Source organism: Pseudorca crassidens, chromosome 12, assembly GCF_039906515.1.
Source record: "Pseudorca crassidens isolate mPseCra1 chromosome 12, mPseCra1.hap1, whole genome shotgun sequence".
NCBI lineage: Eukaryota > Metazoa > Chordata > Mammalia > Artiodactyla > Delphinidae > Pseudorca > Pseudorca crassidens.
This window is the reverse complement of record NC_090307.1, coordinates 17,371,863-17,486,062: the sequence shown is the minus strand read 5'-3', so window position 1 is coordinate 17,486,062 and position 114,200 is coordinate 17,371,863. Positions and strand designations below refer to the sequence as shown.

Genomic DNA, 114,200 nt, shown 5'->3' with positions numbered 1-114,200 from the left:
TATATTATTGGTCCTTGAGGCTAAGGACCCTAAGGTGTTCAAAATATTCCCTAGCCATATGACTCTTAGGAAGCACTCAACAAACCCCTCAGAACCTTAGGAAATTACTAGCCATGGCTTGTCTGATTTCTAAAGTTGACCTTCCAGGTAAACATTCTTTAACTGCCAGTTGAAACCACGTTTGGCTGATCTTTTCTTACATCCTGTAGTCCATCGCCTGTTTCCCCAGTTCTCTAATTTTCTCTGTCCTCTCCTCAACCTTCTGGCACAAGATTGACAGGCATCCAGAAATTAGTGCCTGCAAAGGAGCAGGGGAAAAAACACATCCAATATGCTTACCTGGACCCATTACACCTGGAGAGGCTTCGTAGTTCAAATGTCTCTGCCTTACCAGGGGGACACTCAGCTAAGCATCATGCCCACATCTGGAGCTTGAGTATGCACTCGGCTGGGCTTTATTTGCACTCAGAAAATTCCTAGTGGGCTAAAAACACCACTAAATAAGAATGCTACTGGGAAAACTGTAAAGGAAGGCACCGTATGATGCCTCGCCCTTAGCTAAGCTAGTGTAAGGCTGGACCCTGAAAAAACTCTACCAGAAAACATTTGGCCACTGCAGTCCCTGGGTATTGAGCATGACTTTCCTTCTTCCTCACCACTAGTTATAAGTGAAAGCCCTATTTCCTGAGTATCTAGAAATCAGATACCCTAGTGAGCCACAGAACAACCTTTGTTTGCAAATTAAAGGTTTTCTGATGTAAGTCATTCTTAGGTGGGTTTAATTAAGTCCTTTGGAAGGTAATGCTGGAAAAAAAATGTACTTAATTCCTTACATACAATAAGTGGCCATAGGTTTTTATTCTGCATGTAGTAAATCAAAAACAGATCATAAAGGACCAAATCCGCTTTCCTTGCCGTAGTAAAATATCCTATAGGTTCTGTAAAACCTTTCTAGACTGTGAATGTTTGAAGCTCAACTTGGACATCTTCTATATTATGTTCCAAAGGCCAGGGTATGCCTCTGTTTTCTGTTCTTCTTAACAGTTACCAAAATGAGCTTGTTTCTCTATACTTAACACACTACATTTTATTTTAAATGAGTCAGGTACATGTTAAAATGTTTTCTTCTGTATTCAGAACAATTTGCATGGAGCCTGGGCACAAAGAAGGGCTTCATCCTCTGGCTCTTTTCTGGACACCAAAGAGGTTAAGTCCATAGTTACAAACAGAAGGGATTTGACAGTAGCCCCCATTTTATTATGAATAAATCGACAGAAAAACCAGCATTGAGTAACCAGCCACCTCCATAACATCTTTAGCTAGGGAGGGTAGGGAGAAAATCTGGTAGATAATGGAACAGAGGTTTGGTCAATGTACGTAGGTGAAATAAAGTCATTTAATTATTTTCAAAAAGGAAGGGGAGACTTCCCTCTGAAATCTAGAATCCAGACCATTTTGCAAGACTTAGTATAACTGGTATCCGTGAGAGAAATACTCTTTAACCTCGTTTCAAGATCCAGATCTAAGCTCTTGCTAGGCAGAAAGCAGCCTCACAGCCAAGAGCCCTGGCAGGGGTTTATTGACGGGTTGAGATCCAAACGCGGGAACATCAGCAATTAGCACTGAAATTCACCCAGGACACAGAACAAAAATACCATGGTTTACCAGATGCTGCTTCATTTACTCACATAGGACAGGCACCTAAGTCCATAGCAGAACTTCACAGATCTAGACATTCACTCAGGTCTAGATTCTAGGTGAACATGGACGTGAGATGACTGAGGTTCACAGTAGGAAGCTTATCTGCCCAGCTAGTTAACTGGAATTAGAGTCTGGGTCTCCCCACCACTGATTCTACTACAGCACACCATACTGCCTCCGTTCTTTAGAAGGAAAGTTGACAATCCATCGTGAAAGCATAAATCAGAAAACAAGGCAAAAGAATGTCTACGGTATCTTCTCTCATTTAACCACTTGGTTCCACCATTTCATTTTAGCATCATTTTAAGGAATGTTATATCAGTGTAGGATGAGTTACAAAGTTCTTTATAGTGTAATGATGGAACCAAAAGGTAGGAGGACAGTGCATGTAAGTTATTAAAGAAATGGGGAGGCAGCATGTGTCAGGGAAAATAAGTGCTTCTTGTGCTGTCATAACCATGGAGCCCTCCCCCCACGCACCTAGCGCATTTGTTCTGGAAATGCTATTTTATGCTGAGAGACTGGCATTGAAGACTTCACTCCTTCCCAGCTAAATCAGAAGACCTCTTGCTCTTTGGAAGAAGCTTCAACCCTTAGGACCCAGGCTGACATCTCTTGTGAGAGGCAGCCTCAGCTGCTCTTAGAAACAAGCTGCCAGACTGACAGGGCCATGGAGACCTAAAGGAAGCCAGCATGCTGGACTGAGGAACATGTAAATAACCTCCTGCCTTCCTGGTGAACAAGGACAATCATCTTTTTCTTTTGTAAAGGTAATCGCGTGTATATTGTGACTGTAGTTTATGGAGAAAATGCAATGATTTGCTTCAACAGCTCCCCAAATGTACCTGTTAAGTGTGAATGTGCCTGCCTCATTGCCTCGTGTGCCAAACACAGTACTGAATGCGTTGTTTTTAAATAAACTGTTTTATTGTGCACTGGAAAACAATGCTCGTTGTCTCTGTCCCATTCGGAAGACCCCACCACAGCCACACACACACACACACACACACACACACACACACACACACACACACACACACACTGCATCCAACAAAGACACTGAATGCATCCTCCTTTCTTCATTCCCTGTGTTTTGAGGATTTCTCCTCGGAGATTTGTAGAACTCCAGAAAGGTTGAACTTGGCTGTCTACGGCCATGAACTAGCCACAAATACTAATACCTCCCCCATGCCCAATTTTTCCGTAGGTCCTTTAAATGCAAATCATGCAACAGGCCTTAATGTTGTTAATAATAATACATTACTCTTGAATATTACAGTCAAATACATCATTTTATTTCATCACTAATCAGGTGAGAGAGGGATGCTTAAGGACTTGGTTCATGCTGCACTGTTAGTGGCAGAGTTAAAATGAGAAACTGATTCTCAGTCCAGGGCTCTTTTCTTTGCATCTTCACACTATTCCAGTCACTCTTTAGACCATCTGCCCTGAATGACCCCATCAGCCTCCATCCCCTTACCCTGTGTTATTTTTCTCAAAGTATTTTCTTTCCTCACTTGAAATGATAGCATTTATTTATTTATTCATAGATTTTCTGTGTCTCCCACTATATTATAAACTCTACCTACTCCAAAACAGATAAATTTGCCTGCTTTAATCAGCCTGTGCCCCCAGCGCCCATAACAGTGCTAGGAACTTAGTAGGCTATCAATTTATATTTGTTGGCTGGCAGGATGGATGGATGGATACACCATAGAGTCTGAATATCACTTCTACTTATTTTTATCTCCCTTCCCATCTTTGTGCCTACACCACAGACACCAAAAGTCCTCACTCTGCTCTGACTCTGCTGCCTCAGATAGCACCATGAATAAGTATTTGTTGACTGAATGAATGAACAGTCCCAGAATTGTTTTTCTCAATATCTATGCTCCAACATTAAGAATGTCCCAGAATATTAATGCACCAAAGTGCACCCTGATTGTAATGTTAAGCAAAAGGAGAACTTATGTAGGGTAAAAAAAATACAGTATGGTTGGAAAGACCCCACCTTCGCTAAACAGGGTTACATCAGAGAGGGTTTGTTGCAGTACTCTCTGATTCAAATCAAAAGTCCTTAATGGTCACTTATGTATAACACCAGGCAGGATAGGAACAGGATACGAAATGAGCAAAATCACAATGCCCCTCCTGAAGGAACTTAAAAGTCTTACTGGGGAAATTGTTCAACACATTACAGGGGAATATCATTTACCCTATGCAGCTCCAGGGAATGTTGGGATGCAGGTGACAGAGAGAAAGGGAGAGGCAAACAGAGTAAAGGATGCCCCATTAAATTCGAGTGAAGGCAATAAAAACTTTAGACACCAGCTGTAATACTCAGGGCTTATATTTTCTGAAAACTACTTGACAAGCTGATGATTCCCCCCACCACCTCTCACAGAGAAGGGGTTAAGTTATTCTAAAACAAAACAAAACACTTCACAAACTTCAGCAAAACGTGAAATTGACACCAAGCTTATTGCAGGCTCTCTTTGCCTGGGGCCAATTGGTACAAATTAAATTTTAAAAGTATAATTTTTTTTTCCCTAAGAAAATGCACTGCCACAGCTTGACCAAGACAGAAAATTAAAGAAATCCCACCTATAAAAGGGCCAACTTGGGCTTCCCTGGTGGCGCAGTGGTTGAGAGTCCGCCTGCCGAAGCAGGGGACACGGGTTCGTGCCCCAGTCCGGGAAGATCCCACATGCTGCGGAGCAACTAAGCCCGTGAGCCATGGCTGCTGAGCCTGCGCATCCGGAGCCTGTGCTCTGCAATGGGAGAGGCCACAACAGGGAGAGGCCCGCGTACCGCAAAAAAAAAAAAAGAAAGGGGCCAACTTGACCCAAGGCTCCCAGGTCAGTAAGGCAATCAGCTTTCTGCGTTAGTCTAAGCAAGAGTGTGGGCTCCTTCTCCAGCGGGCCTTCTACAGGGTCCAAAGGCCCGGGGTGGCCCATACCAGCCTCAATAGCTGAGGTATCCCCCATTTTGAGCACGCTATTCTCAGTGAGTAAGTTAGCTTGGTGAACAGGCTGCTCTGAACACTATCTCATACCACTCAGAATATCATAGGTGACCAGGAACTTAGAGATTCAATGAATTCAATGCTCTGGTTTCCAAATGAAGAAACCAAGGCTTAGGAGTTAAAGTGACTTATCTAAATGTATTGTCCTAGCGAGCCACATTTTAAGTACTTTATCAATTTTCTGGGACGCAAACAACAGTTATTTTTATATCAACTAACAATTCTCAATTCTAAATGAAAATATTTGAAAGGAAAATCTGCTCATTTTAACTCTTTTTTCTTATTATTATAAAAATATTCTTTGAAAAAATATTAGAAAATAGAGATAAGCAAAAGACTATAAAAAAATACCTAAAACTTTCACCTGTTTTTGAGTGTGTGTTTGTTCTAAACCATGCATACTGTTGCGTGCTTTTGATTTTTCTCCACTTAAAAATATATCAAGAACAGCTTTCCATGTTATTAAATATTCTTTGATAGGCTCACAGAATGGAAGCTGTATCTTATTTAACCAATTCTCCATTGTTGTTTCAAATTTAAGTTTGCGTTCTTTGCCATTTTTCTTTGCTGTAAACAGTGCTTTGATGAACGTCTTTGTAACTGAATGTTTGAACATCAATGACTGTTTCCCTCTATAAATCCCTTTAAGTGGATTTTCAAGAGGTATGACAAATTTTTGTAAGAGAAGTCTTTTTCAAAGCCAGTCAGAATGTTCAAGTAGAAGTTCAATGATCAAATTTTTAAATCTTTGTTTCACAAGAAAAGTTTAAAAGGCTTTAGAAAAGCAAAAAGGTTAGGAGGAAAGCATGCTTCGTCAATGAGGATGACTCCCCAACAGAGAAGTAATGCCTATTTTTATACGATGCTAAGGTAAGTAAATAAGCTATTGTTGTGTGCTACTTAATTCAGTTACTTTTTCTCTTGTTTGGGAGCTGGGAGAAACTTCACTCATCAAAGGAGAAAGCCCATCCAATCACATCCTCATTGCTAATCAAATAAGAAGCACCCAGGACCACATGGGAGAGATGGACCTTCAATACAATGATAGATAGCTCTTTTCATTATTCTGAGAGTATGTTTATTGCTTACTCAATCCTACCAACCTAACAGTGTTTCCAGTTCACAATAAGTCCAAGAAGTCAGAATGAGTAGGATGAGGTAAATAATCTACCTTGAGGCTACACAAATCCCATAGACCAGTTATTTTGTTGAACTTTTTAAAATCAATATCTTTACTTCTACAGGAGAGATGTGACTGTAAAAGCAAATTCAGAATTAGAACATACAGATTTTCAAAGCAGATTTATTAAGGGTGGCCAATGAAATAACTACAGAACTCCCTATTCCCTATTATTGTCCCTCTCTTAAGTAAATCTGTATCTGCACCCAAAATAAATGAGTAAGTATATTCATCACTGTGGGTCTCACAGTCTCTGTCACAACTACTCAACTCTGCTATTGTAGCACAAAAGCAGCTAGAGATGATACATGAATGAGTACAGCTGTGTTCCAACAAATTTTATTTACAAAAACAGGCAGCAGCCAGATTTGGCCTGTGGGGCTATGGTTTGCCAAACCTTTCTTTAAGTAACATGCTCCTTCCTGTATGCAAAATATATCATTTGACAACCTTCATTGTATTAGTTTTCGAGGGCTGTCATAATAAATCACCACAAACTTGGTGGCTTAAAGCAACAGAAATTTATTCTGCCAGAAGTCTGAATTCAAGGCATCAGCAAGGTTGATTCCTTCTGGGAGTTCTGATGAAGAACTGTTTGATGTCTCTGTCCTTGCTTCTGGGGCTGTCAGCAGCCCTTGGCATTCCTTAGCTTTTAGATACATAACTCCAGTCTGGCTCCATCTTCACACGGCCTTCTCTGTGTGTCTATATGTTTCCCATTCTCTTGTCTTATAAGGATTTGCCTTATAAGAAATTTGGAGCTCACTCTAATCCAGGATGATCTCATCTCAAGATCCTTACCTTATTACATCTGCAAAGATCCTTACTACAAATAAGGTCACATTCCAGGTGGACATATTTTTTAGGGGCCACAATTCAACCCACTACATCCATTTACAATATTACCCCATCCACCAAGTAATTCAAGGACCCACATTCAAGGACCCACATTCAAGGACCCATGGAACACAATTCAGTGATCACAGACTCACATGTGCTCCTGGTGACATTATTCCCCTTCAAAATTAACAAACCCATACCGTAAGAGCCCAACAGCATTACTGGGTGGTGGAAATTATGTTCTTAAATTATATTTTATACAGCTTTCTGAAATCTATAGACAATAAATGGATGTGTTTCCAACAGTGGATTCAGAAACAAATCAAACATCACCACCAAAATCAACAAATTCTAAAAAAGCTCCTAGTATACAAAGAGCTCATTTCCCACACCAAGGAGATGCTCAGTGCCAGGGATACTGGTCTTGTATAAGTGAGTTTTCTGGCTGGGGTACACGCACCACATTGAAAGAAAAAAACATGTAGGAGAAAACATGAAAGTTGACCAACCCATGACATGAAGTATAAGTTCAGAAGAGATGTCTAAAATGTTCCAGTGGACATAGTTGTTCGACACTTAAAGATCAATTTAAAACTCATTCTCATCTTGCAGCAGACATCACAGATATATAGATATAGATCTCAACAACTTTAGCCACAAACACGAATACTTCTGATTTAGCTTCCAGAAACCTTTGTGACCTAATCAGTAAACAAAGCCTATTAGGAAGTAAGGTGGAAATTTAGTTGGAGATATTTTTCTCAGAAATGGAACACACTGAAACTATCTTTAATGAAGTGTAGATATAGTAAAGGAGGGTGCTTGAGTGACTTAAAGAAGAGAGAGGTCAGAGTTAAATAGAAAACCAGAAAATGAAATGGCTACATAGATTTGTTTTGTCCAGTTTGGAAGCATTACATCCTTCAAAATGGAACATGTACAAGAAAGTTTTCTGCATTAAATTATGTCAAGACCAGAAAGGCTACTTGGAGCCTTCATTCTTAGGAGATAAGATTATTTACATGAAATGTGGAGGCTTAAATGGCCTAAATGGTCTTTCCTGTTGGTAGCTGAGGGTTCCCAGATGGAAGACATCCCCGCACCCTCACCTAGATGTTCTAGACCAGGAAACAATCCACTGGTGCCAGGGAACCTACATGATCTGTCCATTCTCACTCTTTGGATCCAGCCCTGACTAAGAGAGGGAATTTTCCAGGTGATGAATACAGCGAACACTAGAGCAGAAAGAAGGAACCATGGAAGAGGTAAGTTCAGTGGGTCTTTGGTATAAAAGGAGGAAGGCTGGGCTGATCTGGATACTATCTAAAGAAGAGAATCCTGAGCTACCAACCAGGGACAAGGGACCAAAGAACTTTGTCATCCTCTTTAATCTTTGTAATTCCCTGTGTTTCTTTTGCTGAATACCTAGACTGTTCCCCTGTTGTGTGTTGTGAACTGTCTGGCAGCTCCTTTAAATGGTCCCAGCATTCTGCTTCAGGGAAGTTGCTCGTTTCCCTTCCGTCTAACTGCACTGACTTTCCTCACATATTATCTCCCCAGAGTGCCCCTCCCACTCAGCTCCCAGCTTGGTGTCCTCATCTGCCCCTGGCTGGATACAGTAATGCCAACTCCAGATTTCACCTTGTTCTGTAACCAGGGATTGCCCTTGAGATACACACACCACAATAATCTCCGGCTTGTGATGGTGTCCCCCGAGCCAGGCCCTTGGAACATGACTCGGCAAGCCCACAGCACCCAAAACCCAGCCCACGTAAGTACAGAGTTATCAGGATAACCCCGGGAGCTGGAACTAGGAGTCTGGCCTCCTCTGCTGCCAGTTTGGGGATACACGGAAGAAGCTCAAGGGTTAAAATAGGCGGCAGCACTGTGATGAAAAAAGACAAACAGTCCCTCTAGGGAGGGAGAAAGTGGCTATGGGAAGAGGGGCAGGAAGCTGGAGTGGGCAGATTCCCAACAGCCTCATAGAAAACTGGCATCTTCAGAAGCCTATTCATGATTTTTGCATTTCCAGAGGTGTCCAAGTGAGCCAAGCCAAGCTGTTAAACCACTGAGATTTGGGGGTTAATGTATTACCAACATATAACCTAGATTAATACAATTCCTTAGACTTTAAGCTTTCAAAAATGGGTATCACCAAAAGATGGTTTGCATATAGAAATTGTTCTAGTTTAAGCTCTTGGTATCCAGGTACAGGTCCCACCCCCCACAGGTAGGAGTGCATCCCCCACTCCCATTCCCCACTCCCATTTCCGCATCTTGAATGAGATCGCTCTCCCTCCTACTCGGCCCTCAAATCCCCACCATTGATGGCATTCCTTGTATTTGCTACTTCTTTGACCTTTAGCTCATCTTGCTTTGTATTTTATGCTTTGCACCTTGTAACCCAACTAATGTAAGCTACTTGAGGGCAAGGACCACGTCCCATACTTCTTTGTGTCCTTTACTCTGACTCTTACAAGAGATACTCGGTGTTTGTTAACTGCACAATTGCTCAGACTTGCCTGTGGCTCTCCTTAGAGTTGTATCTGTAAAGTTCCTGCAGCAGCTAGTCCTGTCTCCTTGGTAGTATCATTTCTATCAACAGAAAATGCTTCATTCAGCTTCAGAGACAGAAGACAGTGCGGCTCCGTGTATGGTCTTAGCACTGAACAGCCTCACGTAGGAGAGTTTACTCCTCTGTGGTCGGCCTGTCCCACCCAGCCAGAATATTCTACTGTGGTTGTCAATGCTTTTCTTCTAAAGTATATAGCTCTGAGTCGTCAGCACACACTACTTAATTTCAGCATGAAGCTCTCAGAATAATAGAGACAGTTGTCATGAGTAGATATATTCAGAAATCCCTTCAGATATTTGATTATGGCATTTCCCTCATATCCCTACCTGAAGGAGAGACACCGGCATATTAATTAACAATGGCTCTCCCCACATGGTGAAATTTTGGTGCCTTTCTGTAATTTTCTAAACTTTCTCCAATGAACATTTATTTTTATAATCAGGGAAAAAAATGTTTGATTATTTTGTTCCTTTCCTCTCCCACCCAGAAAATCCAATGATTCCATTCTGAACACAATTTAAAAATCTAAGATTTCCTCAGGGGATGTGGAGACCTGGCCTATGGCTCAGCCCTTTCCATAAGCAAACACCCTGACAGGATGAAGCACTGGGACCGCAGAGGGAGGCATCCTTATCCATCAGCTAATGTTCAACCAAACAATGGAAGCTAAACAGGAAAAACCAATAGGCCTGCACACTTTTATAACCACACACAGGAATATCAATCTCCACAGAGAATTGTCCCAAATAACTCACTTCGGCTAGATGCCAGTGGGGTCCCATTCATCCTCCACAGCGTTCCCTGTGGGGAGCCTGCAGAACAGGAGTCAGCACCTCCATGAGCCATGACTAATGGCTCTCTGGACCTGGCTCAAAGTGCGGAGTGAGGAGGAAAATGTCTTGGTCAAAGCAACCCCAGCATACTTCCTGTCCTCCATCTAGAAACAGGACACCAAGGGATGATATGCTCCAGGTGAATGGCTTCTCAGATTGACAAGCAGAGGATATTAACATTGGAAGGAACTTCAGAGGCTCAGAGGAGTGGCTGACTTCTCCTAAGTCACACAGCTTGTAAATGCAGATGCAAGACCGGAACCTAAGTCCCTTGACCCTTACTCTCAGCCCCTTTGCACGATCGTGCTGAGAAAAGCACAAGGACATCAGAAACAAAGTGCATCTTCAGCTTCCTGCACCCCTGTCGGCACCCACCTCCTCCGCCCCGTGCCATAGTGGGCTGCGTGGCTTCTCTGTACACCCCTAAGCTGTACTTGGCTTTCAGACTCCTCTAACCAAAAGGCAACTGCTTAGATTTGAAACGACCATTGTTATCTGTAATCAGTGATGCACGTGTCAGCATTCCAACAGCAACAATGAAAACACAATAGGATCTACTGAAAATTTAAAACAAAAAAGTTTTTTTTTTAATTAAAGCAAAATAGATTTAGAGGAAATATATCATCGGATAAGTCTGGTCATTGAAGCTAATTCGAATTCCTCCTGATAGATGAAAAGGTAATAGTAGGGTAATATCTTGCCTTTAAGAAAGAAATTTACATCTTACTATGAAGCTCCCAGAGCTTAACCTGGGGTCCAAGTGACCAACTGTCCCAGTTTGCATAGGACTATCCCCAAGAGTCCTGGGAAACAGTTGTTCTCCCTAAACAGAATTCAAGAGGTCCCTGAATCTAGATGCAAAACAAATTACATCTTTATTTTGACTAATCTCTAATTGAAATTTACAAATTGCTTTCAATTATGAAAATAGGCAACAAATCACAGTGATATTAGCAATATCTGTGACTCTGCTACCAATAGAAATCCCAGATATTTTAATACATTAAATTGCAGCAGATATTTTAAAATATGTTCATCACTACTTCGAAATAAATGGGTATTAAAGCCACCACTAGATCTCATTTAATGCATTAATTTAAGAAAATATATTACTATATCAAAATTTTTGTTTTCACTATTTTGATAGTTATATGCAATATAACTATTGCATTTTTTAAATTATGAGACATGGTCTACAGACTTCACCAGACTGTCAAAGAGATCCAACAGCACGAAAAAGGTTAAGGACTGAGGAGGCGCCATGCAGAACCTGAGAATCTAACTTTCTAGTATTGGAATTTACAGAACGATGTACCAGGGAGTACGCCAAAGGATTTTGAAACATCTCATTTTATCTCCTCTACCATCCTCTCAGGTGGTTACCAACCTCCAAAGGTCATGCTAATGAAGCCCATGCACTTACCACCAGGCAATCTGACCTTCCCAGGGCAAACCCAGAATTAGAATCTCCCCTCCTGATTCTCAAAACAGGATCCACCGACTGGGGCATGTGTGGAGACAAAGAGGTCCTATTTAGCATACAAATGAGACGGCTGCCTCCTGCGCTGACCATCTGAGAGACTAGATTTATTTACAAATACAGTTGTTTATTTATCTAAGCCCCACTCCCTTCCTAGGACCTGAGGGACACTCACTGACTTTGGGAGCCTTTCCCAGTCACCTCCGAGATGTCTTCTAGTCCCTCTCACTTCTATATACAAATGTAGAGTACCCACTGGATTCTTCCTAGGAATGGATTCTAGCGAGATGTCTCTTTTAGAGAACTGAAGTCCATCAAACTGACATTATTATTTTTCAGAGTGGCCAGAACCCTAGTCACTTAGAACCTTCTTCTCAGTCCCTTCAAAGCTTTGGCAGCACAGAGGTGACCCTAATAGCTTATAATCTCTATGAGTTTTATAAATACAGGTTAATCGGTTGCCTCCAAAGAGTGAAAAAAATAAGGTGATGGTTGTAAAGGAGGCCCACTATTTTCACGTTATCAGAACAGGTGAAAGCAGGATCCATTTTTCATCCTACTGAGAATTAGCTTCATTTCAAAAACAGTTTTTAACCTAGAAATGTCAATGTCTTACTACTAGAAAGTCTTTATTATTCCATAGAAGTGGAAGGCAGCAGCCCATTGACTGGAAGAACTAGAGGCTTTTCTAAATAAAAACCTCTCTCACTGACCTGCAAGCAGCTATGCTGACAAATCCTGACACATCAAGAGATCAAACAGAAGCCATGAGATCACACATAAGATACAACTCCTAGATCTAGACTGCTGCTGACACCGAGGCTGTCACCTCACAAAATGTCACTTTGCCATTTAAGAGACCCTATCTGATAGGATAATAACTCCTCCCCATCTGCCCAGGAGAGGAGCAGTTTACCACTCTTCTCCTGGCTTCACGAGTATGAGAGCTTCACCTCCCTCTCAAGAATGCCATGATGTGGACAATATATAAGATCATGCTACTTACTGATCACCTGTTCTAGCCACTTCTTTCCATAGAGGAGGAAACTAAGACCCAGGGAAGTGAAGTGACTGATGCAAGCTCACGAAGTGAGTGGTGGGCACCAACTTCCCTCTCCCGAGCTATTCATCTAGGCTTGTGCTGGTATCTCCGTTCATCAGGATCTCCATGACTACAGACACTTGGCTAACATTACTGTGTTTTTCCATATCTATAGGCAGGATTTTTCTTTTGAAGTATAATTTACATATAATAAAGTACACAAATATTAGGTGTTTAGTTCAATGACTTTTTTTTTCTTTTTTTGTGGTACGCGGGCCTCTCACTGCTGTGGCCTCTCCCGTTGCGGAGCACAGGCTCCGGACATGCAGGCTCAGCGGCCATGGCTCACAGGCCCAGCCGCTCCGCGGCATGTGGAATCCTCCCGGACCGGGGCACGAACCCATGTCCCCTGCATCAGCAGGCGGACTCTCAACCACTGCGCCACCAGGGAAGCCCTAGTTCAATGACTTTTGACACCTAAAACAACATATAAAATCTTTCAGTCAATCTTGAAATTTCCATTTATCACCTTTCAGTCAATTATCCTGCCCCAGAGACAAACACAATCTGGTTTCTATCCCCATGGATTACTTTCCCTGTTCTTAGACTTCATACAAAAGGAATCATACAGTTTATAGCTCTAGAAGGGGGAGAGGAAGAGTGATCATTTTGAATATACCCAACCAGAGCCTTATCCATAACAAAGGTCCACTCTCAGGATAAAGATTTTGCCAGAGACTTACACAAGCTGAAAAAAACTGTGGTATAGCCATACAAGGTAATACTACCCCATAATACAGAGGAATGAACTATTGACACAGTCAACAATATAGGTAAACCTCTAAATAATTATAATTAAACCTAAAAGAGTTCATACTGCTTAATTCCATTTACATAAAATTCTTGAAAATACAAGCTAATCTCATACTGACAAAAAGCAGATCATTGATTGCCTGGGGATGCAGGCAGGGTGAGGAGGGTGGGTTGAGAAGGAAGGATTACAAAGGAGACACAAAGAAACTTCATTATTTTGATTGTGGTGATAGTTTCATAGGTATATAATAATGGCAAAACATATCAAATTTTATACTTCAAATATTTGAAATGTATGTTAATTATAGATCAATAAAACACTTAATTTTTTTAGGTTATCTGAAGCTAAGCTGGCTTCTTATCCCTGCCTCTAGCATGTTTCTCTCCCTCCCACTGCCCTGCTCTTCCCTCCTAGAAACAGGTTATTACTTCTGAATTGTATTTCCCTTAAGTTTCTGTCTGTCCTGAGCTCTCTGAGGTTTTTTTGTGCTGTTTATGTATTTTGGATATTAACCCCTTATCCGTCATAACATTTGCAAATATTTTCTCCCATTCAGTAGGTTGTCTTTTCATTTTGTTTATGGTTTCTTTTGCTGTGAAAAAGTTTTTGATGACTGTAGCTTTGTAGCATAGTCTGAAGTCAGGGAGTATGTTACCTCCAAGCTTTGTTCTTTTTTCTCAAGATTGCTTTGGCTATTCGAGACCTTTAGTGGTTCCATATAAATTTTAGGATTATTTGTTCTAGTTCTGTGAAAAATGTCATGGATATTTTGATAGGGATTGCATTAAATCTGCAGACTGCTTTGGGTGGTATGGCCATGTTAACAATACTTAACAATTCCTCCCATCCACGAACATGGGATAGCTTTCCATTTCTTTGTATCATTTTCAGTTTCCTTCATCAGTGTTTTGCAGTTTTCAGAGTACAGGTCTTTCACTTCCTTGGTTAAGTTTATTCTTAGGTATTTTTATTCTTTTTGATACGATTTTAAATAGGATTATTTTCTTCCTTCCTCTTTCATTATTAGTGTATAGAAAAGCAACAGATTTCTGTATATTAATCTTGTATCCTACAACTTTACTGAATTCATTTATTACTTCTCATAGTTTTTCGTGGAGCCTTGTGTCTGATGAGTTGTTAAAGTTATGATACTATAGCTTACCTAACTTATTCACCTTTTGGGGTGGAGGCAGTGGTCTCTTGGAACTTCCTGCTCCCTAACAAGAATTAGAAGTCCTCTATGTATTGAGCTATAATCTCATTTTTTATCAACACAAAATCCTAGAATTGAGAGGAGGGTACCTATATTCTGTCAAACAATGGACAGTACATCATTAAAAGCCCCAGAAGTATTAAAACCTCAGATATGTAAAGGTATTTATGTTTTTCCATGTCTGAGATGAGAAAACTGCAGCATAAGTAGGCACATAGTTATAACTTGGCAGATACCAGAATTCACACACCTTGATTCTTAGTTTGGTTGTTTCCACGCTATACTCTGTATTGTTGCCTCCGTAGTGGGAGATATACAAATTGAGAGATGTAACGTCATAAATTAGTCAATTTTCTCACAAATTAATAAATAAATTTAACACAGTTCCCATAAGAGTTCCAACCAGATTTTGGGAATAGAAGGCAGAGAGCAAGCAAAAAACAACTTAACTTGACAAAGTGACTATTAAATTCAGCCTAAAGACTATCTATGCAAAAAGCAACCAAAAAAATTATTGGAAAACAATTAGTAATGAATGACTAGCTTTGGCAGATATTAAAACATATAGAAAGTTACCATAATTAAAAGTGTATTATTAGTGAATGAGTAGACAGAAAAAAATCAGTATATTCTGTTCTAGAACAGAAATTCTGAGAGCAGATCCAAGAATTCAGTATGTGATTATAACGACATTTTAAATCAGTGATCAAATAAATGGTATTGAAAAAAAGGCCCAATGTCTGGGAGTGAATAGTTAAGAAAGTTAAAGTCACAGTCATTCATGTTCCCAGATATGAAGAGGTATGGTGGTAGTGGTTTTTAACTAAATCGCTCATATTCTCATCCCACGATATTTATCTTTTGTTTCATTTACTAGGTCATTCAAATTAACCCATCACCTTGCACATAGTCACCTACCCAAAGCAAGCAACATTTTTTACTGGTAAATTTTTAAGAATTGGGATCTCTTTCATGTTTCTGCAGTGGAGAAGCCTGGGAACTAGTCTTCAGATAGTTCCAAGCTAGACTATTATTTTCAAATATTCAATGAACAGTAATTAAGCCCCTTCTATGGGCCAAGCATTGTGCTAGGTGCTGAGCTAAAGTGAGTAAAGCTTAGCCCTACCTTCAAAATGCTGTTAACCTATCAGTAAGTCGATAGGCTGTCTGCAGTACATGTCATCTCTTCGCTTATTGTTTGGTTATGATTTGGGCACAGTAATAGAAGCATATTGTGTAAAAATAAGAAATATCCAGTAAAACGTGAAACACCAGAAAAATCATTCAGTATAGTTTCTGCTTATTAGATCTCTGCAGAGAGATTAGGCAGGACGGTCAGATTCTGATGCTTAGGTCTGACGATGCTCTCACTCCAGCAGACTTGCTGAACAAGATAGGTCCTCCGGGTTCTCCCCTTCACACCACAGAGCAGTCGCAGCTGGATGCTTTATCATGGCTCTACCCTCTCCCCGAACAAATCTGACAAGCTGGTCGCACTAGGCCATGACATACAAAATATGGCATAATTGTAGACTGTAATCATCATGATGATAGCTGACTTGATAAGAGAGGTCAAATCCCATTTTTATATCCGGAATTTCTAAAATATTGTTTCATCAAAAAAATCAATTTCTCATTTTTCTAGCGTTAACTTGAAAAGGGTATAATTGATCAAGCCTAAATCCCTTACATCACCCAGGACTGTGTGAAAGGCTCATACCCAACAAGCCACTTGAGTTAAGGCCAGGCAAACAGCAGTTGTCCTCAGCATCTAACACCCATGGGCCTGAACAGCTTCAAAACAAGAACATGTTTTACATCCTTTGGTTAAGACTGTGGGGAAAACACAGGCTCACAGAATACAGATGCTCAGCTGGCTCATTTGGGTTTTGTGGTCCAATTTGTGGATGAGATATTTATAAAATCCGGTGATTACAATCCCATCTCATTAACATTCGTTAAGTGAAAACCACAAAGTGCAGTATGGGAACTCCAGTCTGAGGGGAGAAGCAGGAAGAAGATGAAAGGGAGATGCGTTTACCTACCTCAGCACAGGCAAAAAGAGAGACCCAGGAAGAGGGGACCCCTCGCCACTTCCTTTAAGTTAGACTTCTCCTGACTGAAGGAAAAAGGGAGGGGAGAGGAAATGGGGTAGCTTTTCCATTCATCAGGTGCATTTGGTCCCTAAGCAAACCAAATCCAAGACAAGCCCAAGTTGATTTCCCCGTGAATTCGAGCTCTCTATTTCTTGTACGATTTAGCTGAGGAGACACCTCTTCCAGGATGTCTGCCTAGACTAAACCTACTCCACGAAATGTTTGCATGCTCAGTGAGGCTGAACTCAGTGTTTTCAGCACAAAATTGCTGTTTCCGCCTTGTGACTGGTTTCTGCTCCTGTCCCTGTGGTAAGGTGGTGTGGCTTCACGGAGAGAACCAAGGCTATGTGTCAGAAAAGCCTGGACTCCAGTCCCAGCTCTGGCATGGACTGCTCTTAGAACCTCTGATAATATCCACTTTGCAATGATGTTACAGGGAGGGGTGCTGGAGTGGGGGTTACGTGAATTACACAATATCTGTCTAATGAGTCGGCACTCACTAAACGAGCTAATATTATTATGATTTTACTAGTATCACTGACTTTTCTCTCAATCTCAAACTCACAGGTGCCTTAGATAACGCATTCCATGTAGAATCAGTGAAAGGATTATCCATTCAGTGGACATGCAGTAAATACCAACTGAAAATACAAATGATGCTGTGTCCAGAGAGAGAGCATTTGAAAGCTGGACCCTCCCCTCCCCTCGATGATTAATCAAGTTTAGTGACTATGGCCATGTTATGTGCAATGACTTTACTTGAGGACTTTGCAACAACTTCAGAAGGGTCTTCCTTCTTTGTCAATTATAGAATAATCTAGATCTCTGGCGTTCTTCCTTCCTTGCTTACTTACCCCCACCCTACCACTCAACACACACACACACACACACACACACACACACACACAGAGCAGGGATTATTTCCATGGTGCTTAGAGTCATTGAACATAGAGCCAGAAACTCCAAATGAAGCTGCAGAGGCTCAGAGGCAGAGACTCGGCCACACAGTCCACAGAAAAACTGTGATCCACATTTGAATACTTTACCCACATTTATGTGTTTGGGGACGAGGGTCAGAGGACATGAGCTAGAAAGCACTGCTTCTGTGAGTTTAATTCAACACTGCCTTGTGCTTCTGAAGAGCTGCATGCATAACGAACTCTCTTGCAGGCTGAGCAAGGAAGTGAGACTGGGGAGCTGTGCCTGGCAGAGGCAGAGGACTGAATCTGTTCTCCTCCGCAGGGCCAAACACAGACTAAGGGGTGGCAGTCACAAGTAGGAAGAGGATTTACTAACCATTGGCTTGGGAGATTTTCAAGATGACATCAAAAACTATTGGAGAGATTCTTGCATTGGGAGGAGACAGGAGGGGCCACACAGCTTCTACACTTTTCTGATCCTGGGGCTGGTCTTCAGTAAGCAGACACCCCCGCAAGGCTGGGAGGTGGAGTGAAGTGGGCACCACTGGTGCGTGGTTTTGGAGCCTTTAAGTTGGGCATCAAAACTGCCCCTAAACCTCCCTGTTAATGATGGATAGGTTCTTCTGATGGGGTAGATTGATATCTACAGAGCCACATTTTCTTAAAGGGCTAGGATAACAAAATTCCCGTTCTATTCATTAAATTCTTTAAGGAAAGAAGTCGGGAGAAGAGATTTTGTTTTCATTCTTCTTCATTGGAAACTTAAAAGTCCTGGTCTGCCAGCTGTTGGTTCCTTCCTCAAAGCTGGAACACCCTTAAATCCCTTGTCCCATCTCCCAAACACACACTCTCCTTGCACCTCGGTTTCCCTCTCAGTTCTACTTCATTCAGCAGAAGGAGAACAAGCAGCAGACGGTCTAGGATGATTTGAAAGACATTTGCCTTCCCTCCCACCCAAAGTCTAGCTCCTCTACCTAACTGCAACTGCCCCTGAAATGACTGCCATCAGAGAAACACCTTGGTGTGAAAGCAGTTCTTCCAGGAGGGAGGTGAAGAGTGAGCACCGTGAACGTTGAGGCACACGTTATTTTGCCAACCTCCCAGCAAAGGTCCTAAAAAGAGGAAGAACGTGACCAGAGGGTCTAGATGGGTGGGGAGCTGGGTGTGCAAGGTGAAAAATAGATCAGAGAGATAAGAGAGTGACAGACTCATGGGGAGCACCCAAGCCAGGAAGGAGAGCTAAGAAGCCCAACAGTTCTGGAGTGGAGTGGAGAAGAGGCCATCAAAGTGGAAGTCACAAAGAAACCAAACCAAGCTTGGTCGGTATTCGTGCATTCACTCAGTGAAGACTCCCCAGTGCACCAGCACTGTTCTGGGCACTGCACAGTGTAGTGCAAAAAGCCATGGCCTCTGATGTCAGCCAGGTCTGTGCTGAGTCATTAGCTCCATCTATTCACTGGCAGGTATTTAAATCAAGGAGCACTGGTTTTCTCCTTTGTTTTGCTAGGGGATTACATGATACAACTGTGCATAACTCAGTCTCTGATATGTATTCGTCATTCTCCCCACCCTCTCCTTGCCCTTGTTCTACAATTCAACTAAAATTGACATTTGTTTCCACCCTAGGTGTCCTAGCTCTTCCAGACAACCACCCTACCCAAAACACTCAATTTCAGAAACGTACTGAATTCCACCAGCCCTGGGCCTCAAGCAAGCATTTCTCTGCAGAGCTGCTTTATCTCCAGAATCTCGGCGAGCAAGATCTGCAGCCATCCTCAACGGTGAATGCTAGTTTCTTTGAAAATAATGAAGCGCTATACAAATGAGCTGACAATCTCCTGGGAGCCCATATAAACCAGACAGTGTAATGAACCAACCAGTGGCAGATGAAAAGGTATCAACAGGGTTTACTAAATTATGGTTCCAGACTTGCTGTGAAAGGGAGGGAAGACTGGTCCAAAGAACTCATAAATTGAAACAAATCCTCAAACCCTCTCCACAGAGCTAGAGCCTCCAACACATATGGTTCCCAAAGCTGGGGAAGAAGCCACTGCACAATATAAAGTCAAAAGGAACAACAAGGTGCTGCGGCAGCTCCCACCCTGGGACTTGCTGGCAATGAGGAAGTCCATTTACCCAGCCAACCTATGTGCAGTTCTGGGTGGGATCTGGGATGAACTCTTCTAGTGGTAAGAAGTCTGGCTACTAACAGTGCAAACATAATTGGATTGATCCAGTTTATGGACCTCATTCATTCACTGAACAAATATTTACAGGGCACCTACTATGCACCTGCTAGGCACTGTTATAGATGCTGGGACACAGCCGTGAACAAAACACGGGCTCTGACCTCCTGCAGCTCACACTGTAGTGAGAAGAGACAGACAATAAACAAATAAACAAAGAAGGAAAGAAAGAAAGAAGGAAGGAAGGAAGGCAGGCAAGAGGGAGGAAGGCAATTCCTTCCTTGCACTTATTACTATCTAAAATTAAGAGCTGAAGTCATATGTTAAGTGACTAGGTGACCTGAACGACAAGAAGTCAGCCATGCAAAGAACTGATATCGTATGTGTTACTGCCTCATATTTCATAGAATCATGTAATTTTCTTACTGAAAAGGACCTTAGTGATCATACCCAATGCTCTCAATTTATGAAACTGAGGCTCAGGGAAGTAACATGTGTCTCCAAAGACACTCTGAAAATGAATCAGGATTTTCTACTCAGGGACTTCCCTGTTAATTTGCTGGAAGGTAAAAATAGACAAATGATAATTATCCAACAAATATGTATTGAGCCAGTACTCTTTTTTGAGCACTGTGATGGCTACTCTCCAGAAACTCTCCACAGAGAAATGAGGAATACATAAATGAGGTAAGCAGAGATCCATCCTGTGCTAACTGGGGTGGGGGTGGGGGGCGCCTGACTATTTGGTACAAAGTAAGAAGGAGAGGGTTCACATGAGGGGGATTCACCCCAGAAGGCTGAATGGATGAAATGGAATAAGAAGGATTTTGTTGAACAAAAAAGGCATGAGGACCATCCAAATAGGAGAAACATATTGGGAAAGGTGCAGGAGAGAGGAGGAGTGAGGAGAAGAGCCTAGCAAACCAGGGAGTAGGCTGAGGAGGGGTGGGACATCATGTTGACAAAGTCTAGATGGAGGGACCTCAAACGCAAGACACATCTTGGGAAAAGAGGAGTTTCAAGGAATATAAATATGTCACAAGGATCACCCCTTAAAATGGTCTTGCCCATCATTCTCCCCCCACCTCTGCACAAGCCTCCAGGTCTCCCTGTAATTTCTCAGTGATTTTAGGGTGATGATTCTAGATGGCTCAGAGCTCCTGAACATTCTCAGTACCTGCCACCTCCCAGCTTGCAGAGACTCTGACATCTGAGCCAACTCCAGCTCATCTGGAGTTGGCTCAAATGTCCTTTTTCCTCTTCCCCTTGACCTTTCCTTCACAACAGGTACTGCACTGGGTACTCCACACACACTAGCTCAAAATAACAATCATTTCTCCAATCATTTATTCAGCATGTAAATGGTACATCCTTTATGCCAGGCATGATTTTAAAGAATATCTCATTTAATCCTCTCCCTATGAGATATGTACTACTGATTACAATATTTAGCTAGCAAATTGAGTCTCAGACAGGAAGGAAGGAATAATTTGCCTGATGTCACACAGCTGGAAGGCACTGGAGCTAGTATTTTAATCCAAGTCTTTTGAAAACAAAAACCCAAGTACTTTCCAATTTTTACCATAAAAACATTCAAGTACAAAACTGTATAAAAAGAAAAAACAAACTTTGTCTCCTTCATAATTTAGTTTTGGCCAGCCATATCTGCTTAGACACTGGAGGTATTTTGGCACTCTCTGAAATTCTCTTTCTAGTGAGTGGCCGAATTTCCTAGATGCAGCTGAACTATGGGTAACTGATACCAACATTTTTTTTCTTACAAGCTACTATTTAACCTTTAGTCCAGGAAATACAGAATATATTAGGTCTTTGAACTTTCCCAGATGTCACGGTACCATCATATCTTTTTGAGACCAAAAAAAAATTGTTAAAACATGGAAGTGATCCAACAGGGATCAGGCATGAGCAAGTTCAGAGAGTACGTGTAGGCTGTGTGAGCGAGTTGCACAGATCCACACGCCCTCCGGTACTGTGGCACCCGCACCTCTCCTATGGCTGCGCGACGGACTCTCTGGACCCAATGATGTTGCTGTACTATAGGCCACTCAGTAGGCCCAGTCTTCCCAGAGGGCAGAGCTTCAAGTGATACACCAGTCTTCCAGTTTGTGCAAAAAGACAAGCAGTCAGAGGCTAGAATTTACACTAGCTCATGGACAATGGCCTAGCTGGTTAGTCAGGGGACTGCCAGGAGATAATTTGGAAGCTTGGGGTGAAAGAGGTTTGGGAAGAGGCATTTGGATGACCTATGGGAGAAGGCATGAACGATGAAGACCTTTGAATTACATGTTAATTCTCACCAGAGACCACCTCTGGTGGCAGACATTAAACAACCAGGTGGACAGAGTGAACTGACCATCTTTGTCATCAGCCACCCCAGTGCTGGGACAATGCATGAAACACAGCAGCCATGATCACTGAAGCCTAAGCACAAAACCAACAGCACAGGCTCCCACTTACCACGTGCCCGCAGCAGATATCACCAAACCTCCAACATGTGGCACCATCCCTCAAAGCAATCAGCCAGCCATTCACGGCAAGTCAGGTACACTGGGCCTCTTCTACCCTGGGGAAGGCAGTGATTCAACTTGGATAGGACAGACACTTATTCCAGGTATGTGTTTACCTTTCCTGTCCACAGGCGTAGACAGTATCACTATCCAAAGACCTACAAGAGTATCTGACCCACCGACAAGGGATTCTGCAAAACACTACCTCAGACCAAGGGACCCACTACACAACAGAGGTGCTGTGGCAGCGGGCGTGTGACCATGGGACTTGCTGCTCCTATCACATACTGTTCCCCTGAGAAGTCTCTGGCCTGAACGAGCGGTGCAACATCTTCTTAGTGACACAGCTGAGGGGCCATCTTGGAGATGATATCCTGTGAGGATGGCACAGGATCCTCTAGGACTCAGTATATACCCTAAATGGCCAGTGCATGGTACTGTGTCCCCATCAGGTAGAGTACACGGGTCCAGGAACCAAGAGGTGGAACTATTTACCACCCCTGCCTCCATAACCCACATGCTATCCACACAAGTCTAGGCTCTGCAGAGGACGGAAGCTCCCATCTGGGGACACAGTAGGAGTCCCTTCGAACTTTAAGCTATAGCTGCCACCCGACTACTTTGGGATCCTCATGCCAAGAGACCAGCAAGCAAGCAAAGGAATCGACCACACTGGCAAGAGTAATTAACCGTGGCCCACAGGGGGAGCTTCACTTCTGCTACACAGTGGAAGTACAGAAGAATGTGTCTGGCAATCAGGTGGTCCACTGGGGAGTCTCTTGCGTGTCCCACGCTTACCATTTAATGGTAAATGGATAAGAACAGAGCCCAAGAAGGGCACAGTAACCAGGGGCTCAGGACCCTCTGGGAGGTAAGCCACCTAGCCCAGCAGAGGGGTTAGCCAGAGTTGAGAGAAATCTAGAATGAATGATAAAAAAGGATAATAACAAGCATTAGTTACAGCCTTGAGATCAACTATAGCCACAAGAGCTGTAGTATTTCTTACTAAACCTCATTTGTAGGTTCCCAGGAAGCAAGACTAATCAAAATTTGATTAAAAAAAAAAGTTTCCCAGGGTACTTCCCTGGCGATCCAGTGGTTGAGACTTTGCCTTCCAATGCAGGGGGTGCAGGTTCGATCTCTGGTTGGGGAGCTAGGATCCCACATGCCTCGCAGCCAAAAAAAACGAAACATAAAACAGAGGCAATAAGGACTTTAAAAATGGTCCACATCAAAAAAAAAATCTTTAAAAAAAAAGTTTCCCAGATAGAGTAAATTTATTATAAAAATCAAGTGGATTTGAGTAGCACAAGGGATGGACTGTAGTGCACACTAAGGCACTCCATCCACATCCCCTCTTCAGGATGAACACACTCACGCCCCAGCTGCTAAGAAGTGCTGGTGACTGACTGCTGAGTTCCTCCCTAGGAACTGCCCTCTGCTGCAGGGATCTGCCTCACCAAGGATCACAGCCCCTCCAAGGGGGTGACCTATGGTCAATGACTGGCTTATGAAGGGAAACAAAGGTCTGGTCCCCATGCCTCAATATGGGACAACGTTAAAGGGCCATCCAAGCTCCAGAGCTCCCTGTGGCATCAGCTGGGGCCCCGCTGCCACAGAAGTACAGGTCAGTTTCTTTCTTTTTTACTATTTCTAGGTTATTCCTTTATTATTGCCTTAATTGTAGGGTTTTTTTAACATCTTTATTGGAGTATAATTATTTTACAATGTTGTGTTAGTTTCTGCTGTATAACAAAGTGAATCAGCTATACGTATACATATATCCCCATGTCCCCTCCCTCTTGTGTCTCCCTCCCACCCTCCCTATCCCACCCCTCTAGGTGGACACAAAGCACCAAGCTGATCTCCCTGTGCTATGTGGCTGCTTCCCACTAGCTATCTATTTTACATTTGGTAGTGTATATATGTCAATGCTACTCTTTCACTTCGTCCCAGCTTACCCTTCCCCCTCCCCGTGTCCTCAAGTCCATTCTCTACATCTGCGTCTTTATTCCTGTCCTGCCCCTAGGTTCTTCAGAACCATTTTTGTTTTTTTAGATTCCATATATATGTGTTAGTATACGGTATTTGTTTTTCTCTTTCTGACTTACTTCACTCTGTATGACAGACTCTAGGTCCATCCACCTCAGTACAAAAAAACTCAATTTCATTTCTTTTTATGGCTGAGTAACATTCCATTCTATATATGTGCCACATCTTCTTTATCCATTCATCTGTCAATGGACACTTAGGTTGCTTCCATGTCCTGGCTATTGTAAATAGAGCTGCAGTGAACATTGTGGTACATGACTCTTTGAATTATGGTTTTCTCAGGGTATATGTGCAGTAGTGGGATTGCCGGGTCATATGGTAGTTCTATTTTTAGTTTTTTAAGGAACCTCCATACTGTTCTCCATAATGGCTGTATCAATTTTACAGGTAGGTTTCTCCCTCAGCCCAGTCCTGCCTTCCCCACTGCCTTACAAACGTCTCTCCTGAATACATTTGCAATAAACTTTCTGCATGAAACTCTGTCTCAAAGTTTATTTCCAAGTACTGAATCTAAGATAGCTATACTCACACACATCATCACATGGCCTAAACAGACTGCACTGGAACAAGACAACAGGAGAAGTTTCTTATCTTGGGTCCATCTCATTAAGAAAGTTCTCCACTTAATCAAATCTAGCTGCCCTCTTAAAGTCTGGAGGAGTAATTCTCCCTCCATGTCTCATTCTGAATCTATGAGGCTACACAGATTATTGAATAAATCCACTGCATAGTATCCGACTTCTTCTAACATAAAATGTTGGACTTAGATATAAAGATATAAACCAAGTATTGGTTTAAAAATAGTACATTAAAGACATTTAGTGTCAGAAAGTTCACATGCTGGTATCATTGTAGACTAGCCTATGAGAAAAGGTTAAGAAAGACTAGGTCACTAAGGTCAAATAACCCTAAGGAAGTCATTTAACCTCCATGAGCCTGTCTCCTAAACTATGTTAAAAGGTTGTTTGGACTACCATCAGAACTGCCATGAAGATCTTATCTGTAAAGATAACAGTACCTGCCTAATTCTTAGAATGAGGATTCTTAGAAAGATTAAATGAGATAATATTTTATGATATCTGGCACATAGTAAACACTCCATATATGGATAGTATCGAACGAAAAGAAGCTTGCAAAACTACTTTGAAACCGTGACATGGTACAAAAATGCCAGCAATTATGATTACAGCACAATATATTTAATATGTAATATTTCACATATTTTCAGAGGTTTGGCCTTGTCTCCTTAACAAGAACAGGGTCCTTCTCTTCCATTTCTTTTAACTTCAAAGCAACTAGTGCAGTGTTTGCTGCTGGGTGGATGCTTAAAATCTTTTCCCTGACTTTCAAGACAGGAATCCATAATACCAGGCCTTGGCACCCTATAAATATTGGCGAGTATAAATGCTTCTATAATACTCTGTCAAAGAGAGGTTTTTTTTGGTATCAGAGTACAGAAGGAAAGGAGAAACTACATTTCTCCAATCCACATGAAAAGTCACCCAAAGATTTCAAATGTATTTCTATTTGTCTGAAAGTATTCCAGTCAAGTTATTTCTAATCATCTGCTATCTCAGGGTTCTGGTGTGTGCACCCATTTCCCTTTATATTTTATTAAATGAGGAATCGAGGATTATGTCTAGCCTATGCTCAGAATTTTTAATGGGACCAAAACCCTTTGAGGATTATCTTAAATCTGGGTAATACTCTTAAGTGGGACCTGAATGTGGCCAAATAGCTGCAAGGCTGGAAACCCATCTATCTGTCTCCTTAAAGTGAGTCCATGAATTTGGATCCCTGAGCCACTGAACCCCTTCAGTATCGGCGTATGTATTATAAGGAAACACACAGATGAAAATTCAAGAACGCTCAAACAAATGCCAGATCAGGATGATCAGTCCGACTCCATCAATCCGATCCATTCCATTTAATCTCACCTTTAAACAGCCCTGACCTCTGTATTCCCTTCCTACGAGGAAGGCTAACTTTTGTCCTTACCCTTCTCTCCTTCTCTTTATCTTAGTGCCCGCAATCTACGAATCAGCTTTCTCTCCCAGAGCCACGTCAAACCTTACTTCCTATTTATGCCTTTGTAATACACATTAATTTCTAGCACCCCCTTTGTGAACCCCATTTGTGAAACTTGGAATTTCCACACCCCGCCCCCACGTAAATGACCACTCCAGAGGCCAGGCCAGGAACTTTGTTCGGCAACAGCCCCTCTCCACGGGACTGAGCCCATGGCATGAGCAGCCACTGGCTATCATGGAAACGACTGTTATAGTTCTCTCAGAATTCCCTAACACACCGAGTTGCATTTGGTGTCTGAGTGACAGGTCTCCATTTCACAGAGGAAATATACTGCAGAATTTAAAAACTCATTCTAATTATAAAATGTTGTTTCTTCACATTAATGATCTACATTGACAGCACACCAAAAGACTCGTAAAATTCACTCATGCTTGACCAAGCTGGGACACTGACTCCCATAAATCTCAGAAGCCACGCCTTAACTCGGCTTTTGTTCAGTACCTGAAAACAACCTTGGTGGGCTCCATTCACTCAGTTGCCGCTCCACGCCGGAACAAAACTATCGAAGCGCTAATGCTGAAGTCTCGGTGGTGGGTTGGGCACATATGTGCCTTTTCAGTGTGGCGCCGCGTTTTTCACAAGGTCGTTGGTGGCTTAACCTAAAGAAATGAGAAGAGATGGAAATTTCAGATGCCATGGCGAGCCAAGAAAAGAATAATTGTTGAGCAAAAAGTTCAGAAACTATCAGTCCTTCAGATAATACCATGTAGATGGTCACTTTTCTGTCAAGCATATTCTGCATTAATTTAAAAATGTTTAGATGTTGACTGTTCCCAGTCCTGTCCCTGACCAATGAACTGTATGCCCTTAGACAACTGAGTTAGCTTCTCTGTAACCTATACACTCATTTGTAAGATGGGGATAATTAAATTTTCCTTCTTAATTTAGAAAGCTAGGAGGGAGTGTAATCTTATTTTCTAGCTGAAAACAGACACTGAGGATAAGTGACTTAATGGCATAAAGCTGGTAAAAGGGGCAGGGCTAGAACCTATGATTCTAAGCTCAAATCTCTACCTAGTCTTCTGATTTATTCCAATACAACAAGATCTAAAATGCTACGAAATAAGTTGGGTATTATAATCCTATTTGACAAAAAGATACAAGCAAGGCATGAAGAGGTCATGTGGTTCAATGGCAGAACTTTGATTATAACCCAGGCATGCTAATGTCTAAGCCAGTCTTTCTATACCATCAAGCCAAAGTGCTATAACTTGACTTCATTTATCTGACTGAAAAAATAAATGTAAACTTGCCCCCAAATAGGTATATCTTGGTGTAGCAAATATCCTAGAAGGCCAAATCTGAAACCTATTTCAATGATTTCTTCTTGTATTGTTTTAGTCCTTCCCCTTTATTTGAGCTTAATTTCCTGTCATTTTTGTACTATCTTGAGATGGATATTTATTTTTTTAATTAAAGTATAGTTGATTTAAAATATTATATTAGTTTCAGGCATACAACATAGTATTTGATATTTTTATAGATTATACTCCATTTAAAGTTATTATCAAATATTGGCCATATTCATTATGCTGTACAATATATACTTGTAGCTTATTTATTTTATATATAATAGTTTGTACCTCTGAATCCTCTACCCCTGTCTTGCCCCTCCCTCATCCCTTTTCCCACTGGTAACCACTAGTTTGTTCTCTATATCTGTGCGTCTGTTTTTGTTTTTGCAATATTCACTGGTTTTATTTTTTAGATTCCACATATAAGTGATAACATACACTATTTGTCTTTCTCTGACTTATTTCACTAAACATAATACCCTGCAGGTCCATCCATGTTGTTGCAAATGGCAAAATGCATTCTTTTTTATAGCTGAGTAATATTTCAGTATATATATATATATATATATATATATAATTTCTTCTTTATCCATTCATTTTCTGATGGATACTTAGTTTGCTTCCATACCTTGGCTATTTTACATAATGCTGCTATGAAGGTAAGAGTGCATATATCTTTTTGAATTAGTGTTTTTCTTCATATATATATATATATATATATATAGGAGTGGAATTGCTGGATCATATGGTAGTTCTATTTTTAGTTTTTTGAGGAACCTCCATACTACTTTTCATAATGGCTGCACCAATTTACATTCCCACCAGCAGTGTACTAGGGTTCCCTTTTCTCCACATCCTCACCAACATTTGTTATTTGTAGACTATTTAATGATAGCCATTCTGACAGGTGTGAGGTGATATCTCATTGTAGTCATTGTGATTCTGATTTGTATTTCCTTGGTGATCAGCAACACTGTTGAGCATCTTTTCATGTGCTTATTGGTCATTTGTATGTCTTCTTTGGAAAAAATGTCTATTCAGGTCTTCTGTCCACTTTTTAATCAGGTTGCTTGGGGGTTTTTTTGATATTGAGTGTATGAGCTGTTTATATATTGATAGTTTGGATATTAACCCCTTATTGGTCATATCATTTGCAAATATTTCCTCCCACTCAGTAGGTTGTCTTTTTGTTTTGTCAATGGTTTCTTTGCTATGCAAAGCTTTTAAGTTTAATTAGGTCCCATTTGTTTACTTTTGCTTTTGTTTCCTTTGCCTGAGGGGACTGATCCAAAAAACTATTGCTAAACTATGTCAAAGAATGTTCTGCTTATGTTTTCTCCTAGGAGTTTTATGGTTTCTGGACTTACATTTAGGTCTTTAATCCATTTGGAGTTTATTTTTGTATGTGTTATGAGAAAATGTTCTAATTTCATTCTCTCATATCTAGCTGTCCAGTTTTCCCAGCACCACTTATTGAATAGGCTTGCCTTTTCCCCACTGTATATTTTTGCCTCTTTTGTCATATATTAATTGAACATAGGTGCCTGGGTTCATTTCTGGTCTCTCTATTCTGTTCCATTGATCTATGTGTCTGTTTTTGTACCAGTACCATACTGTTTTGATGACTATAGCTCTGTAGTATAGTCTGAAGTCGGAAAGCGTGCTACCTCCAAACTTTGTCCTTTTTCCTCAAGATTGCTTTTGCTATTCAGGGTCATTTATGGTTCCATATAAATTTTAGGATTATTTGTTCTAGTTATTTGAAAAATATCATGGGTTATTTTGATAGGATTGCATTAAATCTGTAGATTGCTTTGGGAGATAGGAATTTTTTAACAATATTAATTCTTCCAATCCATGAACACAGGATATCTTTCCATTTCTTTGTATCATCTTCAATTTCCTTCATCAGTGTTTTATAGTTTTCAGAGTACAGGTCTTTCACCTCCTTTGTTTATTCTTAGTTGTTCCATTCATTTTGATACAATTTTGAACAGGATCATTTTCTTGCTTTCTCTTTCTGATAGTTCATTATTAGTGTATAGGAAAGCAACAGATTTCTGTATATTAATCTTTTTTTTCTAAAACTTTACTGAATTCATTTATTACTTCTAATAGTTTTTTGGTGGAGACTTTAGGGTTTCCTATATATAGTATCATGTCATCTGAGAATAGTGATAGTTTTACTTCTTCCCTTCTAATCTGGATGCCTTTTATTTCTTTTTCCTGCCTGGTTGCTGTGGCTAGGACTCCCGATAACTGTGTTAAATAGAAGTGGCAAGACTGGGCATCCTTGTCTTGTTCCTGATTTTAGAGAAAAACTTTTCAGCTTCTCACCATTGAGTATGATGTTAGCTGCGGGTGTGTCATAAATGGCTTTTATTATGTTGAGCTATATTCCCTCTGTACCAACTTTGATAAGAGTTTTTATCATGAATGGATGGTGAATTTTGTCAAAAGCTTTTCCTGCATCTTTTGAGATGATCATGTGATTTTTATCCTTCATTTTGTTAATGTGGTTTTTCACATTGATTTATTTGCAGATACTGAACCATCTTTGCATTCTTAGAATAAACCCCACTTTATCATGGTGTATGATATACACCATATATGGTGTATATCATATATGGTTGAATTTCATTTGCTAGTATTTTGTTGATTATTTTTGCATCTATATTCATCAGAGATATCAGCCTGTAGTTTTGTTTTGTAGTGTCTTTGTCCAGTTTTGGCAACAGAGTAATGGTGGCCTCATAGAATGAATTTGGGAGGGCTCCCTCCTCTTCAAATTTTTGGAATAGCTTGAGAAGGACAGGTATTAGCTCTACTTTATATTTTTGGTAGAATTCCCTTGTGAAACCATCCAGTCCTGGACTAAGGTTTGCTGGGAATTTTTTGATTGCTGATTCAATTTAACTACTAGTGATCAGTCTATTCAGATTACCTATTTCTTCCTGATTCAGTCTTAGAAGATTGTATGTTTCTAGAAATTTATCCATTTCTTCTAAGTTGTCCAATTTGTTGGCATATAACTATTCACATAACTCTCTTATGATTTTTTGTATCTCTGTGATATTGGTTGTAATTTCTCCTCTTTCATTTCTTATTTTATATATTTAGGTCCTCCCTCTCTTTTTCTTAATGAACCTGGCTAAAGGCTTATCAATTTTGTTTGTCCTTTCAAAAAAACAGCTCTTCAGTTCACTGATATTTTCTTTTCTGTGTGTGGGGGGGCGATCGATTTTTTATTTCCTTTCTCTTTTTATATATATTTATTTATTTATTTTTGGCTGTGTTGGGTCTTCATTGCTGAGCGCAGGCTTTCTCAAGTTGCAGTGAGCGGGGGCTACTCTTCATTGCATTGCATGGGCTTCTCATTGCAGTGGCTTCTCTTTGTTGCAGAGCACAGGCTCTAGGTGTGTGGACTTCAGTAGTTGTGGCATGTGGGCTCTAGAGCACAGGCTCAGTAGTTGTGGTGCACAGGCTTAGTTGCTCCGTGGCATGTGGGATCTTCCAGGACCAGGGATTGAACCCGTGTCCTCTGCATTGGCAGGCAGATTCTTAACCACTGCGCCACCAAGCAAGTCCCTATTTCCCTTCTGATTTTCATTATTTTCTTCCTTCTGCTGACTTTGGGCTTTGTTGTTCTTCTTTTTCTGGTTCCTTTGGATGGTATGTTATGTTGTTTGAGATTTTTCTTGTTTCTTGAAGTAGTCCTGTATCTCTATAAACTTCCTTCTTAGAACTGCTTTTGCTGCACTTTACAGATTTTGGAAGTTGTGTTTTTATGTTTACTTGTCTAGAGGTGTTTTCTGATTTCTTCCTTGAACCACTGATTTTTTTTTTAGTAGCATATTATTTAGTCTCCATGTGTTTGGTTTTTATCCCCATTTTTCTTCCTGTAATTGATTTCTAGTTTCATACCATTGTGTTTGGAAAAAATGTTTCGTATAATTTCTATCCCCTTAAATTTGTTGAGACTTTTGTGGACTAGCATGTGACCTATCTTGGAGAATGTTCCATGTGCACTTGAAAAGAATGTGTATTCTGCTATTTGGGGATGGAATGTAGATATCTTTATTAAGTCTAACTGGTCTAATGTGTCACTTAAGGTCACTGTTTCCTTATTGATTTTCTGTCAGGATGATCTGTCCATTGACTTAAGTGGGGTATTAAAGTCCCCTACTATTACTGTATTGTTGTCAATTTCTCCCTTTATGTCTGTTAATATTTTCTTTTTTAAATTTATAAAAATGTTTTACAGTAGGTCCTTCTTAGTTATTTTATTTATTTATTTTTGGCTGCGTTGGGTCTGCATTGCTGCGCATCGGCTTTCTCTAGTTGCGGCGAGTGAGGGCTACTCTTCCTTGTGGTGTGTGGGCTTCTCATTGCATTGGTTTCTCTTGTTGTGGAGCATGGGCTTTAGGCACACGGGATTCAGTAGTTGTGGCATGCAGGCTCAGTAGTTGTGGTTCATGGGCTCTAGAGTGCAGGCTCAGTAGTTGTGGTGCACGGGCTTAGTTGCTTTGCAGCATGTGGGATCTTCCCAGACCAGAGCTCAAACCTGTGTCCCCTGCATTGGCAGGCAGATTCCCAACCACTGCGCCACCAGGGAAGTCCTGGTTACCTATTTTAAATATAGCAGTGTGTATATGTCAATCCCAAACTCCCAGTCTATTTTCTTTATATACTTAGGTTCTCCCATATTAGGTGACTATGTGTTTATGTTATATCCTCTTGTATTGATCCCTTTATCACTGTAAAATGCCCTTCTTTGTCTTTTGTCACAGACTTGTTTTAAAGTCTACTCTGTCTGATGTGTTATTGCTACCCCAGCTTTCTTTTAATTTCCATTTGCATGAAATATCTTTTTTCCATCCCCTCATTTTCAGTCTGTGTCTTTTGCTCTGAAGTGGGTCTCTTGTAGGCAGCAAATAGATGGGTCTTTTAAAAATCCAATCCCTATGTCTTTGATTTGAGCATTTAGTCCATTGACATTTAAAGTGATTATTGATAGGTATGTACTTATTCCCATTTTGTTATTTGTTTTCTGATTGCTTTTGTAGTTCTCTGTTCTTCTTCATTTAGTTTCTTCCCTTGTGGTTTGATGATTTTCTTTAGTGGTATGCTTGTGTTCTTTTCTCTATAGTTTTTGTGTATATTGTAGGGTTTTGATTTGTGGTTACCATGAAGTTCACATATGTTGATCTACAACTACTCTACTTATTTTAAACTGATAGTCATTTAACAAACACACTCTAAAAGATCTACATTTTTTGCTCCCCTCCCCCACATTTTGTGCTTTTGATGTCATATTTTATATCTTCACGTCTATCCCTTAACTATTTACTGTAATTATAGTTCATTTTACAATTTTTGTCTTTTAGTCTTTGTACTCACTTATGTAAGTGGTTGATCCACAGCTTTTATTACACATTTGCCTTTACTAGAGGAATTTTTCCTTTCCTATAGATTCTTACTTCTTATTGTTGCTTTTAATTCCACTTAGAGAAGACCCTTTAACAGTTCTTGTTGGGTCAGTTTAGTATTGATGAACTCTTAGTTTTTGTTTGTCTACGAAGTTCTTTATCTCTCCTTCAATTCTGAATGATAATGCTGCTGAGTTGAATATCCTAGGTGTAGGTTTTTCCCTTTCAGAACTTTAAATATATCATGCCACTCCCTTCTGGCCTGCAAAGTCTACTGAAAAATTAGCTGATAGCCTTATGGGGGTTCCATAATATGCAACACCTTTTTTCTTGCTGCCTTTAAAATTCTCTCTTTAAACTCTGGCCATTTTAATTATGATACGTTTTGGTGTGGACCTCTTGGGTTCATCTTGTCTGGGACTCTCTTTGATTCCTGTACCTGGAAGTCTGTTCCCTTCTTCAGCTTTGGGAAGTTTTCAGCCATAACTTCATCAAATTCATTTTCTACCCCCCTTTTCTCTCTCTCTTCTACTTCTGGGACCCCTATAAGGCAAATGTTCATATGCTTGATGTTGTCCAAGAGGTCCCTTAAACAGTCCTCATTTTTTAAAATTTGTTTTTCTTTTTTCTGTTCTGATTGGGTGATTGCCATTATTCTACCTTGCAGATTGCTTATACATTCTTCTGTATCACATAGTTCCTTCTAGTTCATTTTTCATTTCAGTTACTGTATTCTTCAGTGCTGATGGGTTCTTTTTATATTTTCTAGTTCCTTGTTAAATATATACCAACATAAACCATATCCTGAGCCATAAAGCAAACCTCAACGAATTTAGAATAATTGAAATTATAGAATGTGTTGTTTGTCCACAATGGAATCAAACTAGAAATCAATAACAGAATGATAACCAAAAATCTCAAAAATCTTGGAAACTAAACAACATACTTAAAAATACTCCATCAGAAAGTCTCATAGGAAATTTTTTAACACATAGAACTGAATGAAAATGAAAACCCAGCATATCAAAACATGTAGGATGCAGCTAAAGCAGTGTTGAAAGGGAAATTCATAGCATTAAATACATTAGAAAAGAGGAAAAGTTTCAAATCAATGATCTAAGCTCCTACCTCAAGAACCCAGAAAAAGATCAAAAATAAACTCAGAACAAGGAAAAGGAAGGAAATAAAGAGCAGAAATCAATGAAATTGAAAACAGAAATGCAACAGAGAAAATCACTGAAACAAAAGCTAGTTCTTCAACAACAGATCAATAGGGACTTCCCTGGTGGCACAGTGGTTAAGAATCTGCCTGCCAATGCAGGGGACATGAGTTCGATCCCTGGTCCGGGAAGATCCCACATGCCACAGAGCAACTAAGCCTGTGTGCCACGACTACTGAGCCTGCACTCTATAGTCCATGAGCCACAACTACTGAGCCTGTGCACCTAGAGCCCATGCTCCACAACAAGAGAAGCCACCACAATGAGAAGCCCGTGCACCACAATGAAGAGTAGCCCCTGCTTGCCGCAACTAGAGAAAGCCTGCACACAGCAACGAAGACCTGACGCAGCCAAAAATAAAATAAAATTAATTAATTTAAAAAAAAAAGATCAGCAAAATTGACAAGTGCCTAACAGACTGAAGAGAGAGGGAGAGAGAGAGAAGACACAAATTACTGATATCATGAATAAAATAAGGGACCCTGCAGATATCAAAAGGATAATAAGTGAATACTATGAAAAATTCTACATATATAAATTTGACAACCTAAATGAAATGTACCAATTCCCCAAAAAGCACAACCTAACACCCAACATGAAATAGATAGAGCAGTGTTATAACTATTAAGGAGATTGAATTTGCAATTTAAAAACTCCCAAAAGAGAACTCCCCAGGTCCAGATGGATTAACTACAGAATTCTACCACAATTAACACAAGTCTACACAATCTCTTCCAGAATGAGGGAAAGCTTCCCAATTCATTTTATGAGGCAAGTATTATCCTGATACAAAAACCAGACAAAGACAATATGAAGAAAGAACTATGAACCAATACCCCTCATGAATATAGATGCAAAATTCCCTAGCAAAATATTAGTAAATAAAATTCAACAGTCTATGCAAAGAATTATACACACGACTGTACTAGTAAGAGTTCTCCAGAGTAAAAGAACCAATAAGATATATATATGGAGATGTTTTATAGGAATTGGCTCACGTGGTTATGGTGGTTGAAATGTCCCACAATCTACTATCTGTAAGCTGGAGAAACAGGAAAGCTGTAATTCAGTCTGAATTCAAAGGCCTGAGAATTACAATGGGGAGACTGATGGTGTAAGTCCCAATATGAGCGTGAAAGCCCAAGAACCAGGAGCACCAACGTCTGAAAGCAGGAGAAGATGGATATCTCAGCTCAAACACAGAGAGACAGCACATTTGCTATTCCTCTGCTTTTTTGTTCTATATGGGCCCTCAGTGGATTGGATGATACCTACTGACATTGGGGAGAACTATCTACTTTATTCAGTTCATCAATTCAAATGCTAATATCTTCCAGAAACACTCTTACAGACACACCCAGAAATAGTGTTTTATCAGCTGTCTGGACATCCCTTAGCCCAGTCAAGTTGACACATACAACTAATCACCACAATGACTAAATGATGTTTATTCCAGGGACTCACAGTAAGTCCAGTATTAGAAAATCAATCAATATAACCCACCACATTAAAAAGAGAAGAAAAATTATATGATCATATATATCAATCAAAGCATAGAAATTATTTGACAAAATTCAATACCCATTCATGATAAAACTCATAAAATTAGGAAGATAGGAAACTTCCTCAACTTTATAAAGAGCATCTATGACTAACATTATACTAAATGGTGAAAGACTGAATGTGTCCCCCATTAAGGTCAGGAACAAGGCAAGGATATCTACTCTCACCACTCTTATTCAACACAGTACTAGAAGTTTTCTAGGCAGTGCCATAAGGCAAGAAGAGAAATAAAATTTATACAGATAATAAAGGAAGACATAAAACTGTTCCTATTTGCAGATGACAATGAATGTCTACATAGAAGAATCCCAAGAACCTCACCAAAAAAAAAAAAAAACTAATAAGTGAGTTCAGCAAGGTTGCAAGTGGCAAGATAAACATAAAAATTAACTGTATTTCTATATATAGCAATGAACACATGGATACCAATATTTTTAATAAAATATCATTTAAAGTCAAAATGAAACTCTTAGGGAAAGCATAACAAAATGTGTATAGGATTTGTATGCTGAAAACTACACATCAGGATAAAATAAATGAAAGAAGACATAAATGAATTGAGTGACATACCATGTTCATGGACTAGAAGACACAACATAGTAAAGATGTCAATTATTCCCAAATGTATATTCAAGTTTAACACAATTCTTATCAAAATCCAATCAAGATTTTTTGTAGATATAGATAAAATTATCCTAAAATGTATAAAGAACTAAAATATCTAAAATATTGTTTAAAAGAAAAACAAAGGAGAAGGAATGAGTCTGATTTCCAGACTTCTTATATAGTTACAGTAACCAAGACTATATGATATTAGTGGAAAGACAGACACACAACTCAGTGGAATAGAATAGAGAACTCAGAAGTAGACCCACATGTTTATGCCCAACTGATTTTTGACAAAAGTACAAACATAATTCAATGGAGGAAAAATAGCATTTTCAATGAATGAAGCTGAAGTGACTGGATATACACAGGCAAATAAATAAATAAATAACTTTGTTCTAAACCTCACCCTTTTACAAAAATTAACACAAAATGGATCTTGGATTTAAATGTTAAATGTAAAACTATAAAACTTTAGAAAAAATAAGTATGTGAGACAATAGATCTAGGGCTAGGCAAAGCATTCTTAGCCTTGAAATCAAAAGCATGGTCCACAAAAAGAAAAATTTACAAATTGGACTTCACCAAAATTAATATTTGCTCTGTGAAAGGTCCTACTTAAGAGAGGGAAAAGGCAAGGTCCAGACTGGGAGAAACTATCTGCAAACTACCTATCTGACAAAGGACTACTATCTAGAATATAAAAAGAACTCTCAAAACTCAACAGTAAAAGACAAACAATCCAATTTAAAAATGGGCAAAACATATGAACAGACATTTCATTGAAGTGTATATACAGATGGCAAATGAGCACATGAAAAGATCTTCTACATCACTAGCCACTAAGGAAACACAAACTAAAACTGCAATGAAACATTACTACACAAATATTGACAATACTTAACCTGGTGAAGATGTAAAGAAATTCAATCACTCACACATTGCTAGTGCAAAAGCAAAATGGTACAGACACTATGGGAAAAAGTTTGCAGTTTCTTAAAAAAAAAAAAAAAGGAAACATGCAACTACCAGACAACCCAGCAACTTCACTGTTGGACATCTATTCCAGAAAAATGAAGACATATGTTCACACAAAACCTGTGCGTTAATGTTCATGACAGTTTTATTCATAAAATAACCAAAAACTGGAAAAAAAAAATCCTTCAACAGCTGCATAGTTAAATAAACTGTTGTACAACCATACCATGGAATACTATTCAGCAATAAAAAGGAGTAAATTATTAATATACACAACAACCTAGATGGATCTCCAGAGAATTAAGCTGAGTGAACAGCCAATTCTCAAAAGGTTGCGTACCATATGATTCCACTTACATAACATTCTTGAGATGACAAAATTAGAGAAATAGAGACTAGATTAGTGGTTTCCAGGGGTTAAGAAGGTGACTAGGACTTTTTTAAAATGGAGGGCAGCAAGATGGCAGAATAGGACACCTCCAGCCCTCATTCTCCTACAGAAACACATTGTCCAGAACAGATCACATGCTAGGTCACAAAACAAACCTTAACAAATTTAAGAATACTGAGATAATTCTATGTATCTTTTCAAATCACAATGGAATGAAACTAGATATCAATAATTTAAAAATGGAAAAGTTAACAAATACATGGAAATTAAACAACACACTCTAAAAAAAACTATTGGGTCTAAGAAGAAATCAAAAGAAAATTAGAAAATATCTCAAAGCAAATGAAAATAAAAATACAACAATACAATATAACAAAATTAATAAGATGCCAAAGAAAACAGTACAGAAAGGGAATTTTATAGCAATGAATACCTACCTTGAAAAAAAAGAAAGATCTCAAATAAACCACCTAAATTTATACCCCAAGGAACTAGAAAAAGAGAAGAAACTAAGCCCAAAATTAGCAGAAAGAGGGAACTAATAAATATTAGAGCATAAATAAATGAAATGGAGAATAGAAAAACATTTTTTAAATTGATGAAACTAGAAGCTGGTTTTTGAAAAGTGAAACAAAACCAACAAACCCTTAGCTAGACAAGGGAAAAAAAGAGAGAAGACTCAATAAAAATCAGAAATGAAAGAGGAGACATTACAACTAATCTCACAGAAATAAAGAGGATCATAAGAGACTATTATAAACAAGCATATGTCAACAAATTGGACAAGGTAGAGGAATTTTTTAGACACACACAACCTACCAAGACTGAATCAAGAAGAAACAGAAACTCTGCACATACCAAATAAAAAGACTGAAGGGGTAATTTTAAAACTTCCAACATATAAAAGCCCAGGACCAGATGGCTTCATGTGTGGAGTTTACCAAACATTTAAAAAGAATACCAATCCTTAAACTCTTCTAAAAATTAGAAGAAGAAACACTTTCAAACTAATTCTATGAGGTCAGTCTGAAACCAAAGCAGACAAAGACACCACAAGAAAAAAACTACAGGTCAATATCCTGCTGAACATAGATGCAAAAATCCTAAAAAAAAATACCAGCAAACCAAATACAACAGCATATTTTAAAAATCATACACCATGACTAAGCAGAATTTATCCCTGTGATACAAGGATGGTTCAACACATATAAATCAATTAACATGATACACCACATTAACAGGATGAAGGATTAAAATCACATGATCATCACAATGGATGCATAAAAAGCATTTCACAATATTCATATCTTTTCATTATTAAAAACTCTCAACAAATTAGGTATAGAAGGAATTTACTTCAATACAATAAAAGCCATTTATGAAAAGCCCACAGCAAACATTATGCTCAACAATGAAAAGCCAAAAGCTTTCCTTCTAAGATCCAGAACAAGGCAAGGATGCCCACCCTTACCTCTCCTGTTCAACATAGCACTGGAAGTCCTAGCCAGAAAAATTAGGCAAGAAAAAGAAGTAAAAGCCATTCAAATCAGAAAGGAAGAAGTAGAATTACCTCTGTTTGAAGATGACATGATCTTCATATGTAGAAAACTCTAAAGGCTCTACAAAAACTGTGGAACTAACCAAATTCAGTAAAGCCACAAGATGCAAAATCAACATACAAAAGTCAATTGTGTTTCTAAACACTAACAACAACCTACCTGAAAAGCAAATTAAAATAATTCCACTTACAATAGCATCAAAAATAAGAAGAAACTTAGGAATAAGCTTAACAAAAGAAGTGAAAGACTTGTAGGCTGAAAACTACAAAACAATGACAAAAGAAAATTTAAAGGACACAAACAAATGGAAGGACATCTCAGGTTCATGCACTGGAAGAATTAACATTGTCAAAATGTCCACATTTTCCAAAGTGATCTGAGGATTCAGCACAGTTTCTATCAAAATCTCAATGGCATTTTTTACCAAAATAGAAAAAACAATCCTAAAGTTTATTTAGAACCACAAAAGACCCCAAATGTCCAAAGCAATTTTGAGCAAGAATGACAAAGCTGGAGGTATCACACTCCCTGACTTCAAAACATATTATAAGGCTACATCTCTAGCTGATCTATCTCAACCAGTCCCATGGCTTTACACACCAGGTACACACATACAACGCTTAAATTTATATCTTTAGGGACTTCCCTGGCGGTCCAGTGGTTAAAACTCCATGCTTCCACTGCAGAAGGCATAGGTTCGATCCCTGGTCAGGGAACTAAGATCCCACATGCCACACGGTATGTCCAATAAAATAAATAAACAAAACTATAGAAAAAAATGCAAGAATATTTTTTTAAATTTATATCTTTAGCCTCAACTTCTCACCTGAACACCTGACTCATAACCCAATTGCCTACCCACTATCTCTTCTTGATTGCCTAAGAGACATCTACACTTAACAAGTCCAAACACATGATATCCCCCCTCAACTTTTTCCTCTCCCAGTCTTCCCCACCTTTCTTAGAGTTCCCTAATAAATGTTTCAAAACATGGGTCCACATTCTTTGTTGTTCCAGAGTCCCCTCATCTTTGAATCTGGATGAGCCTGTGAATAATTCTAGCCATAGAATACGGGGGGAAGTGACACAATGTGAGTTCTGAGACTAGGTCTCTTGGAATGTCCAGGTTCTCTTGGAATGTCCATCCTCAGGGACTGCTCCCTCTCAAAACTCAGCCATTATGCTGTGAGAGGCCCAAGTCAACGGAGAGATAATAAAAATGGTTGCTGTTTTAGTCCACTATTTGGGGGGCGATTTGCGGTAACAGAGAACTGGAACTGATGGTAGCTTTATTCTTTCATTATTCAGAACAAAAATTTTGAAGGCATCCTTGACTTCTTCCTCTCACATTCCATATCCAATGCCTCAACACATGCTGTCAGGTATCTCTTCAAAATATGTCCACAATCTGACCAATTCTCACTACCTAGTCTATAAAATGGTTCTCTAAAGTTCCTGCTTGAAAACAACAGAAACTGACTCAGGCTGACTTTTGCAACAAATTTAGTGAAAGGAAATCAGATGGCTCACAGAATAGCCCAAAAGGGATGAGAACCAAGTCCAGCAAATGGTCTGAAATCAATGAAGTTTAGGCATAAGGAATCACAGCCAAAGAACCAGCTGACATTGCTGGACGCAGAGTACACCAGCTTCACCAGCATGAATTCTAGGCTGTTCCCACTCCTTTGTTCTTTGCTGTTTGACCTTGAGGGAGGCATATCTTATTGACTGAGATTGGTTGATGTTCCTGAGTCCCAACTGCCAGGGGATGGAAAAGGGAGAGTTTGGGCATTTGGGCTTTCATAGTAAGAAGCTGGAAGCCAATCTCCCATAAAAACTCATTTCACAATGCCTTCTCCAAACATAAAAAGTGGCTACAAATTCTGAGCAGCCAAGTAAAAGTAAAGTTGATGATAAATTTTGGGTGAGGAGAAGATACAATTTGTATCGTGAACAACAGGTCCTTAATATATGTTAATACGATGGAAAAATAAGTAGATTCTGAACTAAAGCCTTGGATTCAAGTCCTGTTCTACCACTTACTGGATGTGTGACCCTAAGAAAGTCACTTAATTTCCCTGAGACTCCATTTTTTCATCTTTAATGGGAACAATAATGTCTGCCTTGCTTACCTTACAGGTTGTTTTGAGGATCAAATTAGTATGTGGGCATATTAAGGATACTATTTTCATCTCATTCATCTTGTCTGTTGCCTAGTTGAGGGCCAGCCTGGAGTAGGTGCTCCATAAATGTCTACAGAATGAGTAATAGTTACAGAAATGATTGGTAAAATAAAAGCCATTAATTAAGTGATCCTACTAAATCCTCCACCTAGGCCAGAAAAGTGTGATATTGTCACCCAGAGCCAGCCTTAAGGAATGTCAGATATGCTTGGGAGAAGACCTTTGACATTGATCATTTTTGCCACTAACCTCTTCATAAAATAAATATGGAAACAGCAGAGCAACTTATCGTTTCATTATCTAGTATAAATTTGGCTTATAAAGCAAATTCCTTCTGTGACAAGGTTTAGGGACTCAGTTATAGTTCTTGAGAATCATTCTAGCACAGGTTCGTAATGTAGCTTATCGTCTAGATTTCTGGCCAATGGATTCAAGTTACTCTGAAAAAACAAGAACTATCTAATTATAAGGTAAGTATGGATAATAATAACAATCCTTTAACCAAATCCTTTGGAGATAGATGGTTTAGAATTGAGAATTTTTCAGATATTTGAAACGTGTTAGCAGCAAAAAATCACATACTACATACCCCCAACAGGGTCTGGGAAAGCACCTTGTAATTAAACACAATAATATTTCTGCAGAGGTATGTACAAATGTTCATTCTAAGTGGGATAAAGACTGAAATAGTCTCACATCAGTTCAGTTAAGGCTATTTCAACATGAGATTAGAAAAACTTTTGATTTTCGGAGCTTTTTTTGGACTTTAAAAATGCAGACAAGAAATAATGAAGTTGTGTTTTTCATAAATAAGGGATTGGTTTTACAGCACTTTGAGACAGAAAATGCTCTACCATGTACATTTAAAGTTCCTACAAGCGTATTAACATTAATCTATCTCTTAAAATCATCTATATAAAATCACTTGCACAATATTTTTAAATAATTAATTCAGAAAATTCTGGAATTCAACCAGAAAGATCACTTATTTCAACCTGCTGCCTAATTCAGCTGTTCCCTATTAATAGCATCCTGCCAGATGTTCACTCAGCCTGTGCAGAATACTCCTGTGGATGAAGAACGCACTTTTCATGTGGTAACTTGCTGTACTCTTGGACAACCTTAATTATTAGAATCAAAGTCAACTCCCCTGTCACTTTTACCCTTTGGTCCTAACTCTGCCCTGAGGATCAGGAAAAAATACTCTACCCCCTCTGCCACATGACAGCTAGGCAAATATTTGAAGTGGCAATCATGTACCACACCATTTGCCTCTTCCCCAGCTTAAACATGTGCTCTAACTCTTCCACATAAAGCATGGTTTCCTCTTCCCTCACACCCTGAGAGCCCACAGTAATCTTTAGCTTATCAATAGCTATATTAAAATGAGGTAGCTAGAGCTAGATAAGCCTCCAGCCCAGAATACAGGGAACCTGTTACCTTCTTTGTAAGCTATATGCCACATTTCTAGTAGTTTAGCCTAAAATTACATTAGCTTTTTATGCAACATAATACTTTTGTATCATTTTGCATTTAGAGTACACTAATACCTCCATTTTTGCACATGCATTGTTGTGACAATCCAGGAACCTCCTTTGATTTATATTTTCAGCCTCAATAAAGGGCTTTCATACTGGTCTTTGTTCGATTAAATCATGTTGGTTTTCTTTCCAACATTCATGTTTCATTTTGAATCTTGATTTTCTCTTTCAATATATTAGCTATGACTGCTAGCTCTGTGTCACCTAAAAATTTGATGAGTAGACCTTCTAACCTTCAGTAAAGACTTCAAAAAAAATATTGAACAAGATAGGGTCAAGGGCCCTGTAGCATACCACTAGAGACTCACCTCCAGGAAGGCATCCTCAAGTGCTCACTATCTAAAACAGCCAATGAACTTCATACACAAGTAACAATACCAAGCTTTAGATGATATGTACTGAATGAGCAGCAAGAAAAACACATGGTATACAGAGAAGAAAATGACACCTCTCAGAACAATCAGACAAGGTTCTAAAATTTAGTAATTAATTTCAAATACAAGTTTGGCTACAAAAGGGCACTTTAAAAGATGTCTCTGCTTCCTGAAATGTGCATATATATGTACTAGGGTTGCAATGTAAAATCCATTTCCTACTGTGGATATCACCCAGAAAGTTTACAAACACAGTATTAAAGGTTGGTAGGATTTGAAGTGTCATAAAGGGGAGAATAAACCATGGGGATAAATTTTACCCCGTTATGGATAAACTCCTATAGATGTAACTTCTTCCACTGCCTGCTTCACCCCACCCACCCCACCCTAACTACTCACTACTGTAAGCAACCCCAACTTACAGAAATCTATATTTTAAGCATATATATGTATATATAATTATAAATAATTGGTTTCCAAGGGATTATTCACTTTTAAAATGGGTACATCCAGAAGGTTCATTTACAAGGTAAGTGACCTTATATGTTCATTTGATTGACACCCAATTTTTTTTCAGAATATCAAGAATACAAAATATCCAGGGTTGCTACTGTTTGCTTATATTGTGTAACAAACCTGATGTTAAACATGACCCTTGAAACTTCCCACATCTCTCCAGCCAGGACACTTTGATGATATAGTAAATATTGCTATGGTTCCCCTTTGAAAAAACAGGACTTAAACAAGCAATTTTTCCACATAAAACTTAAAATTCCCTTCAGAAGAAATCCCTTAATCAAAAATTTGTAACACTTTCCAAAAAATGACATAACTCTGAAGCAATTCTGGTCTCATGAATCACTTTAAATCATGACCGTTTCTGTTCTCTCATTCTGTTTTCCGTTCCTTCTGTCTTTCTTGGTCTGTAAATTAGTTACAGATAGGAACCAAAAAACCCAGAACCCACTCACTGAATTACGTCACTTGGAATTAGAACTAAAAGAAAATTCATTTTTGAAAAGGAGAAGCCTTAAAGCTTTTGGAATATGAAGCTAATCATTACAAAGTTATCCCCATTTATGTCCCAATATCTAAATTACAATATTTGACAAAGGCAAGTTCTTCTTGATGAAAGAGTCAAGTAAAAAAAAAAAATTTAACTAAACTAGGGTTAGTCATCATTCCCCCAAGTATCTCATAGCGTTAGTTACCACTATGAGTGATATCACTTAAGTAATGAGTAATTTAATTAAGTAATAACTCTAAAAAGAGAAGTTTAGAATAACAGGGAGAAAAACTAAAGTATGAGAAAAAAAGAAAGTAAAAAAAATTCCAAAGAAAATCAGATATGCAAATAGCTTCAAAAAAGAAGTATAAAAATGGCAACTGAAGCTTCAGATATGAGCTGATATTAGCCAAGTTCACTGGGGATGAACATAGTTCGTCACTGGGAACAGCAAAGGCAAAAACTGCAGAGGCAAAAGGCAAAAACTCTGTCCTCCCAAAACACAAAATCCTTGCCTTAATCATATGAATCTAGGTAACCTTAGTTGGTTTGTGAATTCCTAAAAATATTTCCACTCACCCCACCTCTATTTTACTGGAGGTTGAAATTCACCCTAATTCACTCCCTCCCCGACAAAGTCTCCTACTTAAAAAAAAAAAAAAGTGGGAAGGGAGAGACCTACTAAAAACTGCAACCAGATCAAACATCATAGTTTTGTAGCAGATATATATAGAATATTATTGAAAGGATTTCCAGAACTTTCACCAAGCCCAGGATCAACTTAATGGAAAATTTTAAGGATTTTCCACATTTAAAATTACAAAGCATGTTTGAAACCTGGTGTTTCAAAACATGATATTTCAAAATTATCCCAGAAAATTCCATTATCTTGTCACCGATTTATATTGATAAGGTAAAGAATTTGACAAATGCACTGCATTTGGTTGATGTGAAAACAATGCCCACAAACCAGGTTTCCCCAGTCTGATAGCTGGAAAACCATTACAAAATCCATTAAACCATCTCAGTAAGCAAGAGAGGAAAGACCATTTTGTGTTCAGTGACCTATACTCAGCCCATGGATTATGAAGCAGGCAATGCAGTGAGAGGGCCCTTTTTGACTCTATATCTGATCTCCAGGGAGCCAGTGCTCAACTATTTCCAGGAGAAAGTCTGAAGCACACATTCCTCCAACAAAGGAAGACAGTAAAATATTTAAGGGCCGTTTTAGAAGGAAATAGAAAAGTGAGACATCGGGAATGAGGAGTTTTACACCTGTAATACTTTTGCTCTACATAGCCTACATATTTCTTGTATAATTTGATTCTTATAAAATGTCGTATAAGAAAATAATTTCAAATTGTAATGGAAAACCACATGGTTTTAAGACGCCCAACGAAGCGGACATAAAATGTATACGTCAAAGGACTACTCTCTGGCTGCCAGTGCTTTTCTGATATAGACACAAGGGCGAGGCGGGGAGAGGGGGTGATTCTCATACGCTATGTATATACACCAAATCTTTCTACCTTTTTGAGTCAGTTAGAACCAGAACGGCTTCTTTAGCATGTATTCTCCACACAGTTGTGTCAACTCCTGGTTCTGAGGACACACAGACACTCCTCCTCAGGACACACATCTCTCACCAGTTTGGTACAAAGGAGAGGGAAATGGCATCCACTGCCTGCCCTCGGGGTGCCGCCGCCTCGAGCCCGCCTGGACTTGTTGCTCTGGCGGCGGCGGCGCGAAGTCTCCACTATCCGCCGAACGTGGCCCGCCCTGCCCACGAGGAGGGCGGCCTCTGCGGGGAGCCGGTGTTCCGGGGCATCCTGGAGCCGGGCGACGGCGGCTGCCGCACGAGGCCCCCCAGCCGGGCGTGCGGGGACCGGAAGCGCCGCCGGTGCGCCCTTCCGCCTGCGAGACGCGGGGCCGGCCCGGGAGCCGCGCCGAGCCTGAGACCCGCGCCGAGTCTGAGACCCGCGCCGAGCCTGAGGCGCCCGCCGCCCCCAAGGCCGTCCCCCGCGAGCCCTGAGGGAGCGTCCCTCCCCTGGTCCTGCCCTTTGTCTTCAGTTCTCCTCCTTCTCCTCCGCAGGAGGCCAGCGCAGGCCTGAGGGGGGTGGACCAGGCCTGTCGGCCCCGCGCACACACAGGCGGGCCCCGGCGGGCTTCGCGCGAGGAGAGGAGCCCGAGGCTTGGAGGCCCTACGAAGCCGCGTGCTCGGCGGGGGGCCGGGGGGCCCGGCGAGGACCCCGGTCGAGGGCACCCGAGGGCCGGAGCCGACTCCCCGCCCTCGCTCTGCGCCCCGCGGCCTCCCCACCCCCTACTCGTTCCGGGAATCAATAGTGGCCGCTGATTTTTCACAATTGCAGCTGTCTAATTCACCAGTGAATAATTAAATCGGAAGTAGCCAGGCCGGCCTGAGCAGGGCCGGGTTTGGCGTCGGAGACTAGGGGTCTCCCCTTCCGGATCCCGTCAAATTGGGGGTCCAGTTGGGATATAGAAGGGCGGTCGGGGGCAGGCCTCGCCACGTGCCACCGCTGGGAGAGCGGCCCGAGCCGGGGCGCCATTCAGGATGGGCGAAGGAAGCAGGAGCTCAGGTGTAGGAATCAATGCGGGAGGGGGGAGCAGCCTGAGGAAAAAAGGAGGATGAGGAGGGACGAGCGGCTCCCAGGCCCGCAGTTTCCCTCCATGTGGGTGCTTATTGCTAGATCCCCCCCACCTCTCAGGGACCTCGCGTGGCGCTGAGGTTTCAATTAAGTGCGGACGCTCTCCTCTCCCCGACTTCGCGAGGGGAGAAGAAATCCACCCTCGGGAGGCGATCTGCCTTTGAGAAAGACGAAGAGAAGTAGAGAGAAGCGCCTAGAAACGGCATTGATTTAGACATCAATCCTGGCCGGCTCCCTCCGCCTCCTGAGCCGCGGGGCCGCGCAGCCCCTCCCGGAGAAGCGGCTCGGCGCGGGCCCCGGGGCCTCTGAGCTCCGCGGGGCCGGGAGGGCAGGACCCGGGCAGCTGGAGGGCACGGTGCGACAGGGGAGCCGCTCGCAGCCTCCCGCGCCCGCGGCCTCGACGCCGGTCTCCACGCCGAGCCGGCCGGTCGGTGCAAACACCGCTTCCTCGAGGCCAACAGGTCTCCCCGGAGTCAGGAGCGCCGCGGGCATCGCTCTCCCAACCCCGGCGGCAGGACGCCCTCGGAGCCCGGCATCTTTAGAAGCAGCCAAACCACCTGTGCCCGGCCAGGCCCGGCGCGGCGCTGGATGAAGTGGCCCGCGGGGACCGTGGCCCGCTCCTCGAACGACCACGGCCGCCCCTGAACCCTACGGTTGGCCAGAGTTGCCTTTTCTTTACACATTTGGAAGCGAAACAATTCAGAATTTCTCAAAAGTGGCATCGAAGCGATTTTCCAAAGATTAAATGCTCCTAAAATAATCCGAATGTGTTTTCTGTTATACTTTTGATTGTATCACCTTGAAAAATCAGCTCGGACTCCTTGGTTATTTAATATCCTTGGAAGCTGATATCCCAGGAATCTAAAATATATATATATCATGCGATTTTTTTTAAAAAAGAAATGGTCTGATTCGCATAAATATTTTATACCCCTGGGTTGGGTTTTAGTTTTCCAACAGAAATATTATCTTTGAAATCGGAAATAATATTTTCAAGTTTAAAATCTGATCAACTCTTTTTTTTAATACTCTGTACTTTAAAGAAAAAAATCAACTGTAGCTAGACGATTGAAATTATACGAAAAAAATTTTAAACCCCCCATTTTCATAGAGAGGGGAAGTGCTAGGTATCTGTATTAATGTCTAAACAATATTGAATCCTCAATCAAAAATTGTTATGTCCAGAGCAAATAAATGATCGTTTTAAGAAGGTAATAAATAAAAGCGACGCCCGTGCTTAGCGTTTCAGAGCAACTTGAAAACAGCTCCACTTTCAGAGAGTTAAATTCGTCCTTTTTAAAATCAACTGCAACTTTTGCCTTCCTTTGAAAGGACAACAAAAAGATTTCACGCACAAGTTGATCTGAACAAAAGGACCTCAAGCCAGTTATTCTTTTGTGGGGTGACAACTGGAGGAGAGGAAAACTTTAAGTATACTTGGATGGTACTTTTGGAAACCCACTGTAAAAAGAAAATGCGACCGCAGCTCCACACGGTTTAAAACCAAGACTTCGGGGCTGTGGGGGGAGAGAAATCATGGGACAGGAACTGAAGGCCTGTGAGGAGAAAATTCGTCGTGGTTTTCAGATTAACAAGTTGCTTTCTTAAAGCTCAACGTTCTTTCAGGGGGAAAAAAAAGCCTACGTAGTTGTGAGAGTCAGGCTTCCGGCTCCCCGCGCCCACCCTCCTCCCACTAAATAAATAAATAAATCAGCCTTCTGATCTTCGGAGCTTTGAATCCTCAAATTCCCCTTCACTTTTTAAATTTCCTCCAAGAGTCAAATTATTTCTCCCACCAGCTTCCCGAGTGGTAGCAGCCTCTAAAACAGAACCGGAAGGGGGGCCCCCAGAGGAGAGTCTGTCGTGAGCACCGAATTCGAAGGAAATCCCCTGGCAGGGACTGCAGTCCCGCCACCCAGCCCTGGCGACAGTCATCTCGGGTCCAGTTCAGAGGCCCGGGCACACAGCCCGGGCAAACTCCTCCTGAGAGGGGGCCGGGGAACCCAGAGAGGGCAGGGAGGAAGGAAGACAGAAACGTGTGTGTGTGTGTGTGTGTGTGTGTGTGTGTGTGTGTGTGTGTGTGTGTGTGTGTGTGTGTGTGTGTGTGTGTGTGCTTGAGGACACAAAACTCCAGCAGTCCCCTCTCTGAGGGAGTGGAGGGAGGCGATCAAGGTCGGCCGACCTAGTCCCAAGCCTTCTTTAAAACTAGCCAGGCGGACGCGCTAGAAGCTTTGCTCTGCGGAGGTCTGGATTCGGGCTGCCGCTGCCTGTCCAGACCCGCTGCCCCAGAGCAGGTGCCAAAGCTTCTTGGGGTGGGGTCTCCTCCGCCCCTCCCCTCCCCCAAGCTCGCCCACTCCCCGCGCCTGGACTACTGAGGCTAGGTGGGTTAAGCCCAGGCTCCGACACCCCGCTGGGTTCGCCCCGCGACCCTACTCCCCACCTTCGAATCCAGGCACCAGGGCTTAGGGCTCCGAGAGAACGCTCCCCCGGCAGGGAGGGCTCCGGGAGCTTCGTTTTTCTTTTCCTAAGAGGCTAGCTGAGGGTGGGAAGAACACTAACAAACGCCAACTCTCCCCCGACCCTGGCGCAAAATGTCTGTCTGTCCACCCAAAAGTTCAGGGCAGTCCCCCGCCAGCTCTTCTAACTTGGCCTTTTCGATATTAACAACATCCACGCAGAGCCAGAAGCAGACGAAAAAGGACCGGTTCGGCCTCAACACCTAGAAAACTTTGTTTCAGACTTTCCTAGATTCACCTGGAAACTCAGAAGTATCAGTGAATTTCTGAGCTCAGAGGCCAAAGGGAGTTAGTGGGGCTAGGCATCGGTTTTGGTTTTCTCCTCCCTATGCTCAACCAGCCCGAGCTTTCAGGCAGAGGAAAACTGCAGCTAATGGAGATATCAAACAGAGCCACAATTCCGAAGACGCCTTTTCCGCCACTAGCACCCACCGTCCATCTGCAAGTGTAATCACAGACTTGCGGCATCTTCATCACCAGGGGCTGCGAGAAAAGGGGAGAAAATCCTCTGTCATTAAAAGGAACCCTCTATTATCACTATTATTGTTTGTGTATAGCAACATAAGAATGTCCCCCTCCTCTTAAAATTCCCCCACAATATTAAAACAGTATTTGTCGTCAGATTCCTACAAACGCTTGAGGCCTTTCTGGAAAACCATTACCATTCAATGGCTAGAAAATTGCTCTCCTTCCTTTAAAAAAAAAAAAAAAAAAGGCACAGCAGCAGATACAACAGACAACAAAAACTTTCTCCTGCATAATCCCTGCTCATGGAATGACAAAGAAATGACATTGACTTACCCCTGAACGGATGATGTGTTTGATAAGTGGGGGACTTTTTCGAAGATTTCTGTTCAGGAGCTGCACAGACAGCTGCAATTCATGGGCGACGCTGATTGCCAGAAACGCTATGGATTGGCATGGGGTCTGCAGCTCACAGATCCTGATCAATACCCCTACACTCACACGCCAGATGGTTTGGGGAAGGACAAAAATAAAATAGTCCAAGTCAGCCCACCATTATGTTTCTTTGTATTGCTCTGATAAACCTAGTTGTAGCGCAAATCCGTTCTGCCCAACACAAAACCTTCTTCAGGATTTTGAACATTTGGGTGGAAATAAGCAGCCCCCGTTCTACCCAGGGTTTGGGCTGTGGTTACAGTTGTTTAGTAAAAACAGAGCTGTTGGACCCCTTATCCAGATTGGGTTTACTTGTGGTGTGTTTATTTTTTTCGTGAATAATTTATAGGGTCTCTGTTTTAATTGAATGTTCATGTCTCTCTCCCTCTCAGACCCTTAAAATTTTTTTAATGTGAAAAAACATATGAAAAGTCCAGTAAAATTTTCCAGTCTTTTTCTGCACTTGCTCAACTTCAATTTTTTTTTCTTTTACAGTACAATAGCTTATATTTGTTGTCAAAGCTGCATTTTATTTACAGGCTTCTTTTGAATCATTTAAGTGTTTGGTCTTGAAGAAAATCGGCCCTGCAAATGGGGTATTCTAAGTAATGGATATCCTGCTCCTGATATAATGGCTGGTGCAACTGTTTGTCCAGATTCTAACAGTCGTGAAGTAGCACTTCTGCTGCCACATTTCTATACGGTCAGGGGGAACAGGAGTGTAACTTCAAATTAAAAGAAAAAAATTTGAGTCGTAGAACTTCCGAAGGTTAGAGCATGTGTGCTTAACAAGGGGTGGTTAGAAAGCAACTCTTCCTTTTTATTTTCTCGAAGAACTATAGAGAAAAAAATCAAAGATATTTCAAAACATATTTGAAAATTGTATTAGTACTGATATTCTTAAAATTATCTTCAAGTAGATACTATTTTTCCGGTTTAAAAAGAAAGGGAGAAAACATGCAAACTTAATTCAGCAAAAATTAGGATGCTGAGTAAACAAGCACATTAATTTTTCTTTTCAATGGGTTTTGGGTTGAAATATAAAACCTCAAACCGCTATCAGAAAAACAACGTGAAAAGTCTGCTTTAATCTAGCCCAATGAAATTATACACAAAGAAGCCAATGCGATTTCATGATTTCCCTGAGATCGCCAATATTGATCGAGGGAAGGGGAGGGGAGGAGGGAGGGAGGAAGGAGCGAGGCAGCGAGAATATGCAACTCACCTTTCAACTCCCCAGCACGTGACTGCTCCCAGGCACACCGAGGTGGAATACCCAGGAGCAGATTTATCCTGGTAGCCTGGGAAATGAGTTTATAATTTTGAAATTTTATTTAAATGGCAATTTATATGCCTAGGTTTCTGAACGGAGGCAGTGCCTACCAGATGTCCCAGCCTGGGGTCACTGGCCACTGCTTGAGCCTGAAGCCAGGGCAGAGGAGGCTGCCTTCGGCACTGGGGCACATCAAACAGATTTTTCCCCTGTCTTGCTCCTCTCCTGCCTTATTTCAGTGTCTGAGCACTCCTGGACCAACGGGATTGCACTCTTGTGAACTTTTGTTCAACTCGGTGTGTATTTCAAACATTAACTTTCAAATTATCCCAAATGTCCAGCTGCCATATACAAGGTGGGGAGGGTGAAGAGAGATGGTAGGAGAGGTGAGGAAGAGAGGAAAGTCAGAGAAACAGAAAACTGAGTGATTTTACCTGTCTAGTACTGTGACATTAAAAGATGTGAGCATCTAGAAAAGTATGTCTAGCAAAGCAGGGGATCATCCACTTTCTTACTCAGGCTTTGATATCACAAAAAGAGGCTATTTGAAAGAATAATTGGCAAGGTATTGGCCAGAATTCAATAAAGTTGATCTAGAAATAGTGTCACTGTACGTTCATGTGACAGCATGATGTGGGAGGGGGTGGATTTTTTTGCTCTGTAGCTAGAAGAGAGAGGAGGGCAGCCGTAAAAGGTCACCAAGACTAAGAACTGTTTTCCAAATGAATAAAACCTTTCTCTAGCGCCAGGGAGGCACATACAGTATTCCAGACTGTGTCCTTGTTTTCTTATCAAGTTTTCTCTAACAGCTGGAAGTTGTTGGAGGGGGCTGTCTTAAGGAGACCCCCTGCTCTTCTTTTGACAGCTGATCAAAAGAAAATAGGTCACGCTTCTCCAACTTACGTCCACCCTGTCCTTAATTACTGTCTCTTTAAACAAAGGCAACATCTGCGCAACCTCAGCTAGCTTGAATCTTCGCAGGCAAACAGAACGCAACCTGCTTCGGAAGAATCTGTTTCTTGTAAGGTTTTCAATGCCGAGTGGCTCTCTGCCTTCAACTACCCCCTCCACCCCAACCCGGGCCGCAGAAATCTCCACCTTCTCTCTACAACCCCGCTCCACTCCCAGTCGCCGACCAGGGGTTACTAAACAACGGCAATCCTGGGTAGATGAAGGTACACTTTTCAAAGCTGCGGCTTGCGAGCGTTCTAGAACTCACCAGGGCTCTGGTCTTTTCAGAAACAAGGTTTGAATATACAGATATGGGCTCCATGTCATCTATCCACAGCCGTAACCCAGGGCGTTCCTCTCCCGGGATTCGAGAGACGTGTGTGTGTGTGTGTGTGTGTGTGTGTGTGTGTGTGTGTGTGTTAGGGGGAAGATCCGCGAGTAACGTCTCGGACGTTTACATACTCCCTACCCCCAGGAGAAGTTTGCTAACTAAGGCATCGGCAACAACCCTGCTGTACACTACCCCCCTCCAGCCCCCGCCCCCTCCCACCACTCCTTTCCAACTCGCTCGCGCAGCAAGCATTTGGTCACCTTGAAACCGTAGCTCCTGGTGTTCTAGTTTTGTTTTGCAATCTAGCAGGGGCCCTTCTGAAGGCTCATAACTGAGAGATTTATGGGCTCGCCGGGTAATTAAATGATGTTATTGTGTTAACTTTGCAGGCATTACTGCGGCCCGCGCCGCGGGTGGGCTTGCGTCCGCCGGCCGCAGCTAGCAGGCAGCGAGGGCGCTTGAGTTCCTTCGCCCCGTAGATTCCGCACTCCCCAGTCTCGGGAATTTACCCTATATTAGAATACATTAGCGCCCGCATTTTTAAAGGCTAAACTACTGGCTCCCAGCTAGGGACGCTTGGGAAGTAGCTTGTTAGGAGACGTGGGATTGTTTTTACATCAGCACGTAGCAGGAGTTTTCCCTCCTGGCTTGCCTCGATAAAAGCTTTGGGGTGAAGCAACGGGAACTGAAGCAAAGCCCTTTAGCCCAGGTCGCAGCAGCTCCGGAGAGACACAGAGCGGCATCTTTAACGTAATTTCTCTCCCTCACTCGCTCTCTCGCCTCTCTCCCCACTACCCTCTCTTCCCCTCCCTCTCTTCCTCTCCTTGACGTTTGATTCCAGTGGCAAAGGAGGAAAAAAAAAAAGCACAGAGCCGTCAGCCAAACGTGAAACGCGCGGCCCCGCCCGCTCCTCAGCCATTGGCAGCTGTGCGCAGGAGGCCCGCCTCCCGGGGCAGTCGCGGCCACGCAGTGGCTGCTCGCGGCGCCCATCGGGCACTGCCCCGCCCCGGGTCCGGGAAGGTAGGTTGGCTGCCCCGGCGAGCGGCAGAGCCCTTCTGGACAGCTCCCGCTCACCCAAACAGAAGACGTCGGCACCGGAGCGGGCTCGGACATGGCTAGGCAGCGCGCCGCCCCGAGCGGCGGGACTCGGTGATCCCTCCCTCCTTCCCCGCCCCCTCCCGTCTCCCGCACACACGCCCCGTCCGCCCCCACCCCACCCCACCCCCACCCCGGGCGCGCCCGCCCGCCCGCAGCCCGGGGCGCACACCCGCACGCACGCTCCCCTCCACACGCTCACGCACTCCCGCGCCCTCCCTTGCTCCCGCGGCAGAGCTCCGCCACGCGCGCCTTGCCAGCCCGCCGGCCACCCCCGCCGCCCCCGCCGCCCCCGGGCCCCGATGGACTGAATGAAGGCTGCCTACACCGCCTATCGATGCCTCACCAAAGACCTAGAAGGCTGCGCCATGAACCCGGAGCTGACAATGGAAAGTCTGGGCACTTTGCACGGGCCGGCCGGCGGCGGCAGCGGTGGGGGCGGCGGCGGGGGCGGCGGGGGCGGCGGCGGGGGCCCGGGCCATGAGCAGGAGCTGCTGGCCAGCACCAGCCCTCACCACGCGGGCCGCGGCGCCGCTGGCTCGCTGCGGGGCCCGCCGCCGCCGCCGCTGCCGCCGCCAACGGCGCACCAGGAGCTGGGCACGGCGGCAGCGGCGGCAGCAGCGGCGTCGCGCTCGGCCATGGTCACTAGCATGGCCTCGATCCTGGACGGCGGCGACTACCGGCCCGAGCTCTCCATCCCGCTCCATCATGCCATGAGCATGTCCTGCGACTCGTCCCCGCCCGGCATGGGCATGAGCAACACCTACACCACGCTGACGCCTCTCCAGCCGCTGCCGCCCATCTCCACCGTGTCGGACAAGTTCCACCACCCGCACCCGCACCCTCACCACCACCACCACCACCACCACCACCACCAGCGCCTGTCGGGCAACGTCAGCGGCAGCTTCACCCTCATGCGCGACGAGCGAGGGCTCCCGACCATGAACAACCTCTACAGCCCCTACAAGGAGATGCCCGGCATGAGCCAGAGCCTGTCCCCGCTGGCCGCCACGCCGCTGGGCAACGGGCTGGGCGGCCTCCACAACGCGCAGCAGAGCCTGCCCAGCTACGGGCCCCCGGGCCACGACAAAATGCTCAGCCCCAACTTCGACGCGCACCACACTGCCATGCTGACCCGCGGTGAGCAACACCTGTCCCGCGGTCTGGGCACCCCGCCCGCGGCCATGATGTCTCACCTCAACGGCCTACACCACCCGGGCCACGCTCAGCCCCATGGGCCGGTGCTGGCGCCTAGCCGTGAGAGGCCACCCTCGTCCTCTTCGGGATCGCAGGTGGCCACATCAGGCCAGCTGGAGGAGATCAACACCAAAGAGGTGGCCCAGCGCATCACCGCCGAGCTGAAGCGCTACAGCATCCCACAGGCGATCTTCGCGCAGAGGGTGTTGTGCCGGTCTCAGGGGACTCTCTCCGACCTGCTCCGGAACCCCAAACCGTGGAGTAAACTCAAATCTGGCAGGGAGACCTTCCGCAGGATGTGGAAGTGGCTGCAGGAGCCCGAGTTCCAGCGCATGTCTGCCTTACGCCTGGCAGGTAAGCCCAGAGGGTCTCCTGGAGCCAGGGTGCTGGGAGAGGGCTCCGGGGTGCCTGTGGCCCCGGGTGAGGGCGCTTAGCCACATCTCTGGTTCTCGCCTCCTCTCCACACTTCCTATTTCTTCTCTACTTTATTTCTTCTTCTGTTTCCTCTTTCTCCTCTCTTCTTTCTGTTCTCCCTTTCTCTTCTTTTCCTTCCTCCCTCCTTGTCTCCTGGGCTTCCTGACCGACCCCCACCCGCATTTTATTCGCGCTTTGGTCAACGTGCCAACTCTGCCCTCTCCTTCCGACCTTACCCAGTTGTGGGAGTCGCGATGGGGGTGCACCGTGTCCGCTAGGAGCCCTCTCTTTCCAGGACTCACAGGAAAGGGGGATTGCCTTTATTGGAAACCCTGTGCACTTGAACTCTTGCTTAGACAATACATTTCCAAGCTTGCTTAGGCAATACGTTTCAGTTTTCCAAGCTGCCTGGTCTCCCTGTATGGAGGCAGTTGGTGGGCTGGGGTGGGGGAGCGGGAGGCAAACTTGTTTGGTCACTGACAAGAGTCACAGCCTTGCCCACGCGGAGAACGGGTGACCAGGGTACAACAGCGCTTCCCGAGCCCGTTTCCAGCCTTGGCATTGGCACGGGGACTTTATGATCGAAAGAGCAGGCTGGGGCCAGGTCCCTTGTCACTGCCCACAGTGAGGGGAGGGTACAAGGACGAAGGTTGGGACTGCCACATCCACCTCTCTGGGAGGACGGGAGATGAGCAACTAAGAGTAGAGAGCGTCCTGCCTCACTCGCCGGCCGCCCTTGCCCGGCTCCCAGCGTCTGCCAGGATTTGCCGAGGTTTGGGGCCTCCGGGAGAGACTGGGAGCTCGCGGGAAGAGGTGCAGAAAAAATTAAGATGCAGGTTAGTTAACGCATCTTGGCCGCGGGCTACAGGCTCCGCCTTTGCATTAAGCGGACGCTGATTGTGCGCGTAGCTCGGCGACGGGGAGGGCTTGCGGCCGGCGGGAGAGGACGGGTCGACGCATTGGTTACATTGTTCTGTAGCCGGCTTGGCTCTTTGTGCCTCCTCTAGCGGCAGAGCCGCGAGGTACAGCCCTCTATTGTTCTAGGAGCGCAGAAACCTCCTGCGTGGGCGGCGGGAACCAGAGAGAAAGGCGCAGCCGTGGCTGCGACTGGCACACAGTTGCGCGCTTTAGTGCGCACAGACCCAGCGCGGTGCGCGTGGCAATTGCGCTGCCCGCAGGACCCTGCCACGGGCCAAGAGGGGCAAAGTGTCCAGGCGCCCCACTGGGGAGGGCGCACGGTACCCGGACGTAGGCCGAGATGGGCAGCGTCTTTTGGATTGAGGCTGTCTCTCCCGATCGTCGGATTATCTGGCGGACAATTCGTGGTGGCAGTGATTTACATAGGTACGGGTAGTGGGTAGCGCGCGGTTCCGAGCCGCACACAACGCGCTTCCGGAGCTGTGAGCTCAGGCTTCCTCTCCGGCTCCCCGGGGCTATCCTCACACCGCTGAGTCTGGTTTGTACGGTGCACTCTACTTACGCCGGACAGGGCTGGGGGGTGTGACAGGCAACGTGTTCGCCCAGGCTTGGGGAGGGGGCGTTTCCACTCTGACAGCCTCCGCCTTTGCCCGCTGTTGGAGGATTCGGATCTCCAGTCAGTCATCTCCCAGCAGTGTTGATCTGAAAAGGTAAAGAAACTAGACCCGCCGCCAAGGGCTTCCCCACATCGGTGGACTCCAAATGGTCCTGCATGGATTTAGAAACCTACTTTATCTTTCTCCTCAGTTAGCTTTTTACTCTTCATCCTCTCCTACAATTTTCTCTGATTGCTCTTGGTTCCTCTCAAAGATTAAGCAGTGAATAGAGATTATCCGTGAAAAACTGGAAGCTTACTGACAATTCCAAACAGTGTGGTACCCCTTTATCTTAGGCCCCTGAAAAGGCCTCTAGTCCCTCACGGGTGAGCTTCAGCAAGGGCTGGCTTCTTGGGCACAGGCAGCTGGAAGAAACTTGGCAGCCGGTCTTGGGGAGGGGGGACCAGGGTAAGGTAAAGGCAGGATGACAGCTATTCTAGTCAGGCTGATCTCAGAGCGCTGCCACCCCCTCACGCCTGTCCCGAAAAAGACAGAGATTTTTAAAACACGTGCCCTCTGCCAATGTATGTCTGAAAGTGATTTGGAAAGTAATGCTTTCCTGGCTAGCCGGTCTCAAGCATTTTTGCAACAGCATTGCTGGGATGGGGGAGAGTGTGGCATCCCTGGGGGACCCCAGTCCCACCACCCACCACGGGAGAGTCCCGGGGCCACTCCTCAGGGGCTGGCCTCAGGCAGCATCGGGGATTTTCAGAGCAGGAGCAAGAAAGCCCCCTCAGTGGGAGTCTGAAAGCCTCCTTCAGCGACTGGGAATTTCCTGCGAGGGACCCCGCTTTGCTCAGGCATTCAAATGTGTGTCTGTTTTATTACCCAGAGTTGAAAAGGGACAAAAGCTTTAGTCTTTTTATCTGGCCATTCGATCAGCAACTACAAGTGTGTTGAGTGGTTATTACTACATAGGAAGCTTTTCAGTTTGGGGTCAGTAGATCAGTCTCTTCAGACACTGATGCAGAAGCTGGGACTGGTATTATGTACTTGGAGCGCTAGGGGACAGGAGCAAATGGAGAAGAAAAGCTGAGCCCTTCTCCTCCAGGAGTATGGATCGGAATCTCGCCAGGACGCTGCCGAGGGCCCACACCGTTGAGCTCTGGGGGTTAAACAATCCCAGTGATTGTACAGGGCGGCTCTGCCTGACTCCCAGGCCCGAACCTCGCCGAGACCGACCAGCCCCCCATCTCATCGAGACCAGCTCTTTCTCTCTCTCTCTCTTTTAATTTCGCTTTCTCTTTCTCATTTTGGGTCTTGCCAGAGGTAAGCAGATAGGGGTTTGAGGAACCGCAGAGTTAAGATGCCTGATTTGGGCCAGTGTCGGCAACCGCACCCTTAGGTGAAGTACACCCCCATCACAACAGAAGCGCCGACCGCCTCGGTGTATCCACAGCCCGGGATAGCATTGCAAAAGGGAAGGGAGAAGATGGGGGAGCTCAGATTGCCTCAACAGTAGATTTCAGAGAAATGGGCTCCAAGTGCACGACTTCGTTCATAAAAGGTGGCGAGGGCCGAAACTGTTTGCAACCATGCGGGTTTCGGTCTCTTCCGTGGTCCCCGGATATGGCTCCGGCAGAGCAGTTTTTATTAACCCGGCAAGAGGCGGCGAGGACAAACTCCAGCGTGTTCAAGCACAAATCCTCAAGAGGCCTCTGAACTAAGCACACACGAACCTGGAGGGACCGAGAGAACCCAGGCAAGAAAGTGGATGGGCGCCTCGCGGAGGACGACCGAGGCCCCAGTGGCGGGAGTGGTTTCCTCCAACAACTGGAAGACAGAGCAGAGACCCTCCGACGACACACCCTGCCCAGGTTTCCGCCTTCTGTGAGCCGGGCTCCCGGGGCGGCCCGCCCCGAGCCTGCCTCGCGTCCCCGCGGCGAACAGACGCCCGGCCCTCCCCAGGCAGCAGCTCCCAGCGACCAGTCCGGAGCCACCTCTTGTTGAGGCAGCGGAGGGCCCTTAACCAACCCAACGGGATGTCGCCTGGGCCACCTGACGCCCGCGGCAGCGGAGCGTGGCCAGGGCACAACGCTGCGGCGCCTGCCAGGGGCACCACGTGCGTGCGCGGCTCCTTTTGGCGCCAGGGGACGTCCTCAGGCCACCCTAAGCCTAGGGACGGGGGCGGGGACCTCATCCGCAGAGACCCGCACCCCGACTCCCACCCCTCCCTCTGGTCAGCCTCTCGGCCGGGCTCAGCCGGTCTCTCCCGAAGGTTTAGTTCGGGATCCGAGCCGGAGAGGACGGATGTACCACGTCGGTACGGAACACAAGATGTTTTCTCCTGCTGGCTGGTCGGATTAATAATTGAAAAGCTCACTACCATCCTTGCTTGGTCAAGTCCCCGGTGCCTCGAGAACACCTTCCCAACTCACATTAGGGTGGGCGGGAGCTGGGCCGAGCCGGCGGGACGCGAGGGAGGTTAGTGAACGCGCGGGCGAGAAGTAGCCTGAGTCCACGGGCGCCCTCGATGCGAGAGGCTGCGCATTTATTTTTATTCCAGGCTTTCCACCATGTGGTTATGTCACTTTCTCAAACAAATGTGTATATGGAGGGAGATCGATGCTGATAATGTTTAGAAGATTAAAAGAGCATTAATGCTGGCAACAATAATGTTAACGTGTAGACCCAGATTTCATTGATCTGGAACTTGATCCGGCGCGTTTCCAGTAAGCCCGACGGCGCCCTCTTCCCAGCAGAGCGCTCGCCAGCGGCCTGGCTCCCCGGCGCTCCCGCCGCGCTGCTTCCGCAGCTGCAGGCGGGTTCTCGGGTCTGGCCGCTGCTTCACCCCGCGCGGCTCCAGCCTGCCGCTTCCTACTCGAGGTTTCCTGCTGTCGCCAGGCTGCCTGCCCTCTCCCCCGGTCCCCGCGCGCGCAACGCCGCTTTCTGCGCTCGCTGCCGCGGGCTCTGCGGGTGGTTCGGCGCCCGAGTCCTCTCGTGCTTAGCGTGCCTTCGCCTCTGCCCCGCGCGGCCCGCATCTGGTCCAGCAGGGCCGGGAGCAACTTCTTTCCTCCACGGAAACCATCCGGGAAATTTGGTCTCCTCTCCATATGCGGGAACGTCCAAGCCGAACTTTAGAAACGACGTCTCTAAAGAGAAAAACAAATATCAAATATTAACGCATATATGTGGGAACCTAGAAAAAATGGTACAGATGAACTTCCTTGCAAAGCAGAGCTAGAGACACAGACGTATAGAAACGACGTCTTTAACGCTGCCTGCTAACCTCGCAGCTTCCTGTTCCGCGGATCGCTCCATCCTTGTTTTCATTAAGAAAGAACATTCTCATTAAATGTTCCCATTCGCAGACTTTCTACGCTGGTGCATTAGTTGGACAGTTAAACGAGGCCCCAGTGACAATGGCCTGGGCTTCACCCCTCAGAATGGTCTGCTCTGGGCTAATTGGGTCACAACCAGAGAAGAATCTTGTTTCTTGCCCCGGCTGGTAAGAAACACCAGCCTGGGGAACTGCCCCGCCCCAGCTCCCCTTCCCAGCAGCTGGAGAGATCTTCCCCTCTGAGACGCGGGACTCAGACCTGGCCCTAGTAGAGAGGTTTTCTCTGAGACACCTGCCTTGACGGGAAAAGAAAGAACTTCAGAGCTGTCCCTTCCCTCTGGCAGGAAGACCTCCACATCCTGCCAATGGCTCCTTTCGCCAAATGGCTTTTTCTTCCAGAAGGAACACTAAGGTGGATGAAGGAAAGAGCGAGCTGGGACGGTAGTGGGGGTGAGATAAGAACTAAATTGTTCGGGTTTTTTGAAATTATAAATTCTCCAGTTTTAGAAATACTAAGCTTTTCCTTCAAGAGAAGGTTTCAACCTGGACGAAAAGGAGTGTTTTCCTTCCTTCTCCAACAACGAAATGAGAAAAAGGAGGAAGGAAAGGAGAGAGAAAAACCCCCAAATCTTGCGTTATTCTGCTTTGCCATGTGGCAAAGGGGAAGCAGTCATTTCTTTCTGTCCTCCCCAGAGATAGGGGTCGTCTTCCTTCCAGTGGGTTTCCTTAGAGAAGAGAGCTCTGATACAGCTCCTTGATTCCTAGTCCGAATGAGCCCTACCCCTCTTCTGAAAACCTACATTGAACTAGGTCCGGTGATCAGATACAGAAACCAAAAAGGGTGGCGAGGTTTCCTTTTGGTGAGGCAGACAGCGGGCCCCTCCCCTCCAGCTCCCGGTGAAGGGCTCTTAGGTTCTGGGAGGGGCAGGTGGGGTTTTGGAGGGTGGAATCTTAGAGTCTCCTCCAACCCCATCTTAGAATCCTAAAACAGGGCTGGATTCCTGGTGAATGGTGGGGGTGGGGCAGAGGGGAAACTGAGCTGCCCAGATTCTCTGTGTCTCTGAGAGCGGCCCCACTTCTCTCCAGAGACACGTGTCTGCCCAGAGGTAACAGGGGACCCTGGGCAGGGTTTACCTTCTAGAGCTCCAGGCCTGAACCCTGAGAGGGAAAGAGGCTGCCTCTCCAGCTTTCTTCAATCCAGAATTTCACTTCAGGGTCGCCTCTTGGTTTTCTGGGCTCTAGAACCTGTTTCTAAAGGAAGATCAGACGAAGGGGGTTGAAGAGTTCTCAGGAAGAAGGTACTGGACGCCACCACACTATTGCTGGTGGCTGGTGTGGGTAGAAACTGTCTTGAGGGAAAGTGGTATCCTGTCGGGGGTATCCCTGGAGGAATGAAAACCTCAGAGGAGAAGCAGAGGGATTTAGTTTCTGGGCTCTTGCCAAAGGAAGGAAAATGAGGAGGGAATAAATAGAAATAATTGTCTGGATAAAGGGCCCTGGGGAAAAGGGTGAATATTGAGGAACCCTGGGCCTTAAACTTCATCTACCGATTCTGGATTATCCTTGTCCCCAACCCTCTCAGAGATCCTTGTTTTTCCTGACCTGGGGACAATTGCTTCCTCTGAGGGGATACTTTTCTTGGTGGGGAGAGACCACTATGAGGGAACCCAACAGGGACATTTATACTGTCAGGTACAGAGCCTGCTCAAGGTGGGCTGGGGGCCCATCAGCACCCCCTTTCATCACCCAGTCTGTCCCCCTAATGCACTTCAGTGCCTTTGGGAAAAGCTTGACTTTTGATTTCCAAGTTTCACTCCAGGTGAAGACCCTGAGAAGTGTACACAGGTTTTTGCAGGGGCAGGGTGGTAGCCTGGGTAGCTCAGCCCATCTGAGGCATGGCAAGGCATGGAAGCAGGCTGCGGGCTGTGCACACAGAGCTAGTCTCACTGGGGGAGAAGTGGACATTGTGGACATTGTTGTGAAAAACTGTCAACGCAAATTGTCCCAGAGGGAAGGGAGGCTCTGCGTTCCACCTTGGCGCCTCTCTCGCCATTTGAAGATCCATTACTCTTCTGTAGAAAGCAGACTTTGTTTGGGTTGGAAGCACACCTCCAATGTAATTTAATCAGCATTGGACTTTGGCTCATGTAATCAAATATACATATACTTTCTCCTGCAGGAAGAAAAATAATTTCTCTGTAACTGGTATTGACTTGAAGTCATGTAATCTCTGGAAAGCATCACGTTTTTAAAGGGAAAGGTAAAATTAAGGGGGAAAGAACCCACGGTTTCAGTGGTTTGCCTTGTAATAGCTAAGAGAGCCAGTTACCACCTAAGAAAGGACAGAAGGAGAATTCTAGAGCTGAAATGCATGGGCCGCTCCAATTGTAGGTATCCCACTCCAGCTTCCTCTGTGTAGTCAACCTCCCAGATCTATACTGGTAGGAAACAAGGTTGACTGGCTCACCAGATCCTAGGAATTTGGGCTTTATGTTTATGATGGGTTGAGGCATCTTTGGAAGAGTCTGGAGCTCCATTGCTCCATTTTTTTCTGTCCTCTTTGGAGAGACCACAGGCGGCAGCAGCAGGATCCCAGTGGGCAGCAAGCCCACTCCACCCCCAGGGCCTTGAGCCTTAAGCTCTGCCCTAGAGCATCCCCCTAGAGCAAGCTTGGACTCCCCACCCCCAGGGCGAGGCTCTGGGCTTTACCCAGGTTGAGTCTGTTAGGGAATCTGTTGTAAACACAGATCCATTGATTTGCATTTGTCAGAGAGTAAAGTTAAACCAGTGAAAAGAGAAGCCCTTACCCTTTTATGCAGGGCCAGGGAAACCTTTCCTATTGATCCTATTGATCCAACCTTTCCCTTTAAGGAAACCACATAGTTAAAGACCCTCATTCAATAGATTTACCCTTTGCGCTTGCGATATTCCTTTAAGTGTTCTCATCTAGGATAGCTGGGCATTAAGCCCACACTCCAAACCAAACAAAAATGAAAAGGGGGAAGGAGGGGAGGAGTCAAGAGGCAGAATTGTGGGAAGTGAAACTGAATCAGACTGAAATGTGTAATGACTTGGTTGGGGAATGTTTTTCTCATTCTTCTAAGATGACATGCAGGGATAAGGACAAAATAGATGCATTTAGCGATCTCCTCTTTTCTCTCTTCTTCTCTCTCTTTCCCTCCCCCCAAAACAAAATCTGTTTAGATGCTAGAGTAACAACATCACAGGAACATCAGCTACTGTAAAATTATTTCAATCAAGCCACTAGCTTGGTTCATTTACAGTGGTTCACTTAAAGGCAGTGATAGTTCCACAAAAATTATTTTGGTTCATTTGTAGCAAATTGGGAATAAAATTGTCCCCCGAAATGCAATATTTTGGACTCTGTGTATGAGCATGAACACTGAAGTCACTTTCAAAGAGAAGGGCTTGGAGTTGTGTGTCCTGATGGAAGTAGGTAGAAACCAGACCAGGAGTAGGGTACAACTTTTTCTTATTGAGCAGTGTAGATGGAACAGGAATTGCTAAATATTGCTCAGTACCCTTTGTGTTTGCAGAAATGAAAATGAAAGTCGCCTTTGTTTCCAGAACTGTTGGCATGATCCGTTTTATTTCTTCCTTGACCCTTTTTGTTCTGTAAATAACATCCATTTGTGATTTTTTTTTTCAACATGTTCCATGTGCTATTCCTAATTGGCTATCTCTTGGGTTGTGTTCAGACATTCATGTTTGTTTTATGTGATTGAAAAATATTAATGATTCCTTAGGTGAGCTAATGTATTTATCTGCAGAGTGAGTTCAAAGGGCAGAGTTCAGCTATGGTTCAGGTTAATTGAACAGGAAGCAGTGAGCTTTCCAGTCTGTGTTGAACAAGGGACCAGTTCCTTAAAATATCACACTCAGCAAACACACAATTTCAGTGTCTTCATCCTGGAGTCTGTTGTAAGAGGCTCAGATCAACCTGGATTGCTTGTTTAAAAACCCAAAGCAAAGCACAGCAACTGCAACAAAGCCTCGAGTCCCCCTCAGGGAAGAAGAGTTTTCTCATTGGCTAATTGCTTTATTGGTAGCACTGACCTGCAGAGCAGCTGCAGGGGCCTGGATGAAGGCTTAGGCCTCAGAATAATGTGCTCCATTAGAACAGGGCAAGGCATTTTTTGTTTACTCAATTGGAGCTCCCTGCAAAGTGCCATTAACGCCGGCCCAACCGCATGTGTGTTGCAAAAGGCAAAGGTCACGCCAGCCAGGCTGTAGGCACAGCCAGCTCTGCCCTGGTGGGAGGGAGGGCATCCTGTTGGCACTGCCCTCTTCAAGCTTGGCCCAGCCCCATGGGCCCCTCCAGGGCTTTGACCAAAGCAAGCCCTTGCACAACTTGTTTGCATTTCCCAGTTGCTGAATCATGTTATTGATGATTACACAGTTTTGATCTGAGCACCGTCAATCACACATGAGAAGAAAATCCTCCCACTGACCCTCTCTTTCTTATTTATGTTCCCTTCATCATTGTGTATTATAGTAAATAGAATTGTGCGAACGGTGCTTTTTAGCAGAGTGCTTGGATCAAGAGGAAGACAGACCTCCAAACCTGGCTAGGGGGTTGTTTAGCAGAAAGGAAGTTTGAGGTGGAACCAGGAGCACAGTCAAGGCTTCTACCCAAAGCACCTTGAGCTAGAGTGCCACCTGCCAGGAGTCTTCTAACTGCAACAAGCCTTGCACCTCGAAGGCCCAGGCTCTTTTCTTCACTTTGTTCCTAGTGTCTCCATTCCCCACCCTACTGACCACTACCCGTATTTTCCTAGAAATTTCTTAGGGGACTTTCTTCTGGTCCTTTGGAACTCTAACCTCTGCCTCTCCGAATTCGTTGCCAAGGAGAAATCAGCGGTTTTGCTGTGGAGGGTAAAGGTGTTTCGCCCACCCTGCACAGAGGTAATAGTCTCCTGCTTGAGAGATGAGGGGCAGAGAAGGCAAAAAATATCTGTGGGAGAGAAGAGGAGCGGTTATGTATGTAAGAGAAACGGCTCAGTTGATGGTGCCAGTGAGGGTGGTACCAACTGTAAGGTGCTCTGCAAAGGCAAAGTATTGTACGAAGGAGAGGGGGTGAGAGAATTACTATGGGCAGGGAGGACATCAGGAAAGGGATATGCCAGATCGGTGAGCCAGAGGTGGGCTCTGTGAAACCACCTGGGAAGAGAAAAAGTGAACCAGCCATTTTGTAGTTCCAAAGAAGTAAACCAGTGAGCTACACTTGGAGCGAAACTGTGGCGCTGGCTGTAGCTCTGTGGGCGGCAGCTGTTTCCAGACTTGCCTCACGTGGATCTGGGTCCGGAGCCCCTGACAGCTGGTCGCCTGTGCGTGGGTTGCTGCCTCCACGCCTCGATGCAGGCTTCAGCACCACGAACAGCGCCACGGAGGGCCCTGGCAGCCAGCGCGCCCAGTCCGGGTTCTGAGCAAGTTGGCATCTCACCCCAGAGAAGGGAGGTGGGTCCTCTACCGGGTTAAATCCGGGCAGGACCCCGATCAGTAGCTCCAGCTCTCTAGATCTCGGAGCCCCAGACAGAACAGGGCCTCAGATTTTCCTCCCTCGGCCCGTGGCTTCGTTTCTCTGTGGGAGGTCAGCGATAATAAAGGGAGAGGAGGCGATGGCGGTGAGAGGACAAAAGATGCTAAAGGACCCTTTCCTTTCCAAGAGGAAGAACATTACCTCTGTCGGGGGCGGAGGGATTGAAATGTTTTTCTCCATGTTCCTGGCTTCTGCAGGCGCTGACTGCTACTCTCAGCACGGTATTTCAGATTGAGTGTTTCCTTTCAAGGTTTATGGTCTGGCTGCCCTTCACACAAATATACAAAAACGGATTTCCCCTCCCCCCCCCACCCTTGCCTCCACGTGAGTTTTGCAAACATGGTTTTCATTAGATGAAGCAAGATTCTCACATTATATCAGCAGTAGTGTTGCCAGGCTACCTCCAATAAATCTAGAAAGTGGGTTTGATTTCTTTAGAGTTTTCCTTGATGGGGCTGTCTTTAAGAGGAACCTCTCCACCGCTTCTGTGGGCCAAGGGTTGTGTCACTTCCACGAGGCCACACAATGGAGTCACATGGCCCTGGCCACGGTGAGAGCTGACATTAGGCACTGACCCCTGACTCTGGCTGTTTTCATTCAGTAGCTCTGCTTTATTTGTGTTTTTATTACAGAGAAAGGAGGCAGGTGGGTCCTTTTGGTCTGTGATTAAGCACAACTCGCATCTCTTTAGGTTTCTAGTAAAATGGCCCTTGACTTCCCAAAGCTAATTAAAATGTAAACCTTTTGCTTTATATCAAGAAACTTTCGTTCAAGCCTAATTTATTGTTAAAGTGGTTCTCAGGGAGGTGGAGCATAGGAACAGACAAGTGTATCCCCTTTAAACAGAAAGTCAAGGGCATGACAGATGAGATTTTCTTCCCTGTGACAATTCATCTTTAAATTCCAAGTGGCTCTTGGATGAAAGGAAGAAAATTCAGCCGCAAACAAAACAAATCTGGTAGAGCATTCACTCTCAGTGTTGAAAAAAATCATCTTCTGTGTCTAAATACCTAGACTCTTGCTCTATAAATGAGCAGGAACATATTTGAATTAGATCTAAGAACTGGTTTTAAATCTATTTGATAAACTCTGATTAAAGCAGTCTCTTCAAGTCCTATGATCTTTGAATTTGCAGGCGTGCATTTCCTAGTAGTTGTTGGGTTACACTATCAAAACCTTTTCCGGTAAAACATGGATTTGACAGTAAGCAAAGCCTTTTTTTTCAAGTCTATTTTATATGCATCACTGCATCTTATTAAAATAAGGCCATGTACTCTGCAAGGCCTTATACTAAATGCATTTCCTTTCTAGTGAACTCAATGTGGTTTTTAAAAGATATTTTGAGAAGACTGCAGTGTAAACAGTACCTCCCCAATAGTCTTCTTTGACTCCAAATACTAAAAAAAAAAAAAAAGTGTGGATTCAAAGAACTTTTTGTGTTTCTGAAACAGAGTGACAGATTTCCAAATCTAAAGGTTTTTTTTGTTTTTAAGTCTTGGATTCAGATGCCTCCTAACGTATACCAGAGTTTATATCAGTTCATGTTCAAGGCATGAGGGTGAATTCCTTAGTCACTCTTGATGGTTAACCCCTCTCATCCTTTTTTTTTATTATTGTTCTGAAAAGGAAGAGACACTCTTCCTGTTGAAAACCAATTCTTTGACCTCATTGTGGGCCCCTGCCTCTTCTACCTTCTCAGAACCCAATCCCTTCCTGTGTTTATAACCTCTTCTTAGCATTTTCCCATCTGAATTTTTGTGCTCCAGACTCTCCTATATTTTTTTAATGCTCCCCCAACACCCGTTCCAACTTTAGCTCTTCCCTCCCTTCACTTCTAGAAAGAGTTGCTATAACTCAGTCTCCGTTTTTCACCTCCCCTCTCAGCCCCAGGCCTTTGCTGTCTCATTCTGGCCACTCCTGCTTGCTAAATCTGCTCTTACCAATGTCACTGTTGAGGTCTTTGTAGCTAAATCCAATGGATGCTTCTCAGTTCTCATCTTAACTTGGCCCCTCCGTGGCATGTGACACACTCCTGAGCACGCTTTCTGAAATACCGTACTCTCTAATTTTCGTTTTTGGAATCCTGGCTATTGCCTCTCGGTCTCCTTTCTGGACTCCCTGCATTTAGCTCAGCGTTCAGGCCTAGGCTATTCTATTTATTCATTCATCATACTCACCCTGGAAGATTGCATCTGTTTGCTTGTCATCCTGCTACGCTGAGGACTTCCAGGTCTCTCTCCAGCTCTGATATCTCTCCTGAGTTCCAGGACCCTGTTTCCTTCTGCATCTGGACATCTTTGCCTGGGTGTCCTCAAACTCAGTCCATCTCAAAGTGAACTCATTCTTCTTAACCCCCAGCCCCCATCACCACCACCACCAAATATGAGTCTCTTCTTTTATTCTCTCTCTCTCTCCGTAATAGCATCTTGTACACAGAATCTCAAGCCAAAAACCAGGAAGTCAACTCAAACGCTTTCCTTTTCCCCCAGGTCAGCCATACTAGCCATGTGGACTATACCTCCTAAACATCTGTCTCTATCCCCTCCACTGCTGCCCTCGTTGGAGGCATCGCCAATTTCAACAGCCTCCTGACTGGTCTCCCTATCTCCAGTCTTGCCTTGTCCCATCCATTTTCCAGCCTTAAGCCACAGTGATTTTTCTGGAACCCAAATCTGACCACAGTACACTGTTGTTTAAAACTCTTTGTTAGCTCCCTTTGACCATTGGTGAAGGTACAGATCCCTGAGCAGGATAGACTAACCCCTGCTCACCTCCAGCCTCATCTCCCGTCACTCCACCCATTTACTCTGCGCGCAAGACATGCTAGCTCCTAGCTCCATGCCTACTCCTAGCTCCTCAAACACACCAGGCCATTCCTTTAGCCTAGAACACTTTTCCCCTCACTCAGCTAACCTCACCTCAAAATCGTGGCTTAAAGTTACTTGTCTTTAAGAGAAATCGTGGCTTAAAGGTCTAGGAAGTTTTCTCTGGTCTCCTAAATTGGGGTCTCCCTGGACTACCTCTCCCATTTCACATAGAACACAGATAGGTATCACCTGCTTACTTGTCAGTGTCCTTCCCCCGCCCCAGATTGTAGGTTCTGTGAGACCAAAGATTGGATAGAGCATGTGATAGGCAGCCAGTAAATATCCATGAATAAATTAATGAATACCTTTACATGACATTGTTTCTGCCCATTTTACTCCCCCAAGTTAGTGGATGGCATTCGAAAAAGAATCATCAGTGTTGGCGCATCATTTGGAGATAGTATTTCATATTTCATGATATCGGGTTCTCACTGATGTCATTTGCCTCCTAAGCTAAGATACTACATGTATGTATGAGTTTTAAAGGGAATCTTGAAGTGGGGTTAAATCTCCCATCCGAAGTTTCAGACTAGTATCTCCAGTGAGGTGTGGGATGTGAAATGATCACTAAACACTAGACTAGGGTGTTACCAGTTGACTCTAGTCTGCCAAGGTAACCTGCTCGAACAGGTAGTTCTTGCTGTCCTGCTCATACATTGCCCTCTTCGCCACATCGATGTCCCTGCACGCTCTCTTCCTGCTGCCCGAAATGCCTTATCTCATCTGTCCCTCTCCAGATCGTCCCCGGCCACCACCTTAGGTCCTCCATCTCTGAACATTCCCAGCAAACTCTAGCCCATTCTTTTTTCTCCCTTTGCTCAACTCTGGTTGCAGTCATCTGTTCCAAACTGCATAGCAGCTTCTTAGCTGGGTTCTTACACCCCTCTCTAGATCTCTCCTGTATCCCTTCCCTGTGGCTCTGGAGGGGAGATGCCATATCCTTGTGCCTCCCACAGCTGCTGGTCCATGGCTGAGCACAGAATAGGCATTTTTTTTCAACTGAGTCATTTAATGCATTCCTGCCATTTTTATGGACTCCCCTAATTTCAGTCACTGGGTTGGGGAGGTGTGGGTGTTAGGGTTTTTTTGTTTTGTTTTGTTTTGCGGTACACGGGCCCCTCACTGCTGTGGCCTCTCCCGCCGCGGAGCACAGGCTCCGGACGCGCAGGCCCAGCGGCCATGGCTCACAGGCACAGCCGCTCCACGGCATGCGGGATCCTCCCGGACCGAGGCACGAACCCGCGTCCCCTGCATCGGCAGGCAGACCCTCAACCACTGCGCCACCAGGGAAGCCCGGGAGTTAGGTTTTGTATGTCTACTTATAGCTGGCATTCTTTTCTAGACTCTACTCTTTTTCTTTTGTTTTGTTTTGTTTTTTTTTTTACATTTTTAGCCTCTACTCTTCAAATGGGAGTATTCTTTTTTGTAAATATTTTGATCGTTGACAGAAATACTTGCTTACACAGTCAAAAATAGATTCCTGAGTTAACCTGAAATGACACCTAAGCTTAATATGGGGAAAACAGTGCTCATGATGGCTTGGTAAATAACAAAGGTGGTTCTGCTTCCACACACAGCTGAAAATGTTACCATTTTAGAATATTTGAGGCTGCAAACACATCAGCAAATCAGAGGGACTATTTTCCTCTTTTAAGTCATTTTAATTATCAGTAAACCAAATTTGTATTTAAATGGCAGTAACTTGATACGGTACAAATTCCTAGATTTTTATTGACTTAAATTTACCTGTAAAGAAAAAAGCCAGAGGTCAACATTTTTGTAAGTTTACCCTTTTTCTTTCTCATTTCCTTTTATTTTGGCAAATGAGTACGTAAAGTTATTTGAGGTCTTTGAAACCCAGTAGTTCAAAGGTTTTCAGGGATATACACAGTTCTGCCTACATAGTACTGATCTAAGTAATTACACATGGACAAAAATTAACTAGCGTTTTTCACCTTTGATTTTATTGGAATTTTAAGATTTGAGTGAATAAATCTCACTTATCTTCATAATATCCATACACGATTGAGTGAAAAGAGGTTTTACCATTATCTCAACTTTAGTGAGAAACTGAAACTAAGATAATTTGCTGTACCTCTTAGGTGGAAATTATACGTTGCCTGGAGATTTTTTTTTTACAGTTACATTTTGACATTCATATTACATGAGTAACAAACTATGAAGACCAAGCATATATGAACAGAATGTTTAAATTAAGACATTCCAGACCTTTTTTTAAAAATGCCTTTAACTGAGTGCTTTGCTGTGCTGCATGATAATTGGGTATGCTTGGTAAGCAGTTGGCTTCAGTGACTGTCATCTGTGCGCCTTGTGTAGCCAAAACAAGTTTCCACTGACACAGAGGCAGAGACAGGCAGGGGTGGGCAGAGCAAGAGGCAGCTCTGAGGCCTCTCTGAAGAGCCTTGAGCCCTTATTCAGAGGCCGCCCTCTTCTCTGGCTCGGGTACCATGGCCTGGACATGCCATGTCCAGAAAGACCACACACTCCTGTTTTCCCTTCTTCCTGGTGCCTCATCTTCCATCCTCTGCCATCGTCCAAAGGAGTTAGGTGGGACCTGGAGGAGAACTGCTGAGGTCACCCTCCCTGACCAGTTCTCCACCTAGAGCCTCGGACTTGGGCTTCCCTAGACAGATTCTGGAAAGTCAGTTAAAAGGGCAGAGTTGGGGGTAGGTAGGGATTGGATTGGAGGGGAGAGGGAGGAAAATCTACAGTAGAGATAGGTGGGCTTTTCTACTGGAAGCCACACCAACTCAGGAGCCCAAGTATTCTGCCTCCTTAGAGCTCCAGAAGTCCCTAGGGTATGAGCATCCCTATCTGAGATGGGGAAGGAGCCCCAAGCTAAGAAGAGAGGGAGTGTGTGACAGGTCCTGGGAATAGTGTCTGTAGGACCCAGATCCTTCTATCCTAGGCTGTTGGGAAGGGATTGGAGGCACCAAGCATTCCTTTCTCCCTGCCTCTTTCAGAGCTGATCTTATAGAAGTAGCAGCAGAGTAGCACAGCAGAACAAACGATCTTTGGCTTTGGAGTCAGACAGGCTTGGATATTAATTATAACTCTTCCATTTACTAGCTCTGATTTAACCTCTCGGGGTCTCAGTTTCCTCCTTTATAAAATGGGAATAGTATGTCCATCTCGGAGAACGATGTAAGTATGAGAGATGATCTGTATAAGATCATTGTTAGGTAACGGGCTGATCAGCTGTCGTCAGGACTTTTCCACAGAATTCCTTGCCTAGAGTGATGATCTGAGGGATAAGACGGCCTTGGATGTTGGGGAGGAGGAGAGAAAGGATATAAGATACAGATTTTATTGAACATCTATTATGTGCTATGTATCAGTTACCTATTGCCATAATAATACTAAGTAGCAAACCACCCCAAAACTCATGGTGTTTAACAATAAGCATTTTCCCTACCCGCCTTCCCCCTTGGTAACCATAAGTTTGTTTTCTACATCTGTGACTCTGTTTTGTAAATAAGTTCATTGTACCATTTTTTAAGATTCCTTATATAAGCGATATCATGTGATATTTGGGGAGGAAGAATAAATTGGGACATTGGGATTGACATATACACACCACTATATATAAAATAGATAACTAACAAGAACCTACTGTATAGCACAGGGAACTCTACTCAATATTGTATAATGACCTGTATGGGAAAAGAATCTAAAAAAGAGTGGCTATTTGTATATGTATAACTGATTCACTTTGCTATACAGCAGAAACTACCACAACATTGTAAATCAACTGTACTCCAATAAAAATTAATTTACAAAAACAATAAACATTTTTTTCTCAGATATCTGCAGGATTCAGCTGATCTAGGCTGATCCCAGCTGGGTTTCCCTTTGTGGTTTGGCTGGCTTGATCATGCATCTGTGGGTGGCTTTGTTCCATGTTTCCTATCCTGGGACCACTGGAGTAGCCTGGGTATGTCCTCACGACAATGACAAAGGGCAAAGCACAAGCAATAACGTTCCATTGGTGAAAGCAAGTCACATGGCTGAGCCTAGAGACAGAGTAGGGGGGCACTACCAGATTCCATGGCAAGGAGCCTCGTACAGGAAAGGGTGAATTGGAGTTTGAGGGGTTTGGTATTTTTTGCCATCTACCTCTTACCACATATTTTAGCTCACTTCCATTCTTGCAGGAAGTCATTCCTATGGTTGGGATAGGATAAGGACAGCAGATTTGGCAACAAATAGGAAATAAGTGTGGAAGTATTTCAAAACCCTTTATTACTTTATACTTTATACAAGTAACAAACTATGCCCAGCTTGTTAGAAGCCATGTTTCTTCGTACTAGGCTGATCTGTGGCCATGCCTGACCTTCCCCCTAGATGGTAGCAGGCAGGGAGCCCGGCTTTGCTCTCCTTCATCTTCCCTCTAGTACTGGCCATAGTTGGCACTCAGTAAGTGCAGGTGATCCCCAGGGTCACACAGCTCTGGTGTCCTAACAGGAGGTCCCTTCTAGCCCCACCAGATGACCACATGTACCTCTACATGTATTTTAAAATAAGACTTCATTTTAAACCTTTTTGTTTTTTTTTTCACTGAAATAACCACCAACCATCTGAGGCACAAAAGTCTAAATCTGGGCTTCCCTGGTGGCGCAGTGGTTGAGAGTCCGCCTGCCGACGCAGGGGACGCGGGTTCGTGCCCTGGTCCGGGAAGATGCCACATGTCGCGGAGCGGCCGGGCCCGTGAGCCATGGCCACTGAGCCTGCGCGTCCGGAGCCTGTGCTCCGCAACGCGAGAGGCCACAACAGTGAGAGGCCCGTGTACCGCAAAAAAAAAAAAGTCCAAATCTGTTGCCTATAGAAGTTAAGCCATCCAATCCAGATCTCCATTATTCTGTGCAGACAACATCCAAACGATGCCAGCACTTTATTCATTTTACCAATGAATACAGAAGCAATTTGGAAGTGATATCAAAAAGATCAAGCGATTTACTCATTTGTGACTCTAACAATGTCTAAGGTTTGTTGAGGGTTGTTTTGGGTTTTTTGTTTTTTTAACCTTAGGTTCTATTTCTGGCATGCTTTTATTTTTTTAAATCATAAACAGTGTTAAAAATACTGGACGGGTTTTGTCTTGATTCTTAATGTGGGTGTTAAGAGATGCCTTCCATTAGTGAGTATGCCTCAGATAATGTGTTTATTTGCATCTTCCTTCCTCTCTGCCTGTCCCCTAATGGTCTGGTACACAGAGGGCTACTTGAGCTGATTTACGTGGACCTCGGTTGCTCTCATTTGCGCATACTTAATTCAGAGAGGTGATCATATTGATTTCCCAAGCCCACTTTTCAAGACACTGTACTAACATAGATATCTTAGCAGCTCTAACTACATTGTCTGAAAAGGAAAACATTTTAAACCTTTGGAAGCAATTTTGATGGACCTTTCATTGTGTTCTCTATTACTTACCTAATTAAATTTCCTTCACATCGAGGTCTGTTTAAAATTCAATTGAGAAATATTTTCGAGTTCCATTGGGCAGATAACTTTGTTTAGCTGGATTTGTTCTGCATGCATATGAAATGGCACCCTACGAATCAATGCCCAGTGCTTATACTTCCCATGGTTGTGAAGAAATGACACCCTTGTAGGCAAGTGTAGTCTCCTGTTATTCATAACAAGCTGTCCCTGGTTACTGAACTTGTTCACCCTGTAATTCCAAAACGTCCTTGTGTTTTTGTGCCTGTGGTTTGGCAGGCTGATTTATTCGAATTCTGAGCATTGTGAACGAAACCTGTAACTTCTTTCATGGATTAGCTGGAGTACCGGAATTCCTGTTTGCAAGTTCAGAGTCCAGCTCAAGGCCACTTGCCCCCTTTAGGGCATACAAAAGTCTTATTTGCATAGCGGAGGTGGGTAGAATTCCAGATTGAGTTTGAAAGCAAATAAGGTTATCGGTCTGAGGAGTCATCCCCAGTGGAAGAGGTGTGATTCCTGATGTTTTGTATCTTTGGAAGCAAAACCCAGGAGAAAGGCCTTATCTCTCAGTTCCACCCACCTACCACCGAAGACAAGAAAAACAGACCCTGCTCATCTTTTATCCTGACTAGCCATCCCATTCAGTTCTGTGGCAAAGGACCCTGCGGTAACAGAGCTGTAATTGGAGAGTTGGCATTCCATAAGCACTGCTTTAATACTAAAAAAAAAAAAAAAAAAAAAAGTTCCAAAGATGTACTTTTTGTTGCATTGTTAATTAGCCTTTAAACATTTCAGAATTGAGTAGAATCTTCAAAGTCTTCAAGGTTTATCTTGTTTATCTCTGTCTTAGTCTACTGTACCAAAATACCACAGACAACTTATTAACAACAGAAATTTATTGCTCATGGTCTGGAGGCTGGAAGAGCTAGATCAGGGTGCCAGCCTGGTTGGGTGAAGGCCCTCTTCAAGGCTGCAGACTTCTCATTGTATCTTCACATGGTGGAAGGGGTTAGGGAGCTCTTTGGAACCTCTTTTATAAGGGCACTAATCATATTCAGAAGGGTTTTCTACCCTCATGACTTAAGCACCTCCCAAAGGCCCCACCTACTACTGTCATCATCTCTGGAAGTTAGAATTTCAACATATGAATTTGGGCGTGACAAATATTCAGTCTATAGCAATCTCTGTGCCTCAGATAATAGTGGGTATATCATAAGGTTATTGTGAGCCTTAAATAAGCTAATGCATATAGATGCTCAGAACAACTGGTCAATTGTGAATACTTGCTAATTTAGTTGAATCATTATTACTATTAATTGATTAATATTACCTTTGTAATTTCTCTGTACATAAGCAGGAGACTTGGCCTGAGTCACCAACTCTTCCATATTTTTTATATATCAAGAGTATTGCTTGGGACTTCCCTGGTGGTGCAGTGGTTAAGACCCCAAGCTCCCAATGCAGGGGGCCCGGGTTCAATCCCTGGTCGGGGAACTAGATCCCACATGCATGCCACAACTAAATTAACATGCTGCAACTAAGGAGCCCGCCTGCTGCAACTAAGACCCGGCACAACCAAATAAATAAAATACTTCTTTTAAAGAAAAGAGTATTGCTTGGCATTGTCATCAAGAGCATGAGCTTCGGGGTTAGACAGATCCAGTTTAGGTCCCAGCTACACCACGTACTAGCTATGTGACCTCATGTAAGTCATTAACCTCAGAGAGCCTCAGTTGCTTCCTCTGTAGAATGGGGATAATGTTGGTGCTGACTAGATGGTTGGTGTGCGGGTTAAATGAGATACCATAGTGTTTAGCGCTGCACCTGGCACTTTTACATCTTATTTCCTTCATACCCAGGATAATCCCCTATTTCACATGGACAGGTCTATCCTTCAGCATAATTTTTGTCACTTTCACCAGTGGCATTTGTGACGAGAGAGATTGCCAGACACAACATTGGTCTTTGGATGCCCTCCTTGCAAACTGGTCAAACATGCAGCAGTGTTATTCACTCCTGCCACCACTCCCTCTCCCCCCCACCCCCATGTCCTTTTAAGACTCTTAACAATTACAGGCATTTCGCTAAGCTCGTGCTTAGAGCACGGAAGTCTGCTGTGCTCACAGTAGGTTCTGACTGCATGCTTACTGACTTATGCTGGGGTAAGGTCCATTTGGAGAGTGTGGTATGTGTTGAGCACAAACTCTACATTTGCTAGAATTGTACAGTTGTACATAGAAAAATTACAGCTCCGCCAGCAAGGCTCAGCATATCTTATATCTGCATCATGATCGCAGGTTTGGGAGTCATTTCAGAAAGCTGTTTTCTCCCGCGTCCAGGTAGCGATGAGGCAAAAAGTGCTGAGTACTGTTCCCTCTTTTCTGGTTTCAGTATGGCTGGACCCTGCCTCTTTCTCCTGTTCCCCAGATCCACCATTCATTTGGTTCTCATCTCACTCCCTGAAGGTTCCTGTTTTGGTTCATGCTATCATCTTTATTCCCAAAACCAGGAGGCTTAATATGCAAAGGAAGGAAGGAAAGAAGGGAGGAAGGAAAGAAGGGAGGGAGGAAAGAAAACCCACAGACACCTCGCTGTTGCTTTTCGTGAAGTAGCAACTTACCTGCTAATAGAAGATTTTGAAGCCGTGGGCTTCCTCTGAATTCTCAACACACGATTGTTGAGACTATTTAAACAGTCTCTAGAATCCTTTTCTGACCCCAAATTACTTCGAAGCATTAATTGTCTTAGTGGTTTCATGGCCACATTATTTCATATTCATTAGTGTTTTCATGAAAAATGATAAAACTAATTAGAGCGGCTAGCGGTTAATTCACTTGGTGATTCGTTACTCTTTCCCCTCTTGGTGTTCTGCATGTGGTCATCTTGGAGAAGGCGTCCAAGGAGTAATTGCAGCTCTATTCCCTGAGTGATCGCCTAATGCCATTAGTTCTGATCCACAGGCACATCTTCAGCGGCTCTGATGGGGTCTGGTTACAGCTGCACCCTCGCCCCTGCCCTTTGGATGCAGGGAGAGGGGAGCCTGCACTCAGGACTGGTCCTCTGGAGGGGGTCCAGGGCAGCAGAGGGGGCCGAGTTCCCGGTGGGAGGTGAGCATCGCCTTAGCCTCTTCTGGACCGTGAGGTAAGGACAGGACAGTGCTCAGAGAAATCTGCCCTGAGAACTTGTACTCGGGAAGGAATAGGGAAAACAAATTTTCTTCGGTTTTAGCAGACGTGTGGCTAGGCACGGGCTAGACTCTGGAAGTCTGGTTCTCTCTCAGACCTCTGCCGGCCAGTTCTCTTCTTAAAATGTTTATTTGTCCTCACATCCATTGGGATGGCAGCTATCAAAAGGCCCAGGGAGTGTGCCAGCCTATGATAGCATCTGCAGCGAGGCAGTCTATCTAGGAGCAGAATTTCTGGGTCATAGCGCATGCATATATTCAACTATATCAGATACTGCCAAACCGTCTTCTAACCTGTTAGGCGAATTTACACTCCCACTGGCAGCCTGGGAGAGTTCCCATATCTTTGCCAGCAGTTGGTATTGAGAGATTTTTACATTTAAGCCATTTAGGTGGATGTATAATGTTGTTGTTTTAAGTTTATAATTCCTGGATTACTAGTAACTTTGAGGGTCTTTTTATATAATTGTTGGAAATTTGGATTTCTTCTCCTGTAAAGTGCCTGTTCAAGTCTTTGCCTGTTTTCCTATTGGGATGTCTTGACTTCTTGTTGATTTCCAAAAGATTTTATATATTCTGAGTTCAGGCCCTTTATCAAACATATGTGCTGCAGATATCCATGGCTGTCCTCTCTCTCTCTCTCTCTCTCTCCACTCTCTTATTTGTGTCCTTTGATATACAGAAATTCTTAATTGTAATGTGCTCTAATATTTCAGTCTTTTTCCTTTGAGTTAGTTTTTTTCTTTTTTCTTTTTTTTTTTTTTTGTGGTATGCGGGCCTGTCACTGCTGTGGCCTCTCACGCTGCGGAGCACAGGCTCCGGACGCGCAGGCTCAGCGGTCATGGCTCACGGACCCAGCCGCTCCGCGGCACGTGGGATCCTCCCGGACTGGGACACGAACCCGCGTCCCCTGCATCGGCAGGCAGACTCTCAACCACTGCGCCACCAGGGAAGCCCCTGAGTTAGTACTTTTTTTAGTCTTGTTTAAAAAACCTTTCTTGAGATTATGAAGATATTACTGTATATTATTTTCTAAAAGCTTTTGTTTTGCCATTTACACTAAGGTCTGTTATCCATACACAACTTATTTTTTATGTATGACATGAAGTAGGGGGCCAAGAATTAAGCCCTGCCCCAATGCCTATCTAATTCCCCTAGCTCCGTTATTAGAAAGAATACCTTTCCTCGTGTTCTGACGTGCGAATCTTCTCATTAAATCCCATATCCATAGGTGTGTGGATCTGTTTGTAGGCTTTCTCTTCTGTTACACTGGTCTAGTTGTATGTATATCCTTGTCCCAATACTACACAATTAGAGTCAGATTAGAGGTCTTGATAGTTAAGACAGCAAGTCCTTCCATCTGCTCTTCTTCATCAAGAATAGCTTGACTAGGGCTTCCCTGGTGGCGCAGTGGTTGAGAGTCTGCCTGCCGATGCAGGGGACGCGGGTTTGTGCCCCGATCCGGGAAGTTCCCACATGCCGCGGAGCGGCTGGGCCCGTGAGCCATGGCCGCTGAGCCTGTGCATCCGGAGCCTGTGCTCCGCGACGGGAGAGGCCACAGCAGTGAGAGGCCCACGTACCGCAAAAAAAAAAAAAAAAAAAAGCTTGACTAGGGAATTCCCTGGCGGTCCAGGGGTCAGGACTCTGCACTTCCACTGCAGGAAACCCAGGTTCCATCCCTGGTTGGGGAACTAGGATCCCACAAGCCATGCGGTGTGGCCAAAACAAACGAAACCCCAAAAAGAATAGCTTGAACGTTCTTTGATTTTTCGCATCCTCACGTTGATTGTATTTTTTTTTTTTTAATTTACTTTTGGCTGCTTTGGGTCTCTGTTGCTGTGCGAGGGCTTTCTCTAGTTGTGGCGAGCGGGGGCTACTCTTCATTGCGGTGCATGGGCTTCTCACTGCGGTGGCTTCTCTTGTTGTGGAGCACGGGCTCTTAACCCACAGGCTTCAGTAGTTGTGGCACATGGGCTCAGTAGTTGTGGCTTGCAGGCTCTAGAGCACAGGCTCAGTAGTTATGGCTCACGGGCTTAGTTGCTCTGTGGCATGTGGAGTCTTCCCGGACCAGGGCTCGAACCTGTGTCCTCTGCATTGGCAGGCAGTTTCTTAACCACTATGCCACCAGGGAAGTCCTCACATAGATTTTAGAATCAGCTTGTCAAATCCCAAAAACTGAAAGGAAAGAAAGAAGAAAGAAAGGGAAGGAGAGAAATCTGCTGAGATCTTTATTAAAGATTTGGTTGGATCTATAGATCAACATGGAGAGAATTAAACTTTTTACAATATTGAGTCTTCCAATCCATTTATTTAGTACTTTTTAATTTCTCTAACAAAGTTTATAGTTCTCTTTGTCAAAGTTTTACATACCTATTGTTAGATTTATTTCTATGTACTTGATATTTTAATCCTATTATAAATGGTATCGTCTTCGTTTTCTGTTTGTTGTGTTATATAGAAATACAGTTGATTTTTATCTATGGATAAAAATCTAGGAACCTTGCTAAATTCTCATATTCATTCTAATAGTTTATCTGTGTATAATCTTGGATTTTCTATGGATGTTAATCAATATTGATGTTTGTATGTTCATCTTAAAACTGACCACCTTATTGAGCTTTCTTATTAGTTCTAATAATTTGAGTATTGAAGCTTTTGGGTTTTCTAGGTTAAAAAATCATATTAATTTATTTTTATGAGGGTTCTGTTTCTGCCTAGAGAAGCAAGATAGGGTAGCTGTTGGTACAAGGAGTTTAGAATCTGACTACCTGAGTTTGAAACCCAACTCTATTACTTTCTATGTAATCTTAAGTAATTTGCTTAATCCTCTGTGACTCAGGATAATTAATTGTAAACCACCTCATAGGTTGATTTTAAAAATTGAATGAGTTAGTACAACTTCAAAAATGCCCATCAAATCATGACCACTCAGTTTATGTCAAATTTTGTCATTTTATCAATTAGTTTCATTCCTTTTAAAATTCCCACTTCTTATTGTTTTTTCTTATTTTATTGCATTGGCTACTTTTACAGCATAATACTGAATGATACTGGTGCTTTCAGGCCTCACCTGAAACTTAACACATTGAAATGTTCCTTCTAGGTTTTTTTTTTTTAGTTGTTTTGTTTTTCATAATTTGACATATATTTAATCATCTTTAAATGCACTTATGAATCCGGTATTAGATTCTGCAAGGGGGAGATAATTTTCCAGTAGAATTTCCTTTTTTCAAACTATGCTGTTTACATAATGATGAAAATCATTAATAATGGAATTATTTCTTTTTAAATACCATTGAAATCCTGTTGCAAAAGGAGGCACCAAACCTTCTACCTTCCTGAAGATTCATTGGTGTAGCATTTCCAAAAACGTGCTGATTGTTAATGTAATGATACCCCTTTGGATGTTTGGGATATGTTCAGGAGTACTCATAGCCACACAGAGCTGTTGGCCAGTCCTTTTTTAGGACAGTATCACATTCTTGAGCTTTTAATTTTGCTATGTTCCAAGGAAGCTGGAGTATGTCTTCAGTTTTCTTTTCATAAAGAGTACACAGATATACTTTTTGAGTCATTATATAACTAAGAGTGCTTCCCTGCAGGAAAGACCACCTGAACTGCATAAATTCTAACATTACAACTATGGTATCAGTTTTGCTCTTAATTTCCTCCAATGCTATGTATTTCTCATTTTCCTGCAAGAATTTTTTTTGTCTTTCCCATCTCTTATCTTGTGTTTTCTTTATTACCTACTATTATTTATAGAGTTCTCTCTTGTTTTCTTCTTAATCATTTTCTGTTCCTGTTTCATAGAAGCCATCTCTTTTTGCATTATCTTGAGATACCAAATGACTCTCTAAAATGTTCTTTAAGTGTCTATAAGATATTTTCAGATGAATTTTCTCTGATTTCAGATGGTGGTCTGTTTTTCTGTTTTCCAGTGTTTTCCATCTCTTTCCTTTTGTCCTATGTATTCATACTCAAATGAGAAAAACCCAGTCAGGCCTGATATAATTAATAGGAAGGGTGTGTGTTGTCCTCACAGCCTCCTTTCTGGATGTTGGTGCACTCACCCTTGTAGACCTACACTAAATTGTCAATTGATACACCTAACCCAGCTCCTACAGTCTAACCAGTTTTCTTGTAATTTGGCCCTGCTGGACTGACATGGATCTCCTGCGTCCATTCCTCAGCTGCTGACAAGCTGGTCAAATGGTGTATGTGCATGAGTCCCCAAGATACCAAGTGCCAAACCTTCCTCTTGTCCTTACGCTCACCTGGAGCACTCTGTGGAAACTATACCTCCCAGGGTTCGATCTACCACTGGAGTCCCTCTTCTACCCACCCCACTGTCAATTTTTTTGCCCAATTGTTTATTGAGAGTTGCGGTTCTCAATTAGTAGGTAGAAGGGAGTGGACAGCACTCTGGCTATTTCAAAAGGCATCACCTGTCAAGTTGAGTGATGGCTGCTTAATTTGAATTTCTGAACAGCTGGAGGACTCAGGTGTTATTTTTTCAATCCAATTCCATTGGCCTTGTGTTTAGGTGAGAATTCCTCAGAAATGCCGCCGTGCAGGTTGACGGCAGTCCTAGTGTTCAGTTTGGTGAGTTTTACCTTTTATTCCAGGTCTTCGAGATCATTTTAGTGGGAAGTTAGGAGAGGCTGTACTGGGTTCTCCTAACCGCTTTTAGTGAGATGTTCTATCCAGAATTAAATATTTGTTTTAGCAACTCACAACCTCCTGGATAGCTTGCCGAGTAGAGATATGCAGCAGATCTAAAGGTCTGTCTTTGCCAGGCTTCTTTGTAGGCAGAATAGATGACCAGGAATCGTGATTTCAAAGGCTGAGTGCTCCCTAAAGATTTATTCTAATAGCCAAGGGGGAAATAAAAACACCACTGAACTAGTAATAAGGGAATCTGGGTTCTCAGGGCTCAGTCACTGACTCCCTGTGGTCAGCGTTGGGCAAATCATGACGCCCCTAAGAGCCCCAGACTCCTTATATCTAAAATAAAGGATAGGACCAAATGGTCTCTAACGTCCTGCCCTTCTAGGACTCGGTGGTTTTACCAGCTGTCCTGGAACATCTGCTGTTAGAAACCTGTTCCTTGGGGCTCCCCTTTTACTCCCAGAGTTTCTGCTGAAAGGGAAGCCAAGGAGGAGAATGCACATCCACACTGGGTGAGCGAGCCCCAGCTACAGGCAGAACCTGCTGGGAGGGACAGTAGGAGGAGTGGGCAAGTCGGGTGCAGAGGACTGGCGACCCTCTTCTGGAGATCCGCCCTCTGGGGCCACACTGGGCCTCTATATAAGCAAGTTTCAGGCATCAAAGGACCCCATTTGCTGAGTCCCCTTCAGTGACTTTGTATTGAAGGGAAAATAGGGATAGGAAATTAAACTTGTTTTCTTCAGAGGATGTCTTTGAGGCAAGGGAACTGCGAATGATGACCGGATGGCTGCCTCTCATGCGACAATAAATAGACCTGGGAGGTGCTGGTTTGTCACAACCAACGTGTTTATGACCCAACCCAAGTGAAGTCATGGGCGGCAGGGTTTTGAGGGAGCGCAGAGAGTTAGCACTTATCACCCGTGATTTCCAAATGGGAGGAAGAGGGCACCACAGGGATACCCAGATGGGCAGAGACGTGCCCCAGGTCAGAAGTGAAGCTTAAGGTGGGGCTCAAGCGTTCCGGGCAATGCCAGGCTTCCTGGGGTTCCTGACTTTTCTGCACTTTGGATGCGACCCCTTCCAGAGCCTCCAGAATGAGGGGTGTGTGCTCACGCATGCATGGTCCCCTGCTCTCTTGTTTTTTCTCCCTCCTCTCTCGTCTTTCCCTCCTGCTCTGGCATCTCCCGCCCGTGATATTTGCTCTAATAGGCCGGGCAGCAGCTACCTCACTGGCACATGGGTTGTTCAGCCCGGATCCTGTTGCCTTGTCTGTCCAGGATAATTTGCTAAATGGTTTAGAGGTTTTTCTCGCCACGGAAGGCCAGTTAGAAGGGAGTGAAAGGAGGGCTAAAACCCCAGGGACCGGGAATGACTCCAAATCCATTTGCACAGGCAACTTCCCTGTCTCTGCTCTTGGCCACCCAAATGGACGCTGGTCTGGATGTCACTGGCTCTGCTGCCTGAGCGGATGGGCATCTGGTCTGTGAGAAAAGCCAGCTCCAACCTGGAGACAAAGCCATTAAGTTTCCCGTTTGACTCAGGCCAGAGATGTTTGGAGAAACAAGAGGGAAGTTGGAGTTTAGCTCTCAGGGGCCGAGTTCACCCTACCGGCTCTGTGACCATCTGGACCAAGGTGGCGTTCAGTAATAAGGTCAGGAATCAAAGAGAAGCAGGGAAAACTGTAAAGCATCTAACTGCAAACTACTTATAGTTTCCAAGTTTTAAAGAGCACAAGATAATCAAATGATGATGAAAAGATCTTGTCCTTTGCAGCCCCTCCCCCTTCATCAAGCCCTCCCGCCTCCCCGGTGAGTGATTGGTGCGCCACCTAATGGCCTTAGTGGCCAGTGCTCAGAGCCTGAGCCCCAAGTCCTGTGTGTCACACCCCTCCTCTCCAGGTCCCTGTAGCAGTGTGCCAGCACCTCTCCCTTTGCTGGCCCAAGGAGCCTGCATTGATGGCATTGTTCAGCACTGATGGCTTCCTGAACATTAAATATGTACTATCAGAGTAGGTAACTCTTCTATTCTTGCTTCCCTATTTGAATGCAAGGGATGCTGTTATTATTTTAAAAGCTCTTGAATATGCAAATTAGTTCCAGAGGAAGGGAGCCTTCCTGGACGCCATCACTCCTTCCCATCCTGACAGTAACAAAGGGAAGTAAAAGGAGTTGATTTCCCTCTTCTGACCTCAAAACCCCACAGAATTCTCCGAACAAGGCTGGAGGTACAAATACGACCTTACTTTTGTAACTGATTTTTCCAGCATAACCCAGTTGGTTGCCTCAGTTGATCTTTCCAACCCGACTCCAGCCCCTGTGGGTGTGCCCTTGTTGCTGGAGAAGGTCACTCTCCCGCTCTGCACAGCCCTTTTAAGACGGCAGCTTCAGGCTTTCCAGCTGAAAGCTGGAAACGATTCTCCTTCGGCATCGTTTTCAAACCCATATACTCGGAGGTTAAGTGACCACGCTGAAAAATGCACACCCCGATGGCTTCCTTCCCCACCCCACCCGGTGCCCTGGCAGGATCACATTGAACAATTCAGGGAAAGTATTCACTGAATGCAAGGAGAGTAGAGCACGTCTGCATTATTTATTAGGGGCTAACAATACCCATCATATGTAGAATGTATTTGGACATAAATTAGTGATGTTAGGAAACACCAGGGGTCCAAAACCTATTAGGATCTCTGACACGTATGTAAAAACACATCACAGTCTTACCTTTTCTACGAGGCTGGGAATTGGCTCTGAGACTGCTTCACAAAGAAAACAAAAATCTTTAACCTTTTGTTTGCTATAAGCCCTCTGGACACTTCATCTACCGTTGAGTAAGTCTTGGCAAATCATTTCAGACTATGAATTCTTAACCTCACTTTCTCACCCCCCTTCCTCTTTCTTTCTCTATGATGGAAGGAAGGATATTTACATTTACTGAGCACCTACTGTGCACACCAACATTACAGCTAGCCCCTTGATGTCCAGAGGGGTTTGCAATTAGTATCCCCACTTTACAGATGAGGAAACTGAGGCTCAAGGTCATGCAGCTGATAAGTGGCCAACGTGGAATTTGAAACCAGGTCATGACTTCAAGCTGAGACTTCTTACCCTACATGTGACTCCCTGCCTGGACAGGAAGGCAACAGCTGTTCTTTGCTTCTTTGTCAGCTGTATATCACCACAGGAATGCCACGTAACACAGAACCACAAAACCGGTGGCATAAAGCCATGAACGTTTATTTTTGCCCAGGAGTCTACGGGTCAGCTGGGCAGTTCTGCTGGTCCAGGCCACGCTTGAGGGGTCTCAGCTGGGCTCACTGCAGTCAGCTGCTGGGGCAGCTGGGGTGGGCTGACCCAGGCTGGCCTGGGCTTGTCATGTGGCGGCCAGAGCTCCAAGAGCGTGAACAAAGCACTCGGCTTCTCGAGGCCTGGGCTGTTCCTTCTGCCACATTCAGTTGGCCAAAGCAAATCACCAGACCAGCCCAGATCCGGGAAAGACAGACGAACTCCATCCCGTGCTGGAGGGGAGCTGCAGAGTGACATTGCAGGAGATGGGGATGGTGAGACGAGAAGGATTGGGGCCAGTTTTGCAATTAGTCAGCCTCCCTTCCCACTGTGGGGCTCCCTTGCTTCCTTGGGGGCACCTGCTTCCTGGAAGCCTCAGCTCCCCCATCTCCAAGCCTGTGCTCAGAGCTGTGTCTCATTTGTACTGAGGATGTTGCACAGAATGACTGCGGAGGGGATTTAAACGGCCCTCTTCCAAAGGGGAAGGGGTGCAGTCAGTCTGGCAGGGGCTAAGCCTTCCACTGACTGGATTAAGCTGAAGCAGGAGGCTTTCAGCATCAGCCAGCACAGGAGGGGAGCCTGGGGGCGGGGCAGCCAGCCTGGGGGCGGGGCAGCCAGCCTGGGGGCGGGGCAGCCAGCCTGGGGACAGAAACCACACTGAGAAAGATTCTTCTAGGCCTACACCTGAGACTTTGGCGCTTCCTCCAGGTACCTCTTGGAGGGTGGCTTTCCGTTGCCCATCCTCGAGCATCTCTGGACATGGTATCGTGTTCGTGGAGCCAGAGTTCCCCTCCTCTGCGGGGGCTCGGCCCCTCACCTCCCCAGGGCCTCTGCAAGGACCTCTCTTCGGCCTGTGTGTTTGTGGTTTCCAGGGAGGAGGGTTGGAAGGAAAGGTCCATTTCCACAGGACACCAGGGCTAACCGGTCAACACGGGAGGTGATGCTGGGCTGTGAGGGAGGAGAAGCATGGAGCTGGGGGGCAGGAGGGGGCAGGAAGGGGAGCACGGAGGCAGAAGAGGGAAGGGCTGCTGGATTCCTGGAGGACTGGGACAGGCCAGAAAGCTCATGAGAAGGAGACAACCAGTGGAGAGCAAAGAAATCGGCAAGATCAGAGATGAGAGGACAAGCCAAAGGGGGCCGACGATTCCAGACCTCGACACCGCATTGTACCACGACTGCCCCGCTGCTAACTCACGCTCGGCACCTACTCAGACCACCTTCACCAGCAGGTCATTCATGACCCCTGCGAGGCGGTCCTGGAGGTTAAAGACACAGAAGCTTCAAGTCCAGAAGGAAAGAAAAGCCCCGATTCCATTTCTCACTAAGGCAGGTGGGGCAAGTATCCCCCAAAGAGGCACCTGCCCAGCATGGGACTTGAGAGGCAGAGTGGATTGTGTCTAACAGCTCGCAGATTAACAGCCAACGATGTCCTTCATTCTTCTGACCCCTCCAGGAGATGTCACTGAGGAAGACAGCATTTGTGCGGTACCAGGCAGAGGGAGAGGACCGTGGAGGGCAAATCCATCCGAAGGATGGAATGGACCCGTCAATCATTTCTGGCCCAGTCACCCCAAGGGAGAGGGAGGCCCGGTGATCATACCCAGGTCACACGGCTAGTGAATGGCCGAGCTGAATTTGAACTTAGGTTGGATGGAAACTGCCCTGCCCTCGTCCATTTTAGTCTTCTCCCCCCTTCAGTTGCCTCAAGAAAAATAAAACTACAAAGGCTTTTGTTTCAAGTCTGTAATTCATTTCCATGAGACATTTTCCTTACCTGTCAGCTTGTTGAAGGAGCCCGAGGGGCCCTTCCGGTACTCGTTACTCTGTAGCAAATCATGAGATGGGGCCGGATTCTCCAAAAACAAATGGGAGCGTTTCAGCCCAATACAGCAGAAGTTGTTCAACAGGGACCTGAATTCTTGGGGCAAAATCCCAGTAGCGTGGGTAGTTTCAGCTCCAGAGCAGGGAGGACCGAGGATTCGGGCCGGTGTTGGGTGCCTCTTACTTCCCCGGCCCCTCAGGACCGAGGGGGGGCTGGGAAGGGGTTTCCAGGCCAACGTCTCAGCCCTGACGCTAGTTGTGTCACCCTAAACAAGTCACTGAACCTTCACCACGTGCAGAATGGGAATCCACACCTCTGCCCCACGTTCCCGTCAAAGAGCCTGTGGAAAGTGCTGGGACTTCCCCGGCGGTCCAGTGGTTAAGACGCGCCAATGCAGGGGGCATGGGTTCGATCCCTGGTCAGGGCACTAAGATCCCGCATGCCACGGGGTACGGCCAAAAATTTAAAAATAAAATAAAAATAAAGAGAGAAAGTGCTCATGGGGGTCCAGACCTTGCCTGCCTCTCAGGCTCACCTCGCTGACCTCTAGCTCCCCACGTGAAACCGACAGCCCCAGACCCGACAGGAGCGCCGACGGTCTGTGACTCAGGCGTGAGAATGGAGTTATGGGCGGAGGGAGACGCGCAGGGCCCTTGAAGAGCTGAAGCCCCTGCGGCTGTGGGACCAGGCGTTAAAGCGAAGCGCGGTTCCGATGACCTGGATCTGCCTCGTAGAACTAGCCCCTTACCACCCCCACTTACCCTGCAGACACTTACAGCCGAGGTCGCTCCGCCCGCCCGCGTCTAGGCACGGGCCCTCCCAGAGGAGACCACGGCGAAAACCAGGCGGGCGGCGCAGAGGTGGCGGCCCTCCCCAGCTTTGCTTCTCCCTCTCAGCCTGCCTCCCTTCCGTCCCCGAGGCTCGGGCCCTAGCTTCCCACAGCTCTCCACCCCTAGCAGGCAAATACCAAAGACCTTTGTCCCAAGAAGGAAAATTAGGGGTGGGTGAAAATGAGGCTTTTCCATCAGAGAAACAACACAGTCACTGCCCTCTGGGGTCGGCTCCAGGGCCCTCCCCGGGGTGACGCACTGCTTTCCGTGGCCTCCTTAATATTATTTCTTGAGTCTCTGGTACCGCCCCTCACCCTGCCTCACCTGCCTGTGAGCCGCCTCCTGATAGGAATGACTTCTGGCTTTACAGCCTTGCCACGTGCCTGATGGGGCGCGCCTTCGTGCTGCCCCTGTGCGGGCACTGGACAGCGCTGTGGCCAGTTCCCCTGGGCTCCTGAGAATGCCCAGGAGCGGCCTGACCGTGTGCGGAGCAGAGAGAAAGGGCCAGTGGGAGAGAGAAGTTCTTCTTTCTCTCCTGGTTTAGGAAGATCAGCTCCAGGGAAGTGGCGCATGCTTGGACATGCACTTCCGTCTCTGACCCTCTGAGGGTGGCCACCTGGGAAAAGGTGAATTGGCATCTCACGGTCTCGGGGAGGGCTTGTGCCTTGAACCAGGGCTTCCCTTCTTATTATTTCACCCTGGGAACCCAGTGGTTTGAAAAATTTGTCTACCCAGGACCCTACTTAGGCAGTAGCTGTCACCTCTGTTACTAATCACAGATACCTCTGTCTGTATATATCTGCGAGTCCCAGGTCCTGGTCCACGGGGGACAGGCAGCCTTCTCCATCTGAGCTGATATCGTTCCTGCCCCCAAAAGGAGGGAAAAGGCACTGTAGCCCCAGTAGGTAGCCTCATTGTGGGCAAAAACAAATAATTTCTCCCTGTCTTTGATAGAAATAGAAATGAGCCCTCAAACCTCCATGACCCACACAGGGACCACTTCCCCAGAAGAGGAAGGAAGATGGAGAATGAGGGATTTCTCTCTCTTCCCGTCAGGCAACATACACATCACCCCATGGTGCGCCCTCCCTGCTTCCTTCCTAGAAGAGGGAGGAGAAGCAGATCCCAGTGCCTGCGGGAGTCTGGGCTAACCTCTCACCCTCCTGGAGCAGAGTTTATCGTGAGTGGCAGGAACTCACTCCATCCACACCACTGATGAACACCGTCTGTTGGGTTTCTAACACACATTCCTGGGCCGTAGGGAGCTACTTGACATTTCCCTAGCTGTTTTGAAATGGGCATTTGTAGTGTGTAATGTTCTAACCAAAACCATTTACACTCTGACTGTGCCTCTGGGCAAAGCTAGCTCCACACCTTGTCTGAGAAATTCTGAGGTTCCCACCTTCCTGCCAGCTTCCAGACATCATTCAATCTGTCTACTTTTTCTTAGACTTTCAAAGCAGGCGTTTGCCCTCTTGTTTGTATTTTCCTTCAGCTCCTGACCAACTGCTTTTGTAAGAATCGTGAGGGGGCAACTGTCAGCTGTGAGGACTTGGGGCAGGTTATGTACCTGCAGCCTCATTATTTTGGGCTTTTGGACTTGCCGTACGTTGGCAGACCACAGGCTGCAGCTTTGCGTTTGTTGGTGTAGAGTCTGTTGTCTTTGGAGAGCTGTTGGGAAGGCATACACAGGATCTGATGATCTGTTCTCTCTCTGCAGGTTGCTGAACGTTAAACTTCTAACATTTGTTTCTTAAATCATATGTAGATATATCTTCAAATATAACCTGACAGGCCAACATGGACCTGAATCAATCTAAACTCCCTATTAAAAGTGCAAATACACCACCACACCAGTCAGAAGGACCATCATTAAAAAGTCTACAAATAATAAATGCTGGAGAGGGTGTGGAGAAAAGGGAACCCTCCTACACTGTTGCCGGGAATGTAAATTGGTACAGCCACTATGGAGAACAGTATGGAGGTTCCTGAGAAAACTAAAAATAGGACTTCCTGGCAGTCCAGTGGTTAAGACTCCACACTTCCAATGCAGGGGGTATGGGTTTGATCCCTGGTCGGGGACCTAGGATCCCCCGTGCCAAAAACTTAAAAAAAAAAAAACTAAACTAAAAATAGAGCTACCATATGACCCTGAAACCCCACTCCTGGGCATATATCCAGAGAAAACTCTTAATTTGAAAAGATATATGCACCCCAATGTTCATAGCAGCACTATTTACCATAGCCAAGACGTGGAAGCAACATAAATATCCATTGACAGATTAATGGATAAAGAAGATGTGGTACACACACACACACACACACACACACACACACACACACAATGGAATACTACTCAGCCATAAAAAGAATGAAATAATGCCATCTGCAGCAACATGGATGGACCTAGAGATTATTATATTAAGTGAAGTAAGTCAGACAGAGAAAGACAAATATATGATATCACTTGTATGTGGAATCTAAAAAGTGATACAGATGAACTTATTTACAAACAAAAAATGGACTCACAGACGTAGAAAACAAACTTATGGTTACCAAAGGGGATAGCAGGGGATGGGGAGGGAGAAAGAAATTAGGAGTTTGGGATTAACATATGCACACTACTGTATATAAAATAAAGAACAAGGACCTACTGTACAGCACAGGGAACTATATTCAATATCTCCCCAGATTCCAGAACACTGCCCCTCCAGGTAAAATTCAGAATCTCGGGGGGTAGAACCTCCGAGGCTGCCGTGCAGATAGAGTCCCTCTAAGGTGCCAATGGCGTGGGATGCCATTTCTATAGGAGAGAAAGATGGACAGACCCAAGGGCTGGATTCTTGCCCTGGGTCTGCAGCCAACTTGGAATGTGACCTCAGGTCAATCGCTTACACCCTCAGGTCTCCATTTATTTCATTTTAAAATGAGAATAATTCTGCTGTTTATCTTCCTCAGGATTGCTGGGGTTATGCAGCCAGAGGGGAGGTGGGGAGGGAGCATTCACACACTTTGCCTCACGTAAGCCTCTACAGAGGTGAGCACCTTATTTCCATTATGCAGGTAAGGAAGACGGACACTGAAAGGTTAAGTCATTTACCGAGGTCCCAAGCCTTGTAGGTGAAGGAGCGCAGGTGAGAGAATCCAGGCATCTGGTTCCAGAACATTCCATTCCATCAGGGTGCTCCTCTGAGATTTTAGAAATAGGTAAATGCTCGCTAGTCAAACCGAGGCATAGGGGCTAGCCGCAGCAGCATGACCTGGGAGCTCGTTAGAAATGCAGGTTCTCAGGCCCCGCCTGGGTTGACTGCCTCAGAATCTGCATTTGAGCACGCTTCCCAATGATCCCTGTGCACCTTGAACTTTAGAAGCACTGTTGTAGAGGATTGCACTAGAGAGAGGAAGTCTACAGATGAGGTTATGGTAACTATCCAAACATCCAACAGAAGTGTAAGATCCTCCCAGGGATAATCAAAGAAGAAATCATTACCGGGAGTTTCCTGTGGGAGAAGGGTGACTGTAAGCCGTTTCAGCCCTTTCTCTCTGAGTTCCCATTTCGGGGGAAATGCCCCTTATCTGAAAACGTCCAAACCTCCCAAGAGAATGGGGTTTGGGATGGAAACATACTGTTTTTATAGGTGTGTATGTGTGTGTTGTGTTTAATTTACAAAGGTAATATGTTTACTTTTAGAAACGAGAGAAGGAAAAGTCAGGAAGAGAGGGTTCCGCAAAGCTGACGTAGCCCAGCAGTGTTCCTTTTTGAGGGTTCTCCTGTTCCTGCCCTTTTTATCATGGCTCTTCACTTACTTCAGGAGTGATCCTTCATGGCGGATAGCATCCACCAGGGAGGATGGCCAGTTGGGTAGGGGGAAGTTCAGCTTCCAGAATATCTTTGCTATGAGTGTTGGTCCTTAGGTTAAATCCGAAGACCCATCCGTTTGAAGGATGTTCCCCTGATACTCAAACTGCAGCCAGCGGCCCCACTATACCAAATGCTCCCAGCAGAATGCAAAGAGTAGAAAATGGCCTGACCCAAAGCTCAGAAGCGAAACTCACAAATCAGGGCTTTGAGAAGTATGAAAAGGCTTCCAGACCGCACTCCAGACGACTGCTAGCCTTAGGGGAATGTCAGTTGAGTACAAAGAAATTCTCAACCTGGAGCCAGAATGTCCAGTAGGATTTGATCCAGGGAAGGATGCTCAAAGCCGGCCCTCTGCTCCCTCCTCGCCTTTCCTGGATTAGCTCTGTTGAGGCGGCACAAAACACCTGGATGAGCTGTGGTTTCTGTCCAGTGATTTTAACACATGTTCCCATGTTTAAATTTGTGATTTGTATGCACAATATTATTTAGCCCTTAAAAGTTACTTTTCTGGGCTTCCCTGGTGGCGCAGTGTTTGAGAGTCCGCCTGCCGATGCAAGAGACGTGGGGTCGTTCCCTGGCCCGGGAGGATCCCACATGCCGCAGAGCAGCTGGGCCCGTGAGCCATGGCCGCTGAGCCTGCGCGTCCGGAGCCTGTGCTCCGCAATGGGAGAGGCCACAACAGTGAGAGGCCCGCGTACCGCAAAAAAAAAAAAAAAAAAAAAGTTACTTTTCTGAGACCCAATCTGTCTGTGAAGTGTGCAAATTCCTGAAAGAGTCAAGACACCGCTTGTCATCAGCATCCCAAGCATTCATTTATGTCCGTGGCTCCAGAAAGAGCCAGTCGGAAATATCACACAGACCTGATCCCTGCCTTCTAGAAACTTGTAGGGTGAGGCAGAGGTAGTGACACATAAATTAATGTCCTGGCTGCACGTGGCACCCCAGATGTGGATACCCATCTACTGAATCAGAGACTCTGCATCTACTAATTGACACATCTCGGGCCCTAAAATAATCCACTGTAAATTTGGGTTCTTTTGCCAACCTCAGCCCTGGTCTTCTTGTACTGGCTTTACTTCCAACCAGCCAAATTAAAACTGGTTAAACCAATTTTTTCACAGTCTTTCCCTCCCTGTTTGATTTTATTTTTTTTATTTTTCAAAAGTCTAGAAGAAGGGGATTTGGGGTCGGGATGATACCATCACTCTGTCACTTCTAATTTCATTCTGTTAACAATTCTTTGAGTCACGAGGGTGGAAGCTTTGATTCTGAGAAATTACGCACTTTTAAGTTTTGACTCCGGAAAGTCACTGTGGCTCATCTGTAAACAATTCCAGAGGGTGACCGTGAAAGAGGAACGTAGTAACCAGGCTTCCCCCTGGGGAAGTCACTGATCCCTTCAGAGCACCTGATTGCACAGGTAAAGAGTTTTAAGGGGGTGGCAGTGGTGGGTAGGGAGTGAAAGAGAAAGCATTTGGTTCAAAACCAGACTGTGTAAACAGCCCTGCTCTTTTCTCCTTTCTCCCTTCCCCCACTAACCGATGCTTTCCATCACCCATAGATGAACTGGGAAGGCTGGTTATTGACAGCTGGGCAATTTGCACAATAAAGTTTAACGGTTTACATCCCCTTTGACTTTCCATCCCCATTGACTTTGTCAATGTTCTCAATGGATCACGTTCTCACGCTCGCACTGACTCTCTCCTTCTTCTCTTCCCCTTCAAGCGTGCAAACGCAAAGAGCAAGAACCAAACAAAGACAGGAACAATTCCCAGAAGAAATCCCGCCTGGTGTTCACCGACCTCCAACGCCGAACACTCTTCGCCATCTTCAAGGAGAACAAACGCCCATCCAAGGAGATGCAGATCACCATTTCCCAGCAGCTGGGCCTGGAGCTTACGACCGTCAGCAACTTCTTCATGAATGCCCGGCGCCGCAGCCTGGAGAAGTGGCAGGACGATCTGAGCACAGGGGGCCCCTCGTCCGCCTCCGGCACCTGTACCAAAGCGTGATGGAAGGACTCTCAGTTGGGCACAAGTCACCTCCAAATGAGGACAAAAGATACCAGAAGAAAATGCAAAGGAAAAAGACGCTGGATTCTTAGCTGGGGCCCTTCACTGGTGATTTGAAAGCACAATTCTCTTGAAAAGAAAATTCTATTCTAGCTGTAATCATAGGCCAGGTGTTCTTTTTGTTCGTTGGTTTTTAGTGGCTATGGAGTCCAAGTGCAAGCTGAAAACTAATCTCTTTGAACCGGACATTGTCCTCTGAGCGAGTGTGCTGAGCACCTCAGAAACCCAAATGGGGCCTTTCTGCAGCAAGTCAGTTTCAGTGTGGTGTCAGTCAAGCTCAGGATTGCTTAGAATGTCAACGGTCCCACTCTGAGTCCTGTCAACCTCTTGCAGTCGAAGTTCCCATGAGTAATAGTGGGACTTTGGCCTGTGTAAGGACTCTGAGTTTGGGTTCCCAAGATGCTACAATAAGAGAAGAATCTAGCAACAAGAATGACCTCATTTGCTTTCCAAGTGCTTAGCCTCATCATACCATAGTTCACCAACGTTCACAGCCATAACATAAAAAAAAAATCAGAATGACAATTACTGAGCACAAGTTTTAAATATGGAAGTTAAAAAAAAGAATCCGAGGACCTGTTTTTCCAACTCAGGCATCTTTTTCATTGAATGGTTTAGAAAGCTTTAAGTTGATCCAGTTTACAATTTTCTTTTCCTTACCTCCTGGAAATCTCACGTGGTCTTGGATCCATCAAAAAAAAAACCAGATCAGTTCACTTGAGCTCAAAGTATCAAGCACAATGAAGATAAACAGAGAAGTCAGGAAGGTTCTGGATTCACCGCATCTCGATTTTCAAGACACCAGTTAGGAAGTCATGAGGGAATCATTGGGAATATGGCTTCAAGCACATTTTGCAGTTTGCTACAAATTCTGTTTGTACATAATGCAGACGCACACTCAGGAGGCCAATTTAACTGTTACAGTACACGGAGCAAATGCAGCATTTTAAAAGATCTAGATTTTTTTAGATCATAAATGTATCCTTCTTGGTTATCTGTCACCTGGTTCCTCCTATTGTGCATTATGACCACATGATACATTCTCGCTCCTTCAGATTTGGGTTGTTCCCTTGTCCATCCCATCGGTAGGGACGTTTTCAGTGTTTCATAGCAAGGAAAAAATAAATAATTCAAACCACCGTACATGTTACTCATAACCGTCATCTAGTCCTGAATCTCTTCCATTGTTGAATCATCTAGCAAAACAGCTGAATAAATCTGGAGAAAACACAGCACACCAAAGAAGCAGAATACTGCAAACCAAAGACATTTATTACTTGCCATTTTCTAGCCTGAAAAATACTGTGATTACTTCTTAGAAGTCAGAAAACCTCTGCAACTCCGAATGGCATTCAGCTCTTGCATTTGGTTCATCGTCGGGCTGAGTGGACCGGCTACACCAAGGATGTTAGCCAAGCCACCCAGCGAGTGGCTTTCTGGTTCCTGGCTGTCACCTTCCCACGGCAAATGGAAGAGCGCCCACAGAACCCTGGGAGATTGCAAAGGTCACCATGTGCATATTTACCAGTGAATGGCCCCAGGTGGGCACCACGGGGGGTGTTCAAAGCAAGCCAAACACTGCAATGATTCTTTACAGACACTTGAGACTGACTTTTTTTATGAATTACTTAATCGAAACCAAAGAAACTTTTTCTGCACCTACTTCTGCAACAAACAAAACTGTCCCATTAAAATGAATAAATAAATAAAAACGTAAATCACCGAACATCACCACCAACGAGAAGGAAGCTCGCCAGAAAAGAAAAAAAAAAAACAAAAACCAGAAACAGAAAAACAGCGAGACACACTGTGTTCAAACAGACCTCTTGGGACATTTTTTGGAAGCAGATTTTAAAGAAAGGGTTGAGACAGGAAGAGAAAGAAGGAAAAGCCTCCGTGGCTGCTGCTTCATTTGACAACTCATGCGGTAATCTAAAAGTTGAAGATTGTCTTTAATTTGTGCCTATGCAGTTTTTCAAAAGAACACGGAACAGAGCAACAGAAACCTCAACAGCTACAATACCAAAGATGAGGATTTCTCACACCTTTGTTTCAGTTCATTATCTCCTCTTGCCTGGCTTAAATACTAATAGCGCCATTGATCTGTGTAAAGGTAATCAATTTTGTTTCTGAGCCACGAAAGGAAAGGGTCATTTGTTTGATTTTATTGTTTCCCTATCATTTTGTTTTATGGCTTTTTCTACCCGACATGGAATCTCTCAAAGGGTTCCATGGAGTCCAAGTTTAAGATGTTGGGATACTGAACAGTTCTCCTCTCTGCTCAGCGGAGCGTGGGGAATAATATTGTCACTTGAATGTTACGCTTAATCCTTAGTCTTGGTTCCTTCTATGTTCAGAGTCTCATCATCAGGGGAGGGAAGGGGAGTGAGGGTCAAGGGTAGGGGTCTCGGTGACACATCCTCTCCCAAGCCACAGAACCAAAGAATTTATAGAGGAATTGACAAGCCTCGTCTTCACGTGATTGCTACATCCTAACAGGGCTTCATTGGGGGTGGGGGAAAGTGTGTAAAAATAATTGTCAGTTTCTACTTTTCTATTAGCTTTTTAAAAATCAGCTGTAAAGGTTGCATTTCTAAAGAAAGAGATATATATAATATATGAATACATATATAGATTCAACTTGACACTGGTGATAACCCAAAGTTATTGCTGTTCAAATTCACATCTTGTTTTTGTCAAGTGCTTCATTTCTTAAGTATTCAGTTCAGAACTTTGCTCATTTCTCCTGCCATCCCAGAGTATATTTGCTGCTGTGGATGATTTAGAGTATTCAGATTTCTGTGAAAATTCCTGGGAAAGGTTGAAAGTCAAGTGTAAGCATTTCAACAGTTAACCTGTTGCTAAGTGGATCATGGGACGAATGAGTTTTGTTTGTATTTTTAGTCTTCTCTATTCTATGTCTCAACCATGATCAGGGTGGCGAGTGAGGTCCATCCACCAGTTCTGGGCCGTGGCCAGGGAGTGTTCATCTTCTCTAACTGCTGGGAAAGATCAGTGGTCCATTCCCACCAGTTACAGAGATGAGGCCAGCCCAGAGGTCTGTTCTCCAGGAACTGCCCTGTCCCATCAGGGTGTTCCAGATGCCCCTCAGTAAGTAAATCCACCAGAGGGACTTCTCACAGAGGAAGTCCAACTCCTGCTGCAATGGGTTGATCAGGTTTCCTCAGGGTGGTAATGACCAATTAGTTTAGACAAGCCTGTGTGCAGCCACGGCCGGCACTGGGGTGAGGCAGCGGTGTTGGGGGGTGCGGGTGTCTCAGTCCTAGAGAGAAAACACGAGGCAGGGTTTGGGGAGAACCCCAGAGTCCTGCCCTTGGGAACCCCATTGTCTATTATGCCACCTCCTTCCTCCCACTGTGTGGGTCTCCCTTTGCAGGGGCAGCAGCCATGTAGCCACTAAAGAAGGCGACTTTCCATGGCTTCTGTAATTCATCCTACCTGGGGATGTTCCTTGACTTTGCCCTGTGTCACTTTGTCTCTTGCCCATTCTCCATGTCTCCTTTGTCAAATGACCAAGAAAAGAGCATATTTCAGCAGGGGAACTCTCCTATGGGTGGATCAAAATGAATTTCACCTTGGGTATCTCTAAATGCATCCTTGTGACTCATGGCCAATGGAAATGCTTGTTCTTCTGGAGATTGGACTGAGGAACCGAGCCTGCTTGCTTTGGTTAGTGATCCTTCGGCATGCTCATGTCAGCATTTGGGTCTCTGGCATCCTATGAAGATGTCTAAACTGAAAAAGGCTGCCTTTGTGGCCTGAGATTTCAACCCTGGTCAAACCAGGTGTAGTCACATACACCCTCAGCGCTCCTGGTGACCAGAGGAAGATGTCATAATGTAAAAAAAGGCAAGAACTTCCCGCTAGGGACTTTTGATAAATGTCTCATACCAAATAATGCCATACCAGAGAGAAGTGCTTGCTTCTAAAAAATGATTTACGTACATATATAAATACATGTGTGTATCTATATATCTGTGTATTGAAAAATTAAGCCCTACAGAATTTCAATTTGTTAAAAAGCTGAAAGAAAAAAAAAAAACCCTGCAAACTGGAAGGTAATGGAATTTGACCCAGTAAGTTTCCTCAAACATTTTAAACCTTATTTTAAGTCAATAATTTCAGAAAAAAATAACTCTTTGGACTTCAACGTTTAACCTGTTGGATTGAGGATCCATTTCCTCAATCCAAGAAAAATTCCAGGCATGCCTCAGCCACCAGCAATGAAAGGGGCAGTGTGAAGGGACAGCTCTGAACCAAAATTCACATTCTCGAAGCAACAGAAATCCAAAGGCTATTGAGTGGAAAATTCTTTATTTCTTTAGGGAAATAGGCTTGCTTACTTTTGTTTTCAATGTGATTTTGGTCCTGGGGATACAATTCTTTCATTCCAAGAAATTTTTATTAAAAAAAAGAGCCAATATATTTCTTTTTAAAAAGAAAACAGCAACAACAATAAAAACTCGTCCACAATATTTAAAGGCTTTTCTAAAATGTAAAGTAGTGTGTAGGTTGTACCACTTAACAGTACAGGCGGGAATGAGGCATGAAGGTACCAACGTGACACTTTGAAGAAATCAAGGCATCACCTCTGCAGTGTCTCTTTTCCTGCAGGCTCTTGGCAATTATGGGCTTTGGAAATTCAAGCTAATTTTTATTACTAGCTAAAATTAAATCAAAATTAGGAATAAATCTGATACACATACATACATTTTTGTAAATCAAACAATGTATTTCAAAGCCAAATATAAGTACCTTTTATTTTTTATTTATTTATTTTTTTACATCTTTATTGGAGTATAACTGCTTCACAGTGTTGTCATAAATACCTTTTAGATGATCACCCATTTTACTTTATCTGTGCTGGGTGCCCACCTAGTCATGCCAATAAATTAAAGTTGAACATATTTTTTTTAAATATCATTACTGGGTGCAGGGGGAACACTTTCCCACTTCTAAAAATGCTGGTAGAATTATAGAAGCGTCTTTTTGATTACCGTTACCGAAATGTCATGACAGTATACCTTTGTGGTGAACTCTGTTTTTCAGGAAGTTGTATAGTAGGAATTTTTAAACATAGAAGAAGAACAGGCTGGGTTCCAGTGTTGTTGAAGAATAATGGAGTATATGAAAAGTAGAGAAAAAGAGGTGATACGTGTGGTCAAGGTTGACCCCAAAGCCCAGACACAGGTACTGTGATGATAACCGTCCCGAATCCTAACAGATCAGAGCTGATTTTTTGTTGCTGTTGCTGCTGATGCCTTGTGATTCAGACTTGTTAGCCTAACCAGGAAGAAGAGTGAAAGACGGTAGACAGAAAAGGGATAGAGCTGTTATGTCTGTAACGTTCGGATGTTTACCTGTAAGACTGGAGAACTTAATACTTTTGTACGTTTAGTTAAGACCAAGTCACCTCTAAAACAACAGGAGATTCTAGTTTTCAGATAAGGCCACAAAATCCTTGCTAAAGGCAGAAGGTGCACCCGAGTTTGCTGTATAAATCTCCTAAGTTAATGACATTGGCTTTAAATATGGATGTCCCAGTGCCTATTTTCTACCTTTGATTTGTTTCTTTCCAAGGGTAGGGGGAAGGGAGGGTTTGTTTGTTTTAGAAAGTCTCAGAATGGGTTATAAAATTATATATATATGTGTGTGTGTGTGTGTGTGTGTGTGTATACATATACATATATATATTAAAATAACATAGGGCTTCACATAGGTAGACACAGAACTTACAGTTGAAGCTGATGGGGTATTCCATGAATCCCATGGGGACCGGAAGTATTCATTGTTCTCAGATACCAAAAGGGTTCTGACAGTCTGAGGCAAGTTGAAGCTTGAGCCTAAGCTTTCCTTACCAGTTTTGAGTTTGGTTGCCTGGGATTAACCAGCTAATTCCCTTTTAGTGGAGAAAATGTGTATAGGAAAAAAAAAAGACACATTGCTACAGGTCTGTTCATTCCATGGAAGTCTCCCACTCTCTTCCGTCTTTAGCAGAGGCATTTCTCACAGCGTAGACCTTGGTAGATAAGTTTGCCTAAACCTTACACAGTCGGTCAGCTTGGGTGTATACAGATTTAGATGCACGTGTTCTCATAGACATCCTCACAGCGACACTCATTGCCTCTGAGTGTTCAGACTGCACAGACACGTGTGCACAGACACCTTCATATGTACATAGTCATCTGTTACAATAAATACATTTTAAATGATCATTTGACATGTATGTGGTACTTCTACAATGTACATTGTTTTTTATTATTTATTGTAACATTGAAAACTAAAGTGCAGGAAAAAAAAAAAAGTATCCCAGCATCTTCATTCTGTACACTTGGAATTACCTTCATTTGGGCACGTCCAAGATAAACTCAACTTTCAAGAAAACTTGGATATTATTTAATCATCTGTGTAAGAATGACACATGTGCTTGATAACTTTGGTTGAATAGCTTTATTCTGGATCTCTCATAACTAAAGCTAAATCCAAAGACCTGAAAAAGGACACACACCAAAAAAAAAGAGAAAAAAAAAAAGAAAAAGAAGGAAAAAATAGCAAAGTAAAGCATGAACTAATAAGGAGAAAGTGAGTTCTGGTTTCCAGGGTGGAGAAAATGGTGACATGGTCTTGGGGGTGCTGCACTAGCTAGAGCAGGGAACGTGGTGATTTTTTTTTTCATGCTTGTCACACTTAAATGGTCTTTTTGAAAGTGAGAAAGTGTAGACGTTAGAATTTCCTGCTTTATTTTCATTTAGACTATGGAAAGAAGCTATACATTTTGTCCATCGAAAAATGAAGACAGTCCAAAGAAACCTTTTTTTTTTTCCCTTCATCTCTTTGGGTTATGACCAACCAGCTAAGTACCATTAATGTAATTAATTTATTTAAATTAGTTTTTAGCACACAAGTGTATAGGATTTTCGTAATTATTTAATCATCTTTCTTTACTTTGGTTTTACTCTTTGTGCTTATTTATGAAAACCTAGACCAATTGTGCGTCAGAGATGCACAATCCCTTTTAGAATTCCCTTGAAGTTTTGCTTTATAAAGCAGAGAAGTTCTGTTACAGACAGGGAAGAAATACAGGTTACAAAAAAAATATCGAGGTATTTTTCCTTCTTGAATTAACTTTGAAAATAGTTTAAGTAACAGTGATTAAATTATTTAATTTAAGTTCACAGCCCCACCTGGTACCAGGCGAACTTCACCTTTTAATTATTGGGGCCCTCAGAGCCTTCATATTGTAACTTATTTATTTAACTTATTCAGCATCTGCAAAAGGTGCACGATATAGTTTATATTTTTTATTTAAAACAATAGAGAGCACTGCAGTTTGTTTGCTGTCAGAACAACAGAGCAAAGTTTGTGGACAAGCAATGACGATTCAACCCGAACCTGTGCATTCAGAAAACGTAAGCTGAGACCCTGCTTCACCAGCCTGGATTTTGGGGCTTCTGTACAGAAACTGGAAAAAATAAATTAAAAAAAAAATCAGAACAGCAAAAAGAGGGAAACCCTTAAACTAGCTGCTTCCAAGAATGAACTCTGTGTGCGTGTAAAACAACAAAACAAAAAAGGAAAAAAAAAAAAAAGCAGAAAAAAGAAAAAAAAAAAAAGGAAAAACTTTCTATTTCTAGTGAGAACCAAAGAAGGCTACCTCACTGACTTTTTCCATTTGTAATTTTAATCGTGTTGATGACACCAAAGATACCAAAGATTTCTTTCTCTGTGCGGTCTGCATTTTGCTTGTGCTCTTTTATAATTTTAACTATTCTCTCTGACATATGGTATGTACAGCCACAGCTCAGATACCCCAAAGAAATAGTTATGTATGCGACAGTGGCTGCTAATTTGGAAAGGGATATTTTCTGTGTTTCTCTCATTTGTTCGCTGTCCCCTCCACATGTTCAGGATGCAAGTTCAGATGCTGCTGTAATTGTATTCCTGAAATTCAAACTCCAAATTGGTGAAGAAGACTGGTTGGAAGTGGCCTTCAGTCCCAGCTCTGTTCCCTGCTTTGGAGCTATCGCAGTTGAGATTTCCAATGATTGGACCATAGAAATTCTAATCACTGAATAGTAGAGCTGGAAGGGACCTTAGGAATCTTTCAGTCCAGCCCCTGGAGGCCCGGGGGAGTGAAATAGTTATCCAACACAAGTATCTATCTAGAGGCAAAGACCAGACAAGCCTCCCGCCTTCTCCTCCAGTCTGTGCCCATTGCTCAGTGCTGCCTCTGCCTGAGATGGGCCACACGTTGGCAAAGAGGAAGGGGGCCTGGGGCTTGTCACTGAACATTTTTACTCTGTAAAACTAGTCACAGGCATTTCAGTATCTGTCTAGTTAGAATCTCAACGTAAAGTCACATATGATCAATTGCTTGTAAAGATGGCCAGCCTTAATTTATTAGAGCTCATAGAGGGGTTTACAGCCTGGAAGGACACACTGATCCAGTGAGATCACTAAAACCTCCCCATTCCAGAGTGTTGTATATATAAACTTCTAATTAAGGGATAAGAGAAAGTGCATTCTTGGTCTGTTGAGTTGAATTATTACGCATATTTTTAGGTCAGTATTTATCAGAGAAAGGGAATTTGATCACTGTTTGCACACGTGACATTTAAGCTGTTCAGCTTTTTTTCCCTTTCCCCTTGACTTGATACATCATTTCTAGGGCAACTTTTTGTATTTGTGAGAGAACTTCTTTAAGCCTTATCTCATTGGATGCTGAAAAATTACTCATTGGAAACAAAAGATGACCTCAAAATTTCAGAGAAATCAATATGCCAGTTTAAGACATGATTACTTAAAATTGATTCTCTTTTCCCTTCTTACTCATGAAATGAATTGGTCTTGTTTAAGTTTCTTCCAATTAAATGATTAAGTTACTACTAAGATTCAGTCATCACTGTGATTTGTATGTTAGCCAATGAATCATTCTCAGCTTTTGACCAAATGGGTTTCAGACATGTGCAAAGACCAGTCTCTAGCCTGTATGGTTCCTTATTGAGTACTAGTATTTTGCATTTCACCTAACGTAGTTCTCTTTTAGCTTTTTAAGAGACAATTTAGACAAAGAAGCTAAGAAGGGAAAAGACCAGTCAACTCATCCGATCCCTGCATCCAGAGTGCAGCCCGTGGAAGAAATCAGAGGTTAGGTTGACAGATGTTAAGAAACCCTCACTTACCCGCTTCCTGTAGTTTGCAAGCACCGTACTGACACATGTGAGAGTTCTCTCCTGTCCAAACAGGCTCAAAGCTCCATCTCCCCTCCACACCAGGTAGAGATGTAAGGCCTGCCTTCCAAACAGCAAATTGCTTTGGTTTTCTTCCCAAATTCCTATTGGAAGTAGAATTCTCCAAATACCTGGGAGACACAACAAAGATCTTTTCATTGAGCAGCGAAGTGCTCCTCTATAAGCCAACACCGCCCTCCCCAGCCTTCCGACCACCGAGCCCCTAGAAGAGGGAACCTAGGCAGACCGGTGGCAGCCTGAACACAGAAAACATCCCCGATTGGCAGACCTCTCCTCAGCAATCCCCCCTCAGCCTCATGCTTCACTTGCAAAGTGTGACGTAACCACGGGACGAGTGCCTTGCTTGAACCAAAGCAACGATTTAGCCAGTCTGGACTTCTCTGTGCTTTTTTTAATCCTTCCTGTGAATACCTCAGCTTCCACTGGGCCTCCATACAGTACATTGGTGGGCTTATTGTACTGTGGTGCTTTGCAATGCAACCCTGCAAAGAACGAGATTTGTACTAATACCAAAGGTTTTTTCTCTATCTCTCCTCCTCTGCCTTCCCTGTCCTTCTCCCTTTTCTAGTTCTTCACGGTTCCAAAGCTTTAATATGAACCTGGGCATGTTGGCAATGCAGACCGCGCAATTCCTTACCGAATTTTCTCAGATATACCTCATAGATAATAGTGTTTAGAGTAATGTTATTATAGCGTATGTAATAAATTATTCACTGTTTCTTTTCGTAACTGTGATTTAAAAAAAAAACAGAAAAAAGCTTTATACGTTTTAGGTTGTGCTTTTGTAATAGACGAAAAGGTGCGCTTAAAAAAAAATGTATGTTCTTTTTTTTCCCCTTTGGATTTTATTTATTCTGGATTGGGGAAAGTTGCAGAATGAGCCCAAAGTTTACAGTTTCATATTTTGCTGAAGAAACAATCTGTGTTCATTTGCTCTGTTGAAAAAGAAAATTATTATTTTCTACATTTGTGCCACTTGGTCTGAACAATTAATTGTCCTGTGTTAACAGTGTAGTATTATAATTAGCAACTGCCAATCAGTGCTATAATTTTATGCATGAGGCTAAAAATTTAGCAGTGTGATGCATTGTGGTCTTAATAGCAACATTTTTCATTTTGAACTAGATCTTCCCCTTTGGTTCAATGGACTTTATTTATGCATGGGCGCCAGTTGTTCGTTAGCGGTTGTGGAACAGTTGTGTATACATTAAACTGTGAAAATGTACACAGTTCAGCCTCAGACAGTGGTAATATTGGTTTTATTGGGAGATGTCTCACCTCGAAAATACCTTGACCTCTGTTGGGATTTCAAAATGAGTCAGATTAAATCGAGTTCAAACGTTATAAGAAGGGTCATTCCAAGTTTGAGTTCGCCGACTCACATTCTGTGGTTAGATCCTCAGAACCCAGCTGTCTCACTTCCATGCGAGAGGGGTTTGGAAACAAGCATTGAAAAACAACTCTGCATCTTAAGTTTCCGTGAAAAGGAGTCATTTTGGCTTTATGTTCATGACCTCAGACGTAACTGGCCACGTGTATGGAGATGCGAATTCATCCAGCTCTAGCCTCTCCTGGATCTTTGTGCTTGGTTTCTTGGAAGAATACTAGAGTATTTTGCTGTCAGGTCAATTCAAATGGCATCAATATCAATAATTATTCTCTGGCTTTTTGTCCATTCTCCTGGACAGCTCCACGAGCTGTTTCAGTCTTTGGGGCAAAGATAGATGGCCATTCCCCAAAACATAACCTGTGCAGCCGTATCATGATATTTCCTCCCTAGAGTGAGAGATGATTCTAATTTACTCTTTTCTGCCCAACAATGTTACATCTGTCCTAAAGGGGGTATAAGAAGGTTTGAAATCTCGTTTAGGAAAACCGTCTTTGTTAAAACTCCCTAATTATCTGACCCCCCTATATCTCAAAAAGTATCTTTCATTTGCAGTGGATTGGGCAGACTCATTCTTTCTTATATTTGGGTTCTGAGACCCATTCTTAAGTTTCATACCTATTCCCCAAATCAGTATGCTTGACGTAAAGCCAAATCAATTGCCAAGCACACTTTATTTTCCATAGAAGTGCAGCTTAGGAAAGTGGTGGGAAAGCAGCAGCCTGCTCTGCAAAATATTGGAAATCGTCAACGGTAGAGCGTTCACACGACCTGTCAATGGGAATATATTGAGAATGCGCTTCCTTTAATAATACAAAGAAACGTATTTTATTTGGCCTTATAAAGTAGATTGTGATAATGAAAGCTTTGTAAGATACAGTCTTTTTTATTTCTCCCCTTATTAATCTGCCAAAGATGGGAATGGATACAAGAATTTTAAGTTGGCTTTTGTAAGACAGTTAATGATTGTAGTAGTGCTTAATCTTCCGGAAAGCTTTACGTGTTCTTCTGCAATAAACCAAATCGATGTTCGTTTCAGTCAAGTTCTGTTCACACTCACAAACCTACACACGATGCAGATGTTGTAGAATCTATGAAGTTCAATTGTATTTTCGATCCAAAGTAGACAGAGGAGTGTCTGAGACGTGAGTGTGCCCAACAATTTTTATTACGAGAGATGCATGGGTCTGGCTCACTAGGTTTGCCAAGAAGACTTGTCTTATGAAACTCGAGGTATATTTTGTTATGCCATTTTATGTCCTTTTTTTTTCACACTTTGTGGAAAGTGATATGTTGAATCAAGTGTAAGCTGAGTTTTCCAGACAACTGAAGTAGCTACGTCGTGAATGTTATTTTGTTATTAAAGGGTTTTTACTCAATGCTTTGTGCCGGTGGATGTCCTTTTCCTTGGAGACACAGAACTATGGAATTACCTCAGCTTGGCCTGGATTTCACTCCTGCTCTCATGGGGACACATGGGCCTGGCCTGGGAAATGAAAGGTCATGGGCTAGAAGGTAGAGTCTGGCTCTAGGAAGAGATCTCCGTAACTATCAGCTTTGAAGAGAGCTGGGTCCAAACTTTCTAACCTCACTTTCTTGACCCCAGCACTTCTCTGAGATACCTTGGCCTTAAGCACATGCCAGCATGAAGGCAGACCCCGATTCCTACAGGAAAGACAAGGAAGAGAACATAGCCATCCTGAATCTTCTGTCGCCCACCAGGCACTCACCTATCCTCAAGCTGGGCTCCACCAGTCAAAGTTGTGGGCGGTCCATCTGGTTGGCTTGACCTGCGCCATCACTTTACTGCAAAGGCTCCAGGTGCCCACAATGCAGTGGGGCTCTTCTAAGTCAGAATCTCCCTCATCACTCTTCCTCTGCATCCTGGTTTAGTGAGTCCATCTATAGCTTTGGCAAATAAGTATTTGGAAAACCAAGAAAGGTGTGAATGGGTTTTTCTGTCATTTTTTTTCTAGTTTATATTTTGGCTCTTCCTAGTTCTTTGATCTGGAAAATAGACAAGAGAAAAGGAGACCCCAGTGCCTCTCTGTGCCTGGCTCCTCTCTCAGGGGGCCGTGCACACTGCCCACGTTACTGGTCTTTCTTAGAGGACAGGCTGAACCATAGCTATTGAGCCAATCAAGAACATGGCCCACCAATGCCTCCTTTATCTCTGCTTGAAAAGCCTAGTCTAAAAGCTATACAGCTTGGGGGTTTCCCGTCTCCCTTACTTTGACCCAATTTGGCATTTAGCTTCAGAGTCTGGTTACTGTCTAGGAAAGTTATTTTCAAATTATGACAGGAAACCTGCTACCTGGGAAGCAGGGTTAACTCTTCAATGACTACCTAGTCATACCATTAACAGATACTTCCTTGAAGCTAGAATATTACTTCCTTTCTTTACTATGTCGTTTTGTGTTACACAAGTCTAAACGGGGCCAGCAAACTTCTTACCATGAAAGGTTATAAGACACCTGGCAAGTTGGAATTCCGGAAGCAAGAAGACGACCTTCACGCTGACAAAATGATAAAGAACGTCTGAGTTTGGCAGGCAAGGGCTGAGGTGATACGGACATAATCTTGGTGCTGGTGTCTCTTTTAATCCATATTTCCAATCACCAACTCTTATTTTTTCCCCCTCAATCCTAGAACCATTCAGTCTCTCCTCTCCTGGTCTCAGATGCCAAAGAATTTTATGGGCAAAGATGATTCGGGATTGACCAGCATTCCCATTAGTTCTCTTCTTCATCCTTTGCTTTTCTCCGAGAAGGTGTTTTCCTGGACTGCAGGGAAAGAGCCTGGCCAATTTTTGCATCCTTCCTATTCTAATACTTCTACCCAAATTAATATTTTATTGATACAGGTGCTGTAGATTCTCTCTTGGTCAATGAATTCTTACTAGAGAAACTATCTTCCCACCAAAAGTGAGTGAGAACAAGTTCCAATATCTTTTCTTTCATTGGTTTTTGTTCTCAGGATTGAGTCAGTTTGGGCTATTTTCTCACTTTAGACCCTGATGACCTCAGATGTATTAATTTGGGGTATTAAAAACACCTTTTAATTTCACATGCTGGCCTATGGGGCTTGAATCCTTTCCAACCTGTTGGTTGCTTTATGGTTTTGAAAGTGACTAAAATGAGGGAAGGAAGATGGAAAGTGAGAAGAATTTGCCCCAGCTCTATTTAAAGTTTTAAAAGGGAAAGAAAAGACTCAATAAGCCATGGGAAAATGGCTATACCATGGTTAACCATCCCTGTCGGAGCCCGTGCTCAACCATGGGGCTTCTCAGTAAGCTTTTCCAGAAACCCAGCCCTTTAGTAGAAGTCCAGGCACCTTTCATAGGTCTCTATCCAGATTCCAAGATAAGAGACCAAAGAGTCACATGCATACCTCTTGTTCTATTTCCTTGCTTTTGCAGATATTATCTCCAAGAAAATCATAGGGGAAAACTTCAAACTTTTATTTTTAGTCAATTCCTTTGACATCACCTCTCCTACTTAAAATCAGGAAAACACACCCCTAAAATTTGTACTCCCGTCTGTTTTGAAAAAGAAAAACCCCACACACTAGTTAATTCACATTCTTCTTTTCTTTTTACCCTAAGCTATATTTCCAAACATATAACCCAGATTTTGCCCCACCTCAGACATGTTAAGTCAGACTGTGCTGAAAGATTTTCCAGGGATGGTCAACAGGGTAAATGTTCAGTGGCTGCCCTGAAATCCTGGCGAGGAAGAGGATCACACACCATTCTCAGGGGGCTGCTCACCCCTTGCTAAGCTCCCAGTCCTTTGGAAGATTTCTTTGAATGTTAATTGCATTTTCAATTTCGCTCATTTCCCACCCTGATGTTTTGTCTGCAACATTGCTCACACTGGATTCTTTCTGTTTTTATTCCTCTCATTAAATGGTAGTGCTGTAAATTCTGCAATTAATGTCAAATAAACTGCTTTCATTCATTGACCATGTCTCAGCTGGCTTCTTTCTCTTTCCATGGAAAGGATTAAGCATCCTTCTCCCTACTGCATCCCACTGTGGTTTCATAAAGAACAGCAGTAAAGTTGCTCTGCTTAGCAAGACTGCAACTGCTTACCTCTGACAGGATGCAAGGCACATTTTATCATCACCAGATCTGTCATCCATGCCATCGGTTACAAAAGCTTAGGGATGCCCCTGTAAAGAAAGATTACCTTATTCTTAACCCATTAAAACTTTAGAGATAACCCATCCTGACCTTATCCTTATACAGATTCCGTATGAGCATCAGACAACAGGCAACCTCCTAAACCAAAGATGGAACACAGGGTCCTTTAGGGATCAGACCTCCCTTGCATTCCCCAAGGGTTCTGGCCAAAGGTTTCAGAGATTCTTACATTCTGCACAGACAAGGGAGTGCAGGAGGTATTCTCTCTCCAACCCACCTATCTTAACACCTTTAATCTTACCGTCACCAAAGTCCACTGGTCATATTTCTCATGGTAATTGATAGGCTACTATTTTCACCATTAAGATGCCACTTCTGGTATTCAGTGTGCTAATTAGCAGAGCCTGGCATTGACTGAGACGTAGATGGCTGAAGCACTAGTGTGAGCGGTGGCTGCCCCGGAGTGAGACCCTTCAGAAACGATGTTCCCTGACCACCCAGGGCTGCACACCCTTGATGAGGACAACTTACTTCCCCCAGATCGAAGCTTGAACAGACCAGCACACACATTCCACCACACTCTGTGCTCTGGCCTGTTACAGCAAGTCACGGTCATCACAACAGCAGTTCAGGCTTTATCCACATCCTATGTTAGAAATGATGGGAGAGCATGTGTTAATTTCAATATAAATAATGACACTTTACACTGGGATTTAAAAACTACTTTCCTATTCCTTTATTTATTCATCTCACTTTTCCTGCAACCAGTAGTGCAGGTATTATTATTCCCATGGAATAATTAAGTGCGAAGGGTTTCATAGTCACCTAATAATAACAGCTCACGTGGATGGATATTTACCATGTGTGCGGTTTAGCTCATCTTGTTCTACCAACTACTGTATGAGGCAGGTACTATAATTATCTCCACATTACAGATGAAAACACGTGTTGAGAGATTGGGTAACTTGCTGCAGGTCACGCAGGAGGCAGCCTGACTCCAGGGCTAAGCTCTTACTTGTGTAGCGTTTCCTTGGGTTAATGGCAGAGCTTAGACTATCGTGCTCACAGCTGGGACTCCTACTCCTGGGTTCTTCCAACAGGAGGTCCTGATCACTAAGCAGTAGAGGTGGGTGGAAGCGAAGACAAACAGTTCAAATGTCCCTCCAACATCTCCACCAGATGTGTTCGCAGCTGGGATGCTGTAGGTTATGGATCAGAATTTGCTCACAGCTCCAAGTCTTCATTTCACCCTTGGGGAACTCCATCCAGGACATGTGCATGGAACTCCACGGAGCTGACAAGCAATGATTTGGGACTTCCCAGACCACAGAGAAGTACACAGAAGTGCAGGTAAGATCTCACTGTTGGCTGTGGGTACTCAAAGTGCCCACAAAAATGAATTTTTAAAGGACACTAAGAGCTGCAAAATTGAAACCACAAAGAAAGTAGCTGGTGTTGGTATGAACCAGTGGCTACAAATACCTCTCCTAACAGGATTATTTTTGAGTAACCTCATTTGAGCTTTACGTGGTCCTCAATATCATCATTATCATGTTATTGTCATTATTACCTTCACCTTCAGCACTCTGGCTGGATTTTAAGGAGACCAATAAATAACTCTCCTGTCTTCCCCTTCGAGTGCAGAACTAATTAAGAAACAAGACAATAATTAAACATTAAAATTTTTAAATCTGTTTTATTGGTAGAGCTGAATTGGAGACGTTGGATTGGATTTGTGACCAAAGGCACTTCCTAATATAATCCTTCTGAGTTGAACTTACCCCCAAGACTGCAGGCCAGCATTTCCCTCTGTTCCATCCTGCTCTCCTGCCCCCTCACAGGGGTTGCTCCCAAGAGCGCTTCCCAATACCTCCTGTGTGTGGATCTTGGGGTCTGCCTCCCAGGGAACCTAACCTACGACACCCACTTATAGGCCTTCTTCCCCTTCACTCTCCCCTCCCATGAAAATGCCAGACACTCACTTGGAGGAGGAGGAAGGAAAGGGGAGGAAATCTATAAGATTCAGCTCTTTTCCTAAAACGGATTGTTTCAACAGCAAGAGACTGAGATATTGTGATGTAGTAACACTCGGTTTCTACCCTCTTCCCCCAAACAGCTAGATAGGACTCTCGAAGATCAGAAATAGAAAATTAAGAGGCTCGGGCTTCCCTGGTGGCGCAGTGGTTGAGAGTCCACCTGCCAATGCAGGTGGACTCTCAATGCAGGTTCGTGCCCCGGTCCGGGAAGATCCCACATGCCGCAGAGCGGCTGAGCCCGTGAGACATGGCCGCTGAGCCTGCGCGTCCGGAGCCTGTGCTCCGCAACGGGAGAGGCCACAACAGTGAGAGGCCCGCGTACCGCAAAAAAAAAAAAAAAAAAAAAAAAAAAAAAAAAGTTGTACCTGGGTTTCCCTGGTGGCGCAGTGGTTGAGAGTCCGCCTGCCGATGCAGGGGACACGGATTCGTGCCCCGGTCCGGGACGATCCCACATGCCGCAGAGCGGCTGGGCCTGTGAGCCATGGCCGCTGAGCCTGTGCGTCCGGAGCCTGTGCTCCGCAACAGGAGAGGCCACAACAATGAGAGGCCTGCGTACAGCAAAAAAAAAAAAAAAAAAAAAAAAGCCCCTAGTGTTCTATCTTCTCTAAAGAGTCTTCCTGACTGATCTCACCCATATGCTATTTGAGGACTCTCAAAACTCTCAAAACTTTATTTATAGCCCAAATCTTTCTCCTGGGCTTCTTATAAATATATCTAATTGCATATTATATAGATATTCCATAGCTATCTGAAACTCAGAAAACCAACTTAAAACTCAACTCCTCATTTTCCTCCAAATTCATCCCTGTGTTCTCCATCATAGTGAATGGCCACTCCATCGCCCAATCCAGAAACTGGGAGTCATCCTTGGATCCTTTTTCTCCCTTACCTAATTGGTGACAATTCCACTTGCTCATTATCTCTCAGATCTGCCCCTTTCCCTGTCTCACTGCCCTGGTTCAAGGCCTCACACCCATCATTTCATTGTTGGATCGTTACAAAGTGTCTTGACTAATCTTCTTGCCTCCAGGACTGTCTCCCTCAAATTCATTGTCTACACTGCAGCCAGATCTTTTTCTAAATCATAAATCTGATTTTGTCCCTTCCTTACTTAAATAATTTCCGTGGTTCTCCAATGTTCTAGGATAAAGTCCCAAGTCTTTAGCATGTCTTTCAAGGCTTTTCTCGATCTGAAATCTGCCCACATCTCCAGCCTCACCTGTTACTGAAAACGTGGGTAATTAGTCAAATCTATTTCACCTGCCTTCACTAATCAAGGTCATTTTAAGACTGGCATATCCTCCAAGCAGTATGTAGCCTAAACAATAAGAGTTGTTTTCCAGGAACTTGAAATCAGCTGTGTCTAGTTGAAGCTGAGCTGGTGGAGATTGGATAGGACCACCGTCGCTTCAACCGGGCATGCGCGAGTGTCCGCTCAGTGACCTTTTGACGTCAGAGGCCTGTAACTTCATTACACCTGCGCAGAACGATGACTATCACACCTTTTTCCAATCGCCTTTCCCCACGTTCCCCATACTTCCCACGCTCCCCACGCCTCAGACAGCCCTGCCTCTTTGTTCGTTTTCCTATAAATACCCCCGGCCCGTTGCCCTGGGGAGGTGGATTTGCGGTTTGTTCTTCTGTTTCTTTGTTCAGCTACCTTTGCTCAGAAAGGCCTCTCTGCAGCAGACCTCTGTGTCTCAGCATTTGGGCTTGCTGTGCGTCAGGAAAAATGAACTTGGTTCGGCAGCGTTGCCATCCAGCCTCCCACCTTAGATCCTAATTTTAGAGTGCCAGTCATAGGTACCTAAAAGGCTCCGTCTACTTCTTGCCCCTTGCCCTCTCTTTCCTCTTTCTAGAACACCTTTTTTTGGGCTGATGAACTCCTATTTAGCTTTTAAGGCACATATCTGGATTAGTGGTCTCTGCCGGGCACGTCCCTGCAGCCCTGTGTTTCTACCAGCCTGAGACTCGCCACTCATGACTCGCCATCACGCGCCACCTTCCTTACCGCCCTGTGAGCTGCTTGGAAGCAGGGCTGAACTTTACTCATTTCTGCGTCACCGGTCTCTTATCTTCACAAAGGGGGATGGGAGATTTAGAGGCAAGTGGGCAACAATGAAAACGGGAAGGGTCAGTCCCGGGGGAGAGGAGCCAGGAGCCCCCCAACAAAGCAAGAGAAGTGCAGTCAGGAACCGGCCAAGTGTTAGCAGCCCTTTCCTCGGCAGAGAACTGACGAAAGCAGAGAGCAGGGGTCAGCAGAGCTCTGTTGGGAAGAGGGGTCCTGAGCCTCAGGTTGGAGCCGGGGAGAGATGGCTTCCGGTGGAGGCTACCATTCCCTGGCTGGGGCAAGTCCTGGTGTCAGCTGGAGTAGAATGGCGGGGGCTTTACTTTCCGTGGGAAGGCTCTGAAAAGCGCCCAGACACTGTGTTCTCTGGGTGACCGTGCAGCTGACAACACGCAGGGGCTGCAAACCAAATGGAAGAAACAGATTAACGTACTTGGGGCCAGGAGATGAGCCCTGAGCAGTCTAGAAAGCGCTTGGCTTTTCTCCCGTTCCTGAGGAAATGTATAAAGACACTAAGTTTCTCCATCCAGTTTTCCAAAACCTCAGTGAAAATGTTTCCTTTTTGTGTGCATCTCTTTGACAAATATATACACAATGGCCCTGATAAGAAAAGTCCGTGTCTCATGAGCTCCCACCTCTTTTCATACCATCTCCTGCGAATGTTGATACAATATTTATTAAGGCTGAAATAGCACTGTTAAGTGCACATGTTGATTTAGAATGATGGAGTGTGTCAACACAAAGAACAAGAACTTAGCCGCAGAGC

At 44.1% G+C, this 114,200-nt stretch overlaps 1 protein-coding gene across 2 annotated transcripts; it reads left to right on the top strand.

Annotated features, from left to right (window-relative positions):
• The first annotated feature begins 54,734 nt into the window (after nucleotides 1–54,734).
• ONECUT2 (one cut homeobox 2) lies at nucleotides 54,735–106,565 on the top strand. 2 transcript variants are annotated; one of them, XR_010933009.1, is made up of 3 exons: nucleotides 54,735–56,004; nucleotides 94,181–96,640; nucleotides 99,598–106,565. XR_010933009.1 is itself a non-coding variant. In XM_067698970.1 (2 exons), the coding sequence occupies exons 1-2, from the start codon at nucleotides 54,765–54,767 to the stop codon at nucleotides 94,465–94,467; spliced, it is 1,527 nt and encodes a 508-aa protein (XP_067555071.1). In that variant the 5' UTR covers nucleotides 54,735–54,764; the 3' UTR covers nucleotides 94,468–106,565. The 2 variants fall into 2 exon arrangements, 1 of the variants encoding a protein (XP_067555071.1); XM_067698970.1 differs by having other exon boundaries at nucleotides 94,181–106,565.
• The last annotated feature ends 7,635 nt before the right edge of the window (nucleotides 106,566–114,200 follow it).

Excerpts from the sequence above, each read along its gene's own strand:
- ONECUT2 (XM_067698970.1), top strand. The coding sequence starts at position 54,765 with ATGAAGGCTGCCTACACCGCCTATCGATGCCTCACCAAAGACCTAGAA. Across the intron at positions 56,005-94,180 it reads GTCTGCCTTACGCCTGGCAG|CGTGCAAACGCAAAGAGCAA; the intron begins GTAAGCCCAGAG and ends TTCCCCTTCAAG.